This window comes from Cygnus olor, chromosome 3, assembly GCF_009769625.2.
Source record: "Cygnus olor isolate bCygOlo1 chromosome 3, bCygOlo1.pri.v2, whole genome shotgun sequence".
NCBI classification, from domain to species: Eukaryota; Metazoa; Chordata; class Aves; order Anseriformes; family Anatidae; genus Cygnus; species Cygnus olor.
This window is the reverse complement of record NC_049171.1, coordinates 5,159,786-5,289,227: the sequence shown is the minus strand read 5'-3', so window position 1 is coordinate 5,289,227 and position 129,442 is coordinate 5,159,786. Positions and strand designations below refer to the sequence as shown.

At 41.3% G+C, this 129,442-nt stretch overlaps 7 protein-coding genes across 8 annotated transcripts; 3 read left to right on the top strand and 4 right to left on the bottom strand.

The window, feature by feature from the left end:
• The first annotated feature begins 19,266 nt into the window (after positions 1-19,266).
• Positions 19,267-24,887, top strand: LOC121067894 (opsin-5-like). Its single transcript, XM_040552809.1, has 4 exons — positions 19,267-19,475; positions 22,255-22,548; positions 23,155-23,486; positions 24,249-24,887. The coding sequence occupies exons 1-4, from the start codon at positions 19,403-19,405 to the stop codon at positions 24,594-24,596; spliced, it is 1,047 nt and encodes a 348-aa protein (XP_040408743.1). The 5' UTR covers positions 19,267-19,402; the 3' UTR covers positions 24,597-24,887.
• Positions 24,888-30,089: 5,202 nt separating this feature from the next.
• Positions 30,090-53,445, bottom strand: MMUT (methylmalonyl-CoA mutase). Of its 2 annotated transcripts, XM_040552386.1 has the most exons (15): positions 53,389-53,445; positions 51,932-52,061; positions 50,366-50,489; positions 48,180-48,599; positions 45,678-46,045; positions 44,841-44,998; positions 43,235-43,406; positions 42,822-43,070; positions 41,651-41,762; positions 40,258-40,373; positions 39,754-39,869; positions 34,489-34,620; positions 32,110-32,257; positions 31,831-31,998; positions 30,090-30,532 (listed from the first exon to the last, which is right to left on the bottom strand). In XM_040552386.1, the coding sequence occupies exons 2-15, from the start codon at positions 52,001-52,003 to the stop codon at positions 30,404-30,406; spliced, it is 2,484 nt and encodes an 827-aa protein (XP_040408320.1). In that variant the 5' UTR covers positions 52,004-52,061; positions 53,389-53,445; the 3' UTR covers positions 30,090-30,403. The 2 variants fall into 2 exon arrangements, with proteins under 2 accessions (XP_040408320.1, XP_040408319.1); XM_040552385.1 differs by lacking the exons at positions 50,366-50,489; positions 51,932-52,061; positions 53,389-53,445 and adding an exon at positions 50,233-50,356.
• CENPQ (centromere protein Q) lies at positions 52,903-56,908 on the top strand. The gene is made up of 7 exons (XM_040550797.1): positions 52,903-52,917; positions 53,388-53,445; positions 53,821-53,935; positions 55,425-55,554; positions 55,964-56,083; positions 56,267-56,344; positions 56,780-56,908. Exons 1-7 carry the CDS (start codon positions 52,903-52,905, stop codon positions 56,906-56,908), a joined length of 645 nt encoding a protein of 214 aa, XP_040406731.1.
• Positions 56,909-60,931: 4,023 nt separating this feature from the next.
• On the top strand, positions 60,932-65,379 carry GLYATL3 (glycine-N-acyltransferase like 3). The gene is made up of 5 exons (XM_040553043.1): positions 60,932-61,009; positions 61,445-61,564; positions 62,746-62,866; positions 63,855-63,981; positions 64,833-65,379. The coding sequence occupies exons 1-5, from the start codon at positions 60,932-60,934 to the stop codon at positions 65,254-65,256; spliced, it is 870 nt and encodes a 289-aa protein (XP_040408977.1). The 3' UTR covers positions 65,257-65,379.
• Positions 65,380-71,924: 6,545 nt separating this feature from the next.
• LOC121068342 (cytochrome P450 2K6-like) lies at positions 71,925-83,213 on the bottom strand. Its single transcript, XM_040553452.1, has 9 exons — positions 82,860-83,213; positions 80,966-81,128; positions 79,733-79,882; positions 79,328-79,488; positions 76,700-76,873; positions 75,432-75,573; positions 74,373-74,557; positions 74,024-74,165; positions 71,925-72,303 (listed from the first exon to the last, which is right to left on the bottom strand). Exons 1-9 carry the CDS (start codon positions 83,043-83,045, stop codon positions 72,116-72,118), a joined length of 1,491 nt encoding a protein of 496 aa, XP_040409386.1. The 5' UTR covers positions 83,046-83,213; the 3' UTR covers positions 71,925-72,115.
• Positions 83,214-85,341: 2,128 nt separating this feature from the next.
• LOC121067506 (cytochrome P450 2K6-like) lies at positions 85,342-93,983 on the bottom strand. The gene is made up of 9 exons (XM_040552102.1): positions 93,798-93,983; positions 92,678-92,840; positions 90,658-90,807; positions 88,891-89,051; positions 88,050-88,223; positions 86,923-87,064; positions 86,571-86,755; positions 86,205-86,346; positions 85,342-85,583 (listed from the first exon to the last, which is right to left on the bottom strand). Exons 1-9 carry the CDS (start codon positions 93,981-93,983, stop codon positions 85,396-85,398), a joined length of 1,491 nt encoding a protein of 496 aa, XP_040408036.1. The 3' UTR covers positions 85,342-85,395.
• A 5,857-nt stretch (positions 93,984-99,840) lies between these two features.
• RHAG (Rh associated glycoprotein) lies at positions 99,841-115,448 on the bottom strand. The gene is made up of 10 exons (XM_040553272.1): positions 115,254-115,448; positions 109,373-109,556; positions 107,996-108,146; positions 107,661-107,808; positions 106,735-106,898; positions 105,754-105,891; positions 104,762-104,883; positions 104,028-104,113; positions 102,837-102,910; positions 99,841-101,593 (listed from the first exon to the last, which is right to left on the bottom strand). The coding sequence occupies exons 1-10, from the start codon at positions 115,387-115,389 to the stop codon at positions 101,516-101,518; spliced, it is 1,281 nt and encodes a 426-aa protein (XP_040409206.1). The 5' UTR covers positions 115,390-115,448; the 3' UTR covers positions 99,841-101,515.
• Positions 115,449-129,442: the final 13,994 nt, after the last annotated feature.

The window sequence follows — 129,442 nt, the reverse complement described above, 5'->3', positions numbered from 1 at the left end:
GCTCTTGTATGAACTGGCTCAAGTCTTTAAAAGGAGATTGAGCTACAGAGCTCAATCACATATGCTGCACCACACGTCTACAGGCATACCTGATGTCTAAGCTCCTATTTATAGGCAGCAAACCCTATGGAATAATTCAGCCAATCAGTCACTACAGACATGGTTCAGTTACCTAAACGTGGTATTTAGTACCATTTGAGGTGCCACAGGGCAAATGAGACATCTGTACGGGCTGACAGATATGACAGATCTGATGGGGAAATGAGCCCTAGATCAAGCAAAATAAATGAGGGCATCTCAAATGACCTCAGACACTTTTATTTAGGCGATGCAGTCTAGCTGCTGCATTTGATCAGCTGACTCTCTAGACTCCATCGATAACATTGACTGGAGGCTTAGGTCACTTGGCTCAACATGAATAACAACAGCAAGTTCCTTTAGTTTTAATCTATCCCTAATGGATTTAAAATAACTTAAAACATTCACATTTATTTTGCTAACTGGGGGCCTTTTGGCATGATCTGGTCATGTCCATATTACGAAATTCTCTTGCCCTTTGAAACTAGGTGGCCAGATCTCAGTGGCTGTTTGGAAATTGTCCATTCATCTGGCTGTCTCTGCCAGGCTACCCCAACAGGTTAGACAGTACCAGACACCTGCACAGGCTGCAGAACTCGATCCGTCTATATTGGAAATAGTCAGCAAAGTACTGGCCTGGCTTGGATCCAGGCAAACTAAAAGTCTCCTAAGCAATTCCCTGGCACAGTTTAAGAGTTAGCATTGGCCAGGGACAATTTCCCAGTACAGAGAGTAAGACAGGGAAACAAACAGGGAGAATGACCAGAGAAGATTCATTTATTTAGTAAATCAGGAGAAAACCTCTAGCACCAGAGAAGTCATCTAGAATCAGGATTGTTACCAAATAAGTTGAAACTGTGTCAGTCAGAAGGGCATCCACCTTTTTCTTCTCTTTTGTCCATGCTTATAACAATGTGTTACCTCTTCTATCTACCTTTCCATAAGGCGTCCTTTAAACTAGACAGCTCAGGCCCTCCTTATGGGTACAAAGAAATAGGCACCCTAGTGTGTGATGCAGCCAACCTTTACATTCCTACATTAAAAGCAGATGAGTCTTTCACCTGGAAATACCTGTTGTAGAGTATAAAAGGAGTCTAGATGAGCTTAGAGGTCTCCCATCCAAACCTGCCTCTGTAATTTCCTGAGAAGCTTCTACCTGCAAACTTAGGCCACTAATCACTAAAATCCTCATCAACAGCAATTAGACAGACCCCTTCAGCACAAGAACTTCAGAGTTAGTACCTTTGTTTTGGGCTGCAAAAAGGATATTTCATTTGACTACAGAAAAAGGTATCTTGTCTGACTACAACTCACAGATAACTTTTTTTTTCTCTTCAAAATCTTGCTTGAAAATTTCCTCCAGAACCTGAACAATATGCTATTTAGATGTGGCTTTCAGAATTTTAGTCGGTGTGGTTACTTTTCTGCAGTTGAGGGGAACATTTCGATTGAAAACAAAATGTTTCTTCATGTTTTTTGCAACTTTGTTGTGTAGTCTGCAGCTGCTTCATAATTGTAACAAAAAATCAACTATATTATTCACACTGTCAGGAGTGAAAATAATGAAAAATGATGGAAAAGGAGAAGACAAAGCTTGCTGTGTTTGCAACTTTTTCCCCAGCTAAACATGTCAGGTCTGTTGCTGCCTGTTTCTGTAATTTCCTTCCGGCTTAGATTATTCCATCCTAAAATAATTTAGGTTATACTTTTAATAATGGAAAAATACAGGAAGGACTTTTTATATGATACGAAAATTCTCTCCGGTATTACTTTTCCCCTGGAGAGTACCGAGTCTGACTTCAAGCAAATTTCATAAATGGAAAGACAAAATACTGTTTTTTTTTTTTTTTTTTTTCCCATCAGTTTGGTTTGCATAAGTGACAGTTACACAGCATGTTAGAAGTGATTGAACTGGCATGGACTTCTCATTACAGCAGAACGATTACTAGGATGACTTATCAGTCAAAAGACATTATATTTGCCATGGCTATGTTGTAATTAAACATAGATCACAACCCACAAGCAAGCATTGCTCTGAAAAAAAGAATACATTTCATGTAATGCTGAATTGAAGGAGCTTTTCAAGGAAAGGGTCTAGGATGAAAATTATTTGGGCCATATGATTTCCCTGAACTGTCCCAAGGCCCTACCTTGTGCTTTTCCAGAGACCCACACGCAACATACTACAGGAAAACACTTAATTCTTTCCCTGGCACAAAAAATAAATAAATAAAAAAATAAAAAAGTGTTTTTCCACAGGGTCATTTGCTTTGCCTGCATTTTAGCACATATTCCATAAGCAGCGAAGTTCACACTGATACATTTCTCCCTAGCTAACGTTACCAGGAGTCACTGTAATGCACTTGGAAACAAAACAAAACATCTTTGTATTGCACAGACTTCTCATCGAAGATGTTACAAAAGAGAGATCTCATTTTAGAGATGGAGAAATGAAAACGGAAAGGACTTTCCTATCTAAGCAGAAAAACCTGGAACACAGTCCTTCTGTCCCGTTCTGCAGCCCATGCTATCTCCTTGCACCAGTCCCCTTGCCTCATCCTGCAAGACTGTGCACAAGAGAGAAATTTTACTTACTGCTTCTCATTAAAAAAAAAATCATTCCACTCTTTCACATGTTAAATAAAGTTTTTAGGCAACACTCTGAGAGAAAAACTAATTTTCACCTTACCTAAAAATCCAAACTAGGCTCATTTTTCACCAATCTATATTCATGCCTTATCTTTTTTTCCTTATAGAATTGTTGAACATGAATGTTCAGTTCTTATCCCAGAGGGAGCCACATTTCCCTAAGAGTTGGTATGAGTCCATACATCTCAGATAAGTCTGTTAAGTTCACAAAGTCCTTTGAGATTTCCAAATACCGCTATTATGGAAATAGCCATTGTTATTCTTGTTTTTAATAGCTGCTGACAATCACGAATATTTTGAGGACAAGTGCCAAGTTAGAAGCTGTGTTCCTGAATAGACCTTTTAAACTACATAAGGACTCTATTACAAGTTTGGGGTAATTTTTTGAGAAGCTTTATGTTGATGTGTCTGTACTCTCATCCGAGATTTGCTCTCACCCATCTGATTTGCTTCTGGTGGAAGCAAATCAGACTTACACAACAAAGACTGGCAGTCATACTTACGTGTCTCCTTGTGGAGTCATTTTATAGCTTTCACAGAATCACAGAATGGTTGAGATTGGAAGGGACCTCTGGAGACCATCTTGTCCAACCCCCTGGTTATGTTAAAAATGTTCTGTGCTTCATCTTTGCAGGGCTTTATGGAATTTACTTGAGCTGCCTGAAACTGAGCATTTCCATTTCATGACAAATGTTGAAACTTCGCAATGTATTTTTATTGTCAGGATGAAAAAAAAGCACATAAATAAAAAACTTTGTGCCCACTTAGAAAAGCGTTGCTTAAAAAATAACACACACACACACACACACACACATGTATTCACATGCATGGAAAAAATCACTGCAAAATGAAATGGTTGATTCAAAACTTATTTTTCTTTTTATCTTTGAATTAGTTCTTTATTTCCTGACAAAACAGTTCTAGTGGTCCATGATGTGGCTTATCTTATCACGTTGAGATGAGATCCTGTCAGGTTATGCTCTGGATAAGGATGCTATTACCGGGCAATGGTTTGGGTTGTTCCGAATATTACGGGTGGAATTCAGATGCAGTTTTAGGGTGTCTTCATTATGTAGTGTCTAGATGGGATCTGCTGATCATATTTCTGCTCTCATGAGGGATTTTCTACAGCCAACAAGTCTAGGTGTAATCCAAGTCACTCTAAAGCAGACACCTACTCTTAGGCAGGTGAATTGCTTTCCAGTTTCTATTGCCTGTACTGACTAGTTCTCCAGTAACTATAACAGGAGCCTAGACTATATTGGGTACAGGTCCATTCAGGTTTGAAGCTGATACCAAATGCACTGCTTACCAGTGGGGTAGGAGCCTACTGAGAAGAAAATAATGGCAAGAATATGAAGCTTCTTGTCCATTTCATATTTTTATCTTTGGAATATACCTGAGACCATTTTGGACCCATCATCCGGAGTGTGAAACCCTGAGCAAGGCTATCTTGTCACTAAAGAAACTTGTCATATTTTTAAGTTGTTAAGTTGCTATTGAGGACAAAATTCTGTAGTTTGTGCAAGGCAAAGCTGACTCAGATTAGTTAACCAAGACTGAAAACTACCTGAACCTGTCTCTGTGAAGATCTTGTGTTGACTTAGCCATTTGATTTAGCAATCAGATATAAAAACACAACATTTTTGAAGCTTGTCTAATGAAGATGCTTGGAGTGAAATTCTTTAGACCACATGTCAATGTCTGAATCTGAGAAAATTACCCCAGGCTCCCTTTATTGTCAATTGAAAGAAAAAGGCATTTAGAGTGTGAGTCATCTGACCTATTTTAGATGTCCATTTTGGAGTGATGAGTTGCAGATGAAATGCTGCTTCTCTTCACTGAGTACCAGAGGAGCAGAGGGCAATTAGCTTAGATGTAGATGTCTAATGGGATTAGATGAACTCCTCCCGTCCCCATTTCAGAGCACAATGAGGTTATGCTTTGCTCTATCAGCAGCAAATAGCTTTATCACCCAACAAACACCATGGCCAATATGAGATCTGGTCCAAGACTAATCTTCATGGAGATGGGAGCAGCCACTGGAACTGGAGCTCCAACCCCACTCGAGAATGATTCACAGCTTGCTGAGGTCAATGGGAATCTTTCCATTTGCTTCAGCAGGCTCTGTGAGCCCTGGGGTTTAAGCATACATTAATTTAGCAGCTGGGTGCCACAATTTAAGATAACATCATTCTTCTGTTTTTTATTATTAATGTTTTGCCACTCTCGGAGCAGAGCTGGCAGAGCAAAGTGAGTCATAGACTAGTATGGGGGTCAGTCAGCCGTAAAGGCTGGGTATATGTCAGCACAACAGTCCCTTCCCGTAGTGCCTGAGCCTCTTCTGATTTGGTGGATCTAGTCCACAGTCTTCATTATCACAGCACTCAATATTTAACCCTTCTGTCCATCTAATCCAAGGCAACCACTGGCCTGTGCTTTACAAAGAGCAGCTTCCCCATCCAGTCTCTGTGTTATCCCCTTTGTCAGAGACTCAGCAGGCTGATCAGTTGGCTCACCAGAAACAGGAGTAAATTTGTGAGTCTGCTTTAAAATGCTTAGCTAGGTCCTTGTTACGATCTGTGAAGGTCAGGTCAGCTCCAGCTGAAGGGAGATGGGACGATGCTTCATCTGGAGGGTGCCTGTCCCTGACAGTGCTGTAAGGGGGGGGGGTTAACTTTCCCCACAGCAGCCCACACAGGGCCGTGCTCTGCACTTGTAGCTTGAAGGGCATCGGTATCACACTTGGCTATTGCTGAGCAGAGCTGGTGCAACACCAAGGCTGGCTCTCCAAACCCGCCTCCCACAAAGACCAGTAGGTCTTTCATTATGGAAGCATTGATCTTCCCAAGCAATCACGATGTGTATTGAGGCCCCACTTCCCAAGGCCTCTGTGAACATCTCTTGCTGATGGGAAGTAAAGAATATTTTTTTCCTATTTATTTATTTATTTATTCCCTCCATCTCATTTTCTCCCCCCACCCTGTCCTGCTGAGGAGGGGCTGTGCAGTGCTTAGCTGCCTATCAGTGGTAAACCACAACGGAGAGGGGCCTGTGGGTGACTGGAGCTTACAGCACTGTAACCAGAACTTGAAGCCATCATTAACTGCTTCCCTGGTGTACAATCTTTACCCTTCCATCATTCAGCCACTTTGAAGCTACATCTGAGTAGCAAGTCTGAGGGATTAAATAAATTACCTCTGGTGATGAGGGGACTGAAAGTGTCTTTGATAAGAACTCAATGTATACAAAACTTTTCAGAGCAAACTGCATGTTGTTCTTCTCTGCCAGCCAGCCAGAGATATTGTATATATAAGGGAGAACTGATAAGACGAAATATATTATTGAACTGCATTATTGAAGCCTGAAACTTCATTAATCAACCATAAGTAACATGAAAGGACATTCTAGCTTTTGGGGCAAGTGAAAACTTTGGAGAGATAATATGAAGGTTTAAGGATTTGTCTTAATTTTGTGGCATTGTGGGTTCTTTTGCAATACTTTTACTCACCCCACTGCTCCAATCTTCCTTTTCAGTTTCTGGGAAAGATTGCTCTATTGTGGATGGAGAATGCCTGAGAGAACAAGCTGTTGCCCTACTGGCAGAGCCTTACAGGTACCCCTGATTTTCTGCAGCAGCAAAGTGGCAAACCCATGTTCCCCCTGCTGTTCAGGCCAGTGTAATGTCTTTCACAGTCAAACTGGGATCATTCAAATACTGATAACAGCATTAGTCCTGATCTTGTTTCTGCAGGAAGAAACTGGTCATTTAAAACCCTTGGGAAAACAGTGTTAAGGTTGCACATCTAAAATACTTTTCATTTTAAATAGCAAGCAGGATTCATTGCTGCTGTGAGGTCTGAGGAATTTCAGATTTTGGTAGTAGTGGAAACAAGAACATACCCAAGTTTAAAGCCTTAACTCAAGATATGAGACGGCTAGGTTCCGACTCATCCTTTGCTATCGCTTTTTTTTTTTTTTTTTTTTTTTTTTTTTTTTTTGCTTTGCATTGTATAAATCTCCCAGGACAGCATCCAGTTCAACCATGTCTAGCCACTTCAAACATGGCTGGTTTAAGACAGTTGTCTGGGCTCCCTGTAACATCAGAAGGTGCTTCAGATAAGGTGCACATTTCTCCACTGAGAGTGTCTGTCTTTCACCATTGACTTTAGACAAGGTCTGGAAGACCAGTTTGAATCATAGAATCACAGAGTCATTAGGCTTGGAAAAGACCTTCAAGATCACCTGCTCCAACCATCCCCCTACCACCAATGTCACCCACTGAACCATGTCCCTAAGCACCACGTCCAACCTCTCCTTGAACACCCTCAGGGACAGTGACGCCACCACCTCCCTGGGCAACCCGTCCCAATGCCTGACTGCTCTTTCTGAGAAGAAATGTCTCCTCATTTCCAACCTGAACCTCTCCTGGCACAACTTGAGGCCATTCCCTCTTGTCCTATCACTAGTTACCTGTGAGAAGAGGCCGACCCCCAGCTCCCCACACCTTCCTTTCAGGCAGTTGCAGAGAGCAATAAGGTCTGCCCTTTGGTCTTCTCCAGACCAAACACCCCCAGTTCCCTCAGCTGCTCCTCACAGGACTTGTGCTCCAGGCCTTTCACCAGCTTCATGGCCCTGCTCTGGACATGTCCCAGGGCCTCGATGTTCTTTTTGTAGTGAGGGGCCCAAAACTGAACACAGTACTCAAGGTGCGGCCTCAACAGAGCAAAATCTAAAAAATTTAAGTGGTTATATTTAGCTGAAATAAATTCTGCTTCTAATGTTAGGGTTATAAAATCCATTTAAGTACACATGACAGAGATTTTAATATATTTAGTTAGAAGCCAGTAGTTTGGCTTCTAATGTTAGGGTTATAAAATCCATCTAAGTACATGTGACAGACAGATATTTTAATATATTCAGTTAATGGCAAAAACATTAATATTATCCTGTCAACTCCACGCACTAAAGTGGTCACAAGTCAGGATCACAGAAACAAGGAATGAAGAAAGCACCATAATTATGGTTCTTTATTTACCTCATGGTTTTTGTGCCTGTTGTATTCACGGTGTCAGAGTTTTTCCTAATAACCGTAATGGGTAAAGATGGCCTAGAATTTTCCCTTCTGAATGAATACAGAAATCCTCTCCTAATTAAGGAGATGGGGCCTACAAACAAACAAACAAACATGTTCGCAGCACAGACTGAATAGCAAATGCTTGTGGGGAGGGATTCTCCAAGAGACAAACATCTCTACTTCTAGATAAGCCAAAGGGTGCCGTGGTGGCCTCTGTTGCTCTGTGTAAGTAGAACAAGCCATCAGCCCTTCTCCAAGCAGTAGTTGTGTAGCACAGCTCGGATCTATGGGCCTAAACCTTCTTCCCTCCCAACTTAGGAGAGAAGCAGCCTGCTACAAATGGTCCCTGTCCACTGGTGGTCTTCGAAATGTGCCCAGACATTGCCTGAGAGAAGGGTGATCTGCACAGGCCACAACGCTGCCCCAGAGTGTGCTAGTGATTTAGCGGATACAAAGGAGAAGAAAGCTTTATTGACATCCATAGTTTAATTTGAGAGCATTAAGGCACAGAAAAAAATTCAATCACTTGCCGAACAGCAGACAGGAAGGCTGTGGCAAGGCAAGGAACTGAACCCAGCACTCCCCAGGGTCCTCACCACAAGACTGCTTTGTTTTTTTCCCAGGCTAGGTTCATCTCTGGTTTTTCAGTGTAATTGACTGCAGAAAGTATTCACAGTTGCTGTTGCTGTTTTTAAGCATGGTCTACTACAGAATAACCAGAACCAGCATCTTAAGAGTGAGACAATATTTTTCTCCAATGCACAGGAGATTACTTAAACAGCAGAGGAATATATATATAACACCTACCTAGAAGTGCAGCAGTCTGTAGTGATGCCTAGCTTTACTGAGGCCTTTTATTTTCTTTCTAGTTTTTCACTGTAGAGTGGTACTTGGAGAGTAATCAGAAAGGCATCCCAATATTAGCAAAGCATAGCTGAGCAAAGTTTGAAGATGGAGAAAAAGCTGAAAGTTTCTCTCTGCAAATATAGGGGTTATCCACTAAACATTTAAATTAACCACTTTTGTTCCCACTTTTGTTTCCAGTCAAGTATCAAGAGAAATGAGCACAGCACCTGAATGCAAGTTGATAACACTTGATGGAATTATTTTTTGCAATTTAGGTGATCTCTTGCATCCCAGCAAAGGTTACTTCACACCATTGCAAAGAGGAAATGAAGTGCCAGGAAGTAAACCCTAAGGCACCTGTGAATGCAGAGCGTGGGATATGCCCTCTGAAAACAATGTGTAACTGCAGCTCAGTTTACCTGGAAAAGTCAAATAATTAAAATGTCAGTGCCCAGTATCTAATAATGTCAAGAAAGTAACACAGTGATCTCTGTTCTTTTCCTTTCAATTATCTGAGTCCTACTCTTTGCTGTATTTCCTGCCAGTTTGAAGTTGGCTGTTTTGTATAGCAAGGATGAAACAGTATTTGACTTGAAGGGGCAAAAGGCCATGGGAATTGAGTCAGACAGAAGAGCTGTGACTTTTCCCACTCACGTAAATATAACCTGAAGGCAGAAAAAGAGACCTGAGAATGATTTTGCAAATTTGATGAAGAGCCCAAAAGTGACGGAAGGTCTTGATATGAGGGTCCTAGTGCCATCCCTGTTCAGGACACCCGAATTCATGGCCAAGCAAAATCTTTTACAAGAACTTAAGAGCTAGGGGAGTTGCGTTAGCAGTGGGTTTTGCTAGCATTTGCCAAGCAGGCAGCTGTACTGAATGTTATCCTTGACAGGGCCATTTTAAAAAGCACTCTTGGTGCTACCTCAGCTTATTGTAGAACAGAAGTTCCACCATTCCACCTAATAAGAGATTTATTATCAACATTTCTCTCTGTTGTGCCTTTGTTTCCCAGTCTTTCTGTCCTCTTTCTCTATTAAACACCATGTTCCAGGTCAAACAAGGAAACCTGTCCTTCTCCATCCAAGAGAAGCATCTCCACGAATTTCCACTTATATTTTCCACTACAGTTTTTACAGGATTTAGTCTCTCAGCTATTTTTCTCTCTAAATAGTAGTTTGTAATCCTGGCATTTCTGAATTCCCAGTGTGGGTCCATTTAGAAATTAGTAACAGTAAAATTAGCCAAATCCTAATATGCAAGAAAATTGGCCTCCTTCTTAAAACTATTGTTGTTGCATTACAATGGTGCTGAGGGGTGAAAGCCAATAATGGCACCGCATCGTTACCAGACGCTGATGAGAAATAGTAGGAGGTCAGTGAGACCTTGGATACTGTGCAGTCTCAGCGGATAAATCAGAGGTGGAGAGAGGAAGGGAATAACTCGATGAGTGTCACACAGTAGGCAATAGCAGGGCCGGAGCAGGACCTTCAAGTTCATCTGTAGTGCCATGTGGTTGAGTTTCTGACCGTGCCCTTGAACCCTACCCTGCCATCTGTTTGCACTGGTACCCAGCCATATATCACATCCCGGTATCACATCCCTGCTCTGCTGTATTCCTGCCTTTCTAGAGAAAGCAGGAGGTGGAACAGAGGCAGGTACACCTTGGAGCTTCAGTCCTTAGAATGTCTGTAAGCCCAGACAGGGTCCAGAGGCTCCAGGGTGTCAACATAACTAGTTTACACTGCTTGGGTAAATTATATCAGTACGTACTTCAGATCTGTTCCCAAAGGTAGTAAAAATACCTTGACCTCTTGTCTCTCAAACCTTTCCTTTGACTACCTTTAAATAAATATAAGAAACTCCCCTCAAAACAAATCCCTCTTTTCCCTCCTCCAGTGAAGCATACAACACTACACAAGCAAGAATGCAGTTAATGGACTCTACTGGAGAGAGCATTGCATGGATTTTACCCAATATTCTCATGCCTGTGTTCAAAAGGGTTCTCTAGCATTTGCCATTCCATGTGACCCTGTGTGCCAAACATCTCTGTTTGTGGCCGTCAGAACCAGGGCCTGTTCTGTCCTGTGTCAGTCCTGCCAGATGCTATTCCTGATATCAAAAATAAGGAACAAAGACAAGAAGGACCAGCTTCACCTGTTCCGTCGGAGTGATGCTACCTCTCACCGTGGTTCAGAACTTCCCACAAAGTGGAGAGAATTGAGTTCTGTCATTCAAAGGAGAAAGGAATGCACCTAAATTGTTGCTAGGCCATAGGAAAAAGGCAAAGAAGAAACAGAGCTGGTACTAGTCTTGAAGCTGGAGAGACTGCTGACACGTTGACCTTCCTGCTGCCAACGCTGCTGGAGGGATCTGGGAAGGTATGGTCCCTACCCTACACACCGTGATCCTTTTCTTATCTGGTAACTTCTCATAAGTTATATTCTGATAACCTATAAGATATATTCTCGTAACTTCTTTCTAGGGTCTGATGGCACAAAGGAATCATGAATAAATGGTGTACAGGATCAAAACACAAAGGAAATTATATGGCACCACCTCAGAGGAGCTTACAGACAAAAATTATTCTCAGTTAATGGCTGAAAAATTACTTAAGCTGAAAGCAAGTGTTCCCTCATGATTATTTGAGCAATATCCAGCAAAACAGGACATGAATATGGAAACCCTGAAAAATTAGAAGATTAGGGCTGTTCACACTACTGTTAAACAGGTCTGGGAACAGTCAGCATATTAAATATAAGCAGGTTGGCATTGCGTTGAATTCCAGACCATCGGCAGTGCATTTTATTCTTCTCTGTTCCTGACATAATAGTAATTTTCTTTTTTTTTTTTTTGTTTTGTGTTAGCACCTTTGGTGCCCTATCCTTCCCACTTATAGTGTATTAGGATCTGTCTTCTCACACCTTTGAAAGAAATAGCTATAATATGCTTCACAATTGCATGTTGAATTAACTTTTTCATATCTCATTACCATCTTTCCCTTCTCACGTCAGGCTGTGTTTCTGCTGTGTCTTGTTTTCACATTGCCTCTGAAATTAGTGCCTTTCATTTCATATTTGGGGACTTATTTTAAACAAACAAACTCACATATATATACACACATATATTGTCCCTGAGAGGGTGGCCTATTGCTCAGTTGGAAGGAGCTGGCTTGTCATGTCAGCGACATGACACAACTTTACCCCACATACGACTTCACTCATGGCTGCACACCTTGTTCTCCCCTTTCCACCAACACAAACTACATATCAGGGGTTCTCAGCCACAAGCAAATGACAATCACAGAATCACAGAATCACAGAATTGAAGGGGTTGGAAGGGTCCTCGAAAGATCATCGGGTCCAACCCCCCTGCCAAAGCAGGCACCTTAAAGCAGGCTGCCCAGGTAGGCATCCAGACAGGCCTTGAATATCTCCAGAGAAGGAGACTCTACAACCTTCCTGGGCAGCCTGTTCCAGTGCTCCGTCACCCTCACTGTGAAGAAGTTCTTTCGCATGTTGGAGCGGAACTTCCTGTGCTCTATCTTGTGGCCATTGCCCCTTGTCCTGTCCCCACAAACCACTGAGAAGAGGTTGGCCAAATCCCTCTGTCTCCCACACCTCAGGTATTTATACACATTGATGAGATCCCTTCTCAGTCTTCTCTTCTCCAGGCTGAACAGACCCAGGTCTCACAGCCTTTCCTCATAGGGAATATGCTCCAGGCCCCGTATCATCTTTGTGGCCCTCCGCTGGACTCTTTCCAGGAGTTCCCTGTCTTTTTTGTACCGGGGAGCCCAGAACTGGACACAATACTCCAGATGAGGCCTGACCAGGGTGGAGTAGAGGGGGAGGATCACCTCCCTTGACCTGCTGGCCACGTTCCTTTTAATGCACGCCAGGATCCCATTGGCCCTCTTGGCCACGAGGGCACACTGCCGGCTCATGGTCAACCTGTCGTCCACCAGGACCCCCAGGTCCTTCTCCTCAGAGCTCCTCTCCAGCAGGTTGTCCCCCAGCCTGTACTGATACATCTGGTTGTTCCTTCCCAGGTGCAGGACTCTACTCTTGCTCTTATTAAACCTCATTTGGTTTCTTCCTGCCCATCTCTCCAGCCGGTCCAGGTCTTGCTGAATGGCAGCACAGCCTTCTGGCGTGTCAGCCACTCCTCCCAGCTTTGTGTCATCGGCATACTTGCTGAGGGCAGACACTATTCCCTCATCATGGTCGTCGATGAAGATGTTGAACAAGACTGGACCCAGCACCAACCCCTGGGGAACGCTGCTAGTCACACGTCTCCGGCTGGACTCTGCACCGCCGATCACCACCCTCTGAGCTCGGCCAGTCAGCCAGTTCTCAACCCACCTAACTGTCCACTCTTCTGTCCCACACTTTCTCAGCTTTGCTATCAGGATGTCTTGGGAGACAGTATCGAAAGTCTTGCTAAAGTCAAGGTAGATGACATCCACTGCTCTCCCCTCATCTACCCAGCTGGTGATGTCATCATAGAAAGCAATGAGGTTGGCCGAGCATGACTTCCCCTTGGTGAATCCATGCTGACTACTCCTCATAACATTCTTCTCTTCCAATTGCTTGGAGATGACATCCAGAACAAGCTGTTCCAACACCTTTCCAGGGACAGAGGTGAGACTGACTGGCCTGTAGTTTCCCGGATCCTCCTTTTTGCCCTTCTTGAAGACCGGAGTGACATTGGCTATCCTCCAATCTTCAGGAACCTCTCCTGTTCTCCAGGACCTTTCAAAGATGGTAGAGAGCGGTTCGGCGATCACCTCTGCCAGCTCCCTTAGCACACATGGATGCATCCCATCGGAACCCATGGATTTGTGTGCATTGAGCCCACTCAGATGCTCCCGAACCACTCTCTCAACCAGGGGGGAGCCCTCCATTTCCCAGCCCCTTTCTCCTTCCGCCAGGGTCAAGGAGTCCCAGGGGGGAGTCCTTGAAGCAAAGACTGAAGCAAAGAAAGCATTCAGTATCTCTGCCTTCTCGGCGTCTCCCGTTACCAGGACACCCCCCTCGTTCAGCAAGGGACCTACATTATCCCTAGTCTTCCTTTTACTGTTTACATACTTAAAAAAACCCTTCTTATTATCTTTTATCTCTTTTGCAAGCCTCATCTCTAGGTGGGCTTTAGCCTTCCTCGTCGCGTCAAATGTTGTTGTTTAATCACTGTGAGCTGCTGCCTTTAGTTCCAAGATATATTTACTAGCATCAGCATGGAAACTGTACAAGTTCTTGTTTCCTCATCTCTCCATCACTGATCACTCATTTAGTGTGAAGCTGCTATTTACTCTCACATCAAAATAGCAGTAGCTTTGAAAAAAAATTCAAAAGTGAAGAATAAAAGGGATGTAAAAAGTCTTAAAATCATCTTTCAGTTGTGTACACGATGATTTTGGGTTTGGAGTCCTTTTTCTGTTCCAGTGATAGTGTGAAATAAGGGGGTTAGTTCTGTACAGTCCCTAATGTTGGTGTGCTATACTCCCATTGACTGGGTTGACCAAGAGCCAAATATTATACATAACCATGGTTTTAGTGAAGGAGCCAAATTTAGTTGTTCCAAACAACTGTTCTTCAAGGGGGCAGCTACCTTCAGTTAGTCTAGAGGAAAGCTAGGGGGGTTAGTGTCCCTAGACCAAATTCGTGCTTTGTAAATGCCTCCTCAGGCAATAACATGCCAGTCAGTGCAGACATCCAGAAGAAAACAATTTACAAATTACTATGCTTGACGTGGCAAATACCAGCTTAAACGAGATTTGGTTGTTGAAAACATACAACTTCATGAGCAGGCTCCGAGAGTTCAGCTTAAATGCTGATTCTGGTTTTCATGAGTGGAGGTGAAAGCTGAAAGCTCAGCTAGAGATCTCAGCAAAAAGACGAGCTTCCAAAATTAATGCTGCAGACATAGCCTATTAGTTAAATGGAAGGAAGCTGTAGGGATTCCTGAGATTCACTGGAGAATGTGATGAAGTTGTCTCCTCCAAGAAGTCTGAAAAAGCCCGACTGTGCATCATGGCAGACTTGTTTTGAAGCAAGGTGAAGGCTCACAGAAAGGGCTGTCCAAATGCCCTGTTCTGCAGTAGCCTGCTCAACTTGAAATCTAGGAGTCTTCCTGGAAGAGAAGATCTGACCAAAGCAGCCGGACAAAGAGGAATAGCAAAGCCATGCTCCTCTTCCAAATGATACCTGTCTGTGATTGACTGGCATGAATTCTGTGCAGATACGAACGTAGATGGACAGACTTTGCCAGAAGTCAGGCGATATCAATGACATTGATAGCTGGCACCACCCCCAATATGCTTGGCCCAAACATCTCCAAACCTTGAGACATTTTATCTCTGAAAAATGAGCTACTGTTTCCTGGTAAAAAGATAATTCAGAATAATTCCCCTGCTCCTACAAATCCAGAGACTTTCAGGTCATCAGAATACTCTTTTTATTATTTTTTTTCCTTGTGGAGAAGAAAAATAGTGTTGTAGGACATTCTAACTTGGTAGCATCAGGTAGTTAGTCAACCTGTACCCTACTTTGCATTGACAATAAGAACTCGTTATTTATATATGTATGTGTATATGTGTATGTTTACATCAAATATGTATATGTGGTTTCATGATGAGTTCATTTTTTGTTCAAAGTATCAGATGGCCTTTCAGAAGTGAGCAGGTATTGACTTCATTCTTCCATCTGTCTAGTTTAAGGAGTACTTCAATTGAAGGGAAATTTCACAAAATAATTCTAAAATATGGTCCCCCCAAATTGGGTCTGTCAAGATGTGTAATCTTTGACTGTGCTTTAGTTGTAAACAGATAATCTGGATTGATCTGAAGTGCAGAAAGATAATGCTGTGTACAACTTGCTATTGTTAAGTGACACATGAATAATGCATTGGGTTCGGGATCAGTCGACTCTTCTGGTTTTAATCATTCATTTTCTTTTATCCATTTCATAACCGAACTGTTGATGTAATCCTACCCCATGTGAATGCTAAGTTCAGGGTTTCACAATACATGAAATGCCATCTAACCAGCATGAAATATCCACACAGTGTAATCTAAGGTGTCCACAAAAGCTGGAAGAGGATTAGGCTCCTGATGCAGCCAAGGGGGTCCCCAGGGACTAATTCAATTCTCAACAAAATGTTTTAATTCTGCCTCTGGATTATCTTCGCTTGCCTGAAACCATTTAATGTTTTATTTCAGTAGTGAGAGGACGGACCATGCAGCGAGTGGGAAAGCAGGAGATCTGGCTTGGTTCGGGTGACATCAGGCTCCCTGAACTGAGCCCTCTGCCTTGTTTTTGCCAAGAAAGGACAAAAAGAAACACTAGGTGAGCTGACCGTACAGCACAGGCAAGGAAACATTCCCAAGAATGTTCTTTATCAGAATTAGAAGCAGAATATGAGCACTAACTATCCTTTAAAACAGTCACATCTCTTCGAATGACTGCCCCTGGTGAATCTGTTATTTCTCAGCTAAATGTTTTTCACCCAAGGTAGGAGCAGAACCCATGTGCAACTTCAGTACCAGGGAACTAAACAGGGCCAGGGCCTGACTCTGACCATGGCACCAAGTGGCACAATCCGGCAGCATCCCCACTATTAAATTCACGTTGTCTTCAAAACCAGTGACCCTGCTGCTTCTTGGGAATGCTCCTGGTGCCATTTCAGCCGACCTGTGCCTTGGAAGGACTTGGGACAGTGTTGGTCCAGCCTGAAACTGTGCCAGCAGCTGTCCTGTGAATTGAACAAGGTGAAAAGTCAAACTCCAATACTTCTGTGGTGGTCTGGCATTGTTTAACTGATCAGTGTTATGATTTTGTGTGCCCTGTACTGAATTAATTGACAGGATGCAGCTATCTTCTGCTGTCACAGGGTTTGCCGTGCCGTTTGCTGAGCCTGGCAGAGGTTTCTTCCTGAAATTGTGATTGAAGGCTAACCTCTGGCTCTTGAACAGGCTACACAGGTTTGGTTGAGCTGTTTAAGACTCACACTACAAGGCCTGCTTTTGAGACATCATATCTATCTCTTTTTAGTCTTTTCTGATGTGAGAACTTCTTTTTATAATAAATATTGTATATTATCTACTTTCCTAGCCTAAACTGATATTGTCTTGCTTATACCCCCAAGGCTTGAGAAGCATTGAAGCAAACAGCCACGTTCAGCTGCTTGTCTGCCACCGAGGAACATCCAGTGGGGGACATCAGCACTGAACATCTAGCGGGTAGGTGCTTGGTGTCTCAGGTTAGACGGTATCATTATTAAAACAAAATAAAACAAAACAAAACCATATGAAACCTTGAATAAGACCACGGAGAGGCACTGAAACAAGTTGCCCATAGCGGAGCTCCATCTGCTGTGTACTCTCCATCCTTGGAAATATTCAAAGCCCAAGGGGACCCAGCCCTGAGCACCCTGCTGTAGCTGGCCCTGTTCTGAACAGGGGGCTTGGGCTACACGGTCTCCACAGGTGCCTTTCAGCCTCAGCGATTCTGTGATTCTGCGACTGTGTGTGCCCTTTTTACTGGTTCGAGGTTTAGAACATCAGTTTCTCTTTACCCAGATAAGAGTCCAAGCCCCTCCTGCCCGTGTTTTCCTTCCCTGTACCCATAAAACATGCCTTTCTAGCTGCACTGCAGTCCAGTTTCAACAGGCAGCTCACCTTCATGTCTTATCTGATCAGATTTTTAATGCCAGCAATTTCTATCATTTCTCTCATATTTTTGGAGAAGAATTGGTGGACTGTTCCATCTCCTGGTACTTAACTTAGTGGTTTCAGATTCCATGGGGCTTCTCCTGACTTTGGACCGAGATGGGATGTGTTGGGGGAAGTTTTCAGAAGCACTTGAGCTGCCTACATAAAAGCCAGATGTGGTCAAGAAGTAGCTAAGCACATTAAAGTGGCTTTCCGAGGATGGGAATCATTTTGTAACATCTGATGGAAAAGCAGACATTCACTCTCTGCTCTCCTCCCCTGTATCTTGCCCACATCTAGCTCCTGGCAGTAGGATTTGTGAACTAGAGCACTGCTGTGGGTTAATGAAGCCACCCAACTTTTAGTAGTGCTCAGTCCCCTTTAAAAATAAGGTTTATGTCTGTTGCAGTGGAATTAGTGCTGAACTTGGTACCTAAATTCTCAGTTAGGGCTGGAGGCAGGTTTAATAAGAACAAAACTTAACAGCCAGCAAGCTGACAGCGAGAAATCCTGATCTGGGGGCATGGTGCCAGGTACAGGGATTTTGCTTCTCTCCGGTTATAACTCTACCCCAAACAACACCCCTGTGAGCTTGGGTCCCTCTGTAGCTAGTGGCCAATACCAAAGCACTCTTACCCCTGCAGATATTTTGTGCCTTAGCTGTTCACTGCAAAATACAGTCACAACTTTTGGAGTCGGGACTCCCTTCAGCACCATGCTGGAGCATCGTATAAGGTTTGTTTTCTCTCCCTTCAACCTTGCAATTCAGGTTTGGAGTGATCCAGAGAGCATCTCTGTTATGTCATTTTCCCCACCCCAAGGCATCTATGACCTGTCGACTGAAACAATTTTAGGGGAAAAACTTGTATTTGGCTCTCTGAAACCAGAGGAGGGAACCGATTCCGCCACTGAGGGCCAAGTTTGAGGACAAAGGTGCCCTGAGAAGGCTGCAAGAGCTCCAAGGTCCTGTGTTGTATGCGTTGTGCTGCGTGTTCTTGGGTGCTGAATTAAACTCCCCAAAGCTTTCAGCAGGCATCCCTTGTGTGTGCACCCGGGACAACTGAAGCTGGGAGCAAGGACAGAGAGGTGCAGCATTTATGTGCATGGCCAGTTTGGCTTTCTGGTGAACCTCAGGGCATTTAAAGTCTCTCAGATTCCCAGGGATTTCAGAAGCTGGGCTGTTACTGCTATACTGGAGCACCTAAATTCCACCTAGACCAAACATGAGACGCCTGCATGCTCAAGGGGATCTGACAATTCCGTGTGTCTGAACAGAGAAAAATAGGACAAGCAGAGCATGATGCTAATGCAGCTTAGCATATCCAGGTGTGGGAATTAAATAATTTAGAATAGATCAGCTCTTCAATGTGGCGGCTGGGTGCTGCCTGGGCTAAAAGTCAAGATAATGGCATTGCAACTATGGACCTGTAAATCAAGACCTGCCCAGGTAAATGGACCGATGAGCCTGTACCACTTGTCCTATAGGCAGCTCTGAAAACCCCTCATTCAGTGGCCCTGCGAGCCTTCTGAACCCCTGCAGCAAACAGCTTTCCTCTAATAATTCAAGCCAGACACCCCCCCATCCCAACCTTGCCTTTCCTCTACACAGCCACACAACTGGACAACAAAACTCCCGACCTTCCTTCAGCCTGGATTTGTTTCCCAAGGCTGCTGATGGTTGAAAAGCAATTGTTTTTGCTCAGCGATGGCCCTCCGAGGGGACTCACATTGTCAACTTGCTTGACAAGGCAAGCGGCGTGAGAGGAGGGGCTGGCTGGGGAGATGCTCTGCCAGGCAGGCGGGACCGTGGCAGGGGCTGTGCCCAGCCTTCACTCCGTCTCCCCAGGGAAGGAGCCTTTCTCTCACTCCAGGCTTCTCCCCTGCCACGCAGAAAAGGAGAGAGGAGGCAGCAGAAGGGTCCCTGCGCACTGCCAGCACCCAGCTGCCCGGCTCTCAGCAGGCGAACCATGAGGAAGAGCCTCTCTGTCCCTACAGTCACCTCCCCTGTCAGTTAAAGCCTCCACCTGCTTGCAGAGGGGACCATGGAGGAGCACTACATTTCCAAACTCCACCCGGTAGTGGATTACGGAGCTGGAGTCTTTCTTCTGCTCATAGGTGAGTTCTGCCTTCGTAGTTTGGGTGTGCTTCAAGCCTCGGGATGGACAGGACGGGGCCGCCCCATCCATGCTGCGGTCAGCACTGGCTGCTCCAGGGGAAGCTGGAGGGAGATGATGGAAAATCTGTCCCCACATCTTCCCCTGCTTAGTGCCTTCCAGTTGGGTCGAGCTCTGCTCTCAGCCTTGCAATGCCTTGTTGTGATGCTGAAGGCTTGCCGGCACAGGTTTGCCTCCGTGGCATCACAAGTATTTGAAAGAAGTCGCCTGCCCCTTATGCTGGCATCGAAATAAGTCTCCTACCCCTTATACTTCATCTCAGCCTGGGAGCAGAGAGATGGGGCCCCCAGTTTGTGAGATCAGGGAGAGCAACTTTGTTGTGACCCTTGTAGGGGGAGGCTTTTCGTTATGCATGAAGCACCTGTGTCGTGGTAGGATAAACCGGCATAAAACAGCGAAGAGTTTCCAAATAGCACTTCGGTTTTGTTGTTGTTGTTGTTTTTGGTGGCCCGTTTGCCCTGCTGAAGGCAGATTTACAATGAAGTGCAAGTGGCGCTATGTACCAGTCAGCCCCAGCATGGCTTTAATTAAGCATTTTCCTTCTTGCCTGTTTGCTGCATGTGCCCAGGTGATCTGTTTACTGCGGCTGTAGGTTTGGAGAGGAGCTGAATTGTTTTTTTACAGCTGAGTTGTACCAAGATGTGAGTACCTGTCCCCCTTCAGCTCGTTTGAAAACCCTCCCTGGGATGCAGTTAAGAAATACCAGTGTATCTTTTTATGTGCATTACTAGAAAGGCTTTTGGCAGCAGTGCTGGCTTTAGGATTTCACACCTCACCTCTTGCACGCTTCTCCACGCACTGCCCTGCACTGCGCTGTCCCCTCCGTTGTGCTGGCAGCAGAGGGGAACTCAGCGCGAGAAAAATAACTACCTGCAAAACAATGAAAGGGGGTCGTTTTGCTCCAAGTCGGGGTGTCAGCTGCTTTCTTACAGAGGAGGAAATGTGTAGATGCAGCTCAAGTAGGGGCTGGGGGCTGGAAGTTTACACCTGATGGTAAGAGGAAGGGCGAATTCCTCCCTCGTGGGTAGTGGTTAGAGCTCTCGTGGGGTGTGATCTGTGCTCATTTTCCTCCCAGAGCTTGGGGATGTCCCAGCCTGTGGCTGCCATCAGGCAGGAGAGGGCTCTGAGGGTTCTTGCCACCACGGCACCGGTTGCTCTCTGCCAGCAAGTCCTTCCACATCCAGCTGCTGCAGGCATCTCGGGGCACCCTTGGGAATTCTGCAGGCATAGCCAGAGGTGCTGAGTGAGCACGTGGGGTTAGCAAGTGGGTGAAGGAAGGAAGGAGTCTGGGTCTCAGATTGGTCCCTCTGTGCCGTTTAAGTCTTTCTCTTGACGTCTGTGCCCACTCGTGGATTTATGCTAATGCATTTATTCTGTTCTGCTGCACGTCCCTTGGTTCATTCCTCCGTGGGCACTTCATTCGTGTGTTGTCTGTGAGCAAATGCAGCCTTCCTGCTTTCCCAGCCGCGAGGGAGCACGCCAGAATCTGTTTCTGTTTCCTTATTTCACTTCTGACTTTAGAGGACACCTTCTCAGGAAAACCTTTGATGAGAAAATGAGAATGAAGAAAGAAAATGAGCTGTTTGCTACGTGGACTCCTGACACAGTTATCATGAATGCTTTGAAGCCCTGCAGCACGTCTGAATAATGCATGTCCAACAGGTCCCTTTGCAAAGCAGCCTCTGGTCTGCTGCACGCCTCTGGCAAAACAATTTCTGTGCTTTGTCTCACTGCAACCCGAGACCACCAGAAGAGTGGAAGAGTCCGAACTGCAGCTCGTAGGGATGCTCGGCTGCTTGGCCAGCACTGCCCCCGAGCTGCCCGGCCAGCACGTATGGACCAGTGAGGCGGCTCAGAGCCCCCATCAGGCTGGTGCTGGGGCTCCGGTGAGAGATGGGCTGCAAAGAGGGAAGGTTTGGGAAAGCAGAGGGACTGGATGGGAGGAGGGAACCAGTGAGTGTCCCACTGGCTGGAGTGCTTCCATAGGAAGGCAAAGTAAGTGGGGGTATTATCGATGAAAAATGGAGGTTGGTAGGTCCATGATATTGGATGCTATGTTGTGCAAGTTACTCTAAGAGAATGGGTTTGGGTTATTCATGTGAGATAGGAGCCATGGGGAGTAGGTGGGACGTAGTGCATGGAGCGCGGAGAGGAGTAAATGGTGATGGGAAGGGACAAGATACGGTCTACTCTTCAAATGACAACGTTTCCTCCAGTCAGCAAGGCTGGCCAGCACTTTATGTGCTGCAGAAGGCTGGAAGCAGAAATCTGAAGCCCTCTTTGCTCTAGCAGCTCCGCAGCAGAAACACAGCCTGGCTGGGAAGTGCCAGCCTGCCGGGGAGGCAGGAGTTGCAGCCTGAAGGTGGCTGAAGCAGCACAGCGGATGCCGTGGTGAGGACCCTGAGCTGCGTAGCACCCTCACCTCCTCCAGGTGACATTGCTGGGCTGACACTGAGATCTCAGAGAATGAGATTCCTTGAGCTCAAGAGCAAGGTTTCATAGCAGGGCACAGCAGATACACACCAGGGTGTTTTCAAAGCATCAGCACAACGCAGTGTTGGCTTGGAAGATATACAATTTGGCAAGCCTCCCAGTATGTCCTCTCTTCTAGGCTTTAGTCCCAGGCTAACTGGCATTTTTCGCATCTTTAATACAGCCAGGCATTTCGTGGGTGTGCTAACTGTATGATATTATTATGTGTGCTCATTTTTCCCTTTCAGCCATCCTGACCATCCTGGGAAACTCAGCCGTCCTCGCTACAGCAGTGAAGCGCTCCTCCCTCCTGAAGTCCCCGGAGCTGCTTACGGTCAACTTGGCAGTGGCAGATATTGGAATGGCAATCAGCATGTATCCGCTGGCCATTGCATCCGCCTGGAACCATGCCTGGCTGGGAGGAGATGCGTCCTGCATGTATTACGCCCTGATGGGTTTCCTTTTTGGTGTCTGCAGCATGATGACGCTGTGTGCCATGGCCGTGATTCGGTTCCTTGTTACCAATTCCTCCAAAACTAACAGTAAGTAACCACGTCTCTGGTAACCTGGTAATGGGGTGTTTGGGATAAGGTGTTCAGGGGGCACTTTGCTGAATATGGTGTGGAGCATCAGTTCATTAGCTGTAGGAAACTTATTCAAGTCTCAACCTTTACTTCAATATCGAACCTCTAATGTTCCTAGAAGGATCTGACTGAATTCCTTGTTAAACAGTGAAGCTTTTCACTTCTCAGTAATACCAAATGAAACAACCTAAGGGTGGAGATCCTAAGTGTTTTACTGGACCAGATTGTCTTATCTTCCTATTTGTCTGCAAGCAGAGGTACTGAAACTTGAGAGGAAGGAGTGTTCTGGCATTCCTGGTTTGGGATCGTGGTACATTTTGGGTCAGCTTGATCTTGTAAAGCTGCCTGACTTAGCAAACTTTAAATCAGCACTGAGGGCTGCACTCGTGTCTCACCCAACCCATGGACTCTGCCTGTTTTATTTCTCAAGAAAACCCATTAGGGAATTGCAGCAGCAGCCCAGGCATATCTATAGTCAGTGTCCTTCTGCTGGAGACCTCGTGACAAACCCCACTTGTGGCTGAGGTAAGAACCATATAGACTTGCTCTTCCTCCTTCTTGCAGGTAACAAAATCACCAAGAACACTGTCCGCATCCTGATCGCTTTCATCTGGCTCTACTCCTTGCTCTGGGCTATTCTGCCCTTGGTAGGCTGGGGCTACTACGGCCCCGAGCCATTTGGCATCTCGTGTACAATAGCCTGGAGCAAATTCCACAACTCCTCCAACGGCTTCTCGTTCATCCTGAGCATGTTCCTCCTGTGCACAGTCCTGCCTGCACTGACCATCATCGCCTGCTACTTGGGAATCGCCTGGAAGGTTCGTAAGGCATACCAAGAGATCCAGAACATCGACAGGATCCCTAACGCAGCGAAACTGGAGAAGAAGCTGACATTGGTGAGTTACCCCAGTGATGAGAAGAGTCTGCAGTAATCTGGAGCTTGCAGAGAACTGGCTCTGCTCATATCCGGTCTGCTCATAACCATTACATTTGTCTGGTATTGGTGAAAGATGGAGGTGTGGTTCCAGTCTTGCCCATACACTGTCAGTTCAGCGGCGTGATCAAGATAATACACCATAGGTACCATGCAGGCTGTCAAACCTTCTTTAGACAGTTACACCCATGATTGTCTTGGACATACAGATTTCCAGTCCTGCTGGAATAGCTGTTGGATCCATGCATGCTGTAGTTGGGGTGGAGACCTTGTCCTGTCTTTCTAGTTATTTTTAATTGACTGAGAGGTTATTCAGAGTGAGAACTACACAGAAATTTCCTATGGAAACAGGTGTTTTTTTTGTTGTTGTTGTTTTGTTTTGTTTGTTTGTTTTTTATATAACATTTTTTAATAAGCTCTTAAGCTGCTCATTTCCCACGGAAGAGCAAAATTGACTCCAGAGGCCAGCAAGTCGATAGGCTGTGCTTTCTGCTTGGGCTGTTTCTCTCGCGACACACCGCAGGCAGTCAGGAGGTGAGAACAACTCCCTGCCAGGCAGGAATCCCACGGCGTGTATCTGCCAGGTGGGGATAAGAGAATATCTGTCACCTATGCTCACGTCACAGCTGTTTCAGGTATTTCATCTGGGGCAGGCGTGGTTTCTTCCACCCACCACGTGCCTGGTTTTTACCAGCCGAGGACTGAAGCCGTGTTTCCCTTGCAGATGGCCGTGCTCATCTCGGTTGGGTTCCTGAGCTCGTGGACACCGTATGCAGCAGCCAGCTTCTGGTCCATATTTAACTCCAGCAATTCCCTGCAGCCCATCGTCACACTGCTGCCGTGCCTGTTTGCCAAATCTTCAACCGCCTACAACCCTTTCATTTACTACATCTTCAGCAAAACTTTCCGCCGCGAAATTAAACAGCTGCAGTGCTGCTGGGGCTGGCGGCTGCATTTCTTCAGCACCGACATCTCCGCTGAAAATCCTGTCTCGATGATGTGGAGTGGGAGGGACAACGTGCGTCTCTCTTCCACTGTGAAGGCGGAGAACCAGGGAGCTGCAGCTCACTGAAACGCCGCCGTGTTTCAGAACATAGGTCAAGAGTTTGCTGCACTCGTGGGTCCAAATAAGAAGGAAGGCAGAACGTGGGGTTGTCCCTGAATATCTTATGTCAGGTGCTGAGGTTTAAGTATATATTATTTTTAAACAGCTCCCAATTACTATTTTTAAGGTACACAACAACAACAAAAAGAAAATGCTATGTTTTCAAGAATTTCCACTTTAGAGGAAATAGACAGATTTAGGTATTAAACAAGACCATAATCAGCTTTGGTCGCACTTATTTTCAGGGAAACAGCTATAATTAAAAGAGGATTTATTATTATTACTATTATTATTATTATTATTATTATTATTATTATTATTATTATTTTTCTCATGCTTTTGACTTTTTAATGCAATCTATCTGGAAACTCTTGGCTCTGTCAGTAAAACAGCCATCAGAGAAAACTCTAGGTTGAATGCAAAGTGTTACCAAATAAATACAACTGAGAATGTAGCTTTCCAGGAATACAGGCAGAAAACCATACGGGTAGAAGAAATACAGCCAGGAAAAGATGATGAAGTGGTTGGTGTCAAAATATCTTAAAGTGATCAACAGTTCCTTGCTCCCTCAGAGGTATATTTCAAATCCCAGACTCACAGAATGGTTTGGGTTGGAAGGGACCTTAAAGATCGCCTAATTCCAACCCCCTGCCACGGGTAGGGACACCTCCCACCAGACCAGATTGCTCAGTTCCAGTTTTGCAAGCTCAAGAATTAATCAAGCAGCCTTGGTCTGCAGAGGGTGGGTGGGAATGTGGCAGCCAGCAAAGATGCAGAGCCTTCTGTACATCCCAAACAGCGTGATGAGAAGTGAAGGAATCTCTTAGCAAAGGGAACTGTGCACTTGATAATCACAGCTAAGCTGTTTGCTCAGCCGGTCACATCTCACTTTGCCATAGGTTTGGTGAAGACGAAAAGTTAAATCAAAGGCAGATTTGGAACAGAAACAATTTAAACAAGAAATTAAACAAGAAATTTTAATTCTTTTGAGCATGAATTTAAACAAGAAATTAAGAGTTCTTAAAAAGCTTCCACCATGATCAAACCCTAACAATTAGTTTCATTTTATAAACTTCAGTTAAGGCCAAGAACAGGATTAAAAAATAGGATTAAGCACTTCCACAGCTAAATTGAGGGGTTGGAAACCTTAAGGAGCTCACATTCTTCTGAACTCCTGCTACTGGCAGCATTGCCAACTCTCATAAATATTCTACTAAATTAAGCTAGGTTTATTTGTAAAAAGTTGTGAACAATTCCTACATTGATGCGGCCTCCAGGATGATGTTGTCTTGTCCCGGGTTGTCACTCGCATGCTCTGTAGGGAACGAGACTGTGCTCAGATTTGTGCTGCTGGCTCCTGCTGTCCCCCATGCGATGGGGCGAAGCATCCTCTGGGAAACAGCCATGTCCAACAGCCCGTGGTGGGACTGTGTAAGGAAAAAGAACAAGGGAAGAGGGATGCGGAGAGCAGGAGGAAAAACCAGTAACTGGGATGAGAGCACGTGGAAGCTGAAGCAAAAGATCACAGAATAGAAGAGGTTGGGGAGTATTCTGCAAGTGAGCTGGGGGAGGGCTATGGCAGAAGGAATCACAAAAGGGACAATAGCAATAAAACAAAGAGGGTTCAAAGGAGTGTGTCCAGGGGTGGAGAAAACGTGAACATGCTGGAAAGGGTAAATGTAAATTATCAGCATTTGTCAATTATCAGCAAATGTCAATTATCAGCATTTTTTCAGCTTTAAAATTTAATTTGTTAGGAAAAAAACGAAACTGTATTTTAATTATCATCTTCCACCTCGAAGTTTTTGCTTTCACTTGCTCAGTTGCTTGTGTTTAAAATAAACAGCAAAGTATGTATCCCCATCTGGTAGCTGCAGATCTGTGAAAGGACCAATGGCCTGCACATTAATAATGTAATGAGATGTGAGCTGCTTCTGTGAAAAATCTGGGAGTAGAACAGGTCCGCATCCACTTGCAAATGCTTTTAAAGGGTATGTGATGTGAACAACATGCCACTTTATACAGACAAAATCTTTGTTAAGCCAAAAGATCTGTACATTGTTCAAGTGTAATGCTTTAATAGCCTAATTAGTTATTTGTTTATGTACTTAGTTTTTTAAAAAATCATAGTCCAGGTATCGTGTATCAAATATGGTTCAAATCCCTTTTTCCTTTTCCAGACTCAGTGAGAAGGAAATCAAAACTTATCCATTACAGAGATTTTGTATTTCAGATAGCTTTACAGAGAGAAACAGTTCAAAGAGCAGGGCTGCCCTCGGACCAGGGCACTAGGAAAGCAAGTACATTAAGCCCAGGGGACTGTTTTTTTTTTTTTTTTCTTAAGTGTCATGAAGTTAAATTACAGTCTGATCATAACTCTCATTTCATGGTATTTTCTACCCAGCCCTGGACGATGCTGCCAAGTGATCTTACACGTTGAAGCAGAATGCATGTGTTCACCCAGGAGTGAATTGGGGCCTCAATGCTTGCAGTCACCAGTGCAGTCATCCCCTGATACAAACACTTAAGGTAAAAACCCACTCAGACACTAGGAATTATCTCACTAAACTGCAGGAGTTTACAATGGGGACAGCCACATCTCAGTCAGTCGTCACCTTTGACTGCAAAAGACAGTCAGAGGAAAGAAAAGCTAGCATAGACGGGATGAATTGTGCCCTGGAAATGCCCCTTTCTTTCCAGTAAGGATAAACGGAGCTCCCTACCCAGCTCAGATGATGACATATAAAGTTGGACAACACACATATCACCCTGACTTGCATTAAAATTAATTGGAACACAATGCCTGCCTTTGAAAAAAGCCTTCTAGGCAGGCTTCTACCCATCTAGGCTCAGGAGTATCATACAGAACTAGCTCACTTCTGTTCAGGGTCAGTTTTCCCTTCTGTAAAATGGAACGTGACTCATTTCAGAACAAGAATCATTTATTTCAGGGAGATCATTGTTCCAGCAGTTAGAGCACGAAGCTAACACTGGGGAGATTTGGGTTCCGCTCCATCACCTTGCCAGTAATAAATACCGTGCCCCTTTGGGCAAGTCACTTAAACTTTCTTGACTTCTCCTATCCATGCAATAGGTGGTTTTGCTGCTCGTCCTGTAAAGCATTTTGTTCAATGAACAACTTAATCCAAATGTGAAAGCACCGGTCCTGAAAGTTGTGAAACACTAGCAAAAAAAAAAACAGATTGCCATTCCCATAGGGTGTTTTTAACTCTATAGGATCCACCTACCATGCTCCGGAGGTTACTTTACAAATGTCAGTCAAGAAGAAAGTTAGGGCACTGGCCTGGAACTTGGTGCTACGCTCTAGCTTTTGCCTTATTTCAGCTTATTTCATGAAAGACTGTGCATTGCAGTAAGCTCATTCTTATAATTAGGATGTCCAAATCTCCAGCCCGTGCTCCTGTCTCTACTTCTTGTATCTTTGCAAAACAGAAACCACCTTATGTATACAAAAAGTCGAGTATTTTGAAACTTCCTAAAGGAAATTAATTATGCAGCAACATGCTGCCATTTTGCTCATTCCTACTGGAAAGTTGAGTGTCTAGTCAGACAGTTCACTATTATCATTTTGCCCTGAAATATGCCCCAAATACTCATTCTGAAATGAAATGTTTCAGTGTATTTACAGAACACCTACTTAATTCTGCACTAACCCATTTTTTCATTAGCTTGAACACTGCTGCATTTTTAAAGCAGCCAGTTGCTGAGTGAGTGCAGCATGAGACGTTAGCTGGTAACCATTCACCATTAGCAACGAGGGCTGACAACCTGACGTTAACTTGTCAGCAGCGAGCACCATCTTCATCGCTATGCTGCTCCAGCGGCAGGGAACATATGGAAAAGCATGTTCCATCTTAGCTTGTCATCCCCTAAGAAATCTCTGCTTAGGCAGGGAACTGATGACTAGCTCTACGGGAACTCTGTTCACTTCAATATTTTCTTTCCTTAAAGGGCCTAATACAAATACTGCATGCCAGGTGAGAAGCCCATTCCTTCCCTAGATTCACAATTTTGTTTTCCAACCTTGATATGACAAGAGAGAATCAATGTATGTTACCAGGTCCTAATCTAGAGCTTGAAAGGGCCCTCCTGCCAGCAGTAAAGGCCTGGAGTGATTCCAATTGAAGTTGGTGGGAAATTTTTTATTGATCTCAAAGGGAACAAGATGCAGAATTTTACAATTGTTAGAGTGTTAAAAAAACAAAAAACAAAAAAACAAGGACAAAACAAACACAGGTAGACGACACACATTACTGAAGAGCAGAGAAACCCTCAACCAGAAGAAATGAATGAAACCAGCGTCATAACATTTAGAGGTCACCAACATTGCAGCAATGCAATTTTCCAGTTGGCAGGCAAGAAGACTTGTGCAAAGACATAAGGCAGTAGTTCCATTGTTGTCACTTTCTGTGTATCTTGGCTTGAACTTCAACAATCTTTCCTGGAGGGAACAGATACCTGTAAATAGTTGAGGATGAACCTCCATGGAATTTTAAAGCCTAAAGTCTGGTAAGTCTGGTTTGGGATCAATACTTTTAACCTTAATTAGAAAGACAGAGATGGAAACAGCAAATCAATTAACCTCTTTGTTTCTGAGCAGTGTGAGACTATGGGTACACGTGCCCCATAAAAAAAGCTTACTTCAAGTAAAGATCTCATCAATTTCAATCTTTGAAGTGAAGATACAGTGCTATTGATTTGATCTGCAATTTCCAGCCACCTGCAGGAACCCTCATTTTGAAAAATAGTATGATGGTGTTGAACCTTATAAGTGTGCTGCAGCCTCTTCCATCCTAAGACAGATATGAGCATTATCTCGGAGAGGCTGTAGTTTCATTTTATGATACGATGAGCAACAAGTCAAAATGGAGTAGAATAGGACCAGAATGGCAGAGAATGCTCCCCCAAAACCACCCACACCCCATTTGCACTGTATGGATTCCACAAAGGATTCTTCCCATGTATAAATCCAATTCCTTCTGGAGGGGAGGCAAAAATGGTGAGAATTTAGGATCAATTTACTTGAAGAAAGTCCAACTGTTGAGTAGACAGGGACGGCAAGAGCAATGCTGGACAAAGATACAGAACTAAGGGAGAATGATCACTGAAATGAACTTCACGTGAGAAATAGTGAAATATCAGGGAAGGAGGGTGATGTAAACAGGGCAAAGGTGCACTGCTGCTCCTATGTGAGTTACAGCCAGATACAGTGTTTGTATCTTAATAAACAAACAACGAACTTAGAAAAAATATGGCTTATCTACTATACATTTCTAAAGTGTGTTACGTCAAATAAACATTAACATCAAAGTGCTGCTAGATTCAATCACATCTCTTCTGAACTTCAGTGATTTTGCCTGAAGGCTGCAATGCCTGCCAAATGCCTGAGTCTAAAAATTCAAAAGAAGTTATCTGCATGCAAGAGACCAACCAAAGAGCTAGAACATGTATTTTATTTGTCAGTATATCTGGGAAAAATAAAAAGAAAAGAAAAACAAAACAAAAAAAAACGCACCCACTGAACTTCATTAATTCTTTGAATTTGTAGTTCTAGAGATAAAATTATCTTGTGCGTAAATATATAAATAACCCTCAAACAGAACAAGCAGAGAATTTACAACTTTCTTAGAAAGCACAAAACACCAGGCCAGAGGGCAGTGGAACCAAAGGTATGTGTCTGGCCATCCCTTGCTGATGATTACATTCTGTAAGTGATTAATATAAGGCCGGCTGAGTTGTGTTAGGTTTCAGCATTACACGGACTGCTGCCTCTTCTCCAGGCACTTCTCAATATCATCCAACACTTGGACGGCTGCTTTTGGAATGCGAGTCCCCGGACCAAACACGTTGGTAACGCCAGCTTCGTACAGGAAGTCATAATCCTGTCCAGAAAGAAATGCAAGATCCATAATTAACACTGAAACAGAAAATTGATTTTTACAGTTGCTGTGTGCTCTGTCCTGCATGCTGGGCCTGAGAAAACACACGCATCAACTCCCAGAGAAAGGCAGCACAGCATCACGGGAAACGGCAAAAAAAATGGTTGGAGGAATAAAGAAATACTAAAAAACATTCACAGGAAAGGTCTTTTGTTTACTATCAGACTAATGTCAGATGCTTGAAAATATTCAGAAGTCACCTGGATGTGACCCAGAATAACCTAATCTAAATTTGATCTAACTTCTGATTTTGAAAATGCTGCTTTGAACTGCTAGTGGTCTTCTGCAGTCAAAGGAACTCTGATTTTATGATTGTCCTGAAATTCAAAAAAAAAAACAAAAACAAAGCAGTTATATACTCTCTCTTACTTCTCTACAGGATATACTACACCTTTTCCAACCAAAGGCTAGTAGCATCCTATTGAGAGATACTGGACAGAACACAGTTTATTGCTTAGAAAAATACTATGAGTTTTGTTTGTTCACTTTAAAAGTTTGTTCTTCCTGATCACTTACCTGATTGGCTGGAGAAAGAAGTCTGGGAGAAGGGAATAACAAAAGATTTGTATGCAAATACAAAAGATGACAAATACAAAAGACAGAAGATGGCTCTAAAGGTGGCACAACCAGGCACATTGTGGATGAGCTACTGGAAATTTCAGGAGAAAGGCACAGATCTGACTGCAAGGGAATCCAAACAACTGTTCAACAGTTTAGGAAAAATAGTTAAGGAGAGGGAATGAGAGGCAACACTAATCCTGACAACAGGGAAACTGAAGAGAGGCTAAAGAGAGACTAAGATGTGTAGCCTACAGACGCTGGGCCCAGCCACTTGTCTTAGTTGCTAGCTGTGCCTCTTCAGAACTGTTACTGGTAGCCATAAATTCTCTTCAGACAGGAGCTAGCCTTCACCAATATTATGCAAGATACTGGTAATCAAAAACAACAGAGCATAAAGAACACCTCCCTGAGGCTAGTCTTTTCATAACACAACTTAATATTCCATCCAATAAACAACGCAAGTTAAACCAGGACACGGTGTGCAGAAAAGCAGACCGAGGAGACCTGACAGCACTCTGCGACCACCCTGCAGATCTGCGCTGAGCCTGGCGATTGTGCACGGCAGCCTTCAGCACAGTAAATCCCCTCTGACATTGAGAGAATATAAGAAATAGCTAAAAACAGCTCAGACTGAATTAAAGCGGTCTCCTATTCTTGATGGAAATAACGTTGACACATACCTGAGGTGGGATGACACCTCCGCATATGACAAGAATGTCTGGCCGGCCGAGGGCGTCCAGTTCTTTGATGAGCTCAGGCACAAGAGTTTTATGACCTGCTGCAAGTGTGCTCACACCGACACAGTGCACGTCCGCATCGACTGCCTGCTGGGCCACTTCTCGAGGTGTCTGTACAGAAATAGGATTACATGACAATAGTCCCAGCCTGATTTTTCAGCAAGCATTAGGGAGGAAAAAAAAATAATCACACTATTTGAAACGCTGCTCAATCAGTCATACCTGGAAGAGAGGACCTATGTCCACGTCAAAGCCAATGTCTGCAAATCCTGTAGCAATAACTTTAGCTCCTCTGTCATGGCCATCTTGACCCATCTTTGCAACCAGTATACGAGGCCTGCGCCCTTCACGATCCATGAACTTGTTAACTCTGATTGAAAACATGTATCGTATCATTGTAGATCACTGGGATTCATTAAAGCATTTCCACAAATTAAAAATAAATAAATAATTCATAGGCTGCAACTGTAGCATAATTTCTTTATATCATACCAAAGGATCTTCCAACTCATGGTTTGCTTATGTAGTCTGCACACTATTTTAATATTCATGTTATGCGATTAATAACCAATTTCTTGTACTTACCATCCTGAACAATAAAACATTCTTTTTTGAAGAAAACCGCTCTACTACTCTGCTGCTTTGCAATGGAAAAAATCACTGCATTCTCTGAGGATTTAATGAGCTGACTTACAACTAACTTAAACACAATTCTTAGATTTTAAGAATAATTACGACCAATTATTTCAAACGTATGCATGGCACACAGGCTTGAGTTGGGTCTTAGTCACAAACAAAGGCACAAAACAACAGGGCACAAAACTGTGCAGAAGAGGATTACCACGTTCCCCTTCCTGTGTGCTCCCTTCTGGTGGCAGTTCAGATTTCTGTTGAATTAAAGTGACCGTGTAATCACAGGCTCAGAGATTAATCTTTCACCTCGCTTCTCATTATCCGTGTACTGTCACGATCTGTCCTTGAGTGGGATGTTAAGACAACTGTTTTTTAGAAATATTACTAACATGAGTTTGTTCATATTGTACTGTTCTGAGCATTCTGTCAAGGATGGAGTTGTACGAACTTGGTGTGCCTGACATAGCTGCGTTAATCACTGTAGGAATCCATTGGTTTAGTTTGGGGAAAAGAATGACTCAAGAGAAAGCATTTATCAGCATGGATTTAAACAGCCTCAGGAGATGATGCCAGGACAACATGTATTATGTAAGAATAATTAAAAACAAACAAACAAACAAAAAAACCCAACACTGACATCTTAAAAAGGAATTAAAGCAAGGTGACTGGGGGGAAGCAGCCTGACAAAGCTTCTGTTTGACAACCTATAGGAGGAGTTGGGCCTGCCTTCTCTATTCCTAAGGACTGTTAAGAGTATCACTGAAGTAGGTATCCGAATTGATTTGTAATGTCTTAAAATCCTTCTCTATTGTTTTTTATTCCCATATTCTTGTTTTCTTATTTACCCACCCACATGCTCCCTTCCAACAAAACCAGCTCTTACGTGCTCCAGAGCCTGCCCTACTAATACCACCTGAGGCACTGCAACCCAGGGCTTGAGTTAAGAGTGGGGCAAGAGTGAAAACCCGCTTTTGAAGGCCTGTGCAAATGTGACATGTAGCGAAGTTTCATTAGCATGTGCACAACCGGTTCATATGACCTCTGACATACAGGCAGATATATAAAAAGGGAGCTGGATCTTTATTCTCAAGTCATCAGTTCTGCTTCATATAAAAGCATAATTACAAACACTTAAATTCAGACTAAACATTTGAAATAAGAAAAGATGGCGCCATCTCCCAGCACAGCTACCTTCAAATCAGGCTAAACATTACCACTGCGAAGCCATCAAGAAATTCCCTTTTAAGAGATTCTTTAAGATAAGCCCCAACACAGCAGGGACTTGTAAGCATTGATCCATGTTACACTGCCGCCCACTATAGCAATTCAGTCTCTTCACCCAAGAAAGAGGACAGCACTAAAGGCAGAAGCTGCCAAAAGGCACAAATAGTTGGTGTTTTCACACATACTGCCATCCTCTGATGTTTTCTCCCTAGCGACATGAGTAAGTAACAACCATAGGCTGAAAGCTGTGCGTGGATATCCAGACATAATTTAGCTCTACGGTGTTAGAAACAGTAAGAAAGAAGGTGCAGGAACAATTTATGGCCTGCCCCAAACCAGGTTTTGCAAATATGAATTGCTGGAAATATTTGTAGTGAGTATTATTACACGGTTTCAAACAAATCAGTCCAATGTATTGAGATCTCATGCAGTGTTTCTCAGATTCTTAATCCCACGGCTGCCTATTTGAACAAAATCCTCAAAGTATAGAGTCAGCTCCGTGGATTTTGTTTACAAGCACATAGAATTAAATTAAGTTTTAACTCTTCTCTTATTGCACTTATTTCTTCTCATCCTGATTACTTGCTTACAGGCGTGAGAAGGCCTGTGCAGGCGGTTGTTTTGTTTTGGGGAATGTAACTCAGGATTTGGGGAATGCTTTTTTAGGGCACAGTGAGTAGCAGCACATACACCTCATGGATTAAACGCGAGGCTACGCGAGGCTTCCTGGGAAGCTATTCTCACCTATTGATGGCATGAAGAATTTCATCACTCTCTCCAAACTCCTGGCGGTAAGCTCCGCTCACCATTCGATCACTGGCTTTATGCTCTCCAAACACCTTCTTCATCGCATCTGTTATTTCTCCAACGGTGCACCTAAGACAAGGAGTATTAATACTATCAGGAGGCTTCTATGAGAATAGAATACAGAAATCACTGGCAGTGGCTCAACTATTTGCCTTGCTGCTGGAGCAAATTCAATTACACTCATTTCCCCTGTGGTCCTACAACTCTGAACATCTGACTCATCCACTAATAGAACATGCGAGAGTATTTTTAAGAAAGCATGGTTTTGCTGATGTGAGAAGTGACTTTATATATGACAAGGCAACTGGGACTGTTGCACAGCAAAATATTTCAGCAAATCGAATTTTCTCAACTGGGAATTTTTTAATGCTCAGATTGCATGATCATGCGCTTGGACTCAAACTCAGAAATATAAATCAAGAGAATAAAAAAAGAAGAAAATACCCCAAAGCAGACTGCAACCTAACTTGTTTACTGGAATTTGTTTGTATTGACCTTACTGCCTATATTTTAAGTACTTACTGTTCTTCTTCTGACATAGCTCTTTTATCCATTGAGATGCAGAGGAAGCTAGGAAAATCCATTTACATGCAAATTACAAGCTCTGTTTGCTACTGGAGACACTGTACGTGTTAGAAATAAACCATTTTACCGCTGTAGCATAATTGGCAGAAGCAAACCAGGTTTTGCTGCCTTCTCGTATAAACAGAAGAAATAACAGTTTCTGTTCCAAAGCATTTAAAATCTTGTGCTTAATGGATTCTACCTTTCTGTGTAAAATCTATCATGCGGACTTGAACCAAAAAGACAATGCTGTGATCCAATAACAAAAGAGCCCCCACCTAAATACTAAGAAAAGGAATCTACTTGGAAGGGAAAAACAACTTATCTGTGGAGAAAGAGCAGTTCACCTAGTAGTCCCTTCACACCAAGCTTCTTCTGGTATGAAATTAACTGAGATTTAGTACTGTATAATGATTTTATGGTATGCCACTAAGCGCCGGATGAGATGTCACACCAATATATTCAGCAAAAATATTTTAGCTTATATTTGGATAGAAAATGATTAAAGAATTTGTACCAAGTACAAGTACGACTTGCTGCAAACTTTGTCAAAGTGAAAGGAAGACAAATAGCACCCTTACAAAACACTTTGAAAGTAAGCTTACAGATACAGAGACCAAACCCTATCCATTTGGCTACTGCTAAACACTTTTCAAACCCCTGAAATTCACATTTTTTCCCTGTCATATTACATTTAACTATAAGCTACTCTTAAATGAAATTCGTTTAAGCATCCCCCAAATCTTTTAATACAAAATGCTCAAAGGACATTTGTACAAGATGCAACTTCTGGCCAACAGAATTGTACTCAGGTTTCCTTCTGCTGTTTGCATTTCCAGTAGGTACTACCTGACTCCTACCCTGCTCAATCTGCCACACTTCCAATATAACAGATGGATTTCTGCTGTATTAACAGAATGATTCAGTACATTTCAGTGAGGTGTTTTACTTTCCGCGACTGCCCAGCTGTTTTGCTTTTTTACTTATGTGTTGTATACTCAAACTTAACCATAGTTAACATGAGCCAGCAATGCACTCTTGCAGCCTAGAAAGCCAACCATACCTGGGTTGCATCAAAAGCAGCGTGGCCAGAAGGCTACGGGAAGAGAAGGTGTTGGTGCCCCATCCCTTGAAGTGCTCAAGACCAGGCTGGATGGGGCTTTGAGCAACCTGGTCTAGTGGGAGGTGTCCCTGCCCATGGCAGCAGGGTTGAAATAAAACAATCTTTAAGGTCCCTTCCAACCCAAACCACTCCGCGATTCTATGATTCTATAATCTCTAACTAAACTAATATAAAACTGCAGAAATTCTATCTTGAACATATAGGTGAGATCTGCAATGCGCATGCCTGAAGGTGGCCTCTTATTTCTATGTATCACTACTTGGTTGGCCTGCTTTGTCTAGAAGAGAGCATCGTGCTGGAACACACTTTTTTTTACTCATTAACACATGCTTGATCATTTTCTGTCATCTTCCCTCCCCATGACCTTCTGGAATTGTATTTTGAAAGTTCTCTGCTTTTATCCATTTTCTTCCTCAGCACAGTAAGGAGTTTATATCTGGATTCAAGAGGTTCTTAGCTGACAAAAGCAACCAATGCAAAGTAACATCAAATTAATATTATCTGGAAGACTGTGTGTGAATGGGACTTCGACTGATACTATCTTCAAATTTATGAATTAGTAATTCTTTAATAAGCACTAAGTGTAAGGCAACCTGTCCATGATAGCAGCAGAACCCACTGACATCACTATGTGATATTCTTCATTTTTACAGGGTGTGGAATCTCAGACAGCTTAGGAAGCGTTACCTAAATAACAGCAGTTTTCAGATTTTATTCGCTGATACTGTTCTTTGTTTTTCAGGACATCTACATAATCATATTAATACTACTGTTGTCTGATAGTACTAAAAAAAATAATTGAAAAGCAGGCTAACGTGTTAGATTAAGTGACTTCCCCAAGGTTGAACAGTGAGTTTGCAGCAGACTGACAGATAGTATCTAGAAATACTGACTCTCTCTCAGAGTGCCAGACGTCACAGATTGCAGCTTGACATAGACACATCCCATGCATAAACATTGTCAACTTCCTCCTGTGTAAACACTGTCCATGGCTGAACGTGTGCCTTCTCTTCTGGAAAAAAATCTAAATTTCAATACATCTTTCACCCCCTCTTCTTTTGCAAAAGCAGTGTATAAGCACAACTTCAGTTTTAAATTGAAGTGCAGCACATGTAAGTATACTTGTACAGTGCTCTTCTGTTCTTGCCATGCAGAAGAGTGAATAAAAATTTCATGTAACAGGTGAAAAAGAAAGGGTCTGGACTACCAGCTTTATTGAAGTATAATCTGGTGGCTGGGATTAAGTTAACTGTGTACTGCACAAAAAAACGAAATACATTTCTTTCTTCTGTAAATGCTGCTTCTAAAATCCCTTTAGGGTACTTCAGAAATTCTGTCCTAAGTCCCTGAAACCCTTAAAATTCACAGTAATTCACAGTTCCTAAATAATAATAGCTTTGCTTTTAAACTACTCGAGTGTTGTCCTACTATTTTCCAACAAATATTAAAAAAATAAAAATCTTTCCTTAGTTCTTAGCCCTGCTGCATCAGAGGGTGCCATCTATGTATGCACAGTGGGACAGCTGTCAGCTGCCAGCAATACAGCCTCTCTTCTTAACATGATTAAAATCATATTTCTAATGACAATATTTTTCTTTAATCAGCTAATCATAACATTAGACAAGTTCTTTACAATCTGGATAAACAAAACACTTCCCATTTCTGTTTACCTTTACAGCAATATTTTGTTCTAGATATGACTGTTATCATCTCAGTATTGTAAAACTTAATTACTGCAATTCTTATTATTAATTTATAGTTATTTCTATGCACGCTGATAAAACCCTACTAAACTATTATGCAAACCTGAGAGAACAGAAGTCACTGTGCCTTTATTTTATAAATTTGTGTTTCCTTCATATGACTGTCACTCAGTTGTCTTGTGTGGAACAACATTTCGTTCACACCTTTGTTTTGATGGATAACAGGTAGTTTACAACCTAATCTATGGTTTTAAGTCAATCTGTCATTTTGAAATAAAGACCAAAAATTAACTATAAAATCTGTTTTATTAGCCCGTAGCCCTTAAAAGATGTCTGGTGGCAAGGGCAGTGTGTTTCTACATAAACTGCTGTCTGTGTCCTATGAATTTCTGTACTTCAGCTGCAGAGGATTGCTGCACAAATATCAGAAAGTCAATGACCATAATGTGTCTGTTAAGACTGTCACCTTCAGTCCGTTCAATCTCACATTACTGCCACCCCCTCTGTGCATTTCACAAGCAATGAGAGGTAGCGGTGTGCAATCAGGTGACAAAGCACTATGAGGACACAGACTGGGTAGACCAAGCAGCAGCATTACATGCACTTCATGCCTTTGTCCATCTTTGTCTACTACTTGTCAAGGATGAATGTGCTCACCTGAAAATCTTTTCCCATGTTGCCCTTAATAGAAGGGCTCCTTGTAGATGTTCATAGGGCTCACAACTCTCTTTATCAGACACCATGACAGCTTCATTCTATGGTCACATCTTGTATTTGGATTACTTAGTTTCAGGGCAGAGATGTTTTATTTTGTTTGCAACTTATAAAGTGGAGCTGCAGCCCATGAAGGCCTTTAAAAATAATAAAAGCAAAGTCCCTAAGGAGAGAAACTAGCAGTTAATTGGTCAATTTTGGTAGAGAAGTCACGAATCCTTGGTAAATCCAACACGACCCTTCAGTAACCCCTACAATACACAGACAAGCACAGGTAGACATGCTGCTAGCAGCATCGTGACAAACTCTCCATGGGACAAAATGTATTCAAAGTATGGCTGTTAGTGTTCCAGGAAAATGAATGAAGAAATTTGAGAAGTTACGGTAAAAAACAGGAGCGCATAACAATAAGGAGTGGATTTGGCTTGTTAATTTCTGGGGCGTTTAGTTAATTAAAGAACAGGTAGATAAGGCATATTCTAGGCACTGATGCTTACTTTGATGTAGGAATGAGAAGAGTCTTAAAAGCACCTTAGGTGAAAAAAGTACACGTTCCCACTGGACTCTAAAAGACGTCCCGCTGCTTTACTTAAGAGCATCTTTTACATCTTTGCCTGACTAAGGAAACTTATTTCTCAATCAAAAAATGTTTTCACACCAAGCTCTGGTGCAAGGAAGGATGAAGCAACAGACTATATTAAGACTGCGCATATCCATTTTCACATCTCAGACACTTCTCAAGCTCCTTGACCTATGAAACTGCAGGGTGCCTGAGAATCCTAGTTACATGATGAACCTGCTAGGAGTCTGAGCCTTAAACAACACAAGGTGCGTGAACAACATCATTTCAGATGAGATGTTTTGTATCCCCATTGTTCTTTACCAGAAATTAAAGCATAACTGTAACAGAGTGTAAAATGTAGTCGTCTATCTTACAAGTTCAAACTGTAGCCATTATTTATTTCCATCTCTGAAGAAAAAAAACAGAACATCTCGAGAAACCAACTTTGCTGACACCGTAGTCAAGAAGAGTTGAAAGATGAAAACAATCAATCAGTTTTTACACAGCAGTTGGATATTCACCCTCATCCTCAGTACCTTGAACGTGCTGCTTCCACTGCAAGAGCCAGTAAATTGCCTTCACCTGTAGCTGCACACTGTGTTAGAGCAGCAAGACATCGCTGGGCTGCTGCTGGATCTCTACTAGCTTTCACCTAAAGTGCAGAAGAAAAATATTCAGTCTGAGTAAGAAACGTTACGTGTTTTTGAAGCAAAACTGCATAGCTATTTTCTACCTTAGTTTTAGAAAATGTCTATTTCTCAATTTTGAAAGGTTATTTATATACTCATGAGATTATCTAAAGACAGGGATTAAAACCCAATGAACAGAACATTTTTGTTTGAATTTTAATGCTTTGTTTCTTGGGGTTTTCCAGCAGTCTGCACTGAATTTAATGAACAGAAATCCAGCTTCTCCACTAAACACCACTGTGTCCTCAGAAATTTGAGGGTCATGTTTTCCGGAAGCCACCTTCCTGTAACATTTACTCAGGTTCTATCTGCAATTGTAATAACTCTAATATTTAAGAAGGTAGTTCCCACCTTATTAATCTTCTCGATCTGCTTGCTACGGACTGAAGTATTATCAATAGCCAGAACTTCAACTGTCTCCTCTTTTTCTAGCTGATGCTTGTTTACTCCAACAATTACTTCAGACCCTGTTTGCAGTGGAAACACCGGAAACTTAGAATACGTTTGCAAACTACTATGAAAGGACACCATAATTATACGACAAGAAAATTCTGAGCAATATAATGCAGTGCTTTACTTTATAACTATATACACTTCAAATACTTAAATGATAAGAAGGACTTAAGTCTATTTTCGGTGTTTTATGATAAGAGATGGTTAAATGTATGAACAGTCAGTGAATAGTGGGCAGGTAAAAGATTTGAAATAGAATATTTATCTTACAAACTCACTTAGTAGTGACTCACTAATATTTATCAGCTATTTTTTTCTTTTTAAGATTATGTAACTGAATTTTACAGAATTAAGCAAAGATACTGGTCTTCTACACTGCTCTGCATTTACTTTTCTTATTTTAGCAGACAAATAAGAAAGTGAAGTTCCGACTTAAAATTACTCCATGTGAATAAAAATTAAATTATTATGTTCAAAAACTGGATTTTAGTTTTCAGCCAGTATGGACTTAACTATCATTTTATTTGCAGTGTTTGATAACATTACTACACTCTCACTCTTCAAAGCAATAAAACCTGCTTCAAATGTATCCTCCAAAACAAACACCACCACCAAAAATACTTAAGTGTATATAAATTATTTCATGTTCCAGTTAAGCCCAGTTTCTGTTACTGGACTGTTACCAGAATGCAGACTACAAAAAGAGGTAATAAGCACACGTATATTTTTATTACACATATAAAAATGTAAATTTGTACATATTTATACATATACACACCTCCACATATACTTATTATATGTGCATATTTATAATCGCAAACAAAGAACCTTCCTCTAATACAAGATGACTGGGTTTTTCCAGTCTTCAGGAGACACGGGCACTTCTCAAACAAAACGAGAGATTTGGCCAGATTTGGTCAATGTTGCCACCTGCTGGAGATCACAGTTTTAAGTACAGGAGCCATAGTTCAAAAATGCTATGCCAAAAATTAAGTAATTAGATATGATAGGCTCAAGATACTCCATTAAAATAGTGTTTATAGGGCTTTGTCTAGTCTGGTCTTCAATACGTCAAGTAAGACTGTTTTTATATTGATACTAGTTTCATACATACTGATATATCCAGAAGCTTTCACTGATGTTCAATTAAAAACTTACCATTTTATCACTCGCAATCTGCTATTCCTAAACTAAGGAAAAAACAAATGAAAGCAAATACATGTAAAAAAAAAACTTTATAAAAAGGTATTCTACTGGGAGTTTCCCCTTCTTTCATCACCCTGCTCCCTACCAGAGTCAATCCTGGCTTGTCTTCGGGCTGCACACTCTTCAATACGAAGTTTGGGAATTCCCTCAGCAACAGCTTTGGCCATTCCACCCATTTCTTCGATCTCCTCAATGAGCTGAGAAATGCAGAGGATTGAGAAAATAATAAAGGGAAAACTAAAGTATTAGTAAGGTTCTCAAAATGAGCTTTGCACTTACACTACCATCCAAATTCTCGCAACACTTAAATATACAGTCTTGTACTCCTAAAAGTGTTTCCTCTCTCTGCATCTCAGGCTACGGGTTTTGGTATACCAGGTCCTTTTCTGCAGATCTGCTTTCCAGCTGGCTGCCCCCAGCATATCCTGGTGCCTGGAGTTGTTCCTTCCCAGGTGCAGGACTCCTTCTTGAACTTGATGAGATTCTTGCCAGCCCGCCCCTCCAGCCTGTTCAGGTCCCTCTGGATGGCAGCACAGCTGCCTCTGGTGAGGCAGCCACTCCCGCCCACTTTCATGTCATCCCTGAATTGTCTGAGGGTGTGCTCTACCCCCTCATCCAGATCATTAATGTAGATAGACAGGACTGTCAATTATTGATCCCTGGGGTGCCCCACCTGTTACTGGCCTCCAACTAGACTTCGTACCGCTGTCCACTACCCTCTGGGTCTGCCTGTTCCATCAGTTTTCAACCCACTTCAGTCTGCTCATCTAGCCCATACTTCAACAGGTTCTCAATGAGGCTCTAATGGGGGACAGCATCAAAGGCCTTTATAGTTTCGCTATAAAACTTCACTTGCAATAACCCCTGGTTTTAAAGTTTCAAGCAGACAACCACAGGCATGAGTAGGCATGTACCTAGGTAGGATGGTTTGACTCCTTCCACTTTTGAACCCCCATTTTTTTTCCTTACATATGAAACAGAGATCCTGTAAAATCAGGAGTCTTCAGACTTGATAAATTTATTTTTTATTCTACACTGGGCTATTTTCTTTCTGAAGGTAGTCTGCCAAAAGACTGAAGTTTCTCTCTAAACACTGTGTTTTTATAAAGTTCACTTACTAAAAAAATCACTGAAGCATAAGTGTAAGAATTCCCCTTTAAGAAGCTACCAACATATCAAACAGTACCTTAAAACATCTCTTAAAACTCCTATACCTAAAATTTTTCCACAAAACATAAAAGGTCACGCAAACTAACCTTCAAAGCAGCTTCGTAGACATCATCGGTGAGGCACTCCATGAGGTAAGATCCCCCCCAAGGGTCTGCCACTTTAGGAATCCCTGACTCCTCCTGTATTATGATCTGCGTATTCCGAGCAATGCGAGCACTCTTCACCGTGGGCAAACCCAAAGCTTCATCAAAGGAATTTGTATGCAAGGACTGTGTACCCCCGAACACTGCAGCCATTGCTTCAATGGTAGTACGAATAACGTTGTTAAAGGGATCCTGGAAGGAAAAGAAAAGCTCTGAAGGATAAAGCTTCTGCTGCAGGACTGAGGCATATCAGTCACGCATATACTACCACAAAGAAAATAAATTAATTAATTAAACGAAGGCGCAGAAGTTAAACGTATTTTAATAAGGAAACAGATGAGGGTCCCATTTCTAACCTGCTCAGTGAGTGACCAGCCTGAAGTCTGACAATGAGCTCTCAGCAGAAGAGATTTGGGATCCTTGGGTTTAAACATTTTCTCTACCAAGTGAGCCCACAGCCGCCTCCCAGCTCGTAGCTTAGCTATTTCCATATAGAAATTCATGCCAATTCCCCAGAAGAAGGAGAGTCTGTAATAAGAGAGTACGAACAGGATAAAACTTTAATCTAAAAACCTCTGTTTTAGTAAAGGACAAGTCCTACAGCAAGGTCTCTGATTAATTTAATTTTACAGATATAACCTCAACATGAGACGTTGGGAATGTTTCTGGACACTGATGCCACCTGCTACAGAATGACACACATCTATGCCAATAAACTGTCCTGCTTAGCCTGGAGAAGAGAAGACTGAGACAGGATCTTATCGATTTATACAAATATCTTAAGGGAAGGTGTCAAGAGGATGGGGCCAGACTCTTTCCAGTGGTGCCCAGAGGCAGGGCAAGAGGCAACAGGCAGTGCCTCTTGCCAGTGCCACTGGTTGCTGGAACTGCTAAAATGCCCCCAGGGATTGTTTGGGGGATCCCTAGGCGAAGCGGTGCTCCAGTAGGTCATCAATACAGACAACGCTGTTCTAGTTTCCAGGAATTCTCCTGGACACAATCTTCTTGTGTAGCTATCACTCACAAACTACTTTAAACGAGAAGTCATTACAGATCATAAGCAAGCTTTCACCCTTCCGACAATTTTAATCCAAATTCAACATCAGTTCAATTCTGGATAGCATATCAGGGAACACGCCAACTGATCTACCTTTTTGTTTATAACTTCTAAGATTTATAAAAGTAAATATGCTTAGTAAAAGCCCATAAAACTCATTATACTAAAAATGCACTGAATTAGCTACTGGAACAATTTGCCAAAGGCTCTTACAGTCTCTGTCACCAGAAAGTCTGACAATAATGCTGGATCTTTTTCTAAATGATCCACTTTAGTTTTGTCACAAATCTTGGAAAGAGGGGTTAATTCAACTCTCTCCAACAGTTTGACTGTGCAACAGGCTGCAGGAACCACATCTGTTTCTCAGACTCGCTGTGTATTTACGTAACGTGTAAATCAGAAAAGACTAGACACTGAAACTGTGATTCTGCTCAGTTTGGAAGTAATTAAACAATGATACAATATTCTAGTGAAAATGAAACAACACTTTTAGGAAGCATGCAATTGTAAATTCCTTGAAATACCTTAACTTTTGCTTTGCTAAGCATGTATTTTTTCAAATATTTCAAAGTAATGCTAGATAACAAAAGACTCAATAACATTGCAAGAGCTTGTGATACATTCTGCAGTCCTAAAGCTACAACTGTATCGGCAATGCTTGGGCTTCTGAATGAATTTTATTCAGTTTGTTAGCACAGATGTAGTATGTGGACTGTCATGGACCAGATACGTTTTTTTTTTTGTTTTGTCTTGTTTTTTGCAAAGTTTAAATGGTAGCAAAATGTATTTGCAATAACAGCGCTGCCAATATTGACTGAGAACATAGAAATACTGAAGAACATTTAACGTTAAAGTAGGGGTTTTACCAAAAATGAGTTTTGTACTTGTAAGTTTGTTTAGCTCACCTTGGTGCGAATTCATCAATGGTGAGGCCAGCTTTAAGTCCAGTTCTGCAGTACTCCAAGCCATCTGCTATAGTATAAGCTAATTCCAGAATGGCATCCGCTCCTGCCTCTTGCATGTGGTATCCACTGATTGAAATGGAATTAAATTTTGGCATATACTGCAAAAATAAAAGACAACAGCGTATGAAAGCAGAAGGGAGGGGAGAATCAGATAATTGTGCTGTCAACATCCAGAAATAATCCATTATTTGTAGATTGCAAATACAGCACACTAAATGGTGTTTGCAGATGTTTATTTCACATGCTTTTACCTTTTTTCATTATTGTGTTTAAGCTATCATTCATCATGATCATTCTTTCTCAAGGTGTTCCACTCTTCAGTGAAAATGCAACTAAGAAAACAATTTGTAGTACTGAACTTTGGTACTTCAGGACTTTACTCTTTTCATTACCTTCTTCTCATGCTTCATTTCACAGCTGAAGTCCTTCAAGATTTCTTACCTCCTTGCTCCTGCTTACAGCTGCATAATGCTTCTTAACTACGTGGCTTCTCATTCTCTACGCAACCAACAGCCTCTCTACTCCTTGTCTCTATGATTCTTGCCATGCTTTCAGACTTAGTCTTAATCTGGTTTTGATTTAGACTTACTTAATCCTAAAATTTACGCTGTAAGTGATTTGGGACCTTCACTTGTCTTAAGTTGTACTCCTGTCTGCTTCCACAACCGCATCCTTCTTCTCTACAACAGGCCTTCCTGTCTTCTGTGTTGTTCTGCACAGTTCCTCGTACGTAGGTAACGAGGTATAATAAAGTAAATGCACTTGACCAATGACTACCTTTGAGGTGTACTGGAAGATGTCCGCAATAATCCGCATGGATGGTTCTGGAGGGAAGATGTACGTATTCCGGACCATGAACTCCTTCAGTATGTCATTCTGGATTGTCCCTGTCAGCTTGGCCTGAGGCACTCCCTGCTCCTCTCCAGTCACAATGAACGTCGCCAACACAGGAATGACTGCTCCATTCATTGTCATAGAAACGGACATTTTCTCTAAAGGAATTCCATCAAAAAGGATTTTGGTGTCTTCCACTGTATCTATGGCAACTCCGGCCATTCCAACATCCCCTCGAACTCGTGGATTATCTGAATCATAACCACGGTGGGTAGCTAAGTCGAAAGCAACAGACAATCCCTGTTGGCCAGCTAAATGAGGCAAGAAAAAAAAAAACACAGAAAAAGTTGTTCAAAAGTTGAATTAGAACTGAATCTAATTTTATTAATTGTATTTTACACCATCCAGCTTTGTACAATAAACCCATTTTTGATGTTCAATACTGCTCCCTGCTGAAACTTGTACAAGGTCATATAATCTATGGTAAATTTAAACTTTCAATGAAAAAGCCTTTAACTGACGAAAAAAGTATTGTAGTCCTTCCAGCTCAGCCACGTAATCAACTCGGTGTGCTTAACGAACTACTGAGTAACATTTTATCCACAAATTAGAAATGTGCATATACATTTAGCATCAGGGCTTACACTCAGAAATATTACTTAGTGTAGCTGGAAAAAAAAAGTGTGATAAACCACATCCCATTAACTTCTTATCACAAATCAAACACATGCATGCTGATTGTTTCCATGGCTCTTTCGACATATGCTGATTACTCCTGATGAGAAGTGATGCATTACTAAATCTGCAGCAAGAGAAAATTATTTATATGAAGAAGAGAACTGGACTGTTAGAGCTCTTTGACAAACGTGTTGCTGCAACCTGAAAGCAGTACTTGGGGCTACAAATCCCACACATTCATCCTCTGATCAGCATCGCTGCTCCTGAACTAACTGTATCTAACTGTATCTAACCAGCTGATCTCTGCAAATCAGCTTATCATCAGAACTCTTAATGGTCAGATCCCAGCCACCACTGTTCATCCAAAAAACTAGGTGTTAGCTCTGAAGCACAGTGACAAAAACTTTAATTTGTCCAGCTCACTGTTGAGACAAGCAAACCAAATTTCACCTGTTGTGAGAACTGATGATTAATTATATTTCAGCACCGCTCCAATTAAAGAGTGATTTAAATCGATTAAAAATGCTTTACAAAAACCTAGGTTGGATTCAGAATCAATGCTAAAAAATCCGATATTAATACAACTATTAACACAAGAATAGAGGTAAATTTACAGTATCACAACTTCAAAACTCAGATGACAATGAAAAACTCAGGCAGCAAGCATTCTTGAGGAACAAATTGAGCAGTGCTACTAGCTGGCCCAAGCCTTAAAGCTCCTGCTTCCCCAGCGACTTTCAGCAGTAAGGCAGAGTATATTCACAACAGTCTCTTTCAAAATGTTTGTTTGCAAACCTCTAATACCCTGTATTTGTGTTTCCTTAATTCCCTGAGACCTTTACGAATGCAAAGATTCAATACTTGCAAGAATACTGCAGCAGCTAGTACTGCTTCATATTAGCTAACCAAAATAAGGCAAAAGGTAAAAATTCCCCCCCAAGATCACCCCTCCAACCTTCAACAGTGACATTTTGCATAAGAAGGACTGTAAAGTGGGACGTAAAAGCATCACAGACATATTACTTGGAATGCAAATGTCAGTGGTCTGTTCTTTTGGCTGGTAAGGTTGTAACTAGCTTCAAAAAGAAGCATAGCTGGTGTAAAACAGATGTGTCAGTCTAACAAGATTAACTTTTCAGTAGAGCTTTTGCAATACTCAGAAGTACATTACGATGACACTCCTGCTATTACTTAAACGAATTGCTGCAAATCACAATACTCTACAGAAATATTGGGGAAACTGCTCTCAGATAATGAAAATACCAATACTTTTGGAAGCTGGCTTTACTAGTATACCAGGAATGCCACTGTTCATATGTATTTGCATGAGTTCATTAAAAGCTTACAAAATGAGATGGAAACCCAAAATGTCAGAATGCATTAATCCCAGAAATAACTGACAAATTTCAGCAGATTTGTTCCCTACAGTATTTTATTATGGTCAAAAAATGAGAGCAAAGTGCTCCATGATCTCTACCGTTTGGACCTTGGGATGCAGCCAAATGCTGTCTCTGCCAGCGTCAATGCAGAAGAACTAAAGATAGCATTTAACACATTCATCTTTCCATCTCAGTAGTAAAACGAAGCAAGGAGAGTTTCAGAAATGATCCAATTTACAGCTACTAAAGAAATACAGTGCCACTGGGAAGAGCCTATGAGAAATCAAACCCCACCAGGCTGCACAATCACATTTTCCATATAACTTGACACGTGACTGGTTCCCGTTGCTTTGCATGGCAGAGTGGCCTCCCACAGGAGCTCTCTTACCTTTAATATTGTCCTTGTAGAACTTGTTGCTCTCCTCCACTGTACTGAAGCCAGCATACTGGCGGATGGTCCACGGCCTGTATGTGTACATGGTGGGGTACGGCCCTCGTGTGAAAGGTTTCACCCCCGGCAGCTCCTCCGGGAGATCTTTCGTGTCCCTCTTGGAGTACAAGGGCTTGATGTCGATCCCCTCTGGGGTGTGCCAGATTAAATCCTTCGGGTTCTTGCCTTTCAGCTGCTTCTCAGCAAGGGCAGCCCACTCGGGGTGCAGCGGCTGCCTGTGCAGCGACCGCCATGCGAGCCTGCAGGCTGGAAGCTGCGCCGGGCAAATGCAGCGGCAGTGCCGCAGGCGCAGGAAAGCATCCTTGGCTCTCAGCATCTTTGCCCCAGTGGTTGGCCAGCACGGTGCAAGCTGAAGGGCTTAAAAAGAAATATTTTACATTACCATATAGATCTGAGATAGGAGAGGTCAGCTTGAAAGTTTAAGCAGTTTGTTAAAGCCAAAACAATTACTCAGGAGAAAAGAGAAACGTATTCACTTGCTGATTTGACAGACGCCCTCTCCCCTTGTCTTTCAACCAGACAATGCATAAAAGTTCATGAAAAAGCCTACATTTTTCTCTGGTAAGGGAAGATATTCCAACTCCTCTACACCACACATGAATTGTGCACCTTATTTCAGTCCCTAAGCAGCACCACCATTAATCAGTCAGTGAAAGACAGTGCAGTGCACAAACACAGAGTGCCTACCTGCCTCCTCGCCTTCCTACCACCTCTCTCTGATCTACAAATTCCTTTGGGTCAAAGAGGAACCCCCAACATCAAATAGGAACTCTGACGTGAGGGCGCCGTCAGCAAATTGCTGACATTTCAGAGGGTTTCAAAAAGGTGGTTTGGGCTGGATGAAAATCAGGGCTATGCTGGGAAAGAAACAAAGCGATAAAACCTGGTGTGCGAGAACACAGGAATAACAGAAGTTGCAGAGCTCACCCCATCGTGTGTGACACTGAGATGGGGGATAAACTCCCCCAAACTGTAAGATTCTCTGCTTCTGCCCTATGTCCCCCATCCCTACACTTTTCAAACCAAGCCAAAATCTCCACAGCGTGGCTCCAGGGCCCAGCCACCTCCTCTCTGCCTCATCACAGCCCCTGGAAACCCTTTTCACACAGAATCACAGAATGGTTGAGGTTGGAAGGGACCTCTGAAGACCATCTAGTCCAACCCCCCTGCTCAAGCAGGGTCACCTACAGCATGTTACACAGGATCATGTCCAGGTGGGTTTTGAATATCTCCAGAGAAGGAAACCACACAGCCTGTCTGGGCAGCTTGTCCCAGTGCTCTGTCACCCGAACCGTAAAATTCTTCCTCCTATGGTGATGAAACCTCCTGTGGTTCAGTTTATACCCATTACCCCCAGTCCCACCACTGGCCACCACTGCAAAGAGTTTGTCCCCATCCTCTTTACATGGTCCCCTCAGGTATTTGTAGTGGTTAGTAAGATCCCCTCTACAACTTTTCCCCTTATGCTTTTATGAGAAAGTCACGGTAAAACTGGAAAGCATCCCCCTCCCTGTTACGGTGCAGCAACATGCTCCTCACACATTTTTGGATGCTATACACAGCACGCCTATAACCTGGCGTGCACAAGGGGCACTGGACAAGCCTCAGCTCCCTGCAGAGAGCCTGAGGGCAACCTCTGCGAGCTGCACTTCTGCACAGGTCGTGCCACAGCCCTCCTGAAAAGCAAGCACGCAGCACCCCGACCCGCTCCAGCTCGGAGGGAGGCGGCGGACACCTGAATGCCTCGTACGGCCCAGTTCAGTCCCACTCGGCCCTGTTCAGGCCCACTCGGTCCCGTTTGGCCCCACTCAGCCCCGCTGGGCCCCGTTCGGCCCCACTCAGCCCTCACAGCCCCCCCCCCCCCCCCCCCCCCCCCCAGCCCTCCTCAGCCCTCCCAGGCAGCACCGAGCACCCCCGGCCCGCCCCCTCACACCCCCTCGGTGCCCAGTAGGGACCGGAGGACCACCACGAGGCCTCCCCGGGCACTCACGGCGCAGTTCGGTGCGGGACGGGGCAGCGGGAGAGGCGGGACGAGCCCCGGGGCGATGCAGACCCCCTCCGTCCCCTCAGGGCCCCTCAGGACCCCGGCCGGTACCCACGCGCACACTGCGCATGCGCCTCACCTCCCCCTTCCCCTCCTCTCTTCGCTATGCGCATGCGCCCGGTTGCGCGGGTAAAACGGGTCGGTAACGGCTCGGCGCTGGGACGCGGAGCCGGTGGGAGCTGTGAGGAGGCAGCGGTAGCGGGGTGAGTCTGTGCGCCGGGAGTTGTTGTGGGGGTTGCCGCTGTGTTAGCCGCTAGGAGCGGTGGGTTGGGGGAATGCGGAGTTGGTTGTAAGGACTACAGCTCCCGGTAGGCTTTTCGCTCGGAGCGCCTGTTGCGCTGTTGGGGTTCGCAGCGTTGCATGCTGGGAGTTGTAGTGCGCGCGCCGCGGGCGGAGAGTCGCTGTCATGATGGTCCTGTGTCGTGATGCCCGGTGGGGGGGGTCGCCACGGGGAGCGGATCCCGCGAGCACGGTCTCCGCGGCACTCCTTGGGAGGTGAAATCGGATGAACTGCGGGAGGGGTGGCGGTATGGGGCCGGTTCTGGGCTCCTGCCTGTATCCCAGCACCCCCGCGTGAGGAATCACAGAGCCGTTAGGGTTGGAAAGGACCTCCAGGATCATCTGGTCCAACCATCCCCCTACCACCAATGTCACCCACTGAACCATGTCCTTAAGCACCACGTCCAACCTCTCCTTGAACACCCCCAGGGACGATGACTCCACCACCTCCCTGGGCAACCCGTCCCAATGCCTGACTGCTCTTTCTGAGAAGAAATGTCTCCTCATTTCTAACCTGAACCTCCCCTGGCACAACTTCAAGCCACTCCCTCTAGTCCTATCTCTAGTTACCTGTGAGAAGAGGCCAACCCCCAGCTCCCCACAGCTTCCTTTCAGGCAGTTGCAGAGAGCAATAAGGTCTCCCCTGAGCCTCCTCTTCTCCAGACCAAACACCCCCACTTCCCTCAGCTGCTCCTCACAGGACTTGTGTTCTGGGCCCTTCACCAGCTTCGTAGCCCTGCTCTGGGCACGCTCCAGACCCTTGATGTCCTTCTTGTACTGAGGGGCCCAAAACTGAACACAGCACTTGAGGGAGGGTGTAGGAGTTGGAAGAGAACTGTTGGTAATTGCCACAGCTGGAGGAACTTGTCTCACCAAGAGGAATTAGCTACATCTGAGATGTTTTGCAAGGCTTGTGGGATGTGCAGCTTCCTTTTCCTCCATCTCTGTAATAAATAAGCCAAGAAATTAAAGGCTTAAAATTGCAGCAAGGGATGTTATCGTAGACAGTAGGATAAAAAAGTTCTAATGGATTATCTCTACCAGGCTACCTTATAAAGATAAGGAATTTCTATGGCTGAAGGCCTTTATGTGCAGACCACATTGTTCCCACTGCAGTTATTGTGTTGCACTGCTGATCTTTGGCATGCTGGCTTTTACATCTACAAAAATTTGTAGATCACACAAAGCCTTGTCTAAAAGGCAGATGGGGATGCTTTTGTAATGGTCCTGCACTTAGACAAGTATGCCAAGCTTCAGGCCCGCGTACTGTGGCATTTCTTTCCTTTTGCTTGTTAACGTGCAGTTTGTATCAGATGGATTATAATTGCTGGATTCTTTGTTTCCTCCTTTGCCATTTGGTTTACAGACAATGAAACACCACCGTACATATTCCAGTAAAATGGGGGAGACAGATAATGAGGGAACAGCAAGAAAACATACCAGCAAAAAAAAGGGAACGGATGGAGAAAGAAGAAAACAAGCTCAAAAAAGAAAGGTAATCATTATTTTGGGTCAAATAAGTTAAAAAAAATAACCGAAGAAAGAAAGATGGATATTTGCCCACTTTTCTGGCAGACTTCACGGATTTCATACCTTTCATTAAAGGTAGTCCTCTTGAGGAAATGTCCAGTGTGGACAGTTCCTTTGAGACTGTTGTGGTTTAACCTTCGTAGGCAGCTCAGCCACACACAGCTGCTTGCTCATTCCCCCCCAGTGGGATGGGGATGATATAAAGGTAAAAGCGAGAAAACTTGTGAGTTGAGATAAATATAGGGTAAAAGGTGAAGCAAAAGCTAAACACCCAAACAAAGCAAAATAAGGGATTCCCTCACAGCTTCCCACTGGCCAGCAGATGTTTAGCTGTTTCCAGGACAGCTCCATCATGTGCAAGAGTTTCTTGGGAAGACAAATGCCATACCCTCAAACATCCCATCTTTCCCCCAGCTATTATTGCTGAGCACAGTGTCATGTGGTATGGAGTACCTGTTTGGTCAGTTGGAGTCAGTTGTCCCGGCTGTGTCCCCTCCCAGCTTCTTGCGTACTCCCAGCCTTGCTGGCAGGGCAGTATGAGAAGCAGAAAAGGTCTTGGTGCTGTGTAAGCAGTCTTCAACAACAGCTAAAATCCCATGTTATCCGCAATGTCTCGGTCACAAATTTAAAATATGGCACTACGCAAGCTGCTGGGAAGAAAACTAACACAAAAAAACTAACTAACACGCAAAGAAAAACCACAGGCAAAGCCATAATACAGCCCCCCCGCCTTAACTAGGAATCCTGGAAACCAGGGAGCAGGTGTGTGCTACTGTGTGTTTGGTCAACAGAGGGAAGTGTTGCTGGATGATTAACAAGAAGGTGAGCTGGCTGTGGTTTTGAAGACCTGCATAGAGTCTCCTTGAACAGAGTGGTGAAATCTAAGTTCCTTTGGCTCATGTGACGTTTATTCAGTCCTGGAAAATATTCTCTCCATATCTCAGGATTGGCCTGAGCAGCTTACTGTTGGAAAGAGTTTGCTTAACAGCTTACCTTATGAGCAGTGTGAGCTCAGTGCTGGTTAGGCAAACATCTTGTGTATTTCTTATTTCATGGCCCATTCTTGGAATGGGAGGAACTAAGAAGAATGAATCGCTTTCCTTAACCTGCTTGAGATAAATTACAGTGTCACAGTTCAGAAAGCCTTTTCTCTAGTCAGTAATAATAGAAGAATGTCAAGCATTGAAGTGCTTTCGCGTGCTTTTTATGGCAGGTTAATCGTAGTAAATAAATGGTTGCACAGCAGAGAATGTCTCAAAATTGCAACATTTGTAGTAAATCTTTCTTTTCAGGGAGTCACTCAGACAGTCAAAAGGAAAAATAAGGAAGATGAGGATTATTCCCCTGCAGGTAAGATTGTATTCTTTCCTTATTTTTATCTCTCACAAATAAAGTGCTAGCAGTAACTGCTGTGAATTCACACAAGTGGGAGAATCAACACAGCAGGGGCCTTGTCTTGTTTGTATCTCCAGCAGTTTTGGAAAAGTATCTGGTTAGAATGGAATCTGCTGCTGTAGGAAAGAACCTCTTGTATTTCGTGCTTGTTAAAGAACTTGTCACTTGCAAACAAAAAACACCATGTAATATGGATTGATTTGACCTGATATTTTTGTGAGATGGAAAAATCCAAACCATTGCATCTTCAACTACTGCATGACTGAGTTATGAAAAAGATGCTTATCCAGGTTCAACAAATCATATCTTTTCCTTTCTTTGTGTTATCAGGTGAAAGAGGTTATTCAAAAAAAGTGAAACTAACCAGTGCTAAAACAGAATCTTGGCAGACTCTCTCAGAGAGCAGCAGGAAGTTTCTGGAAACTGTAATGGACTCGGGAATACTGTAAGTGCCAAATATCCTGGTGATTCTTTTCTTTATTCCCCAGGGAATAAAGTAAAAATCATGACATTGCCCAAGTCAGAAAAGCTGACTCGGTGCTCGAGGCACAGTCTCACCAGTGCTGAGCATAGAGGAGCAATCGCTTCCTGCACTATTTCTGATGCAGGTCAGGATGCCATTCTGGGCACGCTGCTGGCTCATGTTCAGCTGGCTGTTGACCAGCACCCACAAGTCCTTTTCTTTTGAAGAATGTATGATATAACTTTGTGTGAAGCTGGAAACTTTCATCTAGAGAAGTTCTGACCATGTTTACTTGACTTGAGGTCTTTTGTGCTTGCAGGCTTTCTGATTAAAAAAAAACTTTGCCTTTATTTTCTTTCCAGATCTATTTTGTGCCAACAAAGTGGGGGAAAAGGAGACGTTCAGAAACACCTAAACCTCTTGAAAGAGAGGTAAGAAATTATAATTTTGAGAGAAAAAGGGAACTTGGTTTACCCAGTTGTTCTGTACCATAGTTGCAGGATTGCTCCTGGGAGCATCACAGTTAGGAAAACTTGGAAGGGAGAGTGGATGCAAAATCAAGGAGGGAGATATTTTGACAGCGGACAAGCAAGTGTTGTTGAAAGTATCCAGACCCATTTTAGCTACTTCTACAGAAGTAGCAGGACTAAGCAGGTATTCTTAACAGCTCTTTTAATAAGCTTTGCACTTATTTAGTAGGGTTTATGTTTGTCGGCAGCTATTTATTTTGTTATCATTTTATGATAGAGGCAGGAGCAGTGAGCTAAGGTTTTTTTTTTTTTTAATTTCTAATTCGTTTTGTGACTGTTAAAGTTAATTCAAAGAGAAGTCAAAGGAAAAAAAAATTGCTAGGGCATAACTTGGAGTCTTTTTATGTCATTATGGGAACAATTGTTTGTGGCTGAGAATTTGTGTTCGTATGGGTTGGTATACCCCTTATCAACATTGGGCCTAAACCTGTATGTTGCTTTCTTTGGTCTTCCAGTATGTGAACACGAGCAGCTAGTTTCTCATAACTTGTTTTCTTTTTTGTGCTTCATTTGTGATGTGTCAGGTCTGATTTCTGAGTTGCCAAACTCCTCCTGCACCTCCATATCAAATCTGTGTAAACTGTGACAGTTTGATGTATATAACAAGAAGATACTTGGACTTTAGCAAAGTATTTGATATTGTTTCCTACAGAAAACAACTGACAGGCCTGTAATTCCCTGGATCCTTCTTCTTGCACTTTTTGTAGATGAGCATCACACTTGCTAACCTTTGGTTAGTGAATTTTGGAATTCCAGTTTGGAAAAGAATCTGGGACAGCTTTTCTTCCTGTCTTGATACTTTTATTTCGCTGACAGCAATTGGGCTAAACTGAGTTTAGTTTCTCCCCAGAGAATTCATTACTAATTTTTTTTGTGTTCTTCTTTTTTTTTTTTCAAAGAACTCCAAACAAGTAGTCATGCTTCCTTTCTGTTTTATAAAGGATGCTGGGACTTTTCAAGACCTTAAAGGTGCCTCCAGGGAAGCTGGGTGACCTGAAGAATGTCCTGAGCCTTCACTTGGCAGAGAAACAAATGCTTGAGACAAACGAAAAGACTTTGATACAACTGCAGGTATGAAAGACATGGAAAGGAAGAAAATAGGTTTTGTGATGCTGCTCCTCAGTGCATTGTAACTTTTTATTAGAAGGACTGCTGGCTATGCCTGTGCTTCTGTGGAAGAGTAGTCCAGTGTTCACCATCACCCACTTTAGTGACAGTATTTTTTTTTTCTTTTTCTTTTTTTCAGTGACTTGGCTGATGCTTTGGAGGAGAGACACTAAGCTCTCAATGCTTTCTAAAGTACTATCAGGAGGTGGAACAGATGTTAATTCTTTAAGTTAATTTCTTGTATTTCTTATGTGTTTTTTTTTCCTTTCTTCATGGCTGTTTGTGTAGGGATCTTTATGCTGTATATTAAGCACAAAAGACTCACCACTTCTAAAGCAGATTTTGTTCTGTTTTTGTTTATATTTTATCTTAGGAAGAAATAACTGAAGCCGAGCAATCAGCAGAACACATGGAAGAAACTATAATGAGACTGCAGAACAAAATCCAGGCGCTCAAGAAACAGTTAGAGGAAGATGAAAAAAAGGCCCAGAAGGTATTGGCAACAGGTCTTGCTGCCTTCCTCTAAGGAGAAGGTGTTTCAAGAGCTAGCACACGCGAGTTGTTTCTGCAGAGTGTTGTATAAAGGACTCATCTGCCTTTGAGAATGTGTCTTTTCATTTTTTCAACTTCAGTTGCAAAATTTAAAAGTTCAGGTTTATTTATTTCTTCCTTCTAGGTGTTCCAGGAAGGTGGCACTGGGGCACTCCACCTTCCAGAACTCCCCAAGCGCAGTTTACAGGCACCCACTTTGCAGGTGAGCATGGAATATATTTTCGGAGGCAGCTTGAGTATGAGAAGGAAGGCAACAGAAAGTGCTTTTATTACTTAAACGGTGCCAGAGAGGGCAATTTATCTGAAAGTTTTTCCTTTTTCTTTCTCTTCATTCAGGGCTATATAATAAGCTTGTGCTTTAAAAACGGAACAAAACCCTTGAAAACATGCCACTTAAAGGAACACTTGTCTTTTCTTATGAGCCCTGTGGTTCTAAAGAGTATGTAATCATTTCTGAAGTATACCTCTGTGTAACTCTGATGGAAGGAAGTCTGTTTCATTGTGTGCCTTTGAATCTTTTATTTTTAGCTGAATCTAAATACAGGTAGTCTGCATGAATGTCTGATGGAGTGAAACTTCTGTTGGATTCAATATAATAGTTTTTTTAATTTGTTATCTATTATGATTTTTTATTTAGGAAGAAGTTTTGAAGATAAAAAATCAGAAGGGTCTTTTAAAGGATATGAATACTATTCAGCAGTCAGCTGATATGAAGAACATGTTAACCCTCATTGAAAAGATATATGAGAAGGTGGACTTCCTTTGAGAGACCAAAATATATGGAGTCTCCTTTGAAGCAAGATGATGTATGCCAGTGCACTCACTCTATGTTAATGTAGAGCAGTGGGATGCTGATCACAGAAATGGCGCTTTGTTCCTAATGGCTTTAGTGTTTTGACTGCTGAATATAAATCTGTATCTGCATTCTGGGACTCTAATAATATAAGTGATCAATAATCAATACTGATCAAGAAACTTTATTTTTTTGACCTGTGATGGCTTCTAACGTTGATATATACTGTGTTAGGAGAAGGGAGGGAGGTGGAATTTGTGTTTATTTTGGTATTTTTATATAGTAAGGTAACCCATTTTATTTTGACTTTTATATTGCATCTGTAAATTGGTGAAAGCAGTACCTCTTAAACTAACATTTATTTTGGAGTTAAATCCTCTTTAAACCTGAAGCATGTAATAAAAATATGTTTATCTAGTGCTCAGTTGCAAATCTCCTTTTCAACTCTCTTCAATAAAAAAAAAAAAGAAATGCAGGAGATTTGTATAATTTTTATCAACTCTCCAGGAATTGTTTTATTTTTACATTTTCATATTCAGTGCTTCTCAAAAAAGACATTCAAATGTTGTTTATCCGGACGAATGAAGAAAGTGGATAAGAACATTATAGAGCAAAGTTCTAATCTCAAAGTTGAGAACTCGCCTCATATTTCATTAGTTGCAGGCTATTCTACAGCTTTAGACAAAGAAAATGCAGTCAAAAGATCTTTTTCCCTGGGTACTTTCATCTCCCGTATTTTTTTCCAAGGTAGAGTTTCTCCCTTAAACAATGCAGTTACGCAGTGCTTTCTCTTGCCAGATTGTCAGCTGGATTGTCAGCAGTGCTCTTTCTACTGCCTTGCTACACAAATGCTTGGTTCTTTTGCTCACAAGCAACTCATACTCTTAATTGAAACATGCAGTAATTATCTCCATTCTCCTATGAGCGATTAAAAGCCTCTCTAGTTGTTATGTGTAGGAGAAGGAATAGCAGGTTAAATACTTGCTTGCTTTATACTCAATCACATGAGAAATATTTCTCAATACCTAATCTGCTTTTTCAAATTTTGGATCACATCACTCTACCAGGGGAGCACTTACAGACATAACCACTACACCAAAGTAATTTAATTCAGAGTATGGATTAATGCTTTTTTTCCATATGCCAGTTATCTTAATTTTTGTGAAATGAAGACGCACCCCTCCTTACAGTAAGGTTGAGCTACTTGTGAGCATTTTATTGTGAGAGTTTTATACTTCATAAGCCACATTGATAAAACTTTGTCAACATTTTTTAAATTATTATTATTTGCCTGGCACTGGGCGATTTATGGCTGACTGACAGTGGATGTTTTTACTTTGCGGCTGTTGTGCATGCATAAATAAGTCTAAGTTAAACAGGAACATAAAATCCGTTTTTTAGGAGGCTTAGCTCAAATAACTGATGGTGGATACCCTTGGGCAGAGTTGCAGAATGATCAGAGTTTAGGTCCTGGCTTAGATTGCTGACCCTTATAGAAGAGTTCCCCCATTGACCAGCGGGCGTGTAGCTGTGACCCTGCGTGAGAGCAAAGGGCTGACCACTTCGGGCTCCGATCAAGCTGATCTTCTGCAAGAAGCAACAAAACGATAATGTGACAAAACACCAGAAGTGCTTTTTTGTGAAAGCTTCAGCTCCAGGGAAGAGCAAGGTCTCGGGGAGACACAAATGGAGGACTGGAGCCAACTGAAGTCCTGTGCCAGGAGCTCTGCTGCGTGTGAAAACATGGGAAGATGATTTGTGGAGTCAGGATTGGTGTAACAATATGGTTAGGTGTGTTTGCGTGGTGTTTTATTGCAAATTGTATGTAAGATACTATAAATTTTAGCGTGTCTCCTCGTTTCCCTGATTCAGAAGGGCTCTCAAGAAAATGACTAAACTTTTTGTACAAACTGTAAATCTACGTTTGAGTCCTGTTTCCTACTTGGTTGCGGAACATCCTGAGTCACTTTTGTGACACCTGGAAGCTTCTGAAACTTCAGTTTCTCAAACCTTGGCTTCAGGTAGGTAAGTTACAAACCTCAGATTTCTTAAGATTTACCAGGAATATCAATTCATATCCCCTATCAACACTGCCTTGTGCTCAAATAAAACATCTTTCTGCATGTGCTGTCCCATAACACTTTAATGTTCCTTATTCTATAGACTCTTCTATACCTTGTGGTATAAGTTATCAAGTCCTAATCAAAATGGCAACACGGGTTAGCATCATCAAACTGAACTGAGGAATGAACAAAATGTCAGGGTAAATGGGTGCCATCTCAAATGATGCCTGGGGCTGTGTAGCTAGGTTGATTCTTCTCTCTGGCAGAACATGTCTCTGTTTAGCTCAGATTCTTAATTCCCTTATGGTATGACGTTTAGCACTGAGAATGAGAAATGACCACTTTAATTTCACTACCACTGAGAAGAATAATGGTAATTATACATCTATGCAAGGCAGATCATTGTTATCAGCACAAAGAGATTAAATGTCTTTATGGAAAAAAAAAAAAAAAGTGTTCTTGCTGGGGAGCCTATAAAACCACAGAACGGCTGAGGTCGGAAGGGATCTCTGGAGGTCATCTGGTTCAGCCCTCGCTGCTCAAGTACTCTTGCACAAGCCTTTTAATACTTCATTAACTACGCTTACATAAGGTGTAGCTGGTTCTGGTTTTTATTTCCATGCTCCTCAAAGGAAAGAGAGAAGTAAGCGTTTAAGAGCAATATATCAGTTTAGAATGCTCTGGATCAAGAAAACTATATTTTAGAGTTTTAAGACTCTGGTCAAGGACCCTGTCTTTCTGCAGCAACAAAGTAAATGAATTTTACTGTCTCCTAATTTCAAGCTTATTATTGCAATTTGGACGGACAAGCTACAAGACTGAAAGCAGGTATGTGATCAGGTGGTCTATCTGTGCAATATTTATTTTCAATCTGAAAGTATTTCCAGACATAGAGCTATAGGAACTGTCCTTATGTAAACGTAGCCGTGTACTCAAACACATCAACACTGCCTTTAGGTATATAGTTATACATGTACTGACAAAGCACTGTTGTGACACAGAGGCAAATTTCACCTTCAATATGGTGAGAAAATGTGAGTGTGAGCTTCAAGAAGGGCACATAGGCACAAGAAAGGCACATGTGATCAGAGAACGGGCTATTTTTTTCTTTTTTATGTTTGATGAAAGAAGACAAGGAGCAAAGAGAGAGACTGATGCAGCATAGGGATATGTTTTTTAGATGAGTTGGAACGCTTTTGAGAGATAGAAGAGAGGAAAAAGGATGTGGTACTTCTGGAAAGCCTTAAGATTTTAACTCTTCTCTTGGACTCTTTAAGTGAAGATACATTTTTATTGCTTCTCTCTCTCTCTCTCTTTTACAGGCTGTAAATATGTTGTCTTGGATGGGTTGGTTTGGATTCCCAGCAAAGGTGGAAAGAAAGAAAATGACCAGGGCTAGGCAGCTGTTTCCCATGTAGGATTTGTCGCTGTCATTCTCGCAGTATCTCCTCCGCTGAAGAGGTGACTCTGGAGGATGTACTGTCCCAAATCACAGCCTAAAATGTTGAAGGCTGAATCAACATACTACACGTTACTAGTTAGTAGCTTAAAAAAATTGTGGTAATTGGTGGTAAGGATTTTTGTAATAGCTTCAAACCGCCCCCCCCCCCCCCCCCCCCCCCATTAGTTTTGGTGGCAGATGTATGAGAAAGACTTCTTTGTGAACTTATCTATAACTGACCTGCCAGATGTTGCACTAAAGCTGGTGTTGAACAATATGATAAGCTCAAGATTTTCTGACTCCAACTTCTTCTGTATAACACCATCCCGCTGTTCTCTTCACATCCATCTTCTGAAGAAACAAGGGACTTGTGGGAGCTATCGCATTTTATGAAATTAGCAGTTATGAAATTACTTGTTACCCCACACTGCTGCTTTTCTCAGTGACTTTTACACCTTGTGTGTGTGATTTTCAGGAAGGTTTGTAAGGAAGATGTTGGTGCTCAACTGCTCCACGAAGCTGCAGATGCTGGAGAAAATGTTACAGCGGAGTTTTCCTGAGTCCCTCAAGGTAACACAGCACTGACCTGTTGTTTTCTGTGGTACTTCTGTCAGCACATTGGGACATTTATCTGGGAATCGATATTCTGGGGAGAAGGTTGTGTTTCTTCTGGTCTGACTGATAGCTGCTGTTTATATGACTACATCTGAGATATACACATGGCCCTGCTTACTGAACTAAATCCACGTATTTAAGAAAAGAAAGAAAGAAGCAAACCTGTCCCCATCTCCTCCAAAGTAATTAAGGTTGCCATAATTACACAATGATTTATCTTCATGATAGATAACGCCAGATGTGAATGTGTCAATCTATGTGATAAATGTCTGTATATGAAAATCTAAAGGTGTGTTTTCAGCTCTGTGTTGCTGGTTCATTCTCCAGTTTATAACACAAGCGCCACAGAAGTGTGTCTCAAGCTGTCTTACTTGGATCTTCATCCTACAGGTTTATGGAGCTGTAATGAACATCAACCGAGGGAATCCCTTCAGGAAGGAGGTGGTGGTAGATTCATGGTCAGACTTCAAAGTTGTCATCACCCGTCCTCAGAGGCAGGTAGATATACATGTTATTAGCTTTGTTTCTGAGAGCTTTGTGAATGGGGCGAGTTTTATCTGGGAGTGGGTGGGAACCATAAAGTGTAGCAGGACAACCCAGGTGGATGCAAGATCAAAGTCCACTTTAGGGAGTGCTGCTCTTTCCTAAAGCAAGCTGACTAGTGACTATAGCCTAACCAAGCTTATCTGTGAAGTACATGCTCTAATTAATTGTAAGCATCCTGATTGCACTGACTGAAGAATAACTTGCACAGCTTATGGAGAGACATATTTTGCCTGCACTCATGGCACTTGACTGAGCCTTACCAGGATTCTTTTTTCTCTCTAGCCTTTGTACAGGCAGACAGAAAGAAAGAGCCTTAATGAGCCTGTGATGGGGCAGATACAGCTGCAAGATGAAGGAAGGGTCCTCCTCCTGGAGTTAAGAACAGGCAGTGCTAAAGTGAAGCTGGGAGAAGCCTTGCCTTAGCCCCCTCTGTCCACCATTATAAAACAGTCTCTGAGTTGCATTCATTTATGGGTGCCTCCCCAACCCCAGGCTAGGAGACAGGCTCGTGTTGGTGTGGTCTCACATCAGGTACTAAGAGTACTGCCTGTGCTGTTAGATCATTGGCATGCCGTCTGGAACAGCCAGTGCTCCTAGGCCAGCAGTGCAGGAGTCAGCACAGGACAAGGACAATCCCCAGGTTTGGATGTTGTTGCCATCCTGTTTTGGAGACTAAGAGAATTTAACAGTATTGACATGCACTGACTGTGCTATTTCAACTCAGGGCAGAGAACGGGCATTGCTGCTATTTTGTTTACCAGAACATGTGCAGTCTAAACATGTTGACGTTGGTGACCAAATAACATAGTGTGGGTTTTGGGACAACTGGTAGAAAAGGTGGGTTTTGAACAATGAATTCAGCAAGAGCTTCAAGAAACTGCCACCAGGCCTGGGTTACTGTGCCTTGGTTATATGAAGGCTTATTTCCATTGCTGCTTTCTGCTACTTTTGACACTGTGGAGAGCAATAGATTTTTCTATTACTGAAACCGCCAAGGAAAATGTCCTAAAAAAATCCACCCTGAAGCTCCAACCATTTGATGGATTTCAGGGATTACCTTTCAGTGAGTTTTGATTCCAGTGTGAAAGCTGTGTGTGTGGAAAGGGAGGAATGTTTAATTCTGTATTTTTTCTCCCCATAATAAGACAGATGACCTTGACCATTATACTAACACACATGCAGTTTTCTACAAGGAGCCACATGCTTACCAGGAGCTACTTGAAAACACAAATGCCATCAACTGGGGACAAATTTTTCAGATTCAAGGTATAGTTGTTACTTGGTTTAAAGGAAACAGAATAGATGAACTTGTTGGTTTAAAAAGTCTTAATGGAGTATAGATCCTGCCATTCTGCCGTGCATAAAGGTTTTTTTTTTTTTTTGTACTTATACAAAACACAAGTTCTAAGCTATGGCTTTTGTAGGATTTTTGTTTGTTTGTGTTACTGCTCAGACTGAGCTGAGCAGTAGTTAATGTGGTAATTAGAAATCTAATGAGAGCCTGTGCTTGGAAGCTGAATGCAGACACTGCTGCCTGCTGAGGCCTCACCTCAAACACTTTGTGCGGTGTTGGGCGGCACAATATCAAAAGGACATAAAACTATTAGACAGTGTCCAAAGGAGGGCTACAAAGATGGTGAAGGGTGTGGAGGGGAAGATGTATGAGGAGCAGCTGAGGTGCCTGGGTTTGTTCAGCCCAGAGCAGAGAAGGCCGAGGGGAGGCCTCATGGTGGCCTGCAGCTCCCTCACGAGGGGAGCGGAGGGGCAGGTGCTGAGCTCTGCTCTCTGGGGACAGCGACAGGACCCGAGGGAACGGCATGGAGCTGGGACAGGGGAGGGTCAGGCTGGATGTGAGGGAAAGGTTCTGCACCCAGAGGTGGCTGGGCACCAGGACAGGCTCCCCAGAGCAGGTCATGGCGCCAAGCTGCAGGAGTTCAAGAAGCATTGGGACAACGCTCTCAGACATAAGGTCTGGTTTTGGGTGGTGCTGTGTGGAGCCAGGAGTTGGACTCCATGATCCTTGTGGGTCCCTTCCGACTCGGGATGTGGTATGATTCTATGCTTCTATATTTCTTTAGAATATATTTATTATATATTACACACATGTATATATATATGTGTGTGTATTCTATAATTTTGGAGATCTCAGGTACCTGGCTAGTTCTGTAAAAAGTGTAATAGTGGACTTTATTTACAAAAACAAATAAATAAAATTCTTTTTAAAGTATCTAAGTGTTTATCTTTGTAAACACAGGGCTCCAGTATGGAATATGTGGAATATCCAGAGCTGTTGCATTATCTAAGCAGGTAGATGTGAAAACATCCTCCTTCCAGATGGTTATCCACTCAGACCCAGACACGCTGCCAGATGTCAAACTTCAGTATGTCTAAGAATGCCATATCATTTATCAATGTCATTACAATATATTTATAGAAAGTATATTTACATAACAAATAATAGGAAGACTGCTAGGCTTTCTCTGTGACTGGGATAAAAATCTGACTGAGGAATTACTTGTTAAGAAAGTAATTCAAAACTTAAAACTTACCAATGTCATTCTTTAACATCTATCTCTTTTGCAGGTTTATATTTCAGAATAGTCCCCATCCCCTCCTCTCTTGATGTATACATGAGCTCCACAGTCCTCCTCTCCTGTGTCAAAGCTCCTTAGATTTGGTAGATGGATCTGGGATTCCCATGAAATTTGTTTTTCACAAGAGGGCTTTACACAACTGCTTGAAACTTTCTAAGTTCTTTACATTTCCTCTGCCAGTGAGATTTGTCTGACATCAGAGCAGAAGAGCAGAGGAACTGGAGGCTCCATTTTTTCCTGGGATAAATTTCTCAGTAGTGGATTCAAAATCCAGAGAGACTCTATGGGTCTTGGAAGATGAGAGATTGGAAATCAAATCCTCTGTGCCAGCTATATGACACTGGGGCTACTTGTCTTCCTTAACAATGTTCACTTTTCCTGTAAGGAATAGGGCATCTCTGGAATGTGTTGTGTGGATTCAGGAGTCTGCATAAACAAAGACCTAAAATGGAGCATCCTTCCCCTCTACAGTTATTCACAAAACTCCAGACTACTGAGTTCAGGTCTCTTTCATTCCCCTTTCTAATATAGACCTGGAAACCCATTCAGATGGAGAAGGTGGCTTTAAATCTAGTGTAGTAGTTTGGAGAATGTGATACACAGGTTTTTTTCCTAATCCATTTTCTGTACTCTCTTAGGATGGACCCTAAATTCACCCTGGCTTACCTGGACGTCTCCCATTCCAGCCTGCTCAACAAAACCTGGTCGAGAGGAGGCAATCCGAGGTGCGAGAAGTACCTTGCTAACCTCATTTGCTGCTTTCCCAGTGTCTGTGTCTTAGATGACAAGGGGTATCCCCTCTCCTGGAGCCTGACAGACCAGTTTGCCACCATGATTCATAGTTATACTCTTCCAGAGCATCGAAGAAAGGGTTTTAGCAGGCTTGTGACTACCACTTTAGCTAAGAAATTACATAGCTGTGGCTTTCCAGTGCAAGGTAATGTCCTGGAGGCAAATCTGCCATCTGTAACATTGCTGAAAAGCATGAATGCCCACTTTCTTCCCTGCTCATTTTTCAGAGTGATTCACACACCTTTTCAGTTTCTAGCCAAAATTCACTAATAACCAAACCTCACATACGTCTGCATTCAGACAACCTTTTGCGTGCTGCAGGAGTACTTTGGTGGAATTTAATAATCTGGGTGAAATCAGAAATCTTACAGCATAAGCCTAAAATCAAATATAGTAACCACTTATGACTTCTCTGCTTAGAGGAAACTGCTCATGGAAAATCCAAAAGATTCAGGAGTGGTTGTAAGTTTAAAAATTGTTTTGTAATTAAACTGTAATGGATATTCCCATTGTACTGATTGTACTGCTTCTGACTGAAGAATTAATTATTCCTTCTGTATAACTATTTTCTGGGTTATCTGCAGCACAATACTTGGATGTCTCTAATCCCATCTGCCTGTCTTGTTATAAGTCCTCAAGCCTTTCCTTTCCCTAGGATGGCCTAAGAGAAATTAATATGTGAAATTAAGAAGCAGGGAAATCTACAAGTCTGAACGAAAGAAGATTTTTTTTTCTGTCCTTTACAGAGACAAGTCTGTCTCCTTTCTCTTGTTGTTGTCAAGAAATTAATTTTCCTGACCAGCAGCTATTCAAAGATTCATGAGAGAAAAACTGGCATGTTGAGAATTTTTTTGAACCAAGTGGATCCTACAGTGGCAGGAAAGCTTTTAGCTATGTGTGTCCTACCCCTCAGTGGTGTGTACTCTGGGCACCCTAGAGCTGGATGAATGCAAAGCATCGCTCTTGACTGGAGTGTCTTAGGTGACGTGGGGACTAGGAATTAATGTCACTGCTTCAGAATCTGATTTTATTTCCAAACACATCTGAAGACTGAATTCCAGAGGACATTGATAACTTTCAGTATTTCCTTATATTGTATAAATTACTGTTCTGGGCCACCTCTTCCAGCACCTAGATCTCAGCCTGAGAAGTGTACCAAAATCAGATCTCTACTGGGAAATAGGACAATGAGAGATTTGTTATACCACTCTGGCACTCAACTTTGATCTGGAGATAGACTGTGTTTTCTGTTACACCTGTGTACTTCCAAAACTCTGTTTGGATCCATCTGGATCCAAAGTCGGATTATATAAAGCGCTGAGGAGCCTGGGCTGGTTTCGTGGCTGACTACTTTGACCTCCTGCAGTCCCTTCTAACCCAAATTATCCCATGGTCTTGTAAGCCTGTGAATCTACTGGCATTCAAGTTTTGAACCACAATTTTGTTGCATTTTGGATTTGAATGGGTATGGCTGGAAGCAGGATGCAACTGTGAAGGGAATGTGTGCCTAACGTTTCTGCATTCTGGTGAATTTACTACACATCTCTAGTATTCTGGGGATATCTCTGTGCAAACATATGTCCAGCACTGCTGGTAAAGTTCCTTTTAGACCTGAGATGAGCCAGTCATTAAATACTTAATGAGGACTATTAAAATTTAGCATTAAGTTTCTGTTTATCTACTGAAATGGAAGGGGCCACGATTGCAGCACCTCACATGAATCTGGTCCAGAATAAAAGGAGTCCTATTGCCTTTTGAAAAGGAGATTAACTAAAGCCTGAGGGAGAACCAGTTTTGGCAATCCCCTCTGACAAAGAAGGAGAACAGAAAGGTGGAGTACAGTGGAGTACAGACATGGGCAGAACAAAGAGTCCAGGTGTTGGAAGGGGGCCCTGTCAATCTGTTCAGATTTGTTCATGAATAGAACTGGGGAACAGACCAAAAGAGATGAGAAAGACAAACCATGGGGGGGAAGGGAAAGAAGATTTTAGGGTTTAGCCTGCTGGAGAAACAAGGTTAGGTTGGTCTCTTGACTTGAGAAAATGAGCCAGGAGCTTCAAGAAAAGGACCTTAGAAAACCAAGCCTATGGAAAGGCTCTGAAGGGACTGGGGAGGAAACTTGGGCTTTTTTGTTACGTTTTCTGCTTATTCTGGTACTAACAGCAAGGGTACCCTTAGTCCTGTATAAAAGTAGTTTGTCTAAGTAAATGGGCTCCCGTGCTGTGAAGATTTAATGCAGGCAGCACATGCCTGGAAGCTGCATCATAGAAAGCAAGAGAGGAGAAAGTGCATTATACACAGATCCAAGGAAAAACTTGGTATATCCAAGAGACTGCGGGCTCTTCCTCCAAGGTTTGCCTCTCATCCAACCTACTGACTCAACATATGCCAACACTGTCACTCAGATCTCCTTCGATTCAAACAACGTTGTCTATGAGCATAACGTTGGCGTAATGCTGGCCAAACAGCTGGCTGGGAGCCTCTGAACAACAGCAGTCAAGCTGCTAAAAGTTCAAATAATATGAGCTCTGGCTTCTCAAGGTACAAAGCTTCACACATTACCCAACTGGTTGGCTTGCTGCTTTACTTCCTCGCATCTTTTGGCATCACTAACAATGCAGTCCAAGGGGCTAACTAACAGGGACACAGGTGAATTGGGAAAGGCAAATAGTTGGTAAAGGTAAAATGTACATAGACCTTTGGAAGGGTCAGAGTTGATACTGGCTCAATGCCTGCAGGTCAGAGAGGAGATAATGCTTAGGCACATCCTTGGGCTAATTACAGTGTACCTGACAGAATGGTACTAATGGAAGTTCTCTCTTCTTGCTAAATCTATGTCTGGAGCAGACCTTTTGCATGAGAGATTTTGAAATACCAGCAGTTCCCAGGCTAAAATTATGAGATTTTCTAAAATGAAAAGAAAAAAGTGGATTGAGACATTTCATTTTTCTAAAATTCAATTATACCATTACTATTTTAGCTTTTTGCATTTCATATTGCATTAAATATGAGAATGTCAGTTGTATGTGCGGTGCAATTTGAAACACAACATGCAGTGTATACAAGTCACTCATGTGGCTGGCAGATATATTTTCAGAAAACCCAGCTATGACTGTACTTCACCATTTTTTTAAAACTGAATATATTTTTTGAGCAAAGTGGGGATTCCTGGCTGGAGAGAGCTATTGGAATATGAGAAAATTTCCACAAGACCATAGAAAATTAAGAACTGTAGGAAACCATAGCGTTATGTTAATGTGTGAGCGGGTGCACAGATGCTTATACTCCTGACTCAAAGGCAGATAGGGGCTTAAGGCAGCATAGCATTTCAGGATATTTTAACATAATGTTATAATTCTTATCTTTCTCAAGTTCAGGGAAGTTCTGCCATTGCCTTTGATAGATCCAGGTCTCTACCTCTAGATTCTACCTTGCCCATCCCAATTACACCATTTTTACAGAAGCTTTGGAGATCTTATAGAGAGTGAGAATAATTTCCAGGTACCTACATCCAGTGTTTGTTTGATCCGAAGACAGAAACTAAGCATTTGATAAACAACAGCAAAACCTCAGCAAAAAGCTTGAGGTGGTCATACAGTGTAGCATCCAGCCATAGGAGAGGCAGAATTTCAGGTTGCCTAGGGAAATAAAGGTCATGGAGGAAGAAGCAGGGTGAGTTCAGACAAGACCAGTGACTTTTCAGTTGAAAAGCCTCAATGCACAGCCGATGCAGGGAGGTCACTGAAACATGAATATGAGCATTGTTGCTTCTTGCCTTCAGAAAGGAGTTGATGAGAAGAACTTGAAATTCTACTGGAAGTAGATTTTTCTTCTCTGTCTACTCCTAGAAGTATTGCCAATTGAAGGAATAGCACGTGGAGCCACCTGTTATGTGAAGAGACAATGTCTTTCCTTCGACAAAAGAAAAAGTAACATACTGAGCCTGCAGACACAGCACTGGGGCAGGCTGTGGCCACGGTCTAGACATTTTGATGTCCTTACCAGAAATTCTCACAGAGACATACATGATCTTCTGCTTTTCCGTAAGCCCTTCTTTTTTTTGGTCAGCCTTTGTATGTTAATCCCCAAGTGATGTGTATTCTTTATAACTGTGTTGATCACTTTTAATTGCCAAAAATATTTTTGAGAGAAATCAGAAATTATATGGTGGTATAATAAAAGAGTATCTATAGTAAAGAGAATGAACTGTGTAGTATTTGAAGTTTTTCTTTTATTGCACTTTCAGGTGGTGTTCAGTTTAATACATATTGTTCTGCCCCCGGCTTAAGTTTAGGGAGCACCACCACAAATGTTCATTGTCTGCACAGTGGGACAGTAGGAAGAAAAAAAAGATTGCACAAGCCATATCTCGGAGGGTCCCTTCTGATCTGTGATGAGCAGGTTTCCAATGGTGTATAAAGACTTAGGTTTGGGAAAAATTCTTTCTGCAGTGTCTGTTCCAAAACCTTTTTATTTTTCATTGTCAATAGAAGAGAGAGGAGAAGCAATAAGCACACAGATAGTTGTGTTTCCCTCACGTTTGGTGAGGGAAAGATCCCCTACACACCCTGTAGTGATCATTCAACAAACAATGATGTTCTTTGCACCAGCACTTTGCCAAAGTGCCCTGGCATTGCTGGGTGGCAGCTTAAGGACATTGGGCCTGAACCAGAAGTGCTTCTCAACTCCCAGACTGCCTCCTGGGAGAGAGCAGAAAGAGAGGCTTGAAGAGGTATTGACCTGGGGTTGTGTTGCCTCTCCGTCAGTTTTTACTTCCTTTCACTACCACCAGGAGGTGGGAGCCCTCTGCCAGCTGGAATTTGCAAACCAAGTTTATGCAATATTTAATAGAAAGTCAGAGGGTGCATTACAAAAGCAACAGATATTTGCTATGGTTGCATGCTTTATTTACTGAGGTTATCCAGTTACGGAATATTCAGGAATAACCTTTACGGCCGTCTGGACTTGGGTCAACTTGGATTAAGGTTTTTCCTTAGAAGTCATCTTCCATAAGAAATAACTCGGATTTCTTTGCATATGGTAGTCTGTGGCAGACCTATAGGACACATCTACGTTTGTGAAATAAATTTGCGGGACTGTTTAATTTACTCTTAGCATTTTAAGCCTTCCATCATTGTAGGAAGGTCAAGAGAAAACAGCAGGAAAGAGAGAGGGAGTAAATTAAAGAAATTTCCACTTTACAGATGCAAGTGTCACATGCTGGAGGGAGAGTTTCTGTTTCTTCTCAGGGTGAGACACAGCCAGAGAGCCCATGTGTCAGAAAGCAGTGAACCCAAACTGTCAAAGGTGATTGGGCAGACCAACAGAGTAAGTACTGTCATGATTATAACTGTGGGTCTTTTTGGTGAACATTGCACAGGAATGAATACCCTGATTTGAGTACAACTGAATTCCCCCTTACTCTGAAGTGTGTTGGTCTTGCCTGGAAGAATGACAGCCTTTGCAACAGTTTTCATCCTGATGATCTTGCAAACACCAACCTACTGTACCATAATTCATGAACAGTCTGGCATTGCCATCTTTCAGATGTCATCCACCTTCTGAACTAGAAAAGACCTAGAAGTGGAGATTTAGCTTCTCCACGTCTGGTGCTAACTCCTGGCAAAAAGCCTTCAGCATACTCAAATAAATAGTCAAACGATGGCCATCGTACATCTCAGAGATGATGTAGTCCATTAAGTCAGTTTAATAAACATTAAACTAGTCGGCTTTGATGATATATTGGGATGCAACGGGCTAAATGTTGCTTTAAGGAAAACAGGTGTGTGTTGGTGAACTGGAAGAAGGCTGATCTAGGGCTACAGCTGCCAGCAGATGGTGTGACACAGCTGTGAGATGACAGCTGTGAGATGAAGACAGTTGAGATGAACCGAGCACTTCATGCTGCAGTTTGGGTGTTTAGCACTTCTTCTAACAAGCTCCAACTCACTCATTTGCTGGTACTAATATGTCACAGCAAGATCATTATGGGCACTAAGGGGCCCTATTGAGGTTTCAAGTGAGATGTATGTGTTGGACAAGCAAATCAGAATGTGCCTTTTAGGGGTTAATAGTAAGGCTTTCGGCATGCATGTGATCGTCATGGGTTGGCCTTGCAGTGAAACAAAAAGGCAGTTTGGTGCCCTGGGAGTGTATAAAAAAACTGAATTATGGAGTCCAGGTTGGGCACGCTCAGTCAGTGCTTAGTAGTGTAATGAACAGGGGCCTGGTTTACTCATGTAAAAAAAAAATAAAAAATCATAATTTCACCTCCAATCTCCAAAATGAAAAGAAATAGTGTTTAAACTGAGGTGTGGGTTTATTTTATTTATTTATTTATTTATTTTCAGAAATGTTAGAGATAGAAAAATAAAATTAGTCTTGGAAGTCCATCTTTGAAGATAAATACATGCAAAAGCCTCAGCTAACAGGTTTACGGAGGTCACATCTATCTGTATCTACAAAGGTGGTTAGATAAAATTGGTTGTTACATACATTAAAAAGTGCACTCTCAGGAAAACACAATGCAATTGTATCACCTTCCACTTCTTCATGCACTGTGATCATGCCTTCAGTTATCACTTTCTTTCTATGCTTTCAGAATCTTTATACGATAACTGCGAGATTTCTTGTTACATTGGATTTCTTATATTACAGAAGTAAATGTGTTTTATTTAAAGGCTAATATGAGAAAAAAATGCAAACATCTGGTTTGTTTGGAGTACTTTGATGAAATGAGAAAACGAAATGTGCTCACTGACTATTAATACGTGTTCTGTAGAGATTTCCTTTTTCAAACCTTGCCTTCAGTGGAACCTGCCCCATATTTTCACACGTTAGTTAACATTTACAATTCAGGGGCAGAGAAAGAAAGAGTCTCTATTATTTAGCCCAGTTTAGGTCATCTATTAGGTTGATCCCTGACTCATCAATTAAGCGTGGGCTTCTGGTCCACGGGAAATGCCCTCCCTCAGTAAATAAAAAATAAAACACCACCACTTTGGTTTGGAGGTACTAAAGAATTTTATTAAGATGTAATGTTGTGAATGATTTTGGCCAAAGGATTAAGAAGGCAGAAATCATGAAAATGTCATATATTTTTTAAATCAAATTTATACTGATTTGAGCTCTATGAACGTGCTACAGCACAGATTTTATAGGGCTTGGGGATAACATTAAATGAAATAGCAGGGTTGAGGTCCAGGTCTGAGGCGGAAACTCCTGGGGGAGGGTGGAAGGTGAACCTCTGCAGGAGGCTGGTGAAGAAGAGGAAGAGCTCCATTTTGGCAAGAGTCTCACCAGCACAGATCCTCCGCCCTGGAATGAAATGCAGAATGGACCGTAAGAGAGTCAGTGTGACATGCTTCTTCCATGGCTGGAAGAAATAAAAACCTCTGAGCAGCTTTTATTCTGAGAAAGAACAGTGACTTGAAATGTCATGTCCCCAGTATAAATAAAGAAAAAAGCAGCACTCAAAAGTGCACAGGAGCCTGAGAGAGAGGATACTTAGTCTTCACAGGTATGATTATAAAGCCAACTATTTTTTTTTTTTCCTAAAAGTGGGCTGGTTATATGTTTGTATTGTATATGTTTGTATTTTGGGATAAATATATGCAAATGCAATCTGAATTTCTTAATTCCAGTTTTCAACAATATATATATATGTTTTTTTTTCTTCTCTACTTGGGATTGGTTCAGTTTTTGGTTCCCAGGCCAACTTTGGCTGTTTTTGTCTTGACTTTGGCTAGTGTAGCCTAGTCACAGGCATTTTTTTTTTTTTTTTTAATTTTTAATTTTTTATTCTTATTACACTTTATCAAAAAAGGCCTTGGAAACTCACATATATTGGCTAGGGTGGGACTGAGCAGGGAGGTGGTGGAGATATTCTATGGAGCCCCTAATATAAGCCTTTCTCCAAAACTGCCATGAATATATTTTTTTCTCAATCCTGGACAAATTCATAAGTTTATAAACTTCCTTAATCAAAGCGTGATAATTCAAGGCCAGAACTAACAAAGGCCTGAAATGAAATTTGATTTTAACTCTCTTCCTTGACTGAAAGTGGAAAACAACGTGCTAAGGCATAGCTGTGCTATGAACTGAGCTTTCCAGGGAATGCCCAGAGCTGATGCTCCCTGGATGTGATTTCAGCTGGGAGATTTAGACTTAAATCTGAAAAATAAGGCTTGTGAATTGGCAATATCATAAATTATTTTATGAAAAAATGGATTTTACTATATGTTGTATGTTGAGTATGACGAGAAAAAAACATATTCAAATGTCACACACAGCTAAAAATATACAAATAAGGTCCATAAAAAGTGCAGAGTATTGTGTGTATGTTGGCCAGGGACTGATGTATAGGAAATTAACTGAACAATGAAAGAACCTGAAGAACAGGAGAGATGCCTTGGAAGGTGGACTGAGATGATCTTTAAGGTCCTTTCCAACGCAAACTGTTCTGTGATTCTGTGCAGTCATTGTGAGGGTAGGAATCTCTCATGCTTCGGAAAATGATACAGGTGTGTAAGCTTAGGTGAACATCACTCTCTGTGGGAAACTCAAAGGCAACCCCTTTACATTCGTTGATATTAAAGAGAACTTGGGTATTTATATAATGCAACCCCTCTCTTTTGGTACAGGATATGAAGATTTGTTTGGCTGACACTGCTGAGGACTTTTTGAATGGGACTTTTAAAAAGGGCCAGAAAAAAGATGCCCAGGTCATAGAGCAGAAATGTCGTACCTAAACTATCATGGAATTTTCTGAAAGCCTCCCTCACATTTAAAAAGACACTACAAATTCTATTTTATAATCATGGAATACAGAGAAACTGATGACAACCAGAGGCTGAAGGAATTAGTAGACATTTGTGATTACTCTCTATTATGAGAAATGCATCCTGAGAAATGAGTTGTGAAATGGTCCCATGAGAAAGGCAGTGTGGGGAGGCCAGGCTTCAATAACGAAGAACCACTAGTATGAATTGCCTAAGACTGGTACTTGCAACAGTAGTAAATGGAAAACAGAAGGTACCTGCTGAAAATGGCATAAAAGCGTCTTTCTTCACAAACTTTCCCTTGGAGTCAAGAAAGTGTTCAGGATAGAACATCTCTGGTTTCTCCCATTGGGATTTATCTTGCAGGACAGAGATCAGCAAGGGGATGATGTAGGTTCCCTGCAAAACAAGACAGTGGAGTTATTCTGTGCAAAAATAGTGTGTTGGCAGTAATGACAATAAGATTTTAATGTGAAGAAATCAGCCTGGACAAAGATATTATTCTGGCTTCCATTGTGTAACTTCACAAAAGTGTTCATATATATCACATTAACCATGTTTGAGATTGGAGAAATGCTAAAAGAAACAGTCCTGTAAGCATCTCACCTTGGGAATGAAATAGTCTTTGAGAATGACATCTGTAGTAGTCTCATGAGGCAAATCCAATGGCAGGATACTAGCAAATCGCTGAACTTCATGGATAACAGCATCTGTATATGGCATTTGAGTTCGATGCTCGATTCGTGGAGGGTTTGACCCTATCACTTCCTCTATCTCTTCTTGAACCTTTCCTGATGAGGGAATACAGTATAAGAAACAGACAAGGACTCTTTCATCCCTGAGACATACTGGGCTTCACTGATGTAAAAGTATAAAATACCTCAACTGAAAACCATAAATTCTGTCAGTCTTTTTTTTTTTTTTTTTTTTTTTTTTTTCTTTTAGAAATAACAGGAGGTGGACAGATTTACAGTGTCTGATTATTTCTTTGCCACTAAGAAACCTGGATTTGGTTAATTTAAGTGGATAATTTAAGAGTGCTCCCAATCCAGAGAAGGTTAAAAAAAAAAAAGAGAGAGAGAGAGAGAAGAAGAAAACCATATTTCCTTGACTTGCTACATTTTAACCATATTTTGGTGAATGTTTTCCAGGATTCCCTTCGATTTCCCTGTGAGTAGGGAAAGACTTTTTTTTTTTTTTTTTGGCCTCTCTTCTGCCTGAAATTTCTTGTTCTGTGTCAAAAGCCCTGCTAGACTCCTAACAACCCTGAAACATAAGCTGGACTGCAGATGTTAAATGAAGAACAATTCCCTGAATGTTCTCAAGCATTTAAAGACAAGGTACCATCCATTTAATGTCTGTGTAGGCATTTGGTTTGCCAACAGCGTGTTTCTGAAAGAAATCTGGAACAATTCCATTGCCCAACACAGGACACCTCTGTTTTTCCAACTGAGAACCTGGCCAATACAAAATCTGTCTATAATCTACTGATAGGCTGACCAATATGGCCCACACTGGGTCTTAACCACAGGGCATAGTGATACTTGGATAATAATTAACTGAAAGTATTGGCTTTTTAAAACTTGGTGCATTAACAGATATGTTGACCCTCAAGGGTCCTGTTCAGTTCCCGAGTGTAAAAGCATCTGTCATAAAACCACTTACTCTGAATTTCAGGGTACTTGAGCATCAGCAGAAGGCTCCAGTTTAGTGTGGAGGAAATTGTCTCAAGGCCAGCAGTGAACAAATTGCTCACCAAGCTTAGCAAGTTGTCATTATGGAAATACCCATTGGAAGTGGATTTCTCCTGGAAAGGAGTGGATGAGGTAAAAAGATGAAAACTTATAGCTTTCCATAGGAAAATGCAATATAGGTAGCTAAATAGACACAGACACACAGACACAGACACAGACACAGATTTCTAGGTTGGAAGAGACCTCAAGATCATCGAGTCCAACCTCCGACCTAACACTAAGCACTCCACTAAACCATATCGCTAAGCTCTACATCTAAACGTCTTTTAAAGACCTCCAGGGATGGTGACTCCACCACCTCCCTGGGCAGCCCGTTCCAATGCTTAATAACCCTTTCGGTAAAGAAGTACTTCCTAACATCCAACCTAAAACTCCCCTGTCGCAACTTTCGCCCCTTCCCCCTCGTCCTGTCACCAGGCACGTGGGAGAACAGACCAATCCCCACCTCACTACAGCCTCCTTTAAGGTAACTGTAGAGAGCGATAAGGTCGCCCCTGAGCCTCCTCTTCTCCAGGCTGAACAAGCCCAGCTCCCTCAGCCGCTCCTCGTAAGACTTGTTCTCCAGACCCCTCACCAGCTTGGTCGCCCTTCTCTGGACTCGCTCGAGCACGTCCATGTCCTTCCTGTAGCGAGGGGCCCAAAACTGAACACAGTACTCGAGGTGCGGCCTCACCAGAGCCGAGTACAGGGGGACAATCACTTCCCTAGACCTGCTGGGTATATATTTACCTGCTGGTAAATATTTACTAAAAGTGAATTTTAAGAAAAAATGTGAAAGACAAAGAGCTTTGGGCTTGTACCCAGCGAAGAGTGTTGAAAGAAGTTTTATGTTTTGTATGATCTCTGCCCTTACTGGGGCCAGCTGCGAAGAGAGCTGTTTTCTGTATGAAAAGGTAACTAAGATCTATAACAGCCGCAAATACGGATCCCACTAGAGCCCAGGTTGTTATGTAATGCATTATGTTTTTAAAAGAGTCAGAAGGGCTAGGACAATACACAGAGCAGATGGAAAGATGCAGCTTTGGTAAACTGTAAAAGTAAATAGAAAGAAAGAAATTAAATAAATTTAAAAGGATTTATGTTAGGAAATATAGCTATAATTATTAGGACTCAAAGGTAATAGTAAGTGTCTTCATATAACCATAAAAGTTTGAAGAAATGAAAAGAAGATTCAGTTACCTCCTGCTGTTTAACAAGGAAAGCATCAATAAAACTTCTTAGATCATTTTTGTCCAGAGTTTTGAGATGTTCTATAAAAGTAATTTTCACATAAGCCTGGAATTCATCTTTATTTTTGAGAAGAGTCTTGTTAGCCCTTAGGAGGAATCCAAGGTATGGGAAGATGTTGTACATCTACAGGAGTGAAAGGCATTAGATAAAATTTACCAGCCAAAGGTCTGTAAACATTTTACAGGAACAAATAAATGATATTATGCCCATTTTGCAGATACAAAAACAAATACTTCATATTTTCTTCTTTAGAACATGGCTGGATGAATTCATGGTTGAAAATCCACCAAGGAAACATCTCAGCCCCAAGTTACTGGAAGCTGAGAGACTATTTTGCAGGAGAAGCATAGGTGTGACTTAAACATTTGCAGCTGGCCAGCAGGAGACAGTGGTGGGACAGATCTTTGGACTGATTGTGTAGCTCCTTGTATGTTCTTGACAACCTTTCCCTCCTTGCAGACCACCTCTACCATCACTTGAAAGCAGCAAGTAACAGCAAAAATTCAAAGACTACCAGTTATTTCACATGTGTTTTCTTAGTCTGTGTCACCACACAGGCATATATGGATCATATTTCAAAATATGAGGAAGAAATTGGAGTAGAAAGCTGTGCTTTGCCACTGTTACAACAGTATAAATGGCGGTATGTTAAATCCTTGTAATCTGATGAATGGAAGCAGAACTGCATAGATGTATACAGTGGGATCTGTGCAGCTGATGAAATGTCTAAAAATCGTGAAACTTCAAGTTTTTACAAAAATGAACCTATACCACATGCTAACTGAAATGTTGTCCAGCAAATTATTATTATTATTATTATTATTATTATTATTATTAATTTATTTATTTTTATTGTTTTGGCCAGCTCTTCTGCTAACATTTTTTCCTGTTTCAAAGCCCAAAAGGAGAGAAGTGAATCTGGTGTGTGGCAGCATTGCATGCAGTTGGCTGAGCATATTTATTACTCATTGAGACATTTCTGTGTAGCAGAAGCATGCAAAAATATATTCTGTATTCTTCTTGTACAGGTAGACCATGAACTCTGTAGCTTCTCCCTGTCCCATGCTCTGAGAGGGTGTCCTGTGTTGTCCTGTCACTATACGTGTGAAACATTTTGGGAGAATGCTGGGCTTGCTGGTCATGCACTACAAGATGTGTGTGTAGAGATAGATCTCTGCTTTCTCAGATAAGAGTATCTGGGAGAAGATCGTGTCTGCAAAAGTTATTAATGATCCATGGTCCTGACTGTCCTTTTCTGCCATGATTTTTGGAATTGGACCAAGGGAGGAGTAACAGCTCTAAAGAGCTTTTTTTTTTTTTTTTCCTTTCTTTTTTTTCCTTTTTTTTTTTTTTTTTTTCGTGTTGAATAATTAACTTTGAGCTCGTGGAAATGAGGTTTTTTTTTTGTTGTTGTTGTTGTTTTAGTTGTTGAAGGAGTTAAAAGGGTTACAGAATCATACACAATCACACAATGGTTAAGGGCCCCTCTGGTCCCCCCTGACCTTATCAGGCCCTCCCAGCAGGGTACCCAGCCCCACGTCCCTGGGCTCGGGGAGCTCTCCAAGGAGCAGCCCCTGGCCCCTCTCGGGGCAGCCCGTGCCAGGGCTCCGGCACCCGCCCAGCCCAGCAGTGCTGCCTGAGGGGCAGGGGGAGCCGCCGGGGCTCCAGGCTGGGCCCGGGGCCTCTGGGCCTTGCCCTGGGCACCGCTGAGCAGAGACTGGCTCCAGCCTCTTCGCACCTCCCTGCGGGTATCCACAGGCATTGATAAGGTCCTCTCCCCAAGCCTTCTCTTCTTTAGGCTAAAAAGTCGCAACTGTCTTCTCTCTAGAAAAATCGTCATGGTCTATATACTGGAAGTTTAGACACCTTCCCTGATGGTGTATCATGACTGCTGCATTTACCAAGCTGGGAGACAACCCAGTGCTCCCCTTTCCCTGACAGGCAGCAGCTTACAGGATTTCATTGCTTTTCTTAAAGACCAATTCACTGGGCATTTCGGTCAGCATTGCTGCCAGAAAAACAAACTAACAAACAAAACCCACAAGCCTTGTTGTCTTCCCTTCTCAGGTGTTCCTTTCCTCATACCAAACTTGACTGTACCAACACAAGCATCTGAATTTCTGAACAATACATTGCGCTGGGAAAGTTATCTCACAGAAAATTAAACTCACTAATATCTCTTGCCCTCTATCTTTTTATTTTATATTATTTTATTTTACTTTATTTATTTATTTATTTCTTACACCCATTTTATATTAGTACTCTGCAAACAATTCAGTCACAAGGGAGAAAATGTCTCAGAGTAAGGAAGATGGGAGAATAGTCTGGTTTTTTCAGTCCAGATTTAACACTCATCAAACTATAGTTTAAGTAGGTCTTTGAGAGATTGGGGTTTGGTTGTGGGTTTTAAGATTGCCACATTTTATCTTAATCTTTGTTTTGGCCCAGGAAGTGCTTGTAAACCTATTATCTCTCGGTATCTCAGATTTTTCTGTTTAATACAAACAATAGACTACCCATGTTACTATGTTCCCATGGCATCCAGTAGAGCAGCAACATAAAAATGTTTAACATTACCGTAACCAAAGGTTTCCCAGCAAGCCTCATGTTTTCATTGGTCAACTGTAGAAGTCTTATAAATCTGGAATCTTTGTAGTCAAATCGTTTTCCCAGTAATATTGACACAATTATGTTAGCAACTGCTGAATTAATTATTTTACTAGCATCAAAGGGCTTTCCTACACAATGAACAAAGAAAGGCATTACATTGCAGCAAGAGACTATGTAAATTTAATACTAATTATTGCTATTTATTTATTTTTGTTATTAGTGATTATTATTCAGTATTAGAGAACCATACCAAACCAACAGAAAATTGGCTCAGCCTGAGGTGTACAACAAATGAAGAACTTGAGGTTAACGCCAAGCCTCTGGGTACTTGAACAAAACTTTAGAGATCTGAAGAATGCCTCATCTACCCACCTTCTTGTGACCCAATGGTGTCTAACAGGTGCCCATACTCCTCCACAATGCGGTCCTCAATGTCCCTTTTTCCCATTCCAAAGTCTCGTAAGGTTGTGAGAGTAAATCTTCGCATCACTTTCCAGTTTTCACCATGAGCAAAAACAAGCCCTGACACAAAGAGAAGGTTTCAATGCAGTAGCAGATTTGAAATACCTGATTTGCAGATACATAATGTAGATAGTAGTAGCAGGAACTTTTAAAACAGGTTAGATTACATCTGGATGAGGAAGAAAAACAACTTTTCTTTCAGGATGTTCAGACTTCAACAATAGGTTTTATTGAAATAAAACAAAACAAAAGCTATTTAAAAGATATTAAAGATATTTAATCAAGAATAATATATATCTCTGAGAGACACTTGTCACTGAAAGAAAGAAAGGATTGGAAATTCAAGTTCAAATTTCTAGTCATCCTTTGAAAGTGGGACTGAACTACTGAACTGAGATTCTGTGTCTCTGATGATTGCAGTAAACACCTGAATAGGCACAAATGTGTTTTAAATTTAGCCAAGGTCTTAAACCCTCCTAATCAGGTTTTCAGTGGAGTTGTTACACACTAGGTAACTGACTACTTCAGTTATATTTTTCTTTGAAAGAAAAAATAATATATATATATATATATATAAAGAAAGCTTACATGCAGTAATGTGATTAAAAGATGCAATTATGGAAATGCTTGGAGAATTATTCCTGAATTTGTCTGAGGGTCTTTGGAGAGATAAATATTAATTTCTGATGCAAAATTAGAATTGTTTGAACATGAAATTCTTATTTGGAAACTCAGCTTGGTATACAGTATTTCACTTATTAAAATAAATCCCCAGTTCTGTATGTGTTCCATTCTAATGCCACATTTAGATTTTAAGAACACCATTCACCACTTGAAATGAGAAGCAACAGTATAACACTCGTGATTTCAGGAAAAGGAGGTTCTATGTTAAGCTTCAAACAGCTGAAGCCCAGAATCATACCAGGAAAACTAGAAATGCCATTGCTCTAGATCCTGAAAGTGGGGCATTATCTGTTTTCTGCTATTGCTGTGTGAATAACTATTTGGTTATAGTTTTCCACATGTATTTCCAATGCCTTATATTGATTCTGATTCTAAATGGTATGCCAGCCTCTGCTTTTTCTGTAGGAAATATGGTTTTTGAATAAGTCAAGTTGGATAGGAAAAAGAAAACCAACTCACCGTATCCTTTGGTCAAATCTTCAAAGATTGGGATTTTAGGTCTCTCTGCAAATGCATCTGCCTGATTTACAAGAGCTTCCTTCACTGTCTCGTACCCAGAAAGCACTACTATTTTCCTGTGTCCCATCTGAACACTGAAGACTGGACCATATTCTTTTGACAGCTGACAGAGGAAGATAACAGTGATTTACAACTTGTACAGCCTACAAACAAATTCACCACCTTTTCAGTGCTACTTATCTTCCCATCCTGCCCCTAGGTTACAAAAATGTGAAATGTTTTAGGACAGAGAAAGAGACTTAATGTAAATAATTAGAGACATTATGATGGCTAATGACTAGATAGCACAGTTAGGAGTGGAGCCCAGTGCTAACACCTGAAACTCCAAAACAATCAAGGAGCTACTGAGAGTTTCCTCTGTGCCAACAGCTCTGACTTCCCTCAGAAACGCATGTACATTCATTTTTTGACTCATTTTTTCACACTGATTTTTATGTTATTGTGTCTCTTTCATTTAGGCAGCTCCACACTCACAGACTAAACCTATTCAAACCTTTGTACACATTACTGTGTAAAAAATAACAGTGTTTCCGTGCCACGATCTAGCATCAGATAAATTCTCACTATTAGTGTATGACTACAATTAACATGAATCTGTCTACAAAGAGGGTCTCAAAGACCGTGTTTTGTCTAAGCTGGTACCTTTTTAGCTTGAATTATTCTCACTTAATTGATGTTCTTGGTTCTCCTGACAACACTTACTTTTTGGTGTTTGCACAGAGAATCAGAAAAGAGCTATTTAGCACTGCTATGCGAAGTAGTCAACAGCTGGTAAACAAGTGCAGCCAACTATATGAAATGACACATCAGCAGTGACGTGTCTGAATTAAGGGTAGCTTCTTTGATGAAATTGTCCCAGACTAATGTAGCTGTAGCAGAAATTGAACTTTTCAAAGGGTGTTCTCTAACAGCTTTCCACCATTTGCAGTGTTGATGCTCAGGATGAATGTTTCATTTCAATGAATTCAGATTAATTTACACACTAAGTATATGAAAATTTTAAACCTTGAGCTAAGCTCAAGTTAGAGGACAAACTTCTTCCATTATAATAGATGCATTGGAATTAAAGCAGAGACTTTTGCCAACTCAATTAAGCTGCATTGAATAGCTACATATGATTTGCCAGATACTGCATCTGAGTGGTCTTTTGATCTGTGGTTGTGACATACATACAGACTTGTAGGTTAGATATTCCTTTTAAAATCATCAACAAGGAGATATATGGAATTTCAATGTCTAATAATAAATAAATAATTAAAAAAAAAAGGAAAGAAACAGGTTCATAGAAGTCTTCTGACTCAAAATCAGGAAGGGCTACAGTAAAATAAAGAAAGCGCTAAAAGAAAAGCAAGAGATTTTTTTTCTTTGGTTTGCTTGGATCTTTTCTATATATTCTGGCAACTATAGTCCTGTATAGTTATCTTCAGGTTTTGGGGAAGAAGGGAAGAAAGGAACAAGACAGGGGCTGTTAAATCAATGAAGACAGGAGGCTACAATCACAACCCTAGGCATATCAATCAATTGAAGGTAGAGGGAGTTATCCAAATCACTCCCTGTCATTTTTTTCACAAAATTACCACAAAAATAAAGTGAGGACTTGATGTTAATTTGAGGGAAGTTCAAGGCTGAAACCCAAATGCACGAAGTTGCAATGAAAGGAGAAGATGTTACAATAAAGAACAAATCTTACTTCATTCAGAGTTTCCTGCTCAAGTAACTGTCTCCTTTCCCTTGCTCTGGGTCATCTCTGAAGCAACATGTCAGGGAAAACTCTGACATCTTGGACTGTGGGGCTACGTGTAATTATGTGACCAGTAGAAAAGATAATGGCTACCTGCAGATAAGTCCTGTAGGGTCTCTTCAAGTCAAACAAATGAAGGTTTCCAATGATAGGTAATGCTCTTGGTCCTGGGGGAAGATTCTTTCTCCAGTTGCTATTCAAGAAACTTCCGATTTTGAAAACGATCAGAAAAGTCAGGATGAACACTAAACCCACGGTAGTGCTGCTGCTCCAGTCCATCTCTATTCAGCTGAGTATTTGCTACAGAAAAGAAAAGAGAAAATGTGAACTCTGGATCTCTGTCTTCCTGCAAAATTTTGCTGTGAGAAACACTAGTCCATAACCCTCTTTCCCAGTGGAAGGTATTTCTTGTAGTTAGTGACTGGTTTATTCTCTTCCCCTGTGCTTGTTAATGAATTGTTGGTATGGTACGGAGGCAGGTAAATGTCAAGCTTGTGTGATTGGGTGAGTGTGTATCTTTCATTGTTCAAGAATGAAAGTCCAAGCCCTTGGACACCCACAGGTCATGAACCTGCTGTTTGGTATAACAGTCATAAATTCTGCATGCCCTGCAGGTTACTGATTAATTAAATTTTCGTCATTAGTTCAGGCACGGCCTTGATATCCTGAGCACTGAAATCACAGAGAGATTCTTTCTAAGTGCTTATTCGTTGGTATAATTTTGCTCCCCTTGGATTCATTGGGAATTTTAAATCACAAAGTCACAGAATCATTGAGATTGAAAAGAACCTCTGGGTCCATCTGGTCCAACCCACTTGCTCCAGCAGGGCCACCCAGAGCAGGATGCCCAGCACCATGTCCAGGTGGCTGTTGGTTATGTCAAAGGAGGACATCATCCACAATGTCTCTGGACAACCTGTTCCAGTGCTCTGTCACCCTCACAGTAAAGAAGGTTTTGCTCATGTTGAGATGGAAACTGTGTTTCCATTTGTGCCCTTTGCCTCTTGTCTTGTCTCTGGGCACCATCAAAAAGAGGCTGCCCTGTTGTCCTGACAACCTCCTTTAAGATATTTGTATGCATTGGTAAGATCCCCTCTCAGTCTTCTCCTCTCCAGGCTAAGCAAGCCCAGCTTTCTCAGCCTTTCCTCATAAGAGAGTTGCTCCAGTCCCCAAATTGTCTCTGTAGCCCTGAGTGAAGAGCTAGTAGCAGTGAGTGAATCGCTGTGTGGTTCTTAACTGCCTGCTGGGTTAAACCACAACAGGAGCCCAGAACTGGACACACTACTTCATGTGTGGCCTCACCAATGCTGAGTACAGGGGCAGAGTCACCTCCCTCAACCTGCTTGTAATACTTTTCCTAATGCAGCCTAGGATACAATGAGCCTTCTTTGCTGTAATTGCATACTTCTGGCTCAAGTTCAACTTCATGTTCTTGTTGAACTTCATAAGGTTCTTGTCGAACTTCATGAGGTTCTTGTCGAACTTCACGAGGCTCTTGTCAGCCCATTCCTCCAGCTTGCCCACGTCCCTCTGGGTGGCATCACGACCCTCTGGCATATCAGTCACTCCTCAGTTTTGTGTCAAGAGAAAATTTTCTGAAGGTACACTCTCCCCTCTCATCTATATCATTAAGGATTATGTTAAACAGGCCTGGACCCCGTATTGATCCTTGGGTGCTCTTCTCATTATGGCCTCCAACTAGACTTTGCACCTCTGACCACTACCCACTAGGCCCATCCATTCAGCCAGTTCACAACCCACCTCACTGTCTGCTCATCCAGCCCATACTTTATTTCTCTATGGAGATCTTATGGCACACAGTGTCAAAGCTTTACTGAAGTCCAGAAAGACTAGGTAATTTTTCAGGTGTTCTTGTGACTAAAAAGCTACAGAATGGTTCGTTAATAAGAAAGTTGGGGGGGGCCTAGAGGGCACCAAGGAAGGACTGGTTTGCCCAGTTCCCACTGGAAGCACAGCACTGGTTGTCTGTTCCAGACATAGGTACTTTCTCAGAAGCCATTTCAGGTGCAAAAGAAGATCTTCCAGCTTTGAAGAATGACACCAGCAATGGTTTGATTCAAAATGGAGAATGATTTATTGTTTTTCTGTGTTTTTGTCATTCTCATCAGCATACATATAATTCTCTACATTTCTGTGTGTGTGTGTGCATGCATTCAGGGCACTGGTGTTGGAACAAAATGTGTAATGGATTATTTTCACTGGGCAGTTTGGGCACAGCTGTGATGGAGGTGTGGAAGGGGAGAGGACTTGCGTGTGTGAGATCTGTGCAGGACCCTGTGAGCTCTGGCCCAGAGTCCAGCCTCAGCCTCTTTCCTTGAAGACAACATGCAGTGGTGTAGGAATGGACTGAATGAAATGGACTTTGCTATCCCATCATGGGATTCATCCTCACAGAGACCATCAATTTGCCCGTTCAAGGAGTGGCTGAATGTCAAGACTGCCGCCTGCTGTAATGGTGAGTGACATACCTCTTGCTGTGATTCAAGGTGTACTTGGGCTAAACATCCCTTATCAGATTCAGAAGTACCAAACCTCCCACGTGGGACTAGAGACAGACTAAAATATTTCATCTGGGTATTTCAGGGAAAGAAGATGGCTGAGAAACCCCCTAGGAACGTGGCACTGCACAGACCTCATAAGTCACTGGGGGAACGGTAAGCCCAGTAGTGTGGGAGAGGTCCAGGTCTGAGGTGGAAACTCCTGGGGGAGGATGGAAGGTGAACCTCTGTAGGAGGCTGGTGAAGAAGAGGAAGAGCTCCATTTTGGCAAGAGTCTCACCAGCACAGATCCTTCGTCCTGGAATGAAATGCAGAATGGACCGTAAGAGAGTCAGTGGGAGCTGCTTCTGTAGTTGTGGGGGTTTTAAGCTTTAGTGGGGTGAATTAAAAGTCCTGGTCCTTTGGTAAAGCTGGACCATTGAATTTAGCAGTTGGAAGGAAGGGAGGAGAGGAGAGGAGAGGAGAGGAGAGGAGAGGAGAGGAGAGGAGAGGAGAGGAGAGAGGAGAGAGGAGGGAGGAGGGAGGAGAGAGGAGAGGAGAGGAGAGGAGAGGAAGGAGAGGAGAGGAGAGGAGAGGAGAGGAGAGGAGAGGAGAGGGGAGAGGAGGGGAGAGGATGGAAGGGAAGGAGAGGAGAGGAGACTCGAGGAGACGAGGAGAGGAGACTCGAGGGAGGAGACTCGAGGAGAGGAGAGGAGACTCGAGGAGAGGAGAGGAGACTCGAGGAGAGGAGAGGAGGAGAGGAGAGGAGAGGAGGAGAGGAGAGGAGAGGAGAGGAGAGGAGAGGAGAGGAGAGGAGAGGAGAGGAGAGGAGAGGAGAGGAGAGGAGAGGAGAGGGGAGGAGGAGACCAACTCCAGTGGGAAGGAAGGATTCTTGGATGCCCAGTTCCTTCCAGAGCCCTAAAAATGGAATAGAAGGTACCTGCTGAAAAAGGCATGAAAGCATCTTTCTTTACAAACTTCCCCTCCGAGTCGAGGAAGTGCTCAGGGTAGAAGGTGTCTGGTTTCTCCCACTGGGATTTGTCTCGCAAGACAGAAGTCAGCAAGGGGATGATGTAGGTTCCCTGCAAGCCAAGGCAGAGCAGTTACTACATTGACAGTGGTGGTGGTGTGGCCATCGGAGTGATGATGAGTGTTGGAGCTGAATAAACACACTTTACCTGGGGAACTCCTGACAAAGTGAGAGTGTGTGAGAACCCTGCAGTGAGCGAGCATCCCTGGATGCCAGACTTGAAGGGGGGATGCACTGGGGACAGAGAGAAGGAAAGGAGTGCTCCTGGCATCTCACCTTGGGAATGAAATAGCCTTTGAGATTGACATCTGCAGTAGTCTCATGAGGCAGGCTCAATGGCAGGATATTAGCGAACCTCTGAATTTCATGGATAACAGCATCTGTATATGGCATTTGAGTCCGATGCTCAGTTCGTGGGGGGTTTGATCCTAGCACTTGCTCTATCTCTTCTTGGACTTTTTCTGTGAAAGAAACATGGATCATACATAGACTGCTTGAACATCTCTTTATCTTGTTAGAATAATGGGATATGGAGAATTCACTTTTTTATTCAACCCTGTTTAGTCTGAAGTCACATTCAAGGTGACCTGATGAGAAGGAAGCCACTGGATGCCCAGTTTCCACTTACTCTGAATTTCAGGATATTTCATCATGAGCAGAAGGCCCCAGCGCAAAGTGGTGGATGTGGTATCTGTACCAGCTGCAAACAGATTTCTCACAACCTCAGTTAAGTTTTCATTATCAAAAAAACCATTGTCCTTTCCATTCTCCTGGAGAAATGAAACAATAATTTTATCATCTGGTTAAAGATTCAAGAAGGTGGTTTTTCATCAGAGAACAGGAAAAAAAAAGTCATATGCAAACCTCAGGGAGGAGTTAAAATTTTAAAGGAGAAGGTTTTGAAGTGATGCCTTGAGAAATCTGTAATAAGCTGAGTCCTGAAGCACTGAGTGCTTGGACTGTCTCTGCTGCCCACAAGAACACACAATCAAGTCAGCAAGGTTAATTTCAGTAATAACAGGAATGACTGGGGCCACCCAAATAATTAAATCAAGTTTTTCTTTTCCTGGGTCATGGAGCAGAGCATATTACAGAACGAAATTTCTTGGGAAGAACAGATTTGCTGCCAGGGCTGGGCTTTCACGTGAGCTCAAGAGGTACTGGGGACTTGGCTCATTGTGATATTGCCTTTACCTGCCCCTAGCACCAAAACAAACAAACAAACAAACAAAAAAACAACCCTAGAAGATGGTTCATGTTCCTCTGAGTTCCAGTGGCCAACATTTGTGGGTACAAACCCTGCTTCATTTTTACAAGACCTGTAGAACTAAAGTGTGTTTTTTGTGGAAGCAGGTATATAAAATTTTGTGTGAGATGCCAACTGAAAACAAGAAATATGTGCTGAAGAGTCCTAGAGCTTTCCCAGGGTATGCATCTATGAAGGGGGACAGTATTTTATAAAAAAGAATCAGAAATGCTGGGGTACAGAACAGGATTTTAAACTACAAGTAAAGATTTCTTCTCATACTTTGCTTGGTTTTGTATTTTCCTTATAAATTAATAGGGACACAGGGAAGATGCTTGCCTGTGATTATTTTATCTTCTAGCTGAAATAAAGGCACAGTCTTTCGAATCTAGCACAGTTTTTAGTAGGACTTTAGCACATGCTAGATCTCTGATGAAGAATACTTATTGAGCTGTAAAGACTTGAAAGGAAAGTGAAGAGATTTGAAGGAGTTTCTGGGATTCAATTACCTCTTGTTGTCTGACCAGGAAAGCGTCAATGAAGCTCCTCTGGTCATTTCTGTCCAGGACTTTAAGATGTTCTATGAAAGTAACCTTGATAAAAGCATTGACTTCTTTCACATTCTCAAGAAAAGCTTTGTGGTCCTTCAGGAAGAATCCAAGGGCTGGGAATATATTGTACAGCTACAAGATGCAGAGATGAAGAAGAAGAAAAAGCAGCTGCTAAGTAAATGTACCACTGCTCAACAGTAAGTATTAACAAAAGCCCGTACAGAAAAAGGTGTATAGTCTTATATTCATGATGCAAAACACCCTTTGTCCTCCTTCTCTGGCCAGCTATGTAAATAGCTAAATTTATTCTCTCTTACACTATATATTAATCACACTAGCTGATGGTGGCCTAGAAATCCAATGTTTATATGTCCTTGACACAGTTTTCTAGCTGTCCACTCCTAGAGAATTCATCCCTCCCTCTCCACATTATTGGAATTGGATGTATCAAGAGACAGTTACTATTTAAGAGACAGTTACAGACATATTCACATTTTTTTTTATATTGTTTGTATGGGAGATGGGGAATAATGATCAACTTCTATCACTTGGGGACACTCTCCTTGTATTGTATTGCACGTTCTTCAGTTCTTCTTCATGAAATGAGGAACTTGTAATCTCCAGGCTATGCTGCTAAGAGAAATTCATCTAGCACCAGAGGTCTCCTTTCTGCCATTTCAGAATGCATTTGTCACGTGCAGATAAATGAATTGCAATGATCAGGAGTGAGGTAGGTGTACTGTTAATGCTTCGTGTAGCATGTGATTTTGAAGAGCAACATTCAAACAGTATGAATTACCGAAACTGATGGCCTTCCAAAAAGTCTTATATTTTCATTCATCAATGACAGGAGTCTTTTGAATGTGGGGTCTTCATAGTCATACCGTTTTCCAAGCAATATGGATACAATGACATTAGCAACAGCAGCATTCATTATCAGAGTCATCTCAAGGGGCTTCCCTAGCATAGGAAAAGGTGGTGCAAACAACATAGTCAATGGTTATTGTAATTAATTAAAATATTACAGTAGCATGCAGAGGCTCTGTGAAAGTCCAGGATACGATAGGCACAGAGTTGTCAGGAAGAAAGTTTCCCCCATCTCCTGGTTCACAAGTCACCAAAAGCTTTTAAGAGACCTGAGATTGAAAGTGAGTTTTTGTGCTCCTCTCCATTTTCTTCAAGACCATTGTGGTCCTGGGTCTTTATGGCCCTTCCCCAGTCTGCTCTTCTTGATCATACATGGTCTTAAAATTTCCAAGTATAAGGAAAACTCTCAGCAATTGCCACTTCCCCTGTTAGTGCTATCCTGAGCAGTCCCTTTTTACCAATATTTGAGAATTGGACTGTGCTTGTCTAGAACATTTAAGTCAAATTTCCTAAAGAAGTAGCTCTTGGTCACTCATTCTTTCCTGCTGGGGCTCTCAGTTCTACAGTATGTAGGTCCCTCTGGTGCAACTTTGCAGCTGGACATAGCTCCTGCTTTCAGGGCTTCGAGGTGGGGACTTGAAGCCTAACTAGAAAGATGATATAGAAATCTGTTTTTATGGCAAGTCTACTTGGTTGAAACAGCTGCCTGCTGAAGTCACAGAATGATCAGAGGGCTGGAGCACCTCTCCTGGGAAGACAGGCTGAGAGATTGCTTAGCTTGGAGAAGAGAAGGCTCCATGGAGACCTTATTGCGGCCTTTCAATACTTAAAGAAGGCTTATAAGAGAGATGGAGAGAGACTTTTTATTTATTTATTTTTTTTTATAAGGGTATGTAGTGATAGGACAAGGGGTAATGGTTTAAAACTCAAAGAAGATAGTTTTAGATTAGATATTAGGAAGAAATTCTTCACTCAGAGGGTGGTGAGGCATTGGACCAGGTTGCCCAGAGAAGTTGTTGATGACCCATCCCTGGGGGAAAGTCAAGGTCAGGTTCAAGGTTGGGTTGGATGGGGCTTTGAGCAACATGATCTAGTGGAAGGTTCCCCTGTCTATGGCAGGGGGGTTGGATTAGATTATCTTTAAGATTAGATGATCCAATCCAAAACGTTATACGAGTCTATGAATCTATGATTCCATTCTAATTCCTGCCCTTGGTAACTAAGCCTAGTGAGAAACAGTCCTGGATGATGATGGTGGCATCTATAAATGGATCTTCTGTCTCCTACTGGGAGGGATTTCCCAGATGTGTGCCTCTAGGGACAATGATTTTTTCAGTCTAGACATGCAAGTCCTTGCAGTTGCCTTCTGCTTTTCTCCCTTTGCTCTTTGATCAATCAAAGACTGTAATTTGTAGAGGTGCTGCACGTGGAGGAACAAATCTCTTTCCTCAACAGTGCTGTTTGCCTCCATGTTTGACGTTCAGAGCCTCAATAAATGTTTTCATTTGCATGTCAGGCAATTGCCAGGTGGAGAGACAGGGAGAAAGACAGAACTCATGTAAACTCATCATCCAGCACAGATGCTGGAAAAAGGTATATCTCTGAAAGTGTTCTAAGCCTCTCCCTTGAATCTTGGCATTCCTGAAAATGTTTTCTGAGAAAAGTCAGAGACATGTTATGGAGGTAGTAGTCTCCCCACCTTTCTGTGACTCAATGACATCTGCCAGGTATCCATACTCTTCTACAACACGATCCTCTATGGCCTTCTTTCCCATTCCAAAGTCTCGTAAGGTTGTAAGAGTAAATCTTCGCATTACTTTCCAGTTTTCTCCATAAGAAAATATAACTCCTGAAATTGAACATGAAAGCACATAAGCAGAATTTTCAGCAGATTCCTCATCTACCCTGTGGTGGTTTCACACTGATGGACAGCTAAGGTCCACCACGCTCATATCTCAATCCCTTTCCTGAAAAGAACAAGGGGAGAAGATAAGATGAAGAAAGGCTCATGGGTTGAGATAAGGACAGGGAAATCACTCTGCTGCTCTCAAAACAGATTGTGTCTCCATGTAAATGAAAAGAAAGGAAAAATATGTCAGGAGAATGCTCTGAGGGAAGTAGCCACTGCTCTGAATTTACATGGTGTCTGATGTGTTCTGAGACATTAGGACACTTTTGCTCAATTTGGTTTAGAGTTGGATTTGTGTCTCTGGGACATCTCCTGAGATGACGGGTATGCTCTTTCATGCTCATGTCTCCCTTAGGCTGACAAATCCTTCCCCCTCGAGAGCGCCCATGTTCCTTCAGCGACCATAGGGGCTAAATGAGAACCTGTGTCATGGACACCAGTTTGGAAAATTTCCTCACTCTGTCATGGGAATCACCCCTATACATCCTAGAATAGCTGCAGAGAATCTTCAGTGGTATATTCAGAGAAGTTTTGGTCAAGATGACACTGCTATTAACTTTCATTACACCTATCATTATTCTTTTGTAGTCCTGTTCAAGAAAGTGTTTCTAGGAAGGAAAGAAAATATTTACAGATAGGTTGACATTTAATGACATATTAGTTACTCATGTCCCTATTTCCATGTATTCCATCAATATTTATGGGAATCAAAAGCTCTTGTTCCGTGTGTAACATCTGTAGAGGGTATATTCTGCCCAGAAGAACTCAGAGCAAGAGTGGGGTCCCTCTAAGGAAAAAAACTAAAGTCTTGAATTGTTGTTTATTTTCCCTTAAAGAGAAAAATGTAAATTAAACTTGATTTTTTTTTTTTAAATAGGCCTTCAATAACATCAATCTCACAGAAGTATTTTGAGGTAGTGCTACTGATATAACAGACACTTCTCTGCCAGTTTGTTTAGGGTTTATGTGGCAAGGTTTTTGTAGAAAGAGGGGTTGCAGCGGTGGCTCTGTAAGAAGAGGCCAGGGCCTGTCCTGGTGTCAGGACCAGTTCCATCTGACTACCAGCTGGACCGACTGTTGGCCAAAGCTGAGCCCTTCATGAACTGCACCAGTTCATGAAGGGCTGTAGCCTATGGGAGAGACCCCACACTGGAGCAGGGGAAAAGTGTGAGGAGGAAGGAGTGGCAGAAATGAAGTGCTGTACATTGATTGCAACTCCCCATTGCCCATTCCCCTGCACCGCTTTGGGTGGGGAAGAGGTAGAGGATTCAGAAGCTAAGGAGTGAAGTTGAGCTTATGAAGAAGGGGTGGGTTGGGTGAAGGTGCTTTTGCTTTGTTTTTCGTCATCCTATTCCGTTTTTTAGTTGACAGTACATTAATTTTCCCCAAGCTGAATCTGTTTTGCCTATAACAGCAATTGGTAAGTGATCTCCCTGTCTTTATCTTGACCCAAAGGCTTTTCCATCTTATTTTCTCCTCCTGTCCTGTTGAGGAGGGGAAGTGAGAGAACAGCTGGAGTGTGAGTGTAAATGTCTGGCTGGCTGCCAGTGAAGGTCAACCCATTGCACAGCTCCTCAACATAACATCCCTAAGTCTCAGCAGCTGGTTCAGACCTCTAAATGAGGTGTTTGTGTGTAAATTAAGGATATCATCTCTTCTTATCCTTGATAGATATCACCACTCAAATTGTTTCACACGCATAGCAAAACAAAGTGAGAGGTTCAGCATTCCCCTTTTCATGGAGAAAACCTCATCCTGTTATCTTTCTTTGCAGAAAGCAGGTGTATGGGGAACAGAACAGCACACTCACCTTTTCCTTTTCCTGTTTCTTTGATTATTTGTATTTTAGGTCTCCCTGCAAATGCATCTGCATGGTTCACCAGAGCTTCCTTCACTGTGTCATATCCTGATAGCACCACCACTGTCTTTGGTCCCATTTGAATTCTGAACAGTGGGCCATATGTTTCAGACAGCTAGTGGAATGAAAGGAAGCAAGAAGATGATATTCAGCAAGGTTAAAAATACTTGTTTTTCATCGGGTTCAATGTTCTTCTCACATGGCACTGGCTTTTCATCTTCTGCCAAAAATATTGAGAATTTGTCATACAAATATTGGAGCTATTGTGAATAAATACAAAGAATCACAATGGGGTCTGTAATCTTCTGTTAGATATTTGATTTCTCTGCTAGATATTTGACTTTTAGGAGGCTAGCTGTGTCCACTGCACTGTCTCTAACTTTTGATTTAGAAGCAGAGAACTCACAGAGGACAGCTGGAAATGTTCACCTACCCAAAAGGAGACTGATTTCCAAGGTGGTAGTACATGGTAGGATACAGGAACTCCCTGAAACACTTAGATTTGCTGTTTGTGGTTTTGAGGAATAGCACAGTGAGTCTACACCAAAAATCATACACTATCTGACTGTCACACACTATCTTTCCTCAAATCCTGGCGTTTACTGCTACAAGGTATGAAAGAACAAGCAGTGCTAGTTTGTTTCCTAGTTTGCTCTGGGAAACCAGAAAGATTTTTCCATCAAGGGAGAGGATCAAGAATTTGTTTGCTGTCAGTTCCCTGATGGCTTAATCTAGCAAACATCTTCCAAAAAGCTCTGTTCTCCTCCCTAAATGTTTCAGCAGTTGCTGGTGGAATTTCCTTTAAGAACAAGAGATCCAGGGCCCCTCTCTTCTAGTTACCCTTGCCTGGAGAGCCCCAGCATTTCCTGTGTTCAACAGAAGTAGGTCAATTCTCTTGTTAATATGGCTGGAAGCCAATTGCCCCGCACCAACACAATATCATATAATAGGAATAGCAGTTCTGCAGAGAATAAATCCCGTTGTGTTTGTGATTTCCATTCCTTGAGAAAACTTTGTATCTATAACTCTGCCTTAGAGTGAGAGCTCTGAGAAATAGAACTACAGAAGTTACCTTTATCATTGTCCCGTCAAGTTTCTTCAAGTCCAAGATGTGCAGATTTCCAATGATGGGTAAAGGCTTGGGTCCTGGGGGAAGGTTCTTATTCACATGGCTCTTCCAGAAATATTGTCTTTTCACAATCAGCAGGAGAATGAGGACAAACAGTAACCCCACAGGAACAAGGCTGGCCCAATCCATTATCTTTCAGCAAAGGCTTAGCTGAGGAGATGAAAATTCAAACAATCTCCTGTCAGAAGTTGTTTCAAGCAGTAACGGCACTTCTACACCTATAGAGGTATGAGCTTAACCTCTAAGAAATGGTAGAAGTTTCAGCTCCCTTCTGGGATTTTACCATTGAAGAATACCTACTTAACACTCTCACCAACATATACACTCACTTTACGCTATCCTGGTTACTGTTTAATGAGGGAATTAACAATGAGTCTCATACATTGGTAGAGATGTCTGGGGGTGTAAATTTAGAAATAGCAACTCAAACAGTGCCTTGAACTTTGAGACTGAAAGCATTAGTCCACAAAAGAGAGACACTGAGAACTAGTGAAGCGTGTCTACAAAGGAGATGCAAGGGTCAACCTTTTCATTTAAATGCTTTATGCTATGGTCTTAAGCATTGCTGTCTCATCATCTTCTTGAAAACTGCCAAGCTTTCCTCAGGCAATATAACCCAAGGCTCTCTATTTTTTATCACTGTAAAATTATATTCACATCCCTTAATTCAGATTATGCCCACTGGTTCCTGTTCTCTCCCAATTTTCCCTCTTTCTATACTATACTTATAGCTGATCTTATTATTACTTATAGCTTGCTATACTTATAGCTGATCCATTACTGTTCCTCCTCAGGAAGGTTAGAGAACCTAAAGCTGCCCTCTTATCACTGCTGAGGTCAGTGAGATTGGTCCTCAGAGGCCTTTACACTGACGTTATCAGATCTGTCCTTATCCATTTTGATGTCAACAGCCAGGGCAGATGGGACTGCAAAGTGAGGGACATAACATTCAGGTCCTAGCATTAGGCAGAGAGATCTCTTGCTCTCACTTTCAGTTTTGGTGTGTGCTCAGTTGCTAAGTAAATGGTATAACCACTGCAGTAACACAGAGGAATTTGGGTTTCTAAGGCTAAGAGAGCCACAGCAAAGTTTCTTTTTGGACCAATTGGCATGAAGTAGGAGAAGAGAGAAGAAGCTCAGGCTTTCCCTTTCCTTTATGGAGGATGTTGGGGATGTCAGATTTTGCCAAGAACAGAAGTTTAGCTGAGAGGGGAGCTAAGACTGTTGTGAAGATTCCTCTTGAGTAACCTGAATGTGGATTTATGGCCCTGGTGTGCTGTGGGCCCTAGAGTGTAAAGCTGCCTTAATCAGGAGTGCTTAAGAAAGGAAGAACTCCATGCACTGTCCTCTGAGCTAGCTGAATAATTTGTTGAGGTACACACATCTTTGATCTAGGTGGTATTCAGAGTGAAACATGGAGTCACACTGATCTGACCAAGTGGTGACGTATGTATTGATCTGAGGGCCCAAGCTTCCTTTAAAGCGAGAGCAGGGCAAGGGGCACCTGGAGGCCACCTTACCTTCAAAAATCAGAAGCTGAAAATGATCAGATAACTCATGTTCTTGATTTTCACAGAATATTGAGGTTGGAAGGGACCTCTGGAGGTCATCTACTCAGGCAGGTTGACCTAACATTGCACAGTAGGGCCTGGATTCATTTATCTTTATCAGTGGCACTTGCTTTTGACATCCAAGAGTAATCATTTCAGGAAGAGAGACTGAGAGAAGAGCTTGTAGGATTATCTCTGAGTGTTGAACCAAGGCTGAGGGGGAAATAGAGAAAAGATGGCCTCTGCTTGTTGAGGAAAGATGGCTGAAGGGCAGTCTGACTTGTGTGTCTCAGAATTTCAGAGAGTGCTAAAAGGAGAAGCCATGCGGAAGAAACCATCCAGGGCTTTCATTGAGGCTGACCGGGGAAGAGGACCTGCAGCCTTCAGGGCAGTGTTTGGGTGAGCTTTCTAGCAGAAACTTGTACATGGCTTTGAGGCAAGAATGTGGAGGCTGTGTGACCTAAGGTGCCCTGTCTGAGTCCTTAGTCCTTGACTCTTAAAAACGCCATGATCCCTGCAGAGACTTGCTGAAAAGCAGAGGAGAGTAGTCAGCCTCCCAAGGACTGGGGATGCAGAGACCTAGAGGAAAGGTACATAAGAACCTGGCAGAGAACCTGGAAGAGGAGCTAAAGCAAACCTGCTCTCATACCGTCTGACCTTGAGTCTGCTGCTGCCACCGGGGTCACTGGAAGAAAGATCAGATCATTTCACTTACTTGGATGGTGTCCCAGAAAAAGTCCAGGGCTTATGTCCAGCTGTGTGCTAATTGGCACATTTCTACTATACCTCCATAAGCAGGTAAAAAGGCACTGTGTCTGTCATTCTTTCCACACATCACTAGGATTTAACTATTAACAGGGGATAAGTCAGATACTGATTCTTGGGTTATGAAAGGAAGTGGCAGTTCTGAGTTGTTTACTAAGACATGGGCCCAGGGTTATGCCTGTGCAGAGTTTCAGAACAAGTACAGCATTTGCCTGCCCATATGAGACTTGCCAGGTTATTGGAAGGGTGCTGTGGGAGCTCGAGATGTCTCCAGAAATGCAATGGGAGAAGCAAACAAACACCCAAATCCTGTTGCCCTTGCCTGCTCAGCCCTGCTGGTTTCTTCCATTAGGTCTGGTTCCTGCAGTGCCATCAGAGAGTGTGTGAGCTGAGTAGGGTGTTCCTAATGAATGGGTCACCTGAACATGAGCCAGCAGTGTGCCTAGGTGGCCAAGAAAGCCAAGGGCATCCTGGCTTGTCTCAGGAATAGTGTAGTCAGCAGGGCCAGGGAGGTGATTGTCCCCCTGTACTCGGCTCTGGTGAGGCTGAACTTCGAGTGCTGAGTTCAGCTTTGGGCCCTCACTACAAGAAGGGCATCGAGGTGCTTGAGCGAGTCCAGAGAAGGGCAACAAAGCTGGTGAGAGGTCTGCAGAACAAGTCTTACGAAGAGCGGCTGAGGGCACTGGGGGTGTTTGGTCTGGAGAAGAGGAGGCTCAGGGGAGACCTTATTGCTCTCTGCAACTGCCTGAAAGGAAGCTGTGGGGAGCTGGGGGTTGGCCTCTTCTCACAGGTAACTAGTGATAGGACAAGAGGGAATGGCCTCAAGTTGTGCCAGAGGAGGTTTAGGTTGGAAATGAGGAGACATTTCTTCTCAGAAAGAGCAGTCAGGCATTGGGATGGGTTGCCCAGGGAGGTGGTGGCGTCACTGTCCCTGAGGGTGTTCAATGAGAGGTTGGACATGGTGCTTAGGGACATGGTTTAGTGAGTGACATTGGTGGTAGGGGGATGGTTGGACCAGATATCTCAGAGGGCTTTTCCAACCTTAATGATTCTATGATTTAATAATTGCAGACCTGAGTGACAGGCTGTGAGTGTTTCTTCCCTGCTCAGGAACATTTTGAAGTGCAGATTGAATAAAAGTTTGTCCAATGTCCTGCTTTGGACCAATATTTGTGGCTCCTCTGAAGTCTGAAAGGCAATGTCTCTAAGCAGGTGTCTTGAATCAGCTGAGTTGTTTCTGGAATGTTTGTTAAGTTTATGACAGTCAAATACTGCACTGCTCTGTGCTATTTTACATATTGCATGAAAAGAACTTATCCTTTTAGGAACATGACAAAATTGTTGTGGTGTTTTGTTGTCTTAGTGAACAAGACTTGGTAGAGCAAGACTCATTCTTTTCACTGTCCCAGTCCTCCTCGCTTAACTTGAATTCAAGAAAAAACAAACAAACAAACAAACAAAAACAAACAAAAACAAACAAACTGTTGTGGTTTAGCCCGGCTGGCAGCTAAACACCACACAGCCGTTTGCTCACCCTCCCCCCTCCCTCTCTGGGATGGGGGAGAGAAATGGGAAAGTGAAGCCTGTGAGTTGAGATAAAGACAGTTTATTAAGACAGGAAAAATAATAACAATAATAATAATAATAATAGTATTAATAATAATAATGTGTATGAAATAAGTGATGCACAATGCAATTGCTCACCACCCGTTGACCGATGCCCAGCCTATCCCCGAGCAGCCACCCCCCCCACCCCCTGGCTAGCCACCCGTATATATTGTTCAGCATGACGTCAGATGGTATGGAATACCCCTTTGGCCAGTTTGGGTCAGCTGTCCTGGGTCTGTCCCCTCCCAGCTCCTGCTGCATCCCTAGCCTGCTCGCTAGCAGGACAGAGAGAGGCTGAAAAGTCCTTGGCTTGGTGTAAGCACTGCTCTACAACAATTAAAACATCAGCATGTTATCAGCGCTCTTCTCATCCTAATCCAAAACACAGCACCCTGCCAGCTACTAGGAGGAAAATTAACTCTGTCCTAACTGAAACCAGGACACAAACAAACAAAAAACAGGAGAAAATTAGCTCAGGCAAAAAGGCAAAAGGATCATTGGTCAAGCTTGCTGTAAAGTTGTTAGAAGTTATCACAGTAGCTATATCACTCGTAATACGGTAATTATGTCTGCATCCTTGAAGAAAATGCTGGACACAGTTTAGTTCTAAAGTGGGAATGTTTTTAATTTTTATTTTTATTTTTATTTTTATTTTTATTTTTATTTTTATTAGTAAGGTATTTGATACTGTCCCTCACAGCATCCTTCTGGACAAATTGTCCTACAGTGAGGTAAGCAAGTTCACGCTGTGCTGGGTGATGAACTGGCTTGAAGGTAGAGGGCTGTAGTGAATGGGGCCACATCTGGCTGGCAGCTGATCACCAGCAGTATTCTTCAGGGCTCTTGAAGGGACAATCCTGTTCAATGTTTTTATCAATTTGGATGATGATCTGGATGCAGGAGTGGAATGTTAGCAAGTTTTTTGATGATGCTAAAGTGGGAGGTGCTGTTGACACCTTGGAGGGATGAGAGGCCTTGCAGAGGGATCTAGATAGACTGGGGCATTGGGCAATCAGCAACAGCATGAAGTTCAGCAAAAGTAACTGCTGGGTTCTGTACCTGGGACAGAGTAATATCAGACACAGGCACAACCTGGGAGTTGAGTGGCTGGAGAGCACCTCAGCAGAAAGGGATTTGGTGGTGCTCGTCAACAGCAGGCTCAACATGAGCCTGCAGTGTGTCTGGCAGCCAAAAGATTAAACTGCATTTTGGGGTGCACTAAACACAGCAGAGCCAGACGGTCATAAGTTGTGATCCTCCCACTGTATTTAGTGTTGGTGCAGTCTCACCTTGAATATTGTGTGCAGTTCTGGGCTCCACAGAAGGAGCCCAGACCTATAAAAAGGATGTTAAGGTCCTTCAAAGCATCCAGAGGAGAACAACAGAGCTGGTGAAAGGGCTGTGTCCTGGTTTCAGTTAGGACAGAGTTAATTTTCCTCCTAGTAGCTGGCAGGGTGCTATGTTTTGGATTAGAATGAGAAGAGCGCTGATAACATGCTGATGTTTTAATTGTTGTAGAGCAGTGCTTACACCAAGCCAAGGACTTTTCAGTCTCTCTCTGTCCTGCTAGTGAGCAGGCTAGGGATGCAGCAGGAGCTGGGAGGGGACAGACCCAGGACAGCTGACCCAAACTGGCCAAAGGGGTATTCCATACCATCTGACGTCATGCTGAACAATATATACGGGTGGCTAGCCGGGGTGGAGGGGGGGGGGGCGGCTGCTCGGGGATAGGCTGGGCATCGGTCAACGGGTGGTGAGCAATTGCATTGTGCATCACTTATTTCGTACACATTATTACTATTAATACTATTATTATTATTATTATTGTTGTTATTCTTTTCCCTGTCTTAATAAACTGTCTTTATCTCAACTCACAGGCTTCACTTTCCCGTTTCTCTCCCCCATCCCAGAGAGGGAGGGGGGAGGGTGAGCGAACGGCTGTGTGGTGTTTGACTGCCAGCCGGGCTAAACCACAACAGGCTGGAAGGCATATCTTATGAGGAGAGGCTGAGGACATGTGGTTTGTCCAGTCTGGAGAAGAGGAGGCTGAGAGGTGGCCTCAGTGGCCTCTGCAGCCTCCTGAGGAGGGGGATGGAGAGGGAGGTGCTGGCCTCTGCTCCCTGGTCACTGATGGCAGGCCGTGAGGGAACAGCACAAAGCTGAGCCAGGGGAAGCTCAGGCTGGGCATTAGGAAAAATTTATTTACTGTGAGGGTGCCAAAGACTGGAACAGGCTTCCTAGAGAGGTGGTTGGTGCCCCACAGCTGTCAATGCTCAATAGGCATTTGGACAACACCATCAGTAATAGGCTTTAACTTTTGGGCAGCCCTGAAATGGTCAGGCAGCCAGACTTGATCTTTGAAGATCTCTTCCAACTGAACTATTTTATTTCTATTTCTATTATTTCTTTTTCTTGAAATATACTAATATAAAGAAGTCTAGAAAGTTCATCCATTGTAGATTGTCAGTCTGAGACATTGGTAGCTTTTGTGGTCTGAATGATGCCTGGAGGCACTGTGATCCTTCTAGATTTTAATCGTCTCTCAGTGGATTACCTCAAGTAGTTAGGCACAAATGCGTGACTCTGCTTCCGGATACTAACATTTCATAGAGTTCTTTCAGTTCCCTCAGTCTTTCTATCTCTTAACTGAGCAGTCATTATCATCACTTCTCAGGTGGAGTTAATTTACCTTAATTTAGTTTCAATTTTCTCCTTTCTTCTCTCTCTCCTTTTTTTTTTTTTTTTTTTTCTTTCTGTAGGAGGTGGTGACTTCAAAGGTAGTGACTCACTGCAAAGTTCTCCACTGAGTCTTCTGTGGGTTGATAGTTGCTTTCTGACCAGTTCCTAACAACTCACACTTTTTCTTAGAGTTAACAGTTAGTTCAGTTTATATCTATTGATATTAGCAGTGCTACCATTCACTCATTACTGTTGAACTTAGTAAGACAGTGTTACATAATTACCTGTTTTTCATAGCTCAATTCCTACTCAATTCTCCTATTTTGTCCATCAAACAGTCTAAATAAATACATGCCGAGTGATTTTTTTCACCATTTCACTTCTTTCTCCTTGCAATTAATATATTAACAAATAACCTTGATACTAATTTTACTACTTAGTGTACCTTATCAGTCACTGTGTTCTATGTTTTGCCATGAAAATTATTTCAACATTTTGTTCCCTGTCACAACCAATCTTCAAAATATAGCACATTCTCTCCCCTATCCAGCAATAGGAAAAGACACTTTCTTAAAACGTTAATCTGGGATACTCCGGTGAAAAGCTTGTTAGAATCCAAATAAACAACGTTAATTAATTTCTTCATTGCCATCTGCATGTTTACATCTATGCAGTTGAAAGATGTGACTGTAATTCAGAAATCTTGCAATTAAATATGGCATCCTGTTATAGGCTTGAAACAAAAGTTTTTTTCAATGGCTATATTGACTCGATAACAAATGGTAAAATACAGATAACTGTAGAGCAAATTTTTTTTTCTTTTGTCTTCTCTTCATTCTAGATGAACAAATATGTTGGAAAGATCTAATTGATTCACTAGAACTTGGCATAATGGCAATGTATGTTAAAATCAAGCTTGTTTTATATTACAAAAATATAGCTACTTACAACCCCTTCTAGAAAAACAAGCATGGTTAAGACAGTACTTGAATGTTGTTTTTTAGCTTTAGAAACTGAAAAGAAGATCATTAGGATGTATGCTAGAGATGAATTGTTTTTCTACATGGTAGCTTCAAATCTGCTGTGCTCATCATAGTTGTTGGAGTGAACTGCATGCAGTTTCTCTTCTTCTGGAACCTGTCATGAAAAACAGAGAACAGTTCAGTTGATGAGATAGATTTCCTTTTGTCATAAGAGGAGACTAAAGTGCACTGAGAAGGTCATTCTCTTAGTATATATTATGTATCTGTTAACAGTGAGTAGTTTACTGACACTAAAGAACCTTCAAGTGAGCAGGGTTGTGTTACTATCACTGCTCAATACAGGCTGTGAATTATTCAATTGCACTTTAAAATTCTAATTTTCCTGTCATTTTTTATCACTTATATAAAACCATTGCTTGTGACTTTTCCAAGGTCCAACAGCAAATAGTTTACAGAGCTCTCATTAAAAGTTTATCTTCTTTTTTTTTTTTCTTTTTTCTTTTTTTTTCTTTTTTCCCCCTGATTGTCATACCTACAGTTGATATTTTGGCTTATAACTTCCTGTTGGACCACAAACTTTCTCTGACCAAAAGCCAAAATGCATAGTTTGTACTGTAGTTTAATTCATTTAAAAATAATAAAATGTCATTTGAGGTTCACAACATTTTATTTACATTGAATTTATATACAGTATAGACCTTTACCTCTGCGTTAGGTGATGAAGGGTCCTTCATTGTCAGTGAGGACTAGACAAACTTTCTAGATTTTAATTCATGTAACCCTAACAGAGATCTGGAATGATTCAAATGAACCACAGCCTGAAGCTCTCTCTTAATTGAGTATAAAGGGATCCTAGCAGGGCTACTTCAGGTGTACTTGTTTCTTAGCCCCATCATCTGTGTCTTCATTCATAAAATAGTGACAGTTCTGAGCAATAACCTTGGTGGTCAGATCATTCAACCAGGAAGCAGAAGAGCTTCTTCTCAGCCTAAGAGAGACTGTCTCTACAAATACTGAAGAAATGCTCTAAATTTAATTCAGTATGAAATTCTAGATAACACTAGAAATGCAGCACCATTCAGCCAAGAACGCAAGTATCATGTGTTTAAACTACAACAGGGAAGAGGAGACTGGACAGAGTAAGCGGTTAAGAGATAAAGAGCTTCACTCAGGTCTCAGTTTGTTGGCTGACTTTCTGCTTTTTGTTCAAGGTTTGTCCCATGTAAAAGGCATGACCAGGTAGCAAGTCCAGAATAGATCATGAAGGTGGACTTGATAAATTCATGACCTAAGGCAGGGCAACATTTTTGAAAGCTGACTCGTGCAAACCTAAGTGTGCTGTACCTCTTCCAACGTAATGAAAATAATGCTCCTTTTGACAGTGCTTTGTATCTTACCTCCCAATAAATAGAGTCATCAAAGCAGTTCTTGTCAGATGCTTGTCCCAGGAAGGGCAGCTTTAGAATAGCACCTACAGGTAAAAGAGCATTAAAAGTCAAAACCAACCAACCAAGCAAACAGCAATGACAACAACAACAACAAAAACAAACAAACAAAAAAAAACACAAAAATATTCTTCAGATGTGCTATGGGGAGTCTTCTAAGCCTCCCATTATCAGGTTTCTCATTATAAGAAGTGACACTGGCTTTTTCACATTGACTTTAGTAACAACTTGGCTTTAATTGCTCACCCACCAGGTTTTAGACTGGAATTTTATTTCAGTCTGAATTTTTGTTTGGAAATAAACTTTTTTTCTTTTTTTTTTTGTTCTCCCCCACAAACATGTCCTCAGGAAAACAGCTCATGTATAATCAAGCTACCAGAGTTCAGATATCATATATTGCAACTGCATGATGAAAGTTTGTTTGAGATCAGTAGCTCCTGAGATCAGAAGGCTATAAATACTCTACACAGGCTACACATCTGTATAGGTTCTACATTAGACTAAGGAAGCCACCGCTGTCCAGCTTTAGGATGAAGTATCTTATAGTGGTTTAGTTATCAATATTTAGCTAAAAGAAACCACTAAATTATTTCAGCTGATTCTTCTCCGTATATAAGGCAGAAGGGATTGGAAGTACATGCAGAAATCTAGTGTCCTTTGAGTTCCCTCTGGGCCTGAGCCAGACATGTATCTCCTGTAAATCCTGTATCATATCTACCAGTCCACCATAGATGTCTCAGAGACCCTGTGGCATCTCAAATAGCACAAGACACCTATGTATAAATAACAGAATCACATGGGAACATGTGACACCTAAAGGTAGATGTCTTCATCTCAAACTAGTTTCTGCTCAGAATCTAAAGTTTCTGAATCTAGAACAGAACTTCATCCAGAATAATAATTTTGATTTCTATATACTACCCAATATATTTGAATTATGTATAAGGTAAGAGATCTTGGTTTTATTTGAAGACTGATCGTAAAACTGCCTTTTCCATATTTAGGCTTCTGCTAGTGCACTATCATGAAATATTTCTATTTTTCTGTTTTCTGTTTTTCTAGTTAAATTATTGATAGATTGAAATTCTCCATAAGCACACTTCTAATGTCACATATTTCAATCATTGTATGCATTGTACTGACCTGTCAATGCACCGCCAACCAGTGCAATTCCAATTGTACTGCCAAGGGCAGCAGCCTGCATGCCAGGGGTATGCAGGACACCTTTCCTAGAAAGGACAGAAAAGCAAACCATCAACAAACAGAAACTGTTAAACTCTGAGGCTGAGATTTGGTTTTACAACTTTCTGTTTGCTCTCTGCTGGATAGGATGACTCACAGGAAGATATCTGTCATTGCTGTGGCCAAGACAAAAACAGTATGGGACTGAATATGTTTTGGTTTTGTTTTAGGCTATAGTTTAAGCATAGCCTTTTCTTTGAAAAGGCTATTAATATCTTCTAAGCCTTTATAAAATGTTACCCTTTGTCAAAAAGACCGCCTTTCCATCTTCTTGTGGTCTTTTTAAGAAAGTGGAAATGGCCCATTTTGCCAATTGGGGTTTTCTTGGAAGTCTTACAGTTGCCTGAATTACAATTGTAGAAGCATGGTAATGACTTTTCTACTTTTGAATGGTGTTTCTTTAATGACTGTTAGAATTTTTATTTGAGCTTTTAGGGTGGAACAAGCTTTGCATATAAACTGTATGTTAAAGGCAGGAGGACATCAAGAAGAGTCCGAATTAAACCAGAACACCATGTCCAGCATCAAATCAAAGGTGCATTTGCTGAAAATAAATCATAATTAGATCCAAGGAAAATGAAATATTAGAATAAACCTTCACTAAAAGGAACTTCTTTCTTCTTTCTATAGCTTACCCACTTTTACTTTGTATCGCGGTTACTACGATGCCTGCAATACCTCCCAGTACTCCAGGTAAACCATGTAAATTATGGACTCCACAAGTATCATGAATGTTCAGCTTGGATGCCAAAACAGGCTAAAATGAGGGGAATAATAAAGTTTATGGTGAGTTTATAGTCTCCATTATCTCTAGAATGATATTAGAAATGTCATCAGATATTTAGAATGATATAAGAAAGTAACATAGAACAAGAAACAACAACAATTAACCTATTTAATGTACACAAAGTTTAGCCTTAAAACCTGCTAACTTCTCATTGATTGTGATGTTATATATGGAGAAAAAAATCAGGTGAATACAGGTAACGGTACAAATGTCCAAGTTACCAACACAAATAGAACACATGAAACTTCAGTGATATTCCCAATCTTTTCAGCCACTGCAGCAAAGGTTGACAGCAGTGGCTAAGTAATGCATACATACCTGGTTTAAGTCTACTAGTCAGGTATTTTCTTCCAGGATGTTGCTCCAATATGAAATGCCAGTTCAGACAGTGTTAGTCAGAATATTTTGTTTTACATAAGAAACACTTCCATTTTGTACTTCAAAAGTATTTTCAGTTACAGAACTATTTAGATACTTTAAAAGACTGAAATTTAATTAGTACTATTTCACTGATATGAAATACTGTTCTTCTGGGGGAGGTTGTTCATGAAACATAGGCTTGGAGCAAAATTCAAGCAGCTCCTTTGAACAGAAATCCTAGCTTTAATGAACTCTAATATCTATGTAATCTTTCTATGTTTTTAGCTAGATGATGGAATGAAGTTATCTCATAAGCACGTATTTAAGTTACACCCACTTCAAAGTATTGGTTGACTATAACTTACTTTCTGTAGTCTATTAGCCAGTTTCTAAACTTCCTTTCTAGTAAACTATGGGAATTTCAGTAAAGTCACTGAAGTAGTAAATAAATGAGAGCAGAGGCAGGTCCTAGGTACTCACAGTCAGGAAATGGAATCCGAGGACAGAGATGATTCCAGCAATTGCCCCAATGCACATAGCAGCAAAAGGGTGGATTAACAGGTCTGCACATGTACCCACTGCTACTCCTCCTGCCAGGGTGGCATTTTGAACAAGAACCTGCACAGAGTATATAGAAGTGGAGATGCTAGACATTGAATAGAGGCTTGTTTTGGGGCTGAATGACTTGCAAAGGATTTTTCCAATGAAGCATAAGCAGGAATTTAAAATGGAGTTCCCTGTTACATACTGAGAGTGTTGGTTCAAAGCTGCTCTAAGCCGGTTTAACTGGCGCAAGTGTAATGCAGTCCATCATTTGCGAAGTCACTAAAGGTCATTTGACCTATCAGGAAACCAGGCTAAGCCAGTGAAAATTACATCCTACATCAACAGATGAAAATATTTTGCCAGGTTATTGAACTGTGCCAGCTCACACTGGGCTTAGATAAGCACTACAACTGCTTGAAAGAACTGGGTGAAAACCTAGGGCTGCATTTTACGGTAAGGTAACAAAAATATGGGACCCTGGCAACCTCAACCTAATTTGGTTTTCCCGGTTGTGCAGCTGCACTACGAGATTGTGAGGGAATACATTGAGACCTATTTTGCCTATTGCAAAACAATAACCCATGTAGGATTGTCTTTGGAATAAGACAAAAAAGTCCACCTGAATGTTGGACCAAAGTCTCTATGGTCTAGCAGTTCTGTGGCCAAGAGAGAACAAGGGAGGGGGACCATCATGATGATGTCTAAGAGCTATCTACTCTTCAGATGTAGTGATCCCACTGAAAAACCAGATCACATGCCTAAAGCAGGGTGTGTTGACTCAGGGTCCAATCCGACATTGTAGCTTTTAGAAGGATAATAGTCCTAATTTTGGTAAACAGATGGGAACCATCCTAATTATCCTTATTATAGAGGGGTGACTTCTAGAGGGGTGACAGATTGTGGTGTGACTCTTACCATGCTGAATTTGCCTCTTTTATCCACCAGGCTGGAGAGGGCAAATGTTACGACAGTACTTGCAGCCAAAGAGTAGTAAGTGTTGATAATTGCTTTAGTCCTGTCATCCTGAGCTGCAATGGCGGAGTTAAAAGTGGGCCAAAAAATCCAAAGGAACAGGGTACCTGGATGGACATAAGCCAACACAAAATAAAGACTATTCAGTCCCAAGGGCATTTCCCTGTGAAAGATCCAACACAACAGAACTAACTACAAGAAACAAGGGAGATAGTCAACAAGAAATATAAAACAACCAAAATGCTGAAAGAAATAACAGTATATGCAGATGCATTTGACACTGGCAACTGGGATTTTGACATCTGATGAATCTTACTGAAAGACTGTTGTAACCCTTTGTCATACTCCACGTGCTGTTGGAACTCAAAATCACTGTAAAAATGCAAGAATATGATGTATTAACAAAAGAGTTCACATATAAATCTTTTGTCATTTATTGATTTAACTGATAGTTTTAGTGGATAAATTGATCTATGAACAGCTCTCTTGCACAGATAGATGACTGTCCTGTTCAGCAAACCATATGGGCATAGGGGCAGAGCAGAGCTCTAAATACTTTCATTAATTATGGCCTATTTCTATGGAAATGTTTCTTATAACAGAAGATTTCACGAAAAAGGGAGTCACTGCTAATGTACAGTGAGCATTCATCTTTAATTTGATCTTTTTAGGAAAGAAAAGCAAAAATATGTTTCCCCGAAAACTGTGCACGTCAGAAAAAAAAAAAAAAAAAAAGACTATGCTTCTAGGAGTGTACTTAAGAAAATGAATGCTAGGTAATAATAGGGAATTATTAAAACACAGAGATAAAAAAGGGATGGAAATTTGATCAGTTTTTGCTATTACTTCCCTGTGCTTCTTTTACTTACCAATCATGGCAAATAAGTCGGAGTGATAGGTAGATTCTTCATTTTCATGCTTGTTTTTCAAACCAGGACGATATAAGACCAGGCTTGCGGCCAAACCAAAATAAGCTCCAAAAGCATGGATAGTCATCGAGGCTCCAACATCTGTGGCCTGTATCAGGGATCCAAAATAATACCGATAAATTTATACAACAAAAAGATGAGGATTTGATGAAGGGGCAGTCTGCATGACTTTAATATCTTATTTTCTATGGTAAAAACAAGAATATACAAACTGGAAGTGTTACAAAGTGAAATCATGTTTTAAACAGAAAACAATTACTGCTAAATAGTTGTACCTGAAATATTTCTGTAACTAGATGTTCATTGCATGCAAAAATTGTGATCTCCAGAATTGTCAAGATCAGCATCTGAACAGGGCTTGTTTTCCCCAGGACTGCTCCAAATGAAATCAAAGCAGTTGCTGTACTGAAGTCTGCATTTATCATGCTGAAGTTAAGAAAACAAATAAAAACAAACAAACAAGAAAGGCAGAAAGGAAAATCAGTTTAATGGAACATGAAATAATCTGTATTTGAACTTGTTATATCACTAAATGATAGAGCTGTAACTCTTCAAACATAAAATCATCAAGGTCATCTTTGTGAATAAAAAGTAAATTTCCTAGAAGGGTTTTGTCCTCTTACAGATGACTGAGGAAAAAATGTGGGAAAGTTACCTCCTGCTTATACCATACATATGCTCAGCTGGTTGAAATTACAGTGAAAATTTAGAACATGTGTGTATTGAAGATATGCAGGGATATTTCCAGGTCTGACTGTTACTTGAACTTCAAAGACAAGAGGGAACTCTTAGTTTTGGTCAGACAGTTTAGCTCATTTCAAGAGCTTGGCAGGTCTTTCTGTCACTTTGCATCATGTTTGCTTTAACTGTCAGGAAGGACCAGTGTTAACGGGTTATGGAGGATGATAGAGATAAATAAAAACACAAATTGACCAAAACTTCCAGCTCTGAGTCTTTCATCAAATGCCTATTTGAAAGCATCAAGGAGCTATTCATATTATTTCTGCTTGTGCCTCAGTAATTTTTGTATGATGTTTCTTTTAAAATTGTCTACAAGTTTTCTCAGAAAGCAGAACTGCAGATGTGGAAAACACTCTGAGACCTTGGTAGAAACAAGACATGAGTGGGAGAAGGATTAAAAGTGTTTAGAGGTGTTACTTGTGAAATCTCTTATTCTATGGTTGGGGTCCAAAGCCTATTAGAGTATGATGTTTGTGCAAATAATTCCTTCAGAAGTAGGAGAAAACCTCATGTGTGGACTGACACATTGTGCCAGCCTTTCCTTTGTGGCCCCATGTGTCCTGAAAGGACAGATCCTTTTGCTCCTTCTGAATGCAGGAGGGAGCTGGAGAGCTTGTGGTACTGTACTACTGCTGAAAATTTCCCAGCTTGCACAGCTCCAGAGATGCAAAGCAGTCTCTCTATATGGCTTATGTTTCATATAAAACTTAGCAGTTCAAAGTTCATCCCATGTTCCCTTGGCTCAATGCAGCAGATGTTGCCCCTTGGGAGATGAATATTGAGAGGTGGCTAGTGATGCTCTATCAAATTTTAGTGAGCTTAGAAGACTGATCTCACAGATGTTATAGTTTTATGTCTTCCTTTCATATCTTAAGGGATAGAAATGTAATTATAGGAAAATTCATATGTACCTATCAATACGAACAAAAATTTTCCCTGCTTCCATATGCCAAAATCCTTGCATCAGGGTGCCCCACTGAAGACCAAAGGCTGCAATGAGCATGTTGATACCAACACTGCTGAATCCATATTTCTTCAGAAAGGTCATCAGGAAGCCAAATCCAACAAATATCATCACATGGACATCCTGAAAGACTGAAAGAAAAAAACTGTCTGTGTATACAGTGATTACAAAAGGGGCAAATCTAGCTAGGGACAAAGAAAGATTTAATTGAAAAGAGAATGTGTTTTAAACTCATATCACCAATGTAAAATACCCTTCTATTTTTGCTGATCACCCTATGAGTTGAGTTTTTGGAAAATTATTGGTTTTATAGCTTGCTATATCTCTATAAAATGAGCACTAGATCAATCTACTGGCAAACATAATGTACCTAGAACTGTCACCTGGGCCTGAAGCTGCGGAACACCACAGCTTCCTGTCCTTACAGAAAATTTCTCTTTCCCCTCAAATAAGGATTGTTACATCCAGCATGTTCTGGCTAACTCCAAAAATGTGCATGACTTTTGTTTGTGAGAATGCTTGTTGGCACAGTGCAAAAGTATGCTTGTGATTCCTAATAAAGCTCTGTACAACAGATTGAGTTCTTTTCTTGGGTACTTTTAATCTACTATGATTTTATGCCTTTTTAAAAAAATCATTTTTTAAGCTTTTAAATAGAAAGTAAATTTATCACCACAATAGGGATATTTTAAAAAAATAGTTAGTCTGAAGTTATTTATGTAATTTAATGAGCACTGAACATACCAGAGGTTCCCCCCCCCCCCCCCCCCCCCATTGGTAAGAAACTATTCAGAGAGAAAGTTATTCTTTCCATTTCTATTTTGCTGTTCCTTACATGAAAACATATTGAAAACTTGAGACATTGACCTTTTTAGTATAATATTTGGATTGAAGTAACATTTCCCATTTAGGAACTTTCAATATTCCTATAGCTTTGCTATATGCATTACCACGTTTAACCAAAAGAGGGCCCAGAAGCATAATAAGTTACCCGAGATTCTTAATAAACTCAAACTGCATTGTCATATTCCACTCCTGACCTAGTACTGAAATGCAAGCATTCATACAGTAATATCCTTTACAGTGGTCTACACACATCTGAGATTAGTGTAGAAATGCAGGTGGTTCTCAGACATGCTCAATCCTTTTGTTTCTCCTTTAGGCTGGACATTTTCATGTTTATTTTCTGACTTCATTAATTTGAAGCGATATGGATTTCTGAGGCTCCTACAGTCCTTTGGGAGCTCCTCATTTTCCTCTGTGTCATTCAGTTTCCAGAAGTACTTTCCAAACTCCTGTGTTTTGCTTACTACTTGTTTTAAGAGATATACAATCAAGTCTCCCATTTGGCCTTCTACTCTTTTGATGCACGTGCATATTTTGTATTGCAATGCTGAGTGCAAATGAATATCTGGCTTAGAGCTCAACATATTTCTTTGCTTCAAGGGACCTTGCAAGGGATGGAAAAGATATGGTAGAGGACAGTATAAACCATGCTAATACAACCTTCCTGATCATACCAGCAACAAAGTTTTTAGTTTCCTTATGCAGGACTGCAAACACAGCTTAAGTTGCTCATATTTCTGTGTCCAAGGGAGTCAGTAGGAGATGTTTAGGAAAGGTTATTAAAGTATATTTGTTGGCTGGTACTTCTGCCTGCAAACCTCTGTAAAGCCTTCTTCTCACATTTTTTTAAATAATTTTCTGTGAGTGACCCTTTAGCCACTAATAGCCACTAACCTGTGGGACCAATGCCTTCAAGTGTGAGAAATGGCTCAGGTTGTTTGTCTGATTCTTGCAAAAATTACTTTATATGCGTGTAGATGCTTGTTAATGATAATGGACAAATACAGAACTAGAGGGCAAATCTATAGGAGATGCATGGCAACATTTACAAAAGTAGTGTTTTTATTTCACTTTAGCAGAAACAAATGGATATGTATTAAATAACCTCTTAGCATGATAAATCAAAGTGATATATGACTGCAACAGTTCTCAGTTTATATTGCTCTTGAGTTTCATACACAAAATGAGAGGTACATTTGGAAACGAACCATTGCTGCTCTTTTTATTCTTGGAACCAGCCTATGCCATGGACTTTCCAGAAAAGCTTAAGGAATAACCTAGTCAATTATATGCATATTCACAAGACAATCAGCAAGTCTTCCTAGTCTTCCAGAGGAGATTATGGTTTGTTAACATTCAGCATGCTATTTGCTCTTGTTTTCAATCTTCTGCTTATAATCATCACAGACAAAACAGGTAAATTGCTCTCATCAAACCAATCCCATTCATACATACAACATCTCAGTAAATCATGTCTAGATTAGTAGGAGATGTTTAAGTAACCTGACACTACACGAGCAAAAGAACAGGCTTTAAAAGCACCTTGATGGAGGTTTTTAATTCTCAAAGCCCTTCAACAAGGCTTCTATGTGCTCAGCTTTCAGTTGAAGTGCACTTTAAGAATTTTTTTCCCCAGACCTGAAGATCAGAAGCAACATATTTCACAAACTGAGCGAAGACCTCCAAGTGGTATAGCCTATAACTTGTGCCTGAACTACCTCTTATGCCTTCTTTTAAAGAATAGTAGATCTGGAATGATTTGAAATGATGCAGAAAACAACACAATTTGGAATGAGCTGTTTCAGGAACTAGTTGTGTTTAACAAAACATGGCACTTCTGCTCTGTGAGACAGGAAGAGAAAGAGTGGGAAAAACGCTCAAGCATATCCTGAACAAAACCACTGCCCGCAGTTCTGCCAAGGCTGCCCTAGACCAACATATTAATTTCACTGCAAGGTCTCTGCATTATGGTCAGTCTCAATGCAAAGATGCTTGTGGCCACTAAGTTTATACTTAAACTGCAATTTTGCTCTGCTGAAAGGAGTAAACCTTAGAATACTGAACAAGAGACGTGTATAATTCTTTTTTTAAAGCCAAGTGTCAAAGACCAATCACATTACATTAAATGCTGGTTGCTAGCAATGAAGAAATCCTCTAGGAGTACTTGCAAAACCATCACACCCCCTCGTCTTCTCATTCTACTGGCACAGCAGACCTAAATTTGTGCATCCAATCCACTGTGCCTGTACTGACATCCTCCAGAAATAGATAAAATGCAAAGCTATGCTTTGGGAATGATTTCAGCTACGTCCCCCTTTATCTGAATGCAAAATTATGGTCGTCTTCAATTGTTTTCATCATTCTAAAGAATGAATCCAAAAATACTGAAATGCTTGGGTTTATGGTGCTGAGGTATTTAAGGCGTACAAAAGCAGGCCCAGCACTGCAGTGCTGAGAGTATAAATTGGTGCCTGGAAGGTGCAACTAAATCTGTTAGGTACAGATGATGTTACCATCTCAGAGCTCCTTGGGATAACGTGGGAAGAAGTTTGAAGCCATTATTTTGGGAACTCAGGGGAAGTCCTGATTCAAGATATGTCCTAATACATCTATAAATGGTAGCACTAAATTTCTGCCAGGTCCTTCAGCAAATTATGCTCTTGTGCACACTTTGCAGATAGGGATGTTTTAGAAGAGGGTCCACAAGTGAAAATACAAGTGTTGGAGAGTCCCCTTTTTCTTCCTCTTGTTTACAGTAAATCAGATTTATCTACTCTTATATCAGCATCTGCAAGTCCAACCTTAGGTCTGCAGTGTTTGCTTAGTTTATGTCTGTGCTAGTAAACTGAACAGCCTGGGGCCTATCCTCTGGTCAAAGGGCAAATGGCATAGCTCAACTCACATCTATACATGTTTTTCCCTCCTAAAAAAGGTTGTTCCCACCTGTACAACCTATTGTAAATAGTCCCTGCTATATGCTATGTTTAATGTCAAACCTAGGAGGAGGTCAAGGTCAAACGGCCAAAACCACTCCAGAAACTTGCTAGCAGTTCAATAGTGTGGACAACTGGGGGACCATATGCAGGTATAACACATACACTTCCTGAGCAGGAGGCATGAGAGACAGAAAGGGAGACAAGGCAATTTTTCTGTCATATCTTAGACACTGGTATTAGAAAAGATTTTAGGTTATCCCTAACTGGATAGCTGACAGTTACAATGGTACAGGCAGTCTCCCTCCAGAAGATTTGAGGTTTAACAAGAAATGTACTACAGAACTGCAAAGGATCACTGACGACTGTTAAGCTACTGGAATAAGCGCAGGGATCCCAGGCACCTTTCTTCATTTTCCTTGGTAAAGCAAATGCCAAGAAAATGCTGAACATTTTAGTACCAGACCTTGCAGGTATGATACTCAGCCTGGAGAAGGTAATTTTCTGTGTTCTTTCAGGGCAAATAGACCTTAATCTGAGTCTGAACATAGACCAAGAAAACATCCTTCTGGTTTCTTAAATTTTACCAGGATGCCCAAAGCACTATAGTTCTGTGGCTGTATTTGTTGTTATGTTGTTTTGGAGGGCAGCCAGACAAGACGTAGGTGGAGAGGCATTTTAGGAAATAGCTATATTAATAGTGCTACAGTACAATTGTATAACAATTACATATTTATAAAACAACGTAATATTACATACCTGTGTAACTATGTAACAGTGTAACAGTGCCACAGTACAATTGTCTCTGCTGTTAAATTATTAGTGTGGTTTCTGGTATAGTTGTGGACATAGCCAAGTTATCTCGGAGAGAGAATGAGCTCTGGCATAGGCTAAGTTGCTAGCATATATATGACTAAAAGAAATTTAATCGACTGCACAAAATTAATATCAAGGATACTGCTACATTGCAGTATAGCAGATGTGGGTAATTCATCAGCTGACTTGCCTCTGGAGCTGAATTATGCCAAGCATTCACTGTTGTCTCAACTGGATAATGTTCGCTATGAGAATATAAAATGTATGACCAATGGGGATTGAAGTGACCCCAAGACCATCTTCCCCATAAAAGCCACAGAAAGGCCCCTTGGAATGAGACAAAAAGAGAGATGCATTCAAAATTAACTGAGTACTACATACAGGCAAAAATTTCTGTATCGGTATAATCATTCTTAAGAGGACTGCAATCGGGACCACAAATTGTTAAGATGTCCGAGCCAAGAAGAAGAACAGTGAACATTCATTACTGCAAGCAAGACACAGGATGCTCCTCTGCAAACTTATTTTGTCTATTTATTTACAACGGTCAACATTTTGCAGGAGAGGGAGGGAGTATGGGAGAAGTCAGCAACTACTTCTCACACTAAATGCTTTCTCCCTGAAATTCATCGAGCCTTTGCAGAACAACAAATCAACAGAAAAATTTGCAGGCTGAACTGTTACTGCCCACAGCCAAGACACTGGTGTGCTTTGAAAGGTAGGAGGGAGTTAGCCACCTTGTGACAAAAACTATTGCCTTCCATGGAGTCCAGTTTCTGCAAATTTATCTTGTACTGATGATGACTATGCTGCCCAATTTACATGTTCTGAAAAGACAACCTTTTGAAACCTGGATAACAGTAATGAAATATTCTATTATTTCACACCATTTAATACAGTAAGCAGAACTGAAGGACTGGGAAGAAACACCATCATGCATCTCTGGAAAATGCTTAAATTGTTTGAACCTGCTATGCAAACACTAAAACTATTTTCAGGACTCTCCCAAAACAGTTAACTTCTCAGCCCCCAGTTACTATTAGAATTTTATATATGCTCAATTTGAATTTATCTCTAAAGTCTGCTGCTTTCACACCTCATAAAAAGGCTTGTTTGCCCCAAAGATTGCCTTCCTTTTCAAGCTATGTTGGTCAGTCTTGTAAGTTATTCAGAAATTTTGGTTAGGATTAGTTTAAAGAAATTCTAACTTCTATAAATCTCATCAATACTTACGTGGGTGCAATATTTGGAACGGACTGTCAGTTTCATATTCCACAAATATCCCAAACAAAACAATGATGGCCACTTGTAGAAGAAGAGCGAGGATCGAGAACTTGAACCTCATGTTGGTGTCAAGGGCTGAAGGCATTGCAGGAGAGTCAGAGGCTGCAAGAGCCTGATAAAGGGTGGTCTCTTTCAGCAGAGCTGCCTAATTCAGTGGATCTGGGTGATATAGCAAAAAAAAAAAAAAAAAAAAAAAAAAGAAAAAAAGAGAGAGACAGGCAAAATACCCGTCACACCCACTATGGGAGGGAAACACTACAGGCCAATATTGCGATTTCTATTTCCAAGGCTATTTCTGTGTATGAAATGCTGGCTTACATATTTCTCAGCTGGTAATGTGAAACGGCTCATTTAGCAACAGATGTGTTTCTTATTGTCTTATATATATATTAAAAAGGAAGTAGCCTAGAAGAAAAGCTCACATAGCCTGGTTTGTTGCACTTAGTGAGGAACACAGCTACAGTCAATTGTATTTCCTGTAGTCAGTCATTTCTCCAAAATGTAGCTTTCATTTGAAAGGTAAATCATTTCTCATGTTATATGAAATATGGACAATCTCTTATCTGTTGATAATAGGATAAGATGAGCAAAGAGAATCTTGTTCCTATTTCATATTGAATGAAGCATGCATAAAGAGGGCACAAGTTCTCATTGTGAACTGCTGTTTAAAAATAAAATAATTTTAACTCCTCAAAAGAAAAAAAAGGATCTCCCTAGCTGTAGAATATTAAAAAGAGGAATTTGAAAAAACAGTTATATTTTTCAATTTAAATTACTGCTTTTTGAATTTTCTTTAGTTCAGACAGCCAAAGTTTTCACACCAAATTTCTTACATGGTTTTAAAAAGCTCAATTTTAAAACTGTCTTATGAATAAGAGAACTAATTAAATTTCACTAAAATTATGAGAGTATGATCACTTATCCTTGAGATCCACACTGATTGTCGAACTTTGTATTGAATCTTGAAGTTTTGTGGGTTTGGGGATAATATTTTATTGATATGATATTGATACCTTGGCCTCTGATAATCCCATATTTGGAAAACAGGCCTAAACTGTATTGTAGGGGACTTTATCTCATAAAAACTTATCCCATGAAAAAGAGGTTGATTTACATGTTTTGCAGTCTTCAGCCCACCAAAATGGGTGGTAGACGCAAGGTGATTTTTAGGTATGGTGTCCTGCTCGTGATAATTTCTGGACTGTGTCTGCTTGTCACTGGTGTTGTAATCTCAGGTAGGATAAAAATCCTGGCACTGCTCAGATTTCTAGCATAAAGGTAAAATTAAACCATTGTCTGTACAAAGTTTAAAATGATCTCAGCCTTTTCTCTTTGAAAATATGTCTGTGGCTTTGGAATTGAAAATAAATTATTCGACAAGAAGAACATACTGGTCTATCATGGAATCAAAGTTCTACATGGCAAAGCTAAAATGAGCATATACACATTTTTTCCTTTTTAGCAACTGTATTTAATTTGAACAACTCAAAGAGAGGAAGCAGAGCTTTGTTAAAAAGCTATTGATCATCCTTGCTGTGCCACAGGATAAAACAGACGGCAGCATTTGATTGTAAAGAGCTGTAAACTCCTTCATTTGCACAGGAAGTGATTAAATGAGAACAAAATCACGAGTAAAGCTCTTTTTTTTTGTTTTGCTTTTTAACCTACAGTTCAACCATGAATATCTCTTACTGTTTGTTGCCTCATGTTTTCCCCTGTGAATATCTCACATGATGTGAGCAACCCCACGTGATATGGGACTAAATTCCCACATCATGTGGGATTAAATTCTTTCGGGGATGCAGAATAGTCTCCTAGTTGAATTCTTATTTAGAAAAGTACTTTTTATGTACTCCAATATTTATTTCATTTATTGTGCCCAGTAAATGAATCTTGATCCTGCAGCCCTACATCAGAATGGAAACTTTGCAGGAGAAAGTAGATCCTGCTTGATGACCTGATTTCTTTCACAGCTGAAGCAACAGTCATGCCAATGGCAGTCTCTATCGTTTCTATCATTCCCACATCTATTTATCTATTTATTTATTTTTAATTGTCTTGTTTCTGACACAGCCTTGCCAGTTGATGGGAAACAGCCATGTTCAACATCTTATTTCAAAATCCAGCAGTCCTTACATGTGCATTTAACTGCTCCGTGGTGCAATCGGAAATGTACACATCTTGAGTAGCCAGTCTTTAGTGTTAAAAAATTCCTTTGTGTCTCCCTATTAGCTTCAGTCCAATCATAACTGCTTATGGAAGTGGAAGAAGTGAGGATGTTCTTTGATAAGTATTGTTGCACATCTGGATCTATCAACTAACTTTGAGTATTTGTCTTAAATGGCTGTTGGTTTTTTCATCCTACTTCTTTGTCTGACAGAAAAATGTTGTGTTGGTGAGATATCACAACCTTAATATAAATGTGTGAAAAGTTATGGTAAACTTTCAATCTTCCAAACTAATAAAAGCAAGAGATAAAGGAGTAGTTTGAGCAATATCCTTACCTAAAGAACAAGAAAAAATCTGTGTTTAATAATCTTCCTACAAAATAGGAAGTTTATTCCTCAAACACAATTAGGAGTGGCATTCATCTTACCAGATATACACCATAGATTTCTGTATCTGACCTAACTAATAATGTTTTCCTTTTAAGTGAGGAGTGAGAAACAGGATCTTCTGAGATAAACTGATTTCATCTTAAAAGAAAGTATCTCAAACAGGTTAAATAGGTCAAATGAATGCAAGGACCTAGCACTTGATGCCCTTTTGATCATGTTTGTTGGGTATCTTAGACTCAAATCAGTCTCAGGATGTCTCCTAGAAGAGGCCCAGTGTAGTCTGGTAAAGAAGCTGGTGTGGCTAAAACTGAGTTTGTTTTATTTAAGTCTGAGCTATGGGTATCCCTCAGCATGGATTTATACCTTGACCATGAATTGAGAGCATGCCAATCTCTAAACTACTTCTTGGTACATGCTTTTAGTGTGGACATTGTGACCAGAAAGGTAGGATAAGGTGCATCTTGTCTGCATGCTGTGACAGAAAATATTTCTTGGTCTCCTGAACTTTGAGCTGAATACTTTTTTTTTTTTTTTTTGAGAACATTAACATTTATCCCATTTCTGTGGTGTCACATTAGAAGAGTTATTTAATGACTCATTAACTTTTGTAATGTTTTGAGTCAGCACAACAGGTCAGAATATCCCGAACTGGAAGAGACCCTCAAGGATGATAGAGTCCACCTCCTGACACGTACTCCATCTCAAGTTGAAAGCTCAGCTCAATAAACAAGGTTTGTACATGCAGTCCTTAAATAGTTTCCTTCATCTTGAAGGGGAAAGTGACATTGAATGTATTTTTCCGACTCCCCAGATAACAATAAATTTGCCTTGTCTGGATCCATATCACTCACACTAGCCCCTAACCCAATTTTTTATATAGTGTCAGGAAAACAAGGGATTTCCTATACTCACTAATGTGCCAGTAAAATTTTATTTGGCTATTACTGGGTCTCTATTGATGAAGTAAATATAGGTTTTTATTTTTTCCTATTTAAAATCACACTGAGTTCACTGTTTTATGTTTTACTTTTACTGCAATAGCATGCTGAAGAAGGAATGAAATGCACAAGCAGAAGATTTTGGTTGAGGTGTATCCCAAAGTTGTAGGAAAGATGTTTACAAAAGATAAAGGGGTTCATGCTCCCTTAAAAAAGAGCTAGTTTGTACTGCTCCTGTGATAAATAAATAAAAGACTAATGCAGGAAGGTGGATGCTTTACATGCACCTTAAAGCTTTATCTGCTTTCTTGAGGAAGCAATGAAAGGCAGTATAAATGAGCTTTAAGTCTGGGATACTATTTGTAAATATGAGAGTGGATCTCTTTCCCTGTGAGGAATAATAGCAAAGAAAAGTGCTTTCGAGAAATAACAAATCTACAAAGCTAAGCCTTTAGGTGATGTAGCTGCAACAGTATGCGTATTCATCTCTTTAGATTGTCTGTGACATGCTGCATTATAGTCCCTGCCCAGGAAATTTGAGTTTTCATATCAAGATTTTTACCATTTTTCTGTGTTTCTAAGTTTTAAGTTTTCCATTTCATTACCTGTAAATAGCAGTTCTGATTTGCATTTTCATGTTTACTGAAAACTAGATCAACCCTTTTCAGCTCAATAAATTCTCACTTTTTTTTTTTCTTTTTTCTTTTTTTTCCTTTTTTCCCCCACTGGTCTTTTACAGTTGCAGTTTTGCTCAGTACATTGCTGTGCTATTGCTGCAAAGGTCCCACCTGCCCCAATTTGCTATACAGAAAGGCTACATCATGGGAGTGATGACTACAAGCAACTTGGCGTGCTTTCCGTTTCAGCAAGAGGGCTGTTCCTGTCTCTGCCACTTCATTGTGCCCTCCCATTGAGAAGGTTAAGTACTTCTCTCTCCACTAAATCTTGCAGAGTACACAAACGGTACAGCAATCTTAAGTGAGCTACATAATGCGAAGTTTGCAGCAGTAATTGCAATGCATGCATGAAGAGTCAAAGAGGGTGCTTAGGGAATATTCTTCAATGAAAAGATGTGTTAGCTCCAATTTCCCTGGCTAATATAGCTCCCAGTGCTACTTTTGTAAAACAGCCCATCCATGGCAGCCATATCCGGAGAGGGTGTCTGCAGTCTGAGACTGTAGGAAACAGGCTTCAGGGAGCAGATCCCAGAAGACCTCCTGCTATGTGTGGTACTATCATCATTTATATAAACATCAGCCTCTCAGAGCCTGAGCTATAATGTTCTTAGTGGCACAGCAGCAAGATACCTTTTAGCAGCCATTCATGAAATAATTGGTCTGACCTACATGAGGATTTGTCAAGAGAGAGATAGTTCATATCTGATTTCAATGGCTCAGCGAGTGTTTTAAGCTTTGAATCACACCAAAAGTTAGAAAACAACATAAACTATGTATTTTGCATGTATGTTAACACTGATCCACACATTCTGGTCAGTATGACTTTGGCACAAGCTTCAAATGTGGGTAGAACAGTCTGCACATAAAATAAATTCTTACAAGAAACTCGCGTATTGTTTATTTCTTCCTGTGTACAACTAACGTCTTCTTCAGTTCCCTTAATGCTAGGCAAATAGGGACTTCTTTGTTTGCAGTGTGAATGCAGACCAAATGGAGGAAATGATTTGTGAGCTTCATAATTAATTTATATAACTGTTTTTTTTTTTTGTTTGTTTGTTTGTTTTAGTTACCAGGAAATAGGTACTAAATCACCAAATACACAGAAGTAGTCCTGTGCTATTGAACTGACACAATGAATTTATTATTTCCTTGCAATGGGCCAAGCAATATTTCAATGAACAACTGCAACCCAGCTTACTATCTAAAATACAATGCCCCATCCGGGCCAAGCCAGCACTGGAGGTACTACAACGAATTGAGAACAAATAAATACAGGTATATCTGGAAAAATAATCTCAGTGGAAAAGTCCAGCCTCTGAAGTGCTCACGCTAATCTGTGGAAGATATGAGGTTTTCATGCCACAACTAGTTAGATGCCATGATCTTCTTAGGCACTTTCCAGGTGCATCTAACATAAATGGTTACCACCATTAAATTACTCTTATAAGGTTGGATACAAATATTTCATTCTGTTTGGTTTAACTGATCTGCTTAGCTAGATCTGCAATCACTGTTAGTCAGTATGAGACTACAGGAATAAACTGACCTTCAAAGTTGTAAACTTGGTTTGTGATATGTTATGGTCAATATTCTGTAAAAATGATCTGAATTATTGCTGTTTTTCTAAAGCACCCATCTTTATGTTTATTGATTACTAAATAAATAAATAAATAAATAAATAAATAATGCATACATACATACATACATAAAAGGGGGAGTGCAAAAGGCCCATCCAGAAGGCAGGACAAAAAGCAGGATTGGAAACAGGTACACTGACAGGGGACAAAACGAGACAAAATGGAGTTCCCACAGGCAGGTGGTGGCTCAATGATAGCTGTTATTAAATACTAGGTTTGGATGGATGTTCATTCATATTTCTTATGATTTTTGCCTCTCCAGAGAACTTTCTGCATTTTTATTTTGATGAACTCCCTCTTACTTCATTGTTTCTTTCCCTGCCTTCACATTCTAATGATTGCTCTCACTTTACTTTTCCATCCTAATTCTTCACCCATTTCTGTTTCCCATTTCTTTTAATGAACTTATTTTCTTATGAACACCCAGCCAATTTTATCTGTGGAAGAAGCACGGTGTCTGCTTCCACAACACATTATTTATTGTCATTGCATTTTCTATCTCTTCTATCACTCAGCAGTTGCCTGTTTAGGAACACAGAATTTTTAGGTCTTTGGGGGCTCTTCCTGGAATTGTGGGTAGCTTATCACAAAGTCCCGTCCACAAAAGTTTTGCCCTCTATTTGTGAAGTTAAGTTTTATGTCCTTCTTCAGTCAGCTGGGATGCTGCTAATGATCTTTCCAGTTTTAGCGCTGAGGAGCTTAGTTCTGCACTAATTTTAATCATACAGTGTACGTAACTATTTCTAGTTACTATTTTCTCTCTCTGATTTCAATGTCCAATGCCATTCATAAAATAGTAAGGAGACTTATCAGAAAATTCACTGTGAATAGCAGTGAGAAGTTTGGGTGTATCTTTTGGCAAATGAAACATCCCATGTTTTTTGTCGGAAGATATTGATCAGACCTACCCATTCCATTGTCTCCAATAGGCTTTGAAAAAAACTTTTTAGACACTAGTACTCTGAGCACATCCTGAAGATGTCCACACCATCCTGTGCCTGTTATTTATAGCTAAAGGCAAACACGTAATGAAAATAAATAGGTATCTTAAACAAGGTCTGCTTTAGTTTCTCTTAGGAATAGCTGAGAGAGAGCAATGTACCAGATAACACCATTTCTGCATGTAAAAAATCCATTCAGTATAGGTGACTGAGGAATAAGAAAGCATAAAGGGTTCAGCCTCCACCTCTAGGTAAGTAAAGTGGCAAATAAAACTCATTAACCTGCAACAATAGTTCTCCGGACAGTCACCAAGCCACAGAATTCCAGGAAAGCCTGTCAGATAACCACAGTGCTGGAACAATAGTGCCTGCTTTGGAAAAAAATAGCAGGGAGGAGACTCAAAACCAGATTTTGATCTGGAAAGGCTTGTCAGTAAAATGCATCCAGATTTACCAAACTTTCAGATGTAGGGTGTTTCCCTCATTTCCTGCCATTGTCTCAAATACCTAGATTTTGCCTTGAACTAAGAGGATGAAAGCTGCACCTTACTGTCCCAGAAGAGTTGGAGCCTGTTGGAGCTGCCTCCAGATCTTCGTCTGGACCTTATCGAATGAAGCTGACTCTCTCTGACATACACTGTTGTTATAACCAATTAGTAGGCTCTGACTCTTACTGAACATATTCATGGTTAGACTCTTGTATAATTAGACTCTCATTGCCTTGCAGGTCAAAGTGGTGAAAAGAGAACTTGACTTTGAGCTAGTCTACCTGTAGATGAGAAGTCTATTCACATATCAATTCATATCAGTCTATTCATATCATATCATATCTATTCACATATCTCAACACTGGAAAAGAATCCCTGAAGGATGCATTCTGCTGCTGTAAGCTTCTGTGAAGTAAAACACCTGCCAGAACAGAAATGTTGCAAGGCAATGACTCTTCACACCTCTGAGTTGACAAAAATATTCTCATGAATCATTTCTAACATTCAGACGATGCTTGAGCAGTATTGTATTTTGTGCTCCTCATCAGGATGAATAAATATATATGGAGTCAAACTCAAGAGTGAAAAAAAATTTAAAGGGGACTTGCTGGTAAGCCACAGATTGGGGATGAATGATGCCAAGCACATTTTGAACTCATGATTAAACTGAATGATTAATTGGTCTCGTGATAAATTTGTAGAATATTAAACGTTCAAGCTAAAGTTCATTTTTCTTTCAGATTTCTTTTAATAAAACACAGTTTTGCATTACTAATGCATTACCCTCCCTATACAAAAGAAAAAAAGGAAAAAAAAAGAAACACCACAAAACAATACTTTTTTCACTTGCAGCAACCAGTACTTCAAGAAACATCTCCTGACACATGATATAGTGAAACATGCACAAGACACTACTCCTAAAGCATTAACTTAGGATTCTACTTCAAGAAAACAGGAGACATTTTCACATTTTCTGATACATTGCTGGGTGGTATTACATCATACAGCCAGAACTGCACAGCCAGCGCTGTACAAGAAGTGAATCCATTCTTGCTGTGAAATTATTGGATTCATGTAATTTTTGTGTTTTAGAAGCAGAAGTGCTTAGAATCTCCCCCTTACTTGTCCTTTTTTCAAACTTGCACAAAAATCACAAGAGCTAAATTTCAACTCTGCCAAAATAAACATTTTTTTTTACCATCCAGGAATTGCTTCGTTGCAAATTGTGGTTGTCATAAATACCTGCGTGAAGAATGCTGTATATCAGTAAGCAAAAATAACACGGTTGAAACTACGTCTACTTTGTTATCTTCAGTGTAATTTTCTGGAATATGTTTACACTGGGTAATGACAGCCCTGTCCTATCAAGTCCTAAGTGAAGTCAGTATAGGCAGTGGTTTGAATAGTAACAGGATTATCAGCAGATGAACTGGGGCACTTAAATTTAAATAAGGGAACATCAGAGCAGACATTATAAAGACTTGTACTGAAATAAATCTCATCAGGGTAAGGTGTGTTGAAGAAATAAAATAATAAAACCAAAATAATTAAAATTAAATGATTAAAAAAATAAAATTAAAATAATAAAATTAAAAAAAAAATCCATTTTGTGGATGTCTAAAATTAGATAAAATGAATTTCATTGGCTTCACAATGCTTTGTGTTTCTCCTTCGGTATACAAGCTGTGTCTCAGAAGAAAAGCAGACAAAACAAAAGTGTGGGGAGTCGGGAGACCTGAGTATTTTCATCTTTGTCTTTTGTCGACCATACAATGATGAAATGATTTCATTCTAGAAATGAACCTAACATTATCCCTTTGATATTATTTCAACAAAAACGATCTCAGATGTAATGAAAGTTTAAAATGGTATAAAATACATGCATGGGCAGATCTTCTGAGATCTGAAAATTATTAAAAAAATTAAAATCATGTAGTACATAATCGGTTAACACTGCATATTAGTTGTGTATATAGATTCCATATCTCATTTATTATTTTTTCTGAACCTGTCTTAATACACAAGTACAAGTTCCAGTAGACTGAAAATTATTATTATTATTATTTTTTATATCTCATGGCACTGGTGAGATCTGTGGGTAAAATGGATACTAAACTGGTTCTGAATTTTGTGATCAAGAAAAAATTGCTCATCCTATCATCTATCTTAATAGAAAGTTCATGTCCCTAATTAGAATGGCTGATGTGAAAAATGTCAGTGACTTCCTTTGTAGATTCCATTGCTATTTTAAAAACAAGGGTCCTTTGGAGAAGTGAATAGTTAAGCAAGTCTTAAAATAAAACAATAAAAAATAAAAAATCTGTTTTACATTGAATAAATAAAATAAAATTATGTTTCATTCAAAGTTTGTCAATGAAATAAATAAAACCCTTATTTTTATTTCACTTAGTCAGCTTGGGTTTTCATCTTTTACTTCCACCACTTTTTGCAGAAGTAGGAGAAGAGAAGGCAGAGAGGGAGTGTTGATAATGCCAAACTGAAAGACAATAATGCCATTTGATTTGAAATGATCACTTCAGTTACTATAGAAAAAGAAATAAATTGTGATAAGCATTTTAGAGAGCTATTCTCACTTACACATTGTTCATTGGGTTGCTCACCAGTAAATGCAACGAATAGTTAATGTGTGCAATTTCACTGATATTTCCATGCCAATTTAGCTCAACTTCTAAAAATTATTTTTCCACAAGACTTATTGATGCCAGAATCAGAAGAGCTTTGTTAGCCCTAGGGAACAGCCATATGGCTGCACTGCACTGACCCCAAACCAGACGATCGAGCCCTGTGGCCAGCCCATGAACTTGCAGATGTTGCCCCGTGGGAGGGAGTGGCATTTCCTCACTTCTATCTCCTTGCTCCTGTGTCCCCTCCACTTGTGGTTAAACTGAGATAGAATTACACTGGAGGTGTGGCTACGGAATGCCATATTATAATTACTGGGCCTTAGTGCTTCGCAGGTGCTTTCTCAGTGTTCCCTAATTAATCTTTTTCACCCCTGGCTATGTCAGTTTATCTCTGTGCTGCAGTTGGAGAGACTGAAGCAGGCAGGTTAAAAGTCTTTCCTGCAGCCTGGAGAGGAGACGGGAGCTGTCAAATATATTTTTAAAGAGAAGGTGCCGACTCCTGTTTTTAACAATTTAACCGTGGCCTTTGCACTTAGAGGAATCCATTTTATGGCAGCCTGGTGTACAACAGCCAGGAGCAGGGGTGGGGAACAGCCTTGTCCTGTCCTGGCTCTGCTGGCTTTTTGCCGCATGGTCTCACTCAAGGATCTTGCTACAGTTTTGTGTCGTGGGCACCAATTGGGTCTTCTGACAAGACCAATTTCCAGTGGCTTGTCAAGGATGCATTTGCAGACAGGAGTGAGTGTGTTTGCATAGCCTGCTGCAGGCCAAACTTGAGGTGAGGGCTTAGGCCAAGGTTGGGATCTGGGCTTCCTTGGACCTTAAGATAAGGATTTCAGAGGAAATAGTAAGTGAATCTGCCTGGAGTATACAGACATTATGGAAAAAGGTATGCCTGAGGGAAACACATCCATATATGACCAGGTGTGAATATGAGATGTTACAGCTGAGCTGTGGTGGTCCACCATGGTGGTCAGGTAAATATCTTGTTTCTGCACAGTTTTTTTGAGCAAGTTCTCATCTTTCAATTCTGAACTCTATCTCTACCTGCAGTCCCTGAGATTCCTTGTATTCATTTACAGATTATCTAAATATCTAAATATTTATTCCCATCAAATGACCAACTTGCAACACCAGAACCCAATCTTTTTGATGGGACTGAAGGAATAATAACGGTGTGGGGCACGTAGATGGTTGCACAATTGGCATGGTGCATGTTTCACCTATGAGTGTCTATCTAAAAGGTAAGCATCCAGTGCAAATTTGTCATCTATGCTCTCTGGTGAGTGAAAAGATATAGTCTTTGGTGGGATCTATCTTTTCTCAGTGATTTTAGACAATTTCTGGCATCTTGGCATGAATCACCTTGTGGAGTTTCCAACCCTTGTTTTCTATTTGGTAGAAAGATTTAGGTATAGTTTCTTAAACCTGGTGTTATTATATGTATGGTATATTAAGGCAAAATTTATGGAAAGAGCTATTGTCTCTATCAGACTGATGGAGAAAAACAGGGAAGATTTAGGCTCTCAGCAAAACTTTAAGACACTGGAAGTGAAAGACCTTACATTTTGCTTAGTCCCAAGGCTGATTCTCAGACAACTAAAATAGATAGCATGATGACTGCAGTTGACATATTGTAAATATCATAAGTGTTCTTTCTTCAAAAGCCATAAGACTGTTAAATGTCACTTTGTAACATTTGTTTAAAACTGTGCTTAAAGTCCATGTCATGTAAGTTAGCTGCTTAGGCGCTCTTACATCATTCTCCACAGATAAGGCTTGTACCATAGTAGTTGTTCTTATCACCTCTCAGCATATGTGCTTCTTAACAGTATGTCTGGAGCTGGAACAGAAATTGTAAAAAACTTTTGGTGTTATTATTTTTTGAATTACAAAAACTGAATTATGTCTAAAAATCATTAGAATTCTCACAATATAACTTCAGCAAATATCAAAAAATCTATGCTAGTACCAGAAAGGAAACAACACTCAGAGCATCACTATAAAAATAAGTTCATGAAAACAGAGTCAGAAAATGGAGAAATGCATTATTTGACGTGCTGAATCTATAAGTGAATGTCAAATATCTCTTACTTCACCTGTCTATGGGAAACTCATATTCAGAAACATCTCAGCTTTTCCAGGGACATGAACAGCTAAGTCTAAGCCAGGGAGCCAAGTTCTCCTTGCAGTCTCGAGAAAAAGGACCATCCTGGTAGCATTTCATCTCACCTGTTATTCCTCCTATTCCACATCAATAGGGAACCAGAATCTTTTAAAATTACCTATGAAAGTAAGAAGGACAATGTCTGGGTACCCTTCAGTAGCCCAGCAGGATGCATGATGCTTCAGGGTGACACTTCCTGATGCAGGTGACCTCTTCCAGCTCCTACTGCTGCCTTGCTCAGATGCCAGAGCTGAATATCCAGGGCACAACAGTTGTCTCTTTGGGGAGGAAGCTGTCTCATAATTCTCTGACAATTAATCATTCATCCTTAAATGTTCATTGGGATAGAGAGGGAGGAAAAAGAAAGTGTGCAGATGGAAGGATTTTCAACTCCCATCATCTTGTTTGTAAGGAGGAATTACATGTTGGAAAATAGTCCAGAAAACTCCTAAGACTTATGCCAAAACTATGTGCCTGCCTCTAAGAGAGATGGGTTTTTGTAGATTAATATTTTCTGAGAAAACCATAGGTCTCAGTAAATTTTCACCAAGCTTCACTTTCAAATACACTTTGTACAAACATCTTTGTGGTTGCAGGAACCCTGAATAGTGGCATATGGTTGGAGTAGAACTTCAGACAGGGAGAAGCTCAAGGCTGCCAGAATTAGTCAGAGGTATCCTAGAAATTAAAATATTGCCTTAATTTGATTGTATAAATGGCTTTAATATGATAGTAATTTGACCAACATAAATAGGATAAAGCAATGAAGAGGAAGAAATTGCTTCCAAAGTATTTCTATATGTAGTGATTATTTATTTGTTCAGCGTTAGGTAATAAGTAATGTGCAGGAAAGTGTTAAAAACACTCAGGGAAGAGTTGTAACTTCAATTTCTAGTAAAAGGAGAAGCCCTTCATACAGGTAACAGAATGGAAAACTGATGCAGTTGAATATCTGGGTATGGTTCCCCCTCTTGTGCTTTGAACTAGAATTGCAGTCCTATGGAATAAAGTTTTGCTGGTCTAAAACAGCAAGGGAAGGTAGTAAGAGGGATCAGTCCTGCTCAGGGCCGGCATATGTGACTCAGGACCTGTGGGAGACCAGCGTCATCTTAAGGAGCAGCAGGAGGTGTGATGGGGCACTGCAGCGCACCCTGCGTGGCACTGGGATGCGGTGTTTGCTCTGCAGAGGCTTGGGAGGACCATCAGGAGGAAGATTAGTGGAAAGGATCTCCTATGTTCATTGAGAAGATGCTTTTTTTGGCTGTTTGCACATTTTTTGATGTCTGTCAAAGTTTATAAACTGGAAGCATAAAGAGCTTCTGTTTCCTATATATCTACCTTTTTATTAAAGTCAGAAAAAAAATGTGTGTGGGTTTATGTATTGCATATGAAGATAAAATCACAGTCTGTTTCACATTCATGTTGCTGGTGTAATCTGGTCTAAGCATTTTCTGGAAGTTTGGGAGAAAATATCCCCCTATTAATAAGTATTTTAGGAGACATGGACTTTATTTTTCCCTTTTCTTTTTTTTGAGGCTGTATTTATACATATATATATATATATATATATATATATATCAATATGAATCCCAAGCAAGAAAGGGACTTACTCATAGAGAGTATGGAAAGGCCACCTCTTTCTTTGTATAAACAGTTTTAAAAAGCTTCTCATTTCTTGACTGTTGGTGCTATATTAGAAAAAAAAATATATACTTTATCACTTGGATATACAGATGTATCAGATTTGTGTTAAGGCCACAGGGTAAAAGTTGGCAGATTCAAGACATTCCTCTTATTTTGGCTGTGCAAAATAATGCTTTTGGCTCTTCTTTTCTTTTCCTCATTTGCATAAATTTTTGCAGATCCTTGAAATACTCATAAGGTATTTTCCAAATGGAAAAATTATAAACAACTTCAATGAAAAGCTCTGTTTGTGAACATATATTTATTTAGCAGGAATGTATTCCATTTGTAATTGAAGAAAAGGTAACAGAAGAAAGTTAAGTGGAATTTAACATATTTCCATGTTTTAAAAGTGTATTTCCCGTTAAAAGGAAATGAATCAGTGGAAGATCCACCACAAGGAA

Coding starts and splice junctions, on each gene's coding strand:
- LOC121067506 (XM_040552102.1), bottom strand. CDS start 93,983: ATGGATTGGGCCAGCCTTGTTCCTGTGGGGTTACTGTTTGTCCTCATT. Junction 90,808..92,677: donor AGAAACAGGAAAAGGAAAAG/GTGAGTGTGCTG, acceptor GTTCAATTTCAG/GAGTTATATTTTCTTATGGA. Junction 85,584..86,204: donor TTTCATGCCTTTTTCAGCAG/GTACCTTCTATT, acceptor ATTTCATTCCAG/GACGAAGGATCTGTGCTGGT.
- LOC121068342 (XM_040553452.1), bottom strand. CDS start 83,045: ATGGACTGGAGCAGCAGCACTACCGTGGGTTTAGTGTTCATCCTGACT. Junction 75,574..76,699: donor TCCTTGTTAAACAGCAGGAG/GTAACTGAATCT, acceptor ACTCCTTTCCAG/GAGAAATCCACTTCCAATGG. Junction 74,166..74,372: donor AAGACTATTTCATTCCCAAG/GTGAGATGCTTA, acceptor CTTGTTTTGCAG/GGAACCTACATCATCCCCTT.
- LOC121067894 (XM_040552809.1), top strand. CDS start 19,403: ATGGAGGAGCACTACATTTCCAAACTCCACCCGGTAGTGGATTACGGA. Junction 19,476..22,254: donor AGTCTTTCTTCTGCTCATAG/GTGAGTTCTGCC, acceptor TTTCCCTTTCAG/CCATCCTGACCATCCTGGGA. Junction 23,487..24,248: donor TGGAGAAGAAGCTGACATTG/GTGAGTTACCCC, acceptor TTTCCCTTGCAG/ATGGCCGTGCTCATCTCGGT.
- GLYATL3 (XM_040553043.1), top strand. CDS start 60,932: ATGTTGGTGCTCAACTGCTCCACGAAGCTGCAGATGCTGGAGAAAATG. Junction 61,010..61,444: donor GTTTTCCTGAGTCCCTCAAG/GTAACACAGCAC, acceptor TTCATCCTACAG/GTTTATGGAGCTGTAATGAA. Junction 62,867..63,854: donor ACAAATTTTTCAGATTCAAG/GTATAGTTGTTA, acceptor TTGTAAACACAG/GGCTCCAGTATGGAATATGT.
- MMUT (XM_040552386.1), bottom strand. CDS start 52,003: ATGTTTTCTTGCTGTTCCCTCATTATCTGTCTCCCCCATTTTACTGGA. Junction 44,999..45,677: donor TCTTCCAGTACACCTCAAAG/GTAGTCATTGGT, acceptor TTATTTTTGCAG/TATATGCCAAAATTTAATTC. Junction 43,407..44,840: donor ATTGATGAATTCGCACCAAG/GTGAGCTAAACA, acceptor CTCTTATTACAG/ACTCTCCTTCTTCTGGGGAA.
- RHAG (XM_040553272.1), bottom strand. CDS start 115,389: ATGCCTTCAGCCCTTGACACCAACATGAGGTTCAAGTTCTCGATCCTC. Junction 109,557..115,253: donor GTTCCAAATATTGCACCCAC/GTAAGTATTGAT, acceptor TTTTTCTTTCAG/TCTTTCAGGATGTCCATGTG. Junction 105,892..106,734: donor AAAGAGGCAAATTCAGCATG/GTAAGAGTCACA, acceptor TACTCTGTGCAG/GTTCTTGTTCAAAATGCCAC.
- CENPQ (XM_040550797.1), top strand. Junction 53,936..55,424: donor GTAATGGACTCGGGAATACT/GTAAGTGCCAAA, acceptor TGTTTTATAAAG/GATGCTGGGACTTTTCAAGA. Junction 56,345..56,779: donor TACAGGCACCCACTTTGCAG/GTGAGCATGGAA, acceptor TTTTTTATTTAG/GAAGAAGTTTTGAAGATAAA.